This window comes from Engystomops pustulosus, chromosome 3 (genome assembly GCF_040894005.1).
Source record: "Engystomops pustulosus chromosome 3, aEngPut4.maternal, whole genome shotgun sequence".
NCBI lineage: Eukaryota > Metazoa > Chordata > Amphibia > Anura > Leptodactylidae > Engystomops > Engystomops pustulosus.
In genome coordinates, this window is record NC_092413.1 from 139,225,187 (window position 1) to 139,360,216 (window position 135,030).

At 40.1% G+C, this 135,030-nt stretch overlaps 1 protein-coding gene and 2 long non-coding RNA genes across 3 annotated transcripts; 2 read left to right on the plus strand and 1 right to left on the minus strand.

The window, feature by feature from the left end:
• Positions 1–10,852: 10,852 nt before the first annotated feature.
• Positions 10,853–26,716, plus strand: LOC140120559 (uncharacterized). Its single transcript, XR_011853871.1, has 3 exons — positions 10,853–10,905; positions 13,624–13,757; positions 25,951–26,716. It is a non-coding gene; the product is annotated as an uncharacterized lncRNA (long non-coding RNA).
• Positions 26,717–56,570: 29,854 nt separating this feature from the next.
• On the minus strand, positions 56,571–90,254 carry AGPAT5 (1-acylglycerol-3-phosphate O-acyltransferase 5). The gene is made up of 8 exons (XM_072142311.1): positions 89,780–90,254; positions 80,061–80,127; positions 78,716–78,831; positions 77,998–78,087; positions 70,151–70,241; positions 61,589–61,750; positions 59,310–59,433; positions 56,571–58,987 (listed from the first exon to the last, which is right to left on the minus strand). Exons 1-8 carry the CDS (start codon positions 89,996–89,998, stop codon positions 58,762–58,764), a joined length of 1,095 nt encoding a protein of 364 aa, XP_071998412.1. The 5' UTR covers positions 89,999–90,254; the 3' UTR covers positions 56,571–58,761.
• LOC140122002 (uncharacterized) lies at positions 90,125–102,083 on the plus strand. Its single transcript, XR_011854238.1, has 3 exons — positions 90,125–90,211; positions 99,769–99,872; positions 101,953–102,083. It is a non-coding gene; the product is annotated as an uncharacterized lncRNA (long non-coding RNA).
• Positions 102,084–135,030: the final 32,947 nt, after the last annotated feature.

Sequence of the window (135,030 nt, forward strand, 5' to 3'; positions counted from 1 at the left end):
GAGAAGTATATCAAAACACCTGTTACTCCAAGTTTCCTATCCCTATGGGAGTGATACCGCAAGTTCAGGAGTCTGGATTTTACTGTCCGTTGTTTCTCATCAGAAAAAGCAGCATATCAATTTTCTTCAACCTGAAGAATCTCAATTGGTTCATCTCTTACAATAAATTCAAGATGGCATCAGTAAAGTCTGTCATTTCTATAATACACATATTTATCAGGACCTCTGCGCATTGCTAGCACATTATTTAACTCAATCCGTCACATTCACGCCAATAGGGCATGAAGGGGAGTGAAGAGGGGGCACGTTAATGTCCCCGCTCTGGCACACTCACTGCTGCCGGCAACTTTTTACATGTGAAAAGTCGGCGACTGAGTTTATTTCTATGCCATGCCCTGCCTGGTGTAGAATATACAGTGCACGGCAGCCTGCCCAATACATTAAGAGGCGGAAGCGCCGGTGCTTGATAAATGTCTCCCTATACCTCTATGTATGCAATAGACCTCAGAGACACTTGTTCCCAGCCATGTAGTACCATCCCCAGGGGGATCCACACATCACTTTCATTTCCAAGCTCTTCCCTTTGGCATCTTTTCTACCCCACTGGACAGAGCCTGTTGCATTCCTAAGGGGTTGAAATGTCACTTAGACAACCTACTACTCACAGCAGGGGATGTAGAAAGTCTAGTCCAAAGACTATTTCCCTTCTGACAGGATACTGGACATTGAAAAATCCAACCTGATTCCTTCTATTGAAAATATTTTTTTAGGGATCTTATTGGATGCAAACCACCAAATCTCTTTTCCCCCACAGGAACTAAATTACATAGCAAAGTAGTCAGCAATGGACCCACTTCTACATCTACATTTTCTACTAGGGTATATGGATAGAAGTTGTCAGTCATTAAATAAAAGAATGAACACCCAGTGTTTATTGCTTGTGAACCGGACAATGCTGCCTGAAGTTATAATGTGCCAAACAAGTCTCTAAAGCAGAGAAAACAGTGATGCAAATGCTTTGAGCTTGAGCCATATACTAGGGACTGAGAAGTCACTGTTTTCATTACCCCTATTAATCTAATTACACCATGAAATCCAAGCTGTGACTTCATCCTCCTCTGGTGGAAAATCACATAACCTTTTCATCTGTTTATATATTATTCTTTCAATGCGTTCATCAGAAATACATCAAAGAACTTTTACACAAAACAGTGAGCTCATGGATGTTGTAAAGGGCTCGGTCGACACAGCATTATAAGCCATGGTAAGGTATTCAATAGAAATGGAATAAGTGACTTAAGCATGAATATCAATAATACATGACAATGCAAGGCAATGAGTTGGAAAGCTTACATGTATGGTTGATTACAAAGCGTGATCAGATAATACCACTATGATGTGACTGGGGTAGAACAGATTGAATTGTATCCCATTGAGAAAAAGGTCTAATGCTGATAAAGAGTTAAGTATTTTTACGCCTTATCATTTATCAAATGATGGATCAGTGTAGCCGGGCAAGAAATGACGCCAGCAAACAAACTCGCTTTGAAATAGGCTGGTAATACTTATATCTAGCAATTGAAAGTGTAGAATGCCAAATGTATTTTTGTTTGAAAAATGATTTTTCTATTCAAATGTCTCATCAAGCTTCACATTTTTACCTCACTTTTTAGCAACTATCATATTGTAAAGCTAGTATAACAATGTAGATGTTTTGCACATTTCTGAGCAATGATCTGAAGACCTACAGTAACATTAAGGCCTGTGATAAACAAGGCAGCACGGTGGCTCAGTGCTTAGCATTACAGCCTTGCAGCGTTGGGAACCAGGGTTCAGCTCCCAGGATAAACATCTGCACAGAGTTTGTATGTTCTCTATGTGTTTGTATGGGTTTCCTCCCATTCTCCAAAAACATACTAGTAGGTTGATAAGATTGTGAGCCCCATTGGGGCGTAATCTGTGTGAGCTATATAAATAAAGGAAGTATTATTATTATTATCAAAACTATCACAAGCTTTAACACCTCTAAACTGAAAGCACCCACAGGGCATTAAAAATCAACTTTAGCATACCCTCAATTATGTTTAAACTCGCCCAATTACCTACAGAACCACCTTGATGATGCATTAGAGATGCTTATTAAAGAATGATTTTCTCATCATTACAATGACCTCAGAACTTTATAGAACACAACATAGAGACATCTAAAGTGAAACTTCTCCTACAGAAAACAGTGACTCTTTTTAGTGCATGTGATTTTGGAGCACATTTTTTTTAAGCTAAATGTGAACATAAAAGTGTGAATGCTAGACAAAAAATATCATTGGTAGAATAACTTCAGATTTAAATTTTCGTTTTGCATTTCCATTTTTTTTTAAATAAAAATCTTTTATTACTTTTTACATTTTTAGACCCCTGCAATACTATTGTATGGCGGTATATGATGATTTTACTACAGATCTACTGCGGTTATCTTGCCAAGTGACTGGTCTGGGAGCCTCACATAGAGGGATTGAACATCATGGGGCGGCAAGGAGTAAAACTTCTCATGGGTGTGCCACTCCTAGGTGTTTTGCTCTGCAGAGGGCTGAGTTTTCACCTTGCTACTTCTCAGAATTTGGGAGATTGTCTTAGGTGAAGCTGGAGTTATGAATGACCATTCAACTGTTAGGGTGGTGTCCATAAACTCCATTTATACTCTCTCTTCACTTTATTTAGTGTTGTTTAGTACTAAATTCTGATGACAAAGTCCCTTTAAATGGGTCATACTACATGAACACAAGGTGTTCATGGGCAGAGAAAGGCCATGGAAAACTGGGCTATTGCCCAGGGCCCCCATTGTAAAAGGGACCCAAGCCAGGGTCACATGAAGGGAGTCACCCACCATGAATACAAACCTGCCGTACTGTAATAGTATGCCTATTGATATGCAGAGCAGCGCAGAGTAGACCCATTTTTCTGTGCCGTCCTGTACACTGTAGACTCAGGCAGCATGTGATGACCCTGGGGCCTGACTCAGCCCTGGGGCTTCCGAACAAGTGAGTGTTGTGGAAGAATTTCTTGAACGCCAAACGAGGTGAACTTTTCTATTTACTATATGGTAGCACACTCACAAGGTTGTGTACTTGCTAGCAGAAAAAACTTTGTTGCATATAAGAAGATTAATGAAAATGAAAATGAATTGATGTAAATACGTGTACATAAAAGAAGTAAAAACTTGATAAAACAAAAAATGGTTTCTAATGGTCGATTTTATAGGACACTGTTCATTGATGCGTCTTTTTGGAGGATAAGGAGATCCCCTAGTCCTAGACCAATGAAAAATTAAATATATACCTCTGTATACTATTATCAATACCCCTATCATGTGATGACATCATCATATGCCGACTGTGTCACTGCACAGAGGGACAACCCAGCTGTGGTGTGGGAATATAGAAAATGAGTTCTGACCGGAGCTCCCGATTCCCTTGCTTTCGTGTGTCTTTCTCTTCCAATATGTCAAAATAGAGCAGTTCACACTCCTCCAGCACAAATTCCTGAATCCTCCGATAAGAATATACCGCTATTCAGACCAACACTCCTGCGTTTTTCTTGTGACCTCCTCCGTATGCAACATATGTTGCGGTAGATCGCTGGAAGAAATTCACCCGCAGATAGCGTAGTACAGTTTAACACTCAGGATTTATTTAGGTTAAAAACATACTCACAAAAGAGAAATAAAAATGCGCATATAAAACTCCAATATGGGACGCCAGCTGCACGTTGTCGCCCGACCCTGGGTTTCGCCCGGTTTGGCTTCTTCTGGGGCGTTGCTAGCGTCCAGTCCCAATTACTCTTTAAACCCAACATATACTCTAATAGTTCAACTTAGGCTATATTCACACTGCCGTTGCCCGCCCGTACCGTACCGTAGCGGGCAACGGCAGTGTACGGGGAGAGGAGGAGGAGGTGAGCGCAGCTCACCCCCGCCCCTCTCCATAGCAACCTATGGCGCACGGCCCCGTATTACGGGGAAAAATAGGACAGGTCCTATCTTTTTCCCGGGTACGGAACGGTACGGTGCCGCACGTGTGCTGCACCGTACCGCTCCTGTAGGGTGCTGTGCGCCCATAGGAGTGTATGGGGGACGTATATCGGCCGTATATACGTCGGCCGTATATACGTCCCCCATACGTTCGTGTGAATGTAGCCTTACACTGAGAAACATTTATAAATATATATTTACAACTTATTCGTTCCTATACATATTTACTTTCACTGTAATTTTTTTGTACATTACTCTTTATAAAAGCAATTCCTCAACCATACATTATTTATCCACTCTATTCATTTTATTCATAGACCACAATGCACCATTTTCCATATTAGCCAATCCTAATCTATGGTAGGGAATTCACACCATCCAATCCCCAGCCCCGCAGACGACACACCTATTGTTTTACTTGTCTACGACACCTACAGCGCCTAAATTTCCAACTTATAATTTGGGACTTGGTACCTGTGTATCAATCCGACAGGGAGTCCTATTTTATTTGCATCATATTTTATCGTTATAAAAATGTAATTAGAAGGATGTATATATCCAAATTTTATTGCACCCATACAATAGTACATCTAATCCTGTTGAGCTTTCCTCTCTCCCTAATGTACAGGGGTAGAGAATACAGCTCCACCGCACTGCCATAGGTTTATTCTATTGGGCCTTCATCTCTCCCTTATACACAGGGGCAGAGAACACAGCTCCACTGCACTGTCAAAATGCCAACCCTATGTATACCTCTGAAGAATATGGAAACATACAGAACATTGACAATCCTATTATCTCCAAACTTGTCAGTGGACAATGTCAACCTTCCTTTAAAAAACATTTAAGTTCAAAGTCTATATTCAACCCCCCTGGTGTAAGTGTTCCCAATTTGTGTATCCAGAATCCCTCCCTTCTACTTAGCTTGATATTAATATGTTCCCCTCGCCAATGTGCTTTAATTTTCTCTATTGCCCAAAAACGCATCCCGTTCGGGTTTGAATTGTGTACTCTCTTAAAATGTGCAGACACACTGTGACTACTCACCCCTTTTCTTGTTTTTAACTTGCGACCTGTTCTCCCTACATAACCTTTATTGCACGGACAATTGCCTGCTTGTGGTGTGGGAACAAGCAGGTAAGCATTCATTTTTTTTTTAATGATACTTTTTACCCATTGATATCTCATATTTATATACTGGTGGAGCTGTATAAAAATAGATTGTGTATACAGACTGGGGGCTGTATATAAAATGGGGGCCTGTATAGACTGTGGTCTGTGGGCAGCTGTATATGGACTGTGGGGTATGGGGGCTGTACATAGACTATTAGGGTATGTTTCTATTGTGTTTTGAAACACAGTGGTAGAAACACATCATCAAATGCATACAGTATGTGTTATATTAGTACAAACGTGTTTTCCATTGTTAATCCTTATTATTATTATTAATGTTAAAAACCGATGTTGTTACTTATATAAAAAAAACATATACATATGCATTTGGTGATGCATTTTGCCTTGGTTTAAATTCTTTCGGACGCAGACAGTTAATATCTTAAGGCTCAGACCCTTTTTTTTGTAATATGACGTGGGTCGCTTTATATGGTTGATTTTGATATTGTTTTGTCATCACGTGTTGTAAGTCAGTGGTAAGTTTTGTGTTTATTTAAAAATTTGTTGTTGTTTTCAGACATAACATTTCCCATATGTCTGTCATAATTTTTAAAATGGCTGTATAAATTATTTTCTTGTCCCACAGCTTACAAATCAAACATTTGATTTTTCCGTATTTTCAAGGAGATTTTAGAATTGACTTTTTTGGGGATCATTATTGTTTGTAATGAGATTTGATTAGAGATAATATTAGAAACTCTCTATATATCACTCAATTTTCAAATGTGCACCCCTCAAACTACCAGAAACAGCTTTTAGAATCTTCCTAAGAAGCTGTTAATCTTCATAGCAATTAAAACTAAATGGAGGTGAAATTTAGAATGGTCCGATTTTGTCAGTAATACATTCATTTAGCCCTAAAATTTACATGTTCACAAAAGATAAAAACTCACATTTTTTATGTGTTATGTGAGTATGGAGATGCCCCACATGTGGACATGACTTGTATGAGAGCACAGTGAGGCACAGAAGGGAAGGAGCACCCTGCAGCTGCCAGTTATATTATATATATTATAGAATCTAGTGGTTTTTAGATGGTTCTTGGGCACACTTTTGTGAGCTATAAAATATTGCCCTATTGCTGAAAATCTATTAATTTTTTTGTGTGGTTTGTGTGTGGGTGGTGTAGAAAAAATATCAATTCTGTAATAGATTTTTATGGATTTATTATGGACAGCCCTAGGGTCAGAGCCCCCCGAAAACACTTTAATGCTGATTTATTTAAATGCTGCGGTTTCTCTGACCATGGGTGTTGGACGGGGATGTCAGCATTAGATTTGGCATCAACTGAATGACATACTTTTACTGCATGGAATGCTAAGTTACAGTGCTTCATGCAGTAATAGTACGTTAAGGAGTGCTAAGATGTTAAAATAGCTTTAAATGTATTGTACAAATAATAATTATAGGTTCCTGTATCTAAGCCTGTTATGCAGGTGATATTATACTGTAAGTAACTGTGGTATTTTTACATATTTTACATATAATTTTTAGGACTGTTGATCACTTTTTATTAATTTTTTTATATTTTTCAAAGTGGCAAAGTACATATAATTTTTAGGTCTTTTGATCACTTTTTATTAATTTTTTTATATTTTTCAAAGTGGCAAAAAAGTGCCATATATTTTCGACTTTGGGCACTATTTTCCATTACAGGTTAAATGCAGTGAAAAACCATTTTTATATTTTGATAGATCAGGCATTTTTGGACGCTGCGATACCTAATGTGTTTATGATTTTTACTGTTTATTAATATTTATATCAGTTCTAGGGAAAGGGGTTGATTTGAAATTTTGGGGTTTTTTTATTATATTTTTTTTTACTACAGTATGGCAGTACTGTATGCTAGCCCTCTCCATGCACCGGGACCCGGCGCACGTCATACTAGCGCAAGTCGGGAAGTGGTTAATCACCAGAGGCGACAGGGCTTTTTTACTATGAGAACTGTCAATCCGTGGTATAGCCTGTCTCAGGCACTGGTCACAGCAGGCACAGCTGAGGACTTCAAGAAGGGTCTAGATGCCTTTTTACACCTTGAATAGCATTTATGTTAATGTTATATAGAATTGTTTCCCCTAAATCCCTTGCTCATCCAATCCCTTCCCTTCCTTGGTTGAACTTGATGGACGTGTGTCTTTTTTCAACCGTATAAACGATGATGATGTTCCCCAACATCATTGTGGCTTAGGGGTTAAATATACTTAAACCAAATAGCTATAGATCATGGTAATAAGTCACAAGGATCATTTTTGTGACATGCACAAAGAACAAGTGCACAAAGACCATAAAAGATATTAAATCTGCCTTTATGAACATCTTTTGTTTGGCCCTCAGAAGCTGAAAACTTTTAAAATGTTCTCCTGAATTTTAACTGTAGAACAACATGAACATCAGATTTATAGTCATAACAAAGCAAAGCCATTTTTCTTAGGACCCATATGTAACATTAGGCCAGACTCAGGAAACCTGATTTTACTACAGGCAATGCTGTTGCTTTCATCCTGCAATGTTATAAACAAGACGGAAAATTGCTTAACAAATCCTGGAGGTCCCTGTTATTGGGCTTTACTATGACACTTGATCATTATGTCTGTACTTGATATCAATATGTATCATGCTGGTTTCTGCAGTTACAGATGATGGAGTGAATTAAATGTTGTCTAAATGGCAACTTTCTACACATTCTTTATTATATAATCTGCAAACTGCTGAGTAACTGCAGAAAAGCTTAGTGCATGAACTTAACACTTGGAAACCAGCAAATCGCTGGAGTACCGAATAAATATAAAATATACATTACAGTTTGTTAAAGACCAGATGCCTGCAACTAACTTCAAAGGGAGAGATAAACTTTAAATGATGTGGGGCGTTGATAAGAGAGTGTGAGGGAGTATAACACGTGTCCTGTAAATACCGAACGCGATAAGGATCATTCTCCCCAACATGAAGTAAGTCGTTATCACTGATAACTTTAATCTTCCAAATATTTCATACAGTATGTTCTGTTCTCTATGCTATTAGCATAGGTCATATTTGACAGTAAAATTACCAAATTTCTCACCTATCAATTCCTTAACTTCATGATTAATTGCTAAAACCTTCACAGTAACTGAAGTGTAATGTTTAAGGAGATACCAGTTGTCGAGTAAGGTTTGGATATAGAATAAAGTATTGGGAAGGGTGTTATTTATTTGATTTATGTTTATTTTAATAGACATTAAAAAGAGACACTGAAACCTTTTTTATATCATAATACATTTTTATACTTCATATCCATAATGTAGCATTATCTACGTTTGTGTTTTACAATATGGGAGATATATCAATGTGCTGCACAATAGACCAGTTTAGAGTACAACTGCTGCTCCAGATTCATTGCTGTGTCCGATGCTGGACGATAAATTTGGGGTAGTTTAGGACTGTCACATCATATTTTGCATCATATATTAGCTGGTCTAGTTCGATGTACCAAATGAATTCCTTTTTTTTTTCTTGGCGCAAGGACTTTTGAAGAAAAACCATGCACCTTTTTCAGAGGCCATGACTTTTTTGTACAAGTTGCAAAAGTGCCTAAAACTTTTAATACATGTGGTGCAAAGTATATTAGACAATTTGGCATAATTAACTTTGGTATAGACATCTTCCCCTATATATTTATATGGCTCTGCTTGTGGTTAAGGGTAAGCATTCCGCTCATACTGAGGCAGATCTATCCATTTGACAGATATCTGTCTTAATTTGCTCTATACAACTGGTTCAATGCATTGCCTCATATTTATCAAGGATTTTAAAATATTACATACACTTTTATTTATTTAGTATGACAAAAGGGGCATAACCTAAATAAAGAGATGTGATGGTCTTCAATAGACTTTAACAATATTCATCTACCTTTGTATTGTTTTACCTTTTGCGCCCTCTTCATACATGGTGGAAGCATGCTGCATTGTGCCGACACTGACCATAGGTTTTAACAGTTTGAATACCATGGAAAAAAGTTGTGTGCTGCTATATTGTCTCAGGTCATGGTCTCCGGTACTGTTTTCTAGAAGGGGGAAGGGGGTTAAAGATCCATTCCCATTACATACTGTAGCAGTAAAACACAATGGCCCATGACATTGGAACTGTCAATGTGGTCAATGTTACTGCCTTCAATTCCCCTCACCCGACTGCTTGGCTTCTCCCCCGCCTTTTCCCATTAAACACACAACACAAAAATTGGATAAATTTGGCCATAGCTGCCAGTTTATATACAAACAACATATAAATACATTTTTGCATAACAGTATACATTCCCTGTTAATATCCTAGCAATCTCCTTGCTATGCCCCCAGAAGGAGGTCCTTGGAGCTCCAAAGATAAATCACCAATCTGCCCCCCAACTTCGCAATTACCACAACCCTGGGTTCGAGAGCACTTAGATCCCCTGCAGATGGGTTATGCAAACCTTCCTGCAACCACTCTCCAGGACACCACCCAGCATGAGCCCAAAACTGCCAGATGGCAGTAACAACTAGTTATTATTGGAAAAATTGAACCATAATCCCCCCACCTCTACAATTCCACCAACTCCTCTCCCTTTTGCTGCCATGACAAGGTAACAATACTTAAAAAACCCCTCAAATTTGGCTACCTAAAATGGCGATCTGACTACATTCTGCTAGCTATGAAATACACCCCCCTTGGTTACTCCCGCCACCCAAGCTCCTCCCTTAGGTGCCGTTCCCTTATTCCAGGCCCTGTAATGCTGGCCTCCCCCTACTCTGTACTTGTCCAACCTCTACTCATCTATTATTCTGTCTAACATTGCACAGAGAAGAGCGTCTCTGGAGCGCCAATTTTGTGTAGGGCCAAGACAGAAATTATGTGGAGTGATACATTTAATATAGCGACTGTAGCACAATGTATGTTAAAGGTGCACCTAAAAAAATGGTGCACACTTTCAGAGCAGGGTGCGCCAGATAATTGAAGACTTTCATTGAATTCCATACAATATCCCCAAAATAAATCCATTGTATACAGTGCCCCATATGAATATATATATATATGTATAGCTGCATTAATTTGATACAGGGTCCACGTTTGAATGAATACAGTTTTTCATCGCCTTCCAGAATTAAAATAATAACATCATTTGGGGGAACTGTATATAATAAACTAGAGAAGCCCTGTATGCATAATGCAGAGAAGTGCTTTGTTTTATATATGACTAACATGGAGTGCACTGTATATAATTCATTATGTAGCCTGCATATAATAAATCCATATATAGTGCCCCCAACTCCATAAGTGTTATTGTCCTATATAAAAAATCCTATCAAACCCACTCTCTGGGAGGATTAATATCAACTTATTACACAGCAGGCTCCAATAAACATCATTCTGCAGATAACTATTTTGTCTAGTTAATGCACTTGTGAAGCTGTAGTATAATCAATCATGTGAATTGCCCCTTTGCTAGCTATGTTTTCATTAATAGTCCCCAAAACTGGCAGCCCGTAATGTGCCCCGTAGGCACTTTTCAGACGTGAAGAATGAACTTTGTGGAGGCAAAGCCCAGTCCTGCTATTGAATGCAAACAAAAACCTCTGTTGTGGTTCTCGAAACCATCACTGCAGCCTATACACAAGCCTTCATTTCAGGTTCAATTAACAGCTGCTACATTATGCCAAATGACATGAAATGACTGACTGCAAATTTTGTAGGTAATTTCTAGTTAGTACAAAATATAGGAATCTTATTTTAGACAGCTTGTGCTATTAACATCATGTTTAACGGGTGCTGTGTTTATTGTGTGCTGGAGTGAAATATGGATATTGCTACTTTGAGTTCAGCCTTCCCTGATGGATTTTTTTTTAAAATAAAATGTTTATGTCGATAAGATGGCTTTTATGTAGTCTGCAGGTGGCATAAAATGAATGTGTATTGAATCCATATAGAAACACTGGAGCGCACTTTTATTATCATCCACTCTGAAATAAAATGCCTCCTTTGCTTTCTGCACATGTTTTATATTTCAATAATAAAATGTGACACTGCCGGCTGAGAAAGAGCCCATTGTATGGCATATTTATCCAAATTAAAGTCTATTTATCCTGAAAACATAGTTATTATTGGGTAAAGTGCCTTTTCTGGAGTGTAGTGTCACTTAGATATAATGGTTGACAAGTATCACGGTTATGCTTTCTAAAAACAGTACTGATCTTACATGTTATTTTATATGTTAAATGTCCATTTGCAAGAGAAATAGAAAGAGTGTTTGCCTCTTGACACTATGGTTACAGTACCTAGATCAGTGATGGCGAACCTTTTGGAGACCGAGTGCCCAACCTACAACCAACATGGCATTTTTAGCAGTAACTTACTGCTACCTGTTCTTCCACATCTTTCAATCGTATCGGCCACCTGAGGCCACCAATACAGTTAGAAGGTTAGAAGGCGGGAAAATTCAGTCTCTCGTTATAGCTTCTCTCCAGGGTCACTCTGTAGAGAAAGAATGGTGGGTCCATGCAGTTCTGTCAACACCTTCTCGCTTTTCCCGCAGTTCCAAACAGCCAATGAAGTGTTGCTTAAGTTGCCTGGGACTGCAGGAAGATTTGGTCCTATTTGGGGAACTCTGTCCTGGGACGATTGTCTGATTGCCCACAGAAATGGCTCTGAGTGCAACCTCTGGCACCCGTAGGTTTGCCACCACTGACCTAGATCAAAGTTGTGAACTGAAAAATAAAGTCAGGCACTTGCAACATGTTTGTATTAAAGCTGCAATTACAAAAGCTACATGAAATTTCCGGATGTAAGCCAACAAATTAAAAACCCACAGGGCAGGTCCCTCAGCAGCACTGAAAGTTTTATTCACCTCATCTAGTACAACTTGTACAACACATTGACCCACATTTATTAAAGTGGTTGCACCAGTTTTCTGTCTGACTTTGCACTGAAAAGAATATGAAACTTCTTGCACATGTATTTATAAAGTGTCTGCGCCAGTTTTCCGTCACAGCTGCACTGTGTCTGACAAGTTAGAAAAATGTGCACCAAAAGGGGCATTTCGGTGCACAGTTGGACCATGTACCACAAATCTGTCCGACCTGAGCCACAATTGTGTCTGCACCACAATTCTACAGCATGAATAAAATGCTCCAGAAAAAATTGGTGCATTCTGTCGGAGAAGTGTAGGGGGCTCCAGATTCATGAAGAATGGGGCTCATTTACTCACCCATTTTCTGGAGTTCACAGAAGGTGCATTGTCCAACGATAATGCACTGTCCCGTGATTCATTAAGATTGTGCGTCCTACATCCTGCATGTGTCACTTCCACCCTCAGGTCAGACGGAGTTCACCTTCTTTTAAGTGGTGCATGTAAGTGCACTGGATTGCGACACATTTTGAAAGTTAATTCCCGCGTTCAGTCCGAATCAGTCGGTTTGTTTGGTGGCACAACCCCCAATCCCAGCACAGACATCTGTTAAATACCTGTCCAAGCCATGAAATCCCCAACACAGTCCTACAAAAGTGTGATCCACGACCCTTAGTAAATGAGCCTCATAGTGTCACACAGTTCATGAATCTGTCGCGTACTGCACCCTCTACAGGCAAACTGCACATAGTACATTGTGCTCTTGTTTTGATAAATGTCGGACAGAGGGTTACCCACTGCATACCCCCTATGTCAGTGGTGGCAAACCTATGGCACGGGTGCCAGAGGTGACACTCAGAGCCCTTTCTGTGGGCACTCAGTCCATTGACCCCAAGACAGAGCTCGCCAAACAGGACCAAATTCATGAAATCTTCCTGCAGACCCAGGCAAATTATAGAGATGCTGCAATCAACGCTATTTTAAAACGACACTTCATTGGCTGTTTGGAACTGCGGGAAAAATGAGAAGGCGTTGATAGAACTGCATTATCTTTGGAGGTCCTCCTGCTGGACCCACCATTTCTTGCTGTACAGAGAGACCCTGGTGAGAAGCTACAATGATAGTCTGAATGTGCTCTCCTTCTTTCAACTGTATTAGTGACCTCAAGGGGCCGATACAATTGATAGATGTTGAAGAGCAGGTAGCAATAAGTTACTACTTAAAATCCAATGTTGTCACTTTGTGGTAAATAAGTGGATTTTGGTTATAGTTTGTATAAAGGTTGGACAGATCGCTACAAATAATGTAGCTACTGTAATGAATTGATAAAACCAATCTATTACAACAATCATGGTAGCTACGGATCCATATTAAGTACTCATTTGTACTTTTTCCGTTGCTATTAAAAGATTATGGGGCTCATTTACTAATGGCCCGCGGACCGCACTTTCATCACTTGCTCCACTGGGACAGAGATTTAAAAGGGGTTTTTGGTGCATGTGGCTTCGGACAAACCGCGGGAATTAACTTAAAATTGTGTTGCCATCCATGCAATTACATACACCAGGAACAAGAAGGTGAACTCCGGCGGACCTAATTGGGGAAGTGACACATGCAGTATATCGGGTGCACGATCTTCATGAATTGCGGCAGAGTTCATCCTCCTCTGACAGTCCGGATCGGGGATCGCGCAGGGACCGGGTAAGTAACTGTGCCCCTATGTCTCCTTACCACATAAATTTCACTGCTGTGACAGAAATTTCACTTGACACGAACAGAAAAGTGATCTGCAATATGCAAAATCAGAGTATTAAATGTTTATTTGTAAAGCTGATCTCTCCACCTAAATTCTGTGAGATATGTAAGATGCAAGTCATGAATAACACTTCTTTTAATACAGCACAGTGGTCGGAGGTTTCCTTAAACCAAATTATTCACGCTGTTCCACTGTTAATCTAAGGATGCATTCAGGATACAGTTAAATCTGATTTTTCTTTCTTCAAATCAGCATCTTTGCATCAGTTTCACAATCCGCAATGCTGCTTTCAGTATCAACGCTAATGATGTATGTGAATGCACCCTCAGAATAGTTATAATTTATTTATAGAGCACCATTAATTTCATGGTGCTGTACAATCAGTAAGGGATTTGCATAGATTACACTATGACAAGAAAAAACTTCAAGTACAAATTTCAAAAACTACAGAGATTTAAAACAAGTATAACAAGCATCTTGCCAGTGAGAGCTCACAATCTACATGGGAGGGGAGCATAGCAGTGCAGTTATTGTGTATTGTAGGCAATCCTGAAGAGGTGGGTTTTCAGGTTACGTATGAAAGTTTTGAAGATGGCAGTCTGACAGGAGATTTTAATAATGGCAACATATGCTATGCAATTGAACCAAAGTTATTCAGGAAGAAGCAGAACATAGTGCAAAAATTATTAAAACTTGTGCAATGAACAGTGGAGCATTCTTTTTTTCATTAAAAAAAATTCTTTAAAATGAAAGAAGCATTCTGATTGGCTGTTATGGGCAATAATAGCAGACATTCAGATGATCTTCATTCAGCTAATGTGTCCTACCAGTAGTGTTGTCCTTGATTCACATCAAATTTATTTTATACATGTCTGAAAGGAATACTGTCCACCAGGGGCGTTGCTAGGGTTGTGAATGATCAGGGGGCATGGGCCCCAATACATGTGTATCACACTTTCAGAAATACCCACTCCTGTACATTACCCCCTCACATGTGGTTGTGCCAATAACAACTTTAATGGTGGTATATACAGCTACAAAAACCACAGGAGAAATGCCGACTTGTTACATCCAATAACTGCAGGTGACACATCCTCCATCTTCTCCATTAGGCATCACCTGGTCTTATGTTCCTCATTGTCTCAACATCTTCGTTCCCTGACAGTGTTATCCTACTGCTGCCCCTAACAATCTCCCCAAATACTGTAAGGCTGCGGTCACACATCTGTCTTGCATTTAAACAAAAGTAGGTGCTCGTTATCCATCACATGTGTTTCACTGGAAATCATATGACATCAAACCGAGGCCTTTCCTAGTGCCACGTGTGAAAGCGCCCCAAGAAATTTGCCTCACCCAGTTCCCCCCATTAATGTGCCCCCCACAGTTACTACCAGTAATGTGCCCTAAACAGCCCCCCAGTAATGTCCCCCACACAGCTACCCCCATAATGACCCCCACAGCCACCCAGTTATGTCCCCAACAGCCACCCAGTAATGTCCCCCGCACAGCTACCCTCAGTAATGTCCCCCATACACCCCCTGTAATGTTCCCCACACAGTTACCCCCAGTAATTTTCCCCACACAGTTATCCCCTGTAATGTGCCGCACACACAGTTATCTCCAGTAATGTGCCCCACACACATTTACCTCCAGTAATGTGCCCCACACACAGTTACCTTTAGTAATGTGTCCAACACAGTTACCCCCAGTAATGTTCCCCTCACAGGTCCCCCCATGCAACCCCCGGTAATGCTCCCCCCACAGTAATTTGCCTCACATAGTTACCCCCAGTAATTTGCCCCACACAGTTACCCCCAGTAATTTGCCCCACACAGCTACCCCCTGTAATGTGCCCCACACAACTACCCCCTGTAATGTGCCCCACACAGCTACCCCCTGTAATGTGCCCAACACAGTTATCTCCAGTAATGTGCCCCACACAGTCACCTTCAGTAATATGTCCCACACAGTTACCCCCAGTAATGTGCCCCTCACAGGTCCCCTCAGTAATGTAGAAACAGTAGTGACCGCACTCCATGTATGGGTGGTGCTCAATGTAGGATTCTCAGTCCATCCATAATCCACATAGAGAACATGGCACACACCAAACTGGAAACTGGAGAGCCTCACCACTCTCCTACCTACTACTGCAGACATTGCAAGATCATGCTTGACAAAGGTCGTGATGACCGAAACGTCGTATATTACTTCTGATCTGTATAGAATTATATAACTTCTGTTAAATTTTTACGGTGAAGGCTCCACTGTGTGAAATATACGTTGAAAACGCTAAAAATAAAAAAAATTAAAGAAATACAGTTTGGTGTGTGCCATGTTCTCTATGTAGGTCCCCTCAGTAATGTCTCCCACACAGCCCCCAGTAATGTCCCCCACACATCGTTCAGCAATGCCCCCCACACATCTTCCAGCAATGTCCCCCACACAGCCCCCCAGTAATGTCCCCCATTAAGAAATATGGAGGGGGAGAGGCTGATGCAGTGGTTTCATTTTAGTACCATCTATGAAGTAAGCTTGGAAGGTGGAATACCTTAAAATGATAAACTAAGCCACTATAGTTGGTCTGTTCACTGAACCAGATTGTAGTCTTAGCAACTCTTCTTCTTTACACCAGGGATCCCTGCAAGGAAGTTTGCATGTGATACCTGGTTGCAGTGTTCATAGTAGTCAGAGTGATGTGTGTCAGAAACAATAGCAAAGGGGCAGCAACTGTGGGTCAGAACCAGGTTGTCTGTGAAAGGTAAAAAATACCAAGGGTGAAGGCAGTGTTGTCATTTTGTTACTGTTGCTTTGATGTTTTAGTCAAGAGAAGGATAAAAAGAGCTTCAACTCCTGGATGATGCGTGAAATTGTGAAAAGGAGGTGGAGCCATGATACTGCTACATCATATGTATGTGAAGTGATGTCCAACAGTGGTTCTTCTCTTTTATACACCACGACAAAGGCAGAGAGCAGAAGTGACTTCATAGTTGAGGAGTAAGCCTCTCTACCTGGGAAACAGAGATAAGCAGAATCGAGTGACCAGACAATGTGATACACTAGAAGCACTTACAATATAGCAAAATCTCGGTTTTATTTGATTTTATGTGTTGAGCTTGGGCATAATCTCTATTATTATCACATCATCTTCTGTTGTATCCCTTGTTGCTAACAGAATAGAAATTTCTGTAGCCACTAGATGCCACTATTAAACCATGACAATAACTTTAGAAAAGGAATAAACCTGAGGAAAATAAGAAATGCACTATTTGATTAATACACTCTGGTTAGAAGAAACATCACAAACCACGAGGAAGAAGTCAGCCCACAATTTCTGACTTATTTAGGTACGAACACTAGAACATGTTGGCCAAAACCCTCTAAAAATACTAATACAAAATACTGAACACATTACTGCAACATAATATAAAATATACACCAATTTTTCCAAATAAATATATGTAAAGACAGACCCATTATGCTACAACCACTGGAAGACTGCTGAGATAAAGCACATCAATAAAAATATATTACAAGCACAAAAAAATATCCACACTGACCAGAGACAGCAGGGGTGGGATTCTGTTCTCTCCAGCCAATTGTTAAAACCCCATATTCATGAGATCTCAAGACACCAACATAGTTAAAGGCTGTGGCAAGTAGAGAACAATAGACTCCTATTATGTGTATCAAGCAGGGGTCCAGACATCACTTCATCATGTGGGGATTGTGGCTCGACAAGTAAAGTAATAGTTTTTTTTTTAGTTTTTTTTTTATAAGGGGACATTATACACACTGAAAGGGGGCTAAAAAAGGAAGGTCTATAACTGGAGGTGCACTAAACTAGCAGAATTATACTATGGGGGATTATACAGAGGTGCATTGGACAGGGTAGCCATGTACTACAGTACCATACCAACGGGAGCAATACATAGACTAAAGACTAAGATTTCCTGTGATGTCCGATGTCTTTCTTGCTTCTGACAGATGAAGAGGGCCACATAGTCATTACTGTCTGGCCCTCTCTGTCGCTACCAATCCTATATCAGTGGGTGCCAGTAAGGTCACTTGATCTGCAGCTCCTGTGAACTACCAAGAAACCTTAATAGTGTAAGTTTGATATGGATGACCCTATTAGGGTATTATGCTTCCCTTGGTAAAGTTCTTTATTCTTTGCCAACCCCTTTAATTACAGGCAGTGATGGATTGGCTGAAATAGGCTATTTAGCATTCCTGGCGTGTTAATGTCTGAAGCTGATAAACATCCACTGCTTTAGGTACCTTTATGAGACCCTCAAACAAACAAAAAAAAATAAGTAGAAAAAAGATATGGAAAAGGTCACTGGACCTACTGGAATAGACCACCACGGTCCAAAAACAAGAACCTTATGATCTAAGATAATGGAAGCATTCCTGACACAGCTATTGATTATGATTATTATATACTGAATCAATTCTTCCATAAGAAATGTTACGGAATATAATTAAAATCTATTTTTATGGACAGATGTGCAGTTAATATTGAATCATAATTCTCAGAAAGACAATTATTAAATTAATAAACCTAGCTATGAAGAATAATCGCTGACCACATAAATCATATATATTAATTGAATACTATCAATATGAATAAAAATGAAAGATGGAAATGTGAAGGCAATCTTTAACATACTTTATCTTAAAGGAGTCATTTCTCCAAAGTAACAGACTCTAAATTTAAGATTATCCAACCTATCTAAGCTGGTCCTGGCCTTGCATAGAAGCAACTAGAGATAATTCTTTAACAACTCTTTAACAACACAGCCATTTTACATTTTGCCATTTCTGTTTTTTACTTTTTCATTTCTTCAGAACAATACAGTGGTGGCCAAAAGTATTGGCACCCCTGCAATTCTGTCAGATAATACTCAGTTTTTTTCCATAAAATGATTGCAATCAGAAATTCTTTGGTATTATTATCTTCATTTAATTTGTCTTCAATGCAAAACCACAAAAAGAATTGTCAAAAAGCCAAATTGGATATAATTCCACACCAAACATATAAAGGGGGTGGACAAAAGTATTGGCACGGTCTGAAAAATCATGTGATGCTTCTCTAATTTGTGTAATTAACAGCACCTGTAACTTACCTGTGGCACCTAACAGGTGGTGGCAATAACTAAATCACACTTGCATCGAGTTGAAATTGTTTAAAGTTGACTCAACCTCTGTCCTGTGCCCTTGTGTGTACCACATGGAGCATGGAGAAAAGAAAGAAGACCAAAGAACAGTCTGCGAGGAAGCCTAAGCAAACTCAAAGCTACAAGTTCATCTCCAAACACCTGAATGTTCCTGTGTCTACCATGCGCAGTGTCATCAAGAAGTGTAAAACCCCTGGCACTATGGCTAACCTCCCTAAATGTGGACAGAAAAAAATAATTGACGAGAGATTTCAATGCAAGTTTGTGTGGATGGTGGATAAAGAACCTCGACTAACATCCAAACAAGTTCAAGCTGTCCTGCAGTCCGAGGGTTCAACAGTGTCATCCCGTACTATCCGTCATCGTCAGAATGAAAAGGGAGTGTATGGTAGGATACCGAGGAAGACCCCACTGCTTACACAGAAACATAAAAAAGCCAGGGTGCAGTTTGCCAAAACGTACCTGAGAAAGCCTAAAATGTTTTGGGCGAATGTTCTCTGACCAGTTGAGACAAAAGTAGAGCTTTTTGGGAAAAGGCATCAATGTAGAGTTTACAGGAAAAAAAATAGGCCTTCAAAGAAAAGAACACGGTCCCTACAACATGGTGGAGGTTCCCTGATGTTTTGGGGTTGCTTTGCTGCCTCTGGCACTGGACTGTTTGACCGTGTGCATGGCATTATAAAGTCTGAAGACTACCAACAAATTTTGCAGCATAATGTAGGGCCCAGTGGGAGAAAGCTGGGTCTCTCTCAGAGGTCATGGGTCTTCCAGCAGGACAATGACCCAAAACACACTTCAAAAAGTGAAAAATGGTTTAAGAGAAAGCACTGGAGACTTGTAAAGTGGCCAAAAATGAGTTCCTGAATCCCATAGAACACCTGTGGAGAGATCTCAAAATGGCGGTTTGAAGAAGGCACCTTCAAATGTAAGGGACCTGGAGCAGTTTGCCAAAGAAGAATGGTCTAAAATTCCAGCAGAGCATTGTAAGAAACTTGTTGATGGTTACCGGAAGTGGTTGTTCACAGTTATTTTGTCTAAAGGTTGTGCTACCAAGTATTAGGCTGAGGGTGCCAATACTTTTAAAGGCCCATTTTTGGAGTTTTGTGTAAAATGATCAATGATTTGAGGGTTGTGTTCTGTGGGACACAAATTTTATACAGTTAACATTTAACATTCTGCACAATATATTAGGAAGCTTTAAAATAACTGGAAAATACAGTTTCCAGTGAAACACATGCAATCGGTAACGAGCACATGGTATTTTGCATTGTTTACAAATGCCTGTTACAAATGCTCGTTACATTTTGGTAATTGGAGAGAAATTGGAAACTTAAAACAGTATTTAAATATTCTCAAATATTTTCTTAAAGCAACTCTCCTTTGGATTGGGGTTGAAACATCTGACTGACTATATTCTTTTTAGTTTATATAGAATCAAGACTGAGTGGAATTTTGACACAAACTTCCAACAGGCGACGTTTCCCTTTCTTCCAAGCAGATAGAGCCTAAACACTCCATTACTCAGCAGTGCAGGGAGTCCCCGGGTTATATACAAGATAAGTTTGTTCTTAGGAGAATTTGTTTTTAAGTCGGAACTGGAATATTTTGTAAGCGTAACTTCATACACACTCTTTTTTCATCCAAGTAACAATAGGATTTTTTTTAATTTTGGGAACAACGATTAACAATAAAGCTTTAATGCAGACACCTTTGATGACTGTTACAGTTGACCACTGCAGACTAGTGCTTAAGTTTAGTAAATTGACAGCATCCAAAGAGCATCACTTGAAGTCACAGTGGGCAGAGAGGTCAATTTGTAACTAGGGTTGGATTCTTAACATAAAAGAGGGGATGTTTAACAGGATATTTCATATTAACACATTTACCTGAGGGGATGTTAATTTACTGGAGGAAACGCTGATTCCCACTAATGGGGAGAGCTAAGTGCCATGCACCTCAGTGAGCATGAAGGACGTTATGTGTCAGAATATCTAAGATTTCTTTCCCTGTCATAAAATGTCAAGGGAAGGTCTGGACGAATACTCAATTCATAGCTGATCTGTTTGGGAAATTATGCAGTCCTCAAAATCTGGTAATTTTGCAGTTGCAGAATTCCGCATACTACATCATATTGTGCACATTAATTCCATACTCGACAATTAATATTGCAATTATAGAGTACGCAAACAATCCATATGTACAGAACAGTAAATGGGTTAATGAATGCATAATTGGCGGTAAACATTTATGAAGGAGTAAAGTAGTGCTTATGGATTGGCATCCTCTGTTAGTAATGTAGCCAGTCCAGAATATACATGCAGGGAATATACAATATACATGCAGGGATCATATTTTTATTACCTATCCTGTGGATACCAGACAAAAATTAGTTGTGAAAAATGCCCTCTAAACCTTATGGTCTAAAGTACTTTGAAAGAAATTTAAAAAACAATATCTGCAGAAAACTGAAGATGTTGGCTTTCCAAAGCAAAGCTGTAAAATAACCTGTCCGCCTTGGCCTCTTTAACCAAAATACATATTTATGAAGTCTTGTATTTTTTGTTAGTTCAGACAATATAGTAGTAGAAAAATGCTAAAAATGTCAATGAAGAGAAAATACTGAATATTTTACTTACAACATGCAGGGATGTTCCCACAAGCCCCCCACAGTTTCACTTGAAATGTAACACAGCTTTTACAAGCTCACACTTCACTAGATTTCATATTTTGCTGTGCATTAAAAGCCCTTTGCACAGTGGGACTGACCTAGATGGCTTCACACCTTTCTTTACCAAAAGCTCTGCTCACCGCAAGCTTCTCCTCGTCACTGCTGGTGGGTATACAACTATGTGTCTACAGCTGGACAGACTTAGCATCTTCACACTCTTGTCCATTTCTTGCCTCGGGCGCTCCTTTTAATGTAAAATACCACCTAAGGTGCCTCCTTTTTATGATATAATTAAATAATGCCATTCATGTTATCCTACAAATTTCCCCTAACTGCTATTATAGATAACAGATCACATTATGTGTGAAAACCGGTGCTTTATAGATCTTTTATGTGACAGAACATATTAGCGGTTTAATAAAGAAAGACTATGGTAACAAGTGTCAGCTATTAAAATACTTACTGTGGGAGATTGCAGAAAGATTAAAAAAAGAAACCAAATTGAAATATCGGCCATCATTTAATAAAGAAGGTTCTAAAGAAGGAGACAATTACAAACGTCTGAAAATAAATTGTAAAAGCTGTCAAAAGTGGCTTAGAAACCAAATAAAAGTCTAAACAATGAACAAAATTAAAAAATATACTGGTATGAGGTGGAAAAAAAATAAAGGTTCATAATAACCTTTATAGGGAGCTCCATAATTATCCTTCCTATTAGTTTAAAATGCACCAGATTTACTACAGTGGTTGATGCAGAGACAATTTTTTGTCTCTCAGTGCTGAATCTAAAGCCATAACCTTTTCTGATGCCCAATGTTTTAGATGATGCAAGGCATATACACTAGTTTTAAACCCCTATGCGCACCAGGACAGTATAGTGTGTTGTGGTGAAGAATGGTAATGTGCACCACCCCAGAAAGGGGGCAGCAGTGCCACAGTGACCACAGAATCTAACGGTTTTATGTAGCCTGTGGTCACTGTGGCAGGAGCTCAGCTCTCGCTGCTACCTCTGCTCTGAGCTCATGTGCTAAGACATTTCTGAAGGTTTTTTTCCCACATTTCCACTCCCTGCACCCCGATTTAAGGGTGCCAATGCACTGCCTTGGCCAAGACCTATTATGCTGGCTCTTTACTTTCGTATTGCAGTATATTAAAAGTGCCTTTCTGGGACAGAATAAAGAAGTTTTAAAAAAGTTATAAAAAATATAATAAGAAATGTCCCTTTTCAACCATTCAAACCAGGGGCGTAATTATGAGAGGAATAAAGCTGACCAAACCCTTTCCCCCAGAATATAGCTAGCATGTCCCCTACCCCCAGTTCATAAGTGGCCTCCCTCCAGCCCCCCAGTATATACCCAGCCAGCCCATGTCCCCCAGTATACAACCAGCCAGTTCGCCCAGAATATAGCCTTCCAGCCCCTGCTCCAGTAGTATATAGCCTTCCAGCCCCTGCAGTATATAGACAACCTGTCCCCCCAGTATATAGCCTGCCAGCTCCTGAAGTATATAGCCAGCCCATCCCTCCAATATATAGCTGCCCAGCCCCTGCCCTGAGTGCTTTGGGTTCTCTGGCTCCTCTTTAGGTCCTCCAGCTACGTCTTCTGCTCCCCATGTGTGGCTGGCACACACAATAACATCTGCCACTTGCCAACGTCATTGTTTGTGCTCTACCAGCATCACGCAGGGACCCAAAGACGGAGCCAGAGGACCCGGAGCACCCAAAGCAAGAAGAGGACCTGCATTATATATAATATATAATGGTTCACATCCTCCATTCTTTATTGTCAGGTTGGATGACGGGGCCCCCTGACACTGAGCGGCTGCTACCACTGTAGTTAAGCCCTGATTCAAACAATTTCATCTAAACTAGATAGGAATAGCACATCTTCCCCACTGTCTGCTCTTGTGTAAAGGTCTCACTGAACCTGCATTTCGAATTTTGTTACTAAGAGTTTGTCAGCAAGGGATTTACCAATTTTAACATTGACATCTTGTAAGAATTTTCTCTTGTTATTTCAAATATAATAATGTTCTTTAATGCAGAAACAACTTACTCATAGGCAAAATGATAAAAGCAGAGAACAAGCATTGCCTGAAGGTAATTACGTTAACACATCAATAATACAATAAAATGCAGTAACTAATCAAGAATCCACACTGTGAGGGTAAGCATGACACGGAGATTCAACATACTTGTTGGTGGTTGTGAGGAAGTCTTAAAGGAAACCTACCATTTGATTTGCTGCATTATAAAGCGAACATACACTGAGAATGCTGTAGCTACACTGATGCAGGATCATATCTTGGTTAATCCCTTTGCTGAGTGGTTTTGCTGAAAAAACAATTATACCATTCAGGACCTTGGGAAAGCTGGGACAGACTGTTTTACCCATTACATGGGAACTTGGAATTAAAATGGCTGCTAAATAAAGCATGACTAGTAAAGCACTAATCAACCTGAGCTGGATCACTCATACTCGGCAGCTGGGGGATGGTGCAGCAATTGATTATTCTGTCTGGCAGGAAGGGAACTGCAGGAGATGATGATGCAATCAGTGAGAAACTCTCCTGCTATGACAAGCGGGAAAGCAAGTGCCAGAGCAGAGATAGAAGCCACAGAGCTTCATTATCATCTTAATGATTATCATGATTCTGTTTCAGTGTAGCAACACCATTATCAAGGTATGTTTGCTTCATACTGCATCAAATCAAATTACAGGTTTCTGTTAAAGGGCATACTGATCACGGTCACAGTGGTTGTGGCCATGCCTGAGCCCAGGGATGGAGGGGGCAGTCCCTGAGAAGAGAAGATAATCAATTGTGTACATGTAAGACACAAATACAATTAATTACAAAGGCAGGCAGGCAGAGACAGGTCTTCCCAAACTCTATGATGTCATCAATTGTTGTCACTGTGACCTCATATAGTGTGCGTGGACAGAGCTCACAGACCTATCTTTGCCTGTTCTACACCGGAAGCCAAAAGAAAAGAGGAAGCCGGAGCGTGGGAGCTGAATACTAAGTTTCTTTTTTTTATACAACAAGGGGTCCTGTGTCTGCAATATATTATTGAGGGGAGGCTGCTACTGGATAATATACAGTATTAGTAAAGAGGAGGCTGCTACCACACAATATATTGGTGAGGGGAGGCTGCTACTGAATGATTTACTGGTGAGGGGAGGCTGCGGATGGACACTTTATTATTAATAGGAAGAAGCTGCTGAATATTTTATTGAGAGGGAGGCTATTGTTAGACATTTTCATATATGAGGGGAAGCTGCTGCTGGATATTTTATTAATAAACTGGTCGCCCTCAAATGACAAATGCAAGAGAGGACAGGATAATACAGAGAATCTCCATGGGTAGTCGTTTCATCACTGCAGCTGGAATTGATTGCCATTTCAGCACTGAAGGATAAGGATCTGTCTCGTCATAATGCAGTGTCACAACGCTTTTGGACTGAAAGCCGATTCTGCAGTGACCAAACCTCTTTTTAGCAGAAGGAAATTTCACTCCGATTAATCGGTGATGCTTTTTGTCATACTGGTCAGAAAATTGTCTAAAACTCTTAATACATGTGGCACAAAGCCTTTGCACAAATTATAACAGAGTTCTAGGAATATCCTAAAGTCAGCATAAATCATACCTCTGTTTTCCTATGTAATCATCCTTTAAAATGTTAAGAAAATGACATATTTTACATGATCTCATGCTGATTCATGAATACATAATCCCTTTCATATTTATCTTGGCATGTGCCAAAATAATGCTGTATACTTCCGCTATAATTTACAGAAACTCGATCAGAACAGGAAAGAACAGAGGAGCAAGGATAAATGATAGTGGTTTATGTGGGTCATGTGAAATGCTTGCTCCCAGGAAAAAAAGGCTCTCATCACCATGCACAACAGAGATCTGTGCTTGTAACAAATCTGGCAGGACATTCCCATGCTTCAGTCCTGCCAGCAAAGAACTGCAGAGTCTATGCAGCTCATGATCGTGAAATACTATGAATGCTCAGCAGGTTTAATACAATCTCTTCAGCTGTGTACAATATTCAAGTCATTTGTCTAGTGGACAAGTATGAATTTATGATCTAGTGAAATTACCTCTATACATATATTTGCATTGCAGATAGTGGAAGGAGACCAATTAACGTTTTTTTATCATCTCCATTTTCTCAGCCTGTAGAAGGACACAGTTTGTATATCAAATATGTTGTATGTCCTTTTATTTGTCTCCGTGTATAGTATCTTTAATGCAGACTTTCATTTTACTTGCTTTCTATGCAGATCAAAAACAAAGATGACAAATGACAGAACATGGAGTCTACAGATCAATCACGTTGCAAAGTCATGTAATAGAAATTGTAATTGCCCATATACATGGCAGAATGTTTAGCACCAACAATGGGATCAGATCTTGCTATAGTGGACATCTACTCCTAAGTTAAATCCTAACTTCACATGTTGGGAGAGAGTTGGGGGTATCCCTTACATAAAATGCTCAGCCAATTTTGGTTTCGCCTACATGTTTGGACAATACTTGCTTAAGAACACAAAATTTCTGATCCAGCACTATGGAATATGATCCTATCTGGTGTACAAAATATAGCACTCATCTAACAAATACCCAACAAAGCCATATTCGTGGCTTTAGTCCTTAGATGCATTCTGATGTACACTGAGAAGAAAATAGCTCAGTGAAGAGCAATTAGAATTAATATTTTGCTGTTGTGTATAGTTTAACCAATTTTGGATTGAGATTTGTGTTAGGGATAAGACCGATTTCTTTCTTTGGGCAGGGAGTGCAAGTACCCAGAGCACCAGCCATTTGGAGAAGTTTGAGGGTGCCTACACCTCCATATTCCACCCTTTAAAGGAGTTTGCCCATGAAAGAAAGATCTTACATTTTAATACCCTAGTAAAGTTTACACAATAAAGATAATTTTAACCCCCCTTACTTTACAATTCTACTCAGTTGTATTGCTATTTTAGTTCCTATAACTCAGTGATGGTCAGTGTAAAATTCCAGAGTGTGGGCGTGGACTCTCTAAGGCAACACTTACATTATCAAGTTACAGGTTTATCTACACTTTTATTTAGCTTCTGAAAACTGTACTAGCATCTGATACATGGAAAAAGAGAGATGAGAGATGATGAGACCCATGAGATATAAAACACAATGACACTCTCAGCTCTCCTAACTCACCAATAACTCACACAGAGCCAGCACTGCTATATGCCTCCTTCACCCTCCCCTGGATAAAAACCTTATCTGTCAGTAGCTAGTAGAGAATATTCTGCAAATGATATGTGCGTGACACACCGGCCCAACTTGTTATTTTGTATGGTTAAGTGCTATGTAATTATAGAACCATAGGAGAACTGTTTGGACATTATCTTTGCAAATAGAAGGTGCTACACACACAGGTTAGTACAGCACCATTTACACCAATACATGGACTATTGTATAAACGGCGTTAACACGGGGTTCCCTGCACTCGAGTTCCAATGTAATATTTTCCTATAGCCAGCGCAGGTACATAATAGATTTTTTCAGTATATTCTGCAGATGCTGCTTGCCGGCAGGAAGTGCCTGTGTCTGAGCTGGTCTTGTAATGCCGGGCAATGATAACAATAAATCAGAGAATGTGCTATTTTTTTTATCCTAAATATATTTAAGAATTTTGTTATCCTGGGAATACCCCTTAAAAGAATCAATAAAATCTTTAAGACACATATACCATTGATTATGAAAGCGCCACATAGGGCTCTTTCTCTGAGTCTCTTTGCAGTGCCCTAACTGTTAGACAGACAGTGTGGTGATGTAATCGTGATTCCCGTATCCTCAGCAGGCAGGGTGCTGTGAGATTGTGGGAAAGTTGCATATACCTGTAAGTAAATGAATAAGGGGACCAGTATACATATAAGAAAATTATATCTGACGTGGAGAATTTTTAGGGGACTCTTTATGTATGCAACATAGGGGAAATTTGCCCAGATGAATGAATTAGCAGAGACTTTCATGTTAAGAATTAATAAAATATGGGGAAAGATGAACAAAGCATTGAACATTTTATATTTATATATATATTATTTTGCCATAGGTTTTTTTTTAACAGGACCAGTCAGAAGATAAAGGACTTTATTAATTATTTAGTTATCTATACCAAAAACTCCCTGTTGATTATGATCTTTACCACTGGATGTGGTCTACATCTTTGCAATGGGTAAATGGATGGGAATGGCTGCGGCAAACAAATCCAGCTTTTCAGAGAGGAAAAAAGGTATTTGCTTACATGATAATTAAGGTTTTTCACCATATGATGGCCACAGCATCCCACATGCCAGCACTTCAGAAACTGGACTATTTTTTTTGAAGGGTATCTCCAATGATGATGCTGGAATGAGTCCCCAGAAACTTTAATGTGAAGATGGGAGACTCTTCTAGACTTTGTAATCCACTTTCATGGAAAGTATGAGGCTCACAATTTGGGGATTTGTAATTTATATGTTGTCCGTATAATACAGCCACATTGTGGTCATCTGAACAATTCCTTATTGGAAAGGAAGATAAGGGAAAGCAGGTCATAATCATATAGAAGTATGGCAAATAAATAAATACATTCTCCCAATTAGAAATCTTGCTAACTACATGTGACAGGCAGCAGGATTAGTTTATTACCAATGTTTTTCTTGTAATTTAGAGGACCCTGTCATCTTATGCTGCTACTAATATTGCACCCACTGAAGGAGCCAAGAAAGTTCAGAATTATACACAGAAGATAAATTATTCTGACACGCAGGTTTCTTGGGGAACCTCCAGATACTGACTACAGCTGACATTGTAAATAATGAAAAACCTAACCGGAGATGATGCATACTATCAGCTGCATCATCTGCAATATCACATTTTAAAACAAGGACATTTTTCAACAAGTGGCTTAACTTTCCAAGGAAAATAAAATTAATAGTGAAACTAGAAAATTGCTGCTCGATTCTTTTACTGTCCAAAAATAAACAAAATTAAACAAAACAAATCTGCTTCTTATTCATTGACATACACATGACATCATTATTCATTCTCATGTTATCTTGTAATACACTATTACATTTTCGATGCTGTACAAGTGATGCAGGTGTAATGGTCTTCTGCAACCAGTCTTTAGTAAAAATGAGGTCCCTGGTTACAGGTTCCCTTCAATGAGTATTTTTGATCTTAACAGTTGGTTGCAATGAAACAAAGGGTGACAAATTTAAAGGAAATCTACCATCTCGGATCTGCCTATCAAGGTAGATCCAGTAGCAGGTTCTAATAAATGCCTTTGGAGCCCTTTTTAGAGCTAATCTTTCAGTGCCCGATAAGTTTGTACATTGTTTATTGTCCTAATATGCAAATTTGTGAGAGGGGCTACTGGGCCATGGAGTACCCTGTGTTGAAGCTACATGGCGCAGCTACTTCACACCCAGTAGCCTCTTTCGATACTATATCCACCTACTGCATGCGCAGTAGCTCCGACTTCGGAACCGAGTATGCGCAGCTTCCGCCACTGCATACTATGCAGCGTGCGGACTAGTGTGCGCAGCTACCAGGAGCTGTGCGCTGAAGATCTCTGGGTAGGAGGATTGAAAGAGGCTACTGGGCGTGGAGTAGCCGCACTGTATAGCTCCACCTCTGGCTAATTCACTCCCCAGTAGCCTTTTTCGCTAATTTACATATTAGGGCAAAAAAAGATTTAGAAACTTATTGGACATTGAATGATTAGCCCTAAAAAGGGCTCCAATGGCATTTGTTAGAGGAACCTGCCACTGGATCTACCTTAATAGGTAGATCGGAGATGGTATGTTTCCTTTAAAGGGGTCTGAATACCTGTGGATTGACCCCCAGTATGTGCCTAATAGTGGCAGCACATTTCCTGGAATAGATGGATGTCTTGTAAACAGCAAGGTTCTGGAAATTACAGAGAAGTTCTGCTACAAATGTCACAGATCCACCGAGCATGATCGGAACTACCACATCCATATATGGACTATGCGGAAATGACGCTACAGTGCTACGTGTCTTTGCAATGATCATATCATAATGAGACAACCAGTCATCTATGTAGTCACTCCGTACTAACCATGAAGTTTCCCTCCCTAAAGAAAGTAGTTTGTATATAATGTTATGTGTCAAAACTACTTCCTCTTTTGGATGGTACCACATCCTGCTGAGGATTTTTTTTTTTACCATACTCCAGATGTAATTTCTTTGAGCGCACTCAGCAACCCATGGAAACTATTAGAATACCTTAGGTTGTGTAAAAAAGGGGAACCAGGGGTTGGGGTGGGGGTTATGTTTGTAAGTTCAATAAAAAAGACTTGATTGGGGTGTACCCACTGTCTGTACATGAGACTGCAGCGTTGTCGGTCTACGTGAAAGGGAACCTGCAGAGTGGGTTCATATGTAAATCTACTTCTCCTGCCAGTGCAGGGTTCTTCTTTGTGGACAAAAAGGATGGGTCACTCTGTCAATGCATAGACTATCATGGCCTTAAAAAGATCATCGTGAAGAACTGCTTTGTCATTGATCATGGAACTTTTCAACCGCTTACGTGTAGCCAAGGTCTTCACTAAACTAGACCTACATGGTGCGTATAACCTAATCCACATCCGCAAAAGTCATGAGTGAAGGGCGCCTTCAATACTCGTGAAGGGCACGTCGAGTACCTGGTCATGATGTTTGGTCTCTGTAATGCACCAGCTGTTTTTCAGGAATTCGTTGACAACATTTTAAGAGACCTGTTATATACCTGTGTATACCTGTGTCGTGGTCTATCTCAAAAATATCCTGGTCTTCTTTTCGGACCTTGAGTCCTACCGGTCCCACGTTCGGCAAGTCCACAGGCATTTAAGGGCATATCGCCTATATGCCAAGCTTGGGAAGTGTCAGTTCCACCAGAAGAGTCAACCGTTCCTCAGGTACATAATCTCTGACAAGGGCCTACAGATGTATCCCAATAAGTTGTCTGCGGTTCTCCAGTGGCCTCTTGCAGTAGATCTTCGTGATATACAGAGATGCCTGGGCTTCGCAACACACCTCTCCTCCCTTGTGTCTCCCATTGTGGTGTTGACCAAGAGGAACACTAATCCTATACTCTGGCCTCCGGCAGTTGAAGAAGCCTTCTCCAAACTGAAGTCAGCCTTTGCGTCAGCCAGCTCCAGTTCTAATACGGCCAGATACAAAGAAGCCATTCCAGCTGGAGGTTGATGCCTCCTCCGTAGGAACTGGAGCAGTACTCACCCAGAAAGGGCCCAAAGGCCAAACTCTCACTTGTGGGTTCTTCTCTAAGACTTTCTCCTCGGCAGAGAGGAACTACTCCATAGGGGACCGAGAGCTTCTGGCCATAAAGTTTGCTTTAAAAGAGTGGCGCTATCTTGCTAAAGCTTGCTTTAGAAAAGTGGAGCTATCTTTAAAATAATTCTTTATTTATATAGCGCCTACAGAGCTTGCCAAATCGGTCCCTGTCCCCATGGGGTCACAATCTAAACAATCTATCAGTATGTTTTGGAGTGTGGGAAGAAACCGGAGGAAACCCATGCAAACACAGAGAGAACTTACAAACTCTTTGACCTGGGTGGAACTTGAACCCAGGACTCCAGCGCTGCAAGGCAGAAGTGCTACCCACCGTGCTGCCACCGTGCTTCTGGTAGAAGCTAACTTTCCAGCCTACATATATACTGTTACCTCCTCTATCTCCAGACTGCTCAGCAGCTCAATCCATGACAAGCTCGCTGGTCGCTCTTCTTTTCCCATTTCAATTTCCTAATTCACTTTTGTCTGGCAGGAAAGAACATCAAGGTTGAGGCCCTTTCTCGTGCATCAGATGTTATTGGGGAAGAACCGACTCCTCAGCATGGCATTCCTGCTGAGAGATTGGTTGTTGCCGCTCAAGTGGACCTTCGGCAGTTTCCTCCTGGCAAGAGCTACATCCAACCCGCTCTGCAGAAAAAGATATTGACTTGGGGACATTGCTCACATGTGGCTGGGAACCCTGGAGTTCAACTCTCTGTTGCCCCCATTTCCCGTTTTTATTGGTGGCCTGATCTGGTCAAGGATGTACATGATTTTATCGGTTCCTGTCCTTCTTGTGCCCGAAATAAGCCATCTCATCTCAAACCTGCTGGTCCTCTTCTGCCGTTGCCGATACCCAGCTGCCCGTGGACTCACATGGCTATGGATTTTATCACGGACCTTCCGCCTTCCTCTGGTAATACCGTCACCTGGGTGGTAACTGACCAGTTTTCCAAAATGTCCCACTTTGTTCCTCTGCCAGGTCTGCCATTTGCTCCAGGAAGGAAGTTCTGGATATGAAGGCGGTGAGAGGTCAGCGGTTCTCCCTGGTTGACTGGAAGGGGTTTGGGCCTGAAGAGAGGTCTCAAGAGCCCAAGGGCAACATCCTGGACTGTGTTTTCCTGCAGAGATTCCTCCAAACTAAGCAAAGGGGGAGGTTGAAGGGGGGGTACTGTCCCCGACCATGATCTTGCCTTACAACTTTTTACCACCCCTTGGCCTCCACCAAAAACAAAGTGGTGCCTGTGGGGCAACCTAGTGGTACCATGCCGTAGCAAGTTTATCCCGCTTTGCTGTGGGCTCTGGTAAAAATCAGGTGCCACTTAGACTCCGCTACCAGGTGTCAGCTTATGTCATCGTCCGCGGTGGTCCAGTGGGTCCACTACCCCTGGTGCCTGAGAGTATCCCTTCCACAGTGAAATTATAGGAAGACAGGCTCACTATACAAAAACAGCAAAAAATATAATGATCACCCGCGCTGACTGATCTATAAGACTCTTAGATTCTCATAGATGAGTGTGGACTGACGATTAGTGTTGGCTTGTCTATCAATCAAGGATTTATGATCTACAAAAGTGGGCTGGATACAATGGGTACAAGTTGGCTGTTGGATATGCTTGATAGTATATAAGGCATGTATCTCCCCCTGTCTCATAGGAAGTAGATTCTTCCTATGAGACAGTGGGATATAGGTGCCATGTTAGCCCTAAAAGTGCAGAGGTGTACTGTAACAAAAGCCCAGATATAGAATACCAATGTTGATATACTGAAACTGGATGCCTGTATAAAAGACGAGACTATTCCCTGCTGATCCTGCTTGTTTCTCCTATTAAGCTGCTTGTATCAGGAAATCACATCCCCAGATTTGTAGAAAGATCACCAATTTGTTAAGGGAAGGATGAAAAGTGTGTCGCTATTACTGCAGGAGGATGCTTCGCCAGTAGCAAAGCCTCCTGTGTTGCTTGAGTGACGTCACTTGAATATGGAGATTGAGAAGGTCCAAAAAGTTCCTACACGTTTCGAAAGCGTCGGCTTTCTTCATCAGGGTATCGAACAGCTGAGTCATTGGACATACTTATATATATTAATATGTAATGCGGCACTTGTTACTCTATCCTTCATTTCTTCCACCTGGCCATGTTTCTCCAACTGTTAAGAGGTATATTCTAATAAATATATGTACCTCTCTTTACTAATATATAATAGACTAGTCTCATAGTAAAAATTGCTCTCATTATACTCATGTTAATCTCAAATAAATATGTGAATAGCTACAATAATGCTAATGTGCTTTATTATACAATATTATAATTATGCATAATACACACTTTTTATCCTACCCTTAACAAATTGGTGATCTTTTTACAAATCTGGGGATGGGATATCCTTTTACAAGAAACTTAATAGGAGAAACAAGCAGGATAAGCAGGGACTGTCTTGTCTTGATGTACAGGTACTAAGGCAGTGGTGGCGAACCTATGGCACGTGTGCCAGAGGTGGCACTCTAAGCCCTTTCTGTGGGCACTCAGGCAATCGCTCCAAGACAGAGTTCACCAAACAGGATCAAATCCACCAAATCTTCCTGCAGTCCCAGGTACCTTACGAGATGCTGCTTTCAGCATTTTTTAAAGAAACACTTCATATTCAACTGCAGAAAAAGTGAGAAGATGTTCACAGAAGTGCATTATCTTTGGAAGTCATCCTGCTGGACCCTCCATTCTTCCTGTTCAGAAACCCTAAAGAGAAGCCCCAATGATGTCTGAATTTGCCCCCCTTCTTTTAACTGTATTTGTGGCCTCAGGGGGCTGATATGATTGAAAGCTGTGAGCATGGAGCAATAAGTTGCTGCTTAAAATGCCATGTTGGCACTTTCCGGTAAATAAGTGGATTTTGGTAGAATTTTGGGCACTTGGTCTCTAAAAGGTTCGCCATCACTGTACTAAGGCATCCAGTTTCCGTATATCATCATCGGTGTCCTATATCTGGGCTTTTGTTATAGTACACCTCTACACATTTATGGCTAATGTGTTATGTTCTTCCTATGAGACAGGGGGATATAGATGTATTTTATACTATCAAGCATATCCAACAGCCAACTTATACCCGTTGTATCCAGCGCACATTTGTAGATCATACATCCTTGCATGATAGACAAGCCAACTCTAATCGTCAGTCAACAATCATCTATGAGTCTAAGAGTCTTATAGATCAGTCAGCGCAGGTAATCATTAACTATATTGAGAATATATATAAAGATATCCAGTCCAAAATCTCTTTTTTCTATCTTTCCACCTATAACCATTTTTAGCAAAAAGTGTTCAAAAGGTGTTTAGTTCCCAAAATGGTATCCTAAAATGTCAGCTCATCCTGTAAAAAATATGACACCTTAAATAGCTCTCTTGGTGTTGAAGTTTAAACATTTGCAAAGTTTAAAATATATTTTTAAAGTACCGTATTAAGACATAACAAAAAAGAATAATAAAAAAGAATAATGAGGATGTTTATACAACTTTTTATAAACAATTAATATCTCACTTAAAAGTTCATTTTCTGGATGATGCCAGCTTACTGGGCAATGGAAGAAACATGATCACATGTTTGGCTACTTGAGAACATAGCGGTAGTGGTTTATTGGGCCTATTTCTGCTGACAGGTTCCATTTAAAGTTGATAGGAAATTTTGCACAAGGCAGTCAGAAAGTGGATATTTTTACTTTCTGTAGATTTAAACTTTTTTTTTAACCTTTTTAAACTATGTAAAATACAGCTCCACTGATGTTTAATTTCCTTTATCTTAATACTTTGAAATTAGTAAAAATATGTAAAACATCCAGTTTTATGGAAATCTTCATCTCAGCTGGCACGACGGTCTGGGAAATCTGAACTGTGAACACTCAGCACATTCTGGACTTAAATCATGAATATCATAATAATGTTTTGGTTTTCTTTTTTATTCTCAAGATTCGAAAATGTTCACATTCCTATCCAAGAATACTTAAGGCTACTTTCACACTGTCATGTGTTTGCCGGCAGTGTGAAAGTATTCTAATTTCTCATTAAACCAATTCAATAGAGTATTTGACCAAAGTTAAAATGACACATTTCATTTTATTATGTTCCTATTATCCAGATATACAGTGGGTACCGAAAGTATTCAGACCCGTTTTAAATTCTACACCCTTTTTTCATTCCGCCGGACACCATAGCTGTCTATGGGGACGTATATTCAGCTTCAAGATATACACTCACTGGCCACTTTATTAGGTACACCTGTCCAACTGCTCGTTAACACTTAATTTCTAATCAGCCAATCACATGGCGGCAACTCAGTGCATTTAGGCATGTAGACATGGTCAAGACAATCTCCTGCAGTTCAAACCGAGCATCAGTATGGGGAAGAAAGGTGATTTGAGTGCCTTTGAACGTGGCATGGTTGTTGGTGCCAGAAGGGCTGGTCTGAGTATTTCAGAAACTGCTGATCTACTGGGATTTTCACGCACAGCCATCTCTAGGGTTTACAGAGAAAGGTCCTAAAAAGAAAAAACATCCAGTGAGCGCCAGTTCTGTGGGCGGAAATGCCTTGTTGATGCCAGAGGTCAGAGGAGAATGGGCAGACTGGTTCGAGCTGATAGAAAGGCAACAGTGACTCAAATCGCCACCCGTTACAACCAAGGTAGGCAGAAGAGCATCTCTGAACGCACAGTACGTCGAACTTTGAGGCAAATGGGCTACAGCAGCAGAAGACCACACCGGGTGCCACTCCTTTCAGCTAAGAACAGGAAACTGAGGCTACAATTTGCACAAGCTCATCGAAATTGGACAGCAGAAGATTGGAAAAACGTTGCCTGGTCTGATGAGTCTCGATTTCTGCTGCGACATTCGGATGGTAGGGTCAGAATTTGGCGTCAACAACATAAAAGCATGGATCCATCCTGCCTTGTATCAACGGTTCAGGCTGGTGGTGGTGGTGTCATGGTGTGGGGAATATTTTCTTTGCACTCTTTTGGCCCCTTGGTACCAATTGAGCATCGTTGCAACGCCACAGCCTACCTGAGTATTGTTGCTGACCGTGTCCATCCCTTTATGACCACAATGTACCCAACATCTGATGGCTACTTTCAGCAGGATAATGCGCCATGTCATAAAGCTGGAATCATCTCAGACCGGTTTCTTGAACATGACAATGAGTTCACTGTACTCAAATGGCCTCCACAGTCACCAGATCTCAATCCAATAGAGCATCTTTGGGATGTGGTGGAACGGGAGATTCGCATCATGGATGTGCAGCCGACAAATCTGCGGCAACTGTGTGATGCCATCATGTCAATATGGACCAAAATCTCTGAGGAATGCTTCCAGCACCTTGTTGAATCTATGCCACGAAGAATTGAGGCAGTTCTGAAGGCAAAAGGGGGTCCAACCCGTTACTAGCATGGTGTACCTAATAAAGTGGCCGGTGAGTGTACGTCACCTAAAGTTAACTATCACCTTTTTTACACAATGAAGATTTCTTAGGTCTTAAATTTTTCACTGTTTAATTACTTAATATATCTTCCGAGATACATATTTCATTATGGTACAGCGTATGCGTAATATGGGAACCTTAAATAAAAGGTGCAAGGCAGCACAGTGAAAAAAGGATCCACTCGCAATATGGGTACACCCTTCAACAGACCTTACCCAAAGGTCAATGTGAAATGATACAACCAAAGAGCACGAAAGCAGCACTACAACTTTATCTTGGTGATAAAGTGTTCTCTTTATTCACCCACAGATTCACAAATTCATACAACATTTCAGCTCCTGCTTGATGCAATTTTCAAGCAAATTGCATGTACACATGCTGGGTATATATACTGTACAATCAGCATGTGTCATCATTAGTGCATGACTGTTTGTATAAATAGCTACCGTATATCTTGAGTATAAATCGACCAGATTATAAGCCGAGGCCTAAATTTTACCACAAATAACTTATTGATTTGTGTATAAACCTAGGAAGGGAAACTCATTGGGAACAGCCCACCCGAGTAATAAAATGCCCCTTTCAGCAGATCCCCTAGTAATGAAATTGCCTGTAGAAGCCCCACAATAAATTAACGTCCTTCAGTCCCCCAATGATGAAAGGCCATGCAGCTCCCCCCCCCAATAATGCAATCCCTGCAGACTCCCCTAATAATTAAATGCCCTGTGCCCCTCCTTAATGATAAAATGCTAAGCAGCCCCTCAGGGTATAAAAATGTCCATACTCACCTTCCAATGCTCTGCGCAGCTCCTCTTCCTTCTCCTATTCACTAAACACACTGCAGGGTATTTTTTAGACTAGCACATCTTAATATTTCCCCCACCAGCATGAGTCACGACAGATATACTAAAAGGAGCGCCTTAAAGGTACAGGACTGTGTCTGCCTATGTAACCATCTTATGCATGTAAAATCTATCTATATATGAGGGTGCAGTGTGACATGTATGTAGTGTGGGGCAGGGAGGATGTGCGGTGCAGTGTGACATGTATGTTATGTCTGGGGGACACGGTGTGACACGGATGCAAGGGGGGAAGAATGTGGGGTGCAGTGTGATATGTATATAATGTAGGGGGAATGTGGGTGCATTGTGACATGTATGTAATGTGGGTTGAAGTGTGACATGTATGTAATGTGAGGTGGAGGTAATCAGCACATGGCTGGTTATATTGATATAATATTATATATTGATAAATATTATATTTATCATGTGCTGGCACATGGCACACAATAAAGTATGTGACACATCCAGCATGGCCAGTGTTGTGGTGAGACACTATCTCAGTGGGGCAATGTGCAGTGATGGCAGTTACACAGAGCAGGACAGTCTATTAAATCATCACTGGGAGCAGAGCATGAGAGGGAGGAGCTGTTACTGAGAACTGAGTGTTCATGGGAGTTTTAGTATACTGTAATCTTACAGATAGCTTTAGAAAGCCTATAAAATTTAGTGAATCATAAAAGCAAATTATTTAAGCTCCAGTTTGTGATTAATGATAATGAATTTTGCTATATTCATTTATTTATAGCATTATGGGTTTTTGTATCAGACGTTCATATTTCTGGAATACCCATTTAACTCTGGTGTAGCACAATACTGTCTGCCACCGCCGATCTGGTATACAGAGCTCAGCACTCACATTGCGTTAGAGCCACTGGCTGCGACTTGTATTGAGGCCGAGCCCTTGTGCTTAGGCAGGACCGCCATTAGGGAATCTGGGCATCTTTTTCATATTAAAACAGGCTGGAATGTGACAGAAGTCACTGTATTCCCCCTGATGGCGGCACTGCCTGTAAAACAAATGGAAAAACATTATCACTTTCTTTTGTCATTCTTATTTCCAGTAAGATTCCAACATCTATATTATGCTGTTACTTTGTGATGTCTACTTTATACCTACTGAATTGTAAATAGCAATATCAATTATGATTATTATTTAGAAATATATTATTGCTGTGTTAAATTATTCAGCTACTGGGATAATGCACAAAACTAACCACAGACAGTCCCCTACTTAAGGGCACCCGACTTACAAACGACCCCTTGTTAAAGACGTACCCCTCTGCCCACTCTGACCTCTGTTGAAGCTCTCTGGATACATTACCTTAGTCCCAGACTGCAATGATCAGCTGTAAAGTGTCTGTAATGAAGCTTTATTGATGATCCTTGGTCCATTTACAGCAAAAAAATGTGAAACTCCAATTGTCACTGGGGCAAAAATGTTTTTTGTCTGGAACTACAATTATAAAACATACGGTTCCGACTTACATACAAATTCAACAAATCTATGGAACCGATCTTGTATGTAACTGCCTGTACATCCAAAAGACTGGAATAAACATACTCTTACAGTAGGTCTGTCAGACATGCAGGATTTTAGCCAGTATTTTACATGTAGGTCAAAACCAGGAAGGTGAACATAAACAGGGAAAATTATCAAGAGAATCTTTTCTGTATTTTGGACCTACTCCTAGTTTGGGCATAAACATACTGATGTCCTTCGTAATGCTGAAAATGTAAAAACTGTCTAAGTGAAAGTGCTATTACTGAGCAATATTCTTACAGTACAACAAAGGACAGAAACAAATCAATCATGTAAAGTAATCATACTAAGTGTCCATCTTTTTTAATATCTTGTGCAAAAAATTCTAGGACCTAGATTTGTACAGTGCATTATTTAACATTCCCATACTTCTTAACAAAAGTCTAGTAGCGCAAATCTATTAGACATAGGCTCTGATTTAAGCGATGCCAACTAAGAACAAAAGATGGCAGCAGTGCATTATACATGGTACTATGATACAGCATGTTTGTCTAAATGCAAATAAACTATATCATTATCATTTTCATTGCCATACCAGTGACAAATAAACATGTATACAAGCATAAAAGACAAAAAGGTCAGTGCTTATGAATGCTTGCCTACTGTAGGTGCCATTAGGCTTTGTCATATTTAGTTGCATTATGTGCGGATGACTACACCTTGTTTGTGTCCTTGTGTATTCCTTGAACACTGTCAGCGTGAACACAAGTTCAGGAAATAATTTATAATAAAGACCACACATTCATGCAAAAGTTAATGATGCAAACCCCAAACCAGAAACTAATTAGTAATAGAAACTAATAATTTATAAAGATCACACACCAGACAATAGGTAATCATAGAGAACCCTATAAATAATATTTATACAAACCCTAAACCAGATATTAATTATGATACCTATCCTAATATTAAACAGTTACACACCTCTGTGTACCATCCTCAGACGGATGGACTGGTAGAACGGTTTAACAAAACAAGAGCCGAACCCCCACAAAAGTGTAATGGACCATATCAGTAGACGAGATATGCAAGACAGGGTGACGGCCGTCATGCCCATAGTCAAGGAGCATATGGAGGAGGCACAAAGAACTCAAAGCCGGGTTTATAACCGGTCAACAAGAGTAAGGACCTTTAATCCCGGTGATCGGGTACTTGTGCTAGTCCCTACTGTAGAGAGTAAATTTCTCCCTAAATGGCAAGGACCGTTCTAGAGAAAATAGGAGAGGTGAACTACAAGATATGTCAGCCTGACCGCAGAAAACCTAAGCAGACATTTCATGTAAATCTGTTAAAGGCCTGGAAAGACAGAGAGAGTCTGCTTACAGAGATGGTTCTGGCTAGTCCACCTACTGCGATACCCTCATAGGCTGCAGATAAGCCTGTAGATGCAAAGGTGTGAATAGCAAGATGAGCTTATTGAGAGACTAGGGGGAGATAGGTATTTCACCACACTGGATCTAAGCGGTACCACGACAGATAGGGCTAAAGAAAAGACAGCCTTTATCACCCCTGAGGGCCTTTTTCACTATGTTGTGTTACTGTCCGGGCTTCAAGGGGCCCCCACCACCTTCCAACGGTTAATGCACATAGTCTTAAAGCCACATAGGAGATACGCCTCAGCCTATTTGGATGATCTCGTCATCTTCAGCCATGACTGGGAGAGTCACTTGGCCAAAGTACAGACCGTAGGGCGGGAGCGACGGTGTGCAGCCAGGTGGCTATGTCGGCGGCCGGGTGTCTGTGTCGGCAGGTCATTGCGCCGGCCAGGTTACAGCGTGTGTCGGCAGGCCTGAGGCAAAGTTTTCAACTCACCTCATGGCAGGTGCACCCCTGGTCACAGCAGGTGCACCCCTGGTCACAGCACATGCCCCCCCCCCCCAGTATATCTGCAGAACAGTGAAATTTAAAAAAAAGAATACTCACCTACCTGCGTTCCCTGCAGCTAGCTACTGCTCACTCCTGCACTTCTTCAGGGTGCTGGCATCCACTCCTCTCTATGACCCAGACCCTGCTTTTGCGTAGACCGCAGCGGTGCCTGGGTCACACATTGGTTGCAGAAAGCAGTAATATCACTGCCTGTGCACAGTAATCAGCACTTTATGCATCTAGTGCTGATTGATATTGAGGGCCTGGATTCAGACTTGCATCTTGAGCCCCATCTAGTGGCCAGGCCCAGTTAAGCAGTTTGAAAATTCCCCCTATGATGGCGGCCTTGAATGCATTTCTAAGTATACAAATACAATCATAAACATGCTAGGTATCCCCACATCCCAAAATGACTGATCTATCAAAATATAACAATAATTATCCCGTGCAATAAACACCGTAATGGAAAAATACATCCAAATGTCCACCTTTTTGCCATTTTGGTACCCATAAAATTGAAAGGAAAGCATTTGGCATATAGTTCCCAAAATGCTATCACTGGAAACTTCAGCTCGTTCCTGAAAAACTGACAGCATACACAGTAACATATTTCAGAATATAGAGATTCAAGGACATATTTCTGCTAAGTTTATGTAAAGGGCATTAACCCCTTAGCAACACAGCCCTTTTCTCAAAAATGAGCTGCGGCACTGTAATTGGTTGTAACTTTGGAATACTTATATGCAGGTGATTTTGAGATTTTTTTCTTAATACAAATTAGCCCAGATTTATAAAAAGGTATTCGATAATCTGGTGCATTCTGCACTGCTATGAGAAGTGTGGACACCTTTTTATTTTTGTTGCACTTTCATTGTACAGCATGTGACACAATTGAGTCGAGTAATGAATGTGCCCCAAACTCCAACTAAGAACTATCACACCCACTATAGGTGCACAGTGACGCAAACACTTTATAAATGTGCAAGCTCCAAAGTTGTTCTTTTTAGTGCACAATGATACAGAAAACTGGCGCAAGCACATAAATGTATCTGGGCCATTGTACTTACTGTATGTATGTTAGTTGAATTTGAGTTATACTGTAGGTCTTCAGTTGTCGTTTTTTATGTGTCCTCTCATTTTTGTAGGATGTTATTAGGCTGTGTGTAAGTGTGAATTATCAATAGTATGAAGTATCAAGTATCAAGTATTAATATTGTGAAGACTCACATTTCGAGGGGCCAGCTCAGGTGATTTTGAAAAGCCTAAATTATAGTAAAAACCTACATGTTACCCCATTATAAAAACTACATCCCTCAACGTATTTAAAACCATTTCTAGGAAGTTTCACAGGAGTTAAAACAAAGTGGAGGCACAACTAAGAAATTGTCATTTCTTGTTTTGGGTTTTTAGCACTCTCTTGGGGAGCTGGTCACCGTACCATGAATATATTTTTCTTTAGGTCACTACAATTCCAGTGATAACTCATTTATAAAGTTTTTTTTAATATTTGGCCAATTCTAAATAAAAACAAATGGAGAAAATATCATTCTTTTGGCATCGCCATTTCTTCAGAAGTTTACATTTAATATATATTTTGTTGACAAAGCTAGCCGAAGGATTATTTTTTGTGAAGAGATGTTCTAAATGGTGTTACCATTTTGGGCACATATCTTCTTTTGATCACTTTTAAGAACATTTATTGAGAGGGGATTTGATAAAAAACCAACCTTTTTGGCAAGTTTTTTCTTTACGGCATTCTCCGAACAGGTCCAATAATGTTTCAGATTAATTGTACAGATTGTTATAGATGTAGTTAAAGCAAGTATGTGGATTTTTTGTGAATTTGTTTTTTTTCTACTTTATTTGTGTTATTTATGTAATGGTGGCAGGTCTTTCTCTTTGTTTATTTTTATAAAAAAAAAAATACTTTTTATTTCTTTTTTTTAACTGATGCATGCTCATTTAGTTATAGTCAGGGCCGGAAGTTAGACTAAGTATCACTGCTGATATCCACTCTGTATAGCGCCGGCGCCACTCATGAGCTGATACCATACCACACGCCATACCAGAATGGTGTGGGTCAGGTAGTACCTTCCTGCCGCACCTTACTTTCACAGGGTGTGTTGGGAAGAGGTTAAGCCATTACAAATTCTATATACATTTGGTATTTCCATAATCATACTGAACTAAAGAATAAAGGTGATGGTTTTTTGAACAATGAAAAATATAAAAACATAACCCACTAGAAAATGGGGCAACTGCATTTTATAAACACCACATTTGGAATTATTTTCTAGCTTTCCATTACTCTGCACATACTAACTACAAATTGTATCATCATATGGCCATGTTTATGAATAAATGAAAAAGATATGGCTTTTGGAATGCAGGAATTGAAAACTGGAATGGTGAAAACTAAAGGGTTAAAAAGAAAACCCCCTTTAAATGCTGCTCCTAAAACTGTATGTGTGATTTAAGCGTTGAAGCAGTATCTACATTTCAGCTTATTGTATAAGTTCTGCTCAGATTTTAGTACATTTTAGCTGCCACTGCACAAAGAAATATCATTATTAAACTAATTTAGTCTCTTTCTCATTACACTTTTGATCTTGTGGGAAATCAAGGTTTGTAGAGAAAACACAAGCTTTTTATTGTGTGTTTTTGTTTTTCTAATTAAAATAGTAAACATAAATTATCATTTATTTTTTGCATGTTGAATATTGTTCACTGGCAAGAGAATTCTCTGTAAAAAAAACATGTTTCATTTGAAGCATTCCTCTGCTTTTCACTGTCTGAAATGTCACATGGAACACCATGCAGTATCTATGTATAGGGTACTAGGAAACTGAATAGCCAAGATATAACAAAACTGGAGCAATGGGGCACATTTACTAAGGGTCCGCAGACCGCAATTCTGTCGGGTTTCCCAACTATTTCTGTTCTGCACTGAATCGCACAGGGGATTGTGTTGCACACATTGGTGCTGGCTCGCATGCGATACAAATCGGGCGTGAACCCGACTGATTCGGACAAACCGCAGAATTTAAAATTCAAATTGTGTTGCAAGATCAGCACTTACATAGCCGGGAAGAAGATGGTAAACTCCGGCAGACCTGAGCGGGGAAGCCACACATTCAAGTGAATTGCGGCAGCTCCGAATCCTCGGCAGACATTCCAGATCGGCGGACGCAACGGGACGGATAAGTAAATGTGCCCCAATGTGTCTAGTTTTAGTTTGCACTCTCTTTGTGCAGATTGCATCACATTGGGCCACATTTTTCAGAACTAGTACAGTCTGTACTATGTGCATTTTGTCTTTCAAGTGTGCAGGGTGTGCCAGATTAATCAAAACTGGCGCACGGTCTTCATTAATCTGGCGCCCCCTGCACTGCTCGGGAAGAGTGCACAAGAGTACACAAGAGTGCAACAACGGAATTTGGGCGCATGTCAGTGATAACTGTGGTGCAAACTCCGACTAAGCAGTAACAATCCCCTTAGGTACACATTTTTCTGTCTTGTCGGACACAGTGCAGCCACGACACAAAACTGGCGTAGACACTTTACAAATACATATGTAAGCAGTTTGTTGATCCGGTCAGTTTTCAAGAAATGAAGCCGCAACACAATTGTGGCAAATGGACATAATAAATACTTGTTAAAGCTCCAAAGACATTGGCCCACATTTTTTAAATCCCATGCGCCAGTTTTCTGTATGACCTTGCATGTTCTTTGCAGTGTAAACTGCCTGCACATGTATTTAAAAAGTGCTGCGCTATACCCGGCGTAACACAAAATTCTGCATTTAAAGGGGCGTTTTAGTGCACAGTCGGACCATGCGCCACATTTATCATGCAGTGTTGCACGCTCTAAGTTAAAGATGCACCAAAAAAAGTTGGTGCACTCTGTTTGAGCAGTGCAGGGAGCACCAGATTGATGAAGAACGTGTGCCACAATTCATGAACCTAGCGAACCCTGCACACTCCACAGGCAGACTGCACTAGGTGTTTTTGATAAATGTGGGCCACTGTTTTCATGCAAATTTGAACAAAAAAGCACAATAATCTATCTGGGTCAATGTCTTTTGTTGGTAGGCAAGGAAATAATTACATTAATGGTTATTGCAAAGGCAATGAGAAGGAAACTCCATATGTTTGTCACTGTGGGACCAAAGCAGAGGCATTTCTGAAACTACCTTTGCTGTAAAGGCAAGAATGTATTCTTAAGCACAGATAACCAGCGTCATACTACCTTCTGAACCTGTCAAGAAAGAATTGGTCCATAGCAAACTATCCCTATTGTAGAGAAAGTTTCAACATCATCTAGCAATGGCAAGCTATTAGCAAAAAGCAGGTAGCAGGCTATTAAGAGATCAGCAGTAACATAGTATTAGTATATAGTATGAGCAATCACACCCGGCAGGGTCTTAAATAACGATACATTTTTTTTTTCAATTTCAAAAAATATTTTAAAAATGTAAAAAAAGTAAAAGTTTAAATCACCCTCCCAGAATACATATTAACCCTTCACGCTCCATGATGGATATATCTCCCACGGAATTATGAAGGATGTATGAAGAGGGCTCACGGGCTTTGCTGCATATCGCACCAATGCTTGTACCGATGGCGGGTGTTAACCTGTTGTTTGGCGCCGCCATCTTACCTCCAATTGTCGCTCCCCTGAACGTCATCGGGGGGCGGCGATCGGTTGCCATGGTAGCCTCGGGTCTTCGTCAGACCCGAGGCTAATTGGTTTCTGAGGATTTGTTACAATGAGCCATATACTGCAATACAGTTGTAAGTTCAAATCACCCCCCTTTCTCTAGAACTGATATAAAACATAATAAAAAGTAAAAATCACAGACACATTAGGTATCACCGCATCCCAAGATGCCCGATCTATCAAAATATAAAAGCGGTTATGGCCGGCGGTGACCTCCGAGATGGGAAATGGCGCCCAAATGTTTTTACATGACATAAAAAATGTAATGAAAAGTGATCAAAATGTCGCACAGTCCTCAAAATGCAAAGAAAACGTTGGCTTATTGTGCAAAAAATGACATATCACACAGCTCCGTACCCCAAAGTATGAAAAAGTTACTAGCGTCAGAAGATGGCAATAAATGTTTTTCTTTTTTGTACACATTCGTTTAATTTTTGAAAATGTATTAAAACGCAATAAAACCTGTATAAATTTGGTATCACCGAGATTGTACCGAACCAAAGAATAAAGTAGAGGTGTTATTTGGAGCGCAGAGTGAAAGAACGGGAAGCACACGCGTTTTTTTCCATTTTCCACATTTGGAATTTTTTTTTCCGGCTTCCCACTACATGGCATGGAATTATAAATAACATCGCTGGAAGTAACATTTGTTACACACAAAATAAGCCCTCACACAGCTCTGTACATGGAAAAAGGAAAAAGTTATGGATTTTTGAAGATGAGAGCGAGAAATGAGCGAAAATACATTGCGTCCTTAAGGGGCTAAAAAAAACTGTAAAAATCATAAACATGGTAGGTATCGACGCTTCCCAAAATGCCCACATCTATCAAACTATAGAAAAGATTATTCCGAGCTGTGAACACCATAATGGAATATAGAGCCCAAATGTCCGAATCACCACTTTTCCCCCATTTTTCCATCCATGAATATTTTAATAATAAATTATCATAAAAGTCATATAGGTCCCAAATTGATATAAATAATAATATGCCAGCACATACCGCAAAAGATTAAACCTTGCACAGGTCCGTACACCAAAGTGCGAATGCTTTTTGGCCTCAGAATCTGGCAAAATGGCAAATATTTTTATGTAGAAAAGATTTAAATTTTTATTTAAATCTATTGAAACCTAATAAAACCTATATAAATTTGCTATGCCTGTGATCATATCGACCAAAGAATAAAGAGGAAGTGTCATTTGGAGTGCAGAATAAAACCTTTAAAAACAGAGCCCACAAGAAACGCAAAATGTGATTTTGTTTTGTCAATTTCACCTGTTTTTCTTTCAATGTTTTTCCAGCTTTCCAGTACATTGCATGGAATATCCATTTAATATTAACACTAAAAAGTACAATTTATCCATAGATAACAAGCCCTAATGCATCTCTGTAAACGTAAAAATAAAAAAGTTATTGCTTTTGGAATTAGAGGAGTAAAAAACAGAGACACAAAATACATGTAGTTAAGTTCATACACAGCTCATCTTGTATAGAGTGTAAAGATTTATCATATCTAGTGCTTTTATGGGACCCTGGTAGTTTCCCTGAAGATCTTTTTGAACGTCATTGTGCATGTTCTTAGTGGCAGCAGGACTGTGAGAATGATAATTGCTACTTCCCAGTAATTCAATTTTCCACAAACCATGAAAGCAATAAAGGGAGAGGAACTGTCCTCAGTGAGGTTTTTTGGCTGCTTTACTAGCTGTAAGGTAATGGACTAAAACCAAATAACCAAAGGGAATACAGAAGGATGCTGTCATGGGGTTAGGAAAATCAAATTACCACTAGTAATTATGATTGTCCCATGCAATCCATGACAGCACCGGAGAGAATTAAAGTACTTTGCTCTGTAAACCCTAGGTCTGTCATGTAAGATTTCAAGGGAGTCATAGTGTAGGAAAAGTACAGTACTGCAGTATTGTAGTACATTGCATGAGTAATCAGTGTTTGAACCATAGGGGTTCCTAAAATATAGTTTAAAAAAGAAAAAAAATAAAATCACCCATAGGCAGCCTCTAATACAGATCTAGTAAAATGTAAAATATACCGCAATACAGTGGTATTGCAGTATGTCCTATCAGCGATCAGACACTAAGAAGATAGTAAAGAAAAAAAGGAAAAAAAAACACAAATGGCTAAAAGTTCAAACTAAATAAACAATCATAAACATGGCAGGTATCGCCAAATTCCCAAAATGGCCAATCTATCAAAACATAAAAATGATTATTTGCTGTGGTGAACAATGTAATGGTTAACAATGTCCAAATATGCAAATGACACGATTTTCTTCACATTAAAATTTGAATAAGTAGTGAATGAAAAGGTCACACATTCCCCAAAAAGGAGGCAAAGCTCCAAAGACAGTTTAAAACTATTGCACAGAGACTACCTATGATAATATTACACAAGTTCTAACTAATAGTTGGGGATGGGATGGAGGTGGGGTAAAAGGTATAATTTGGTATAGTTTTTGTCTTATTGATTGTTAATGAAAACAATGAAAAAAGTGTAAGGTTTACGTATGTACCTGTATTTTGTATTTCCTACAATAAACAAATTTAAAAAAGAAAAAAAAAAATTATACAAGTTCTACTTTTTTTTTCTTTTTTATTGATTGGTCCACACCCTACCATATATTACTTCATGAAATTGAAGATAGAGAGAGCCTTCAAAAGATGCTGCTCGGTACCAACATTCACACCTCAGGACAAATGCTCCCCCTGCGTGTCCCCTGTCCCGTAGTTTAATTACTGTAGATGCTGTGAGTCCAAGTCCCATGTGTGTGTGTTCCATGTTTGCAAGATGTTGGCTTAAATTATGCATAACTGTACTTCAAAGCCAGCCTGATCATAATTCAAAGATTTCATTTACTTGTCGATTAAACTATAATCATGGTCCTTAGATACTTTTGGGGTGTCGAGCGCCAAGGGTTTCGGGGTTGGAAAGCCAATGAAATAGACATTAGGCAATTGCCTAAATATTTCATATTTGGTATGGCTAGATTTGTAATTGAATGCTGGGAAATGTGCTGGGCATATCTTCTTTGTAGAAGACCCCTGCAAGAAGATATGACATATGAAGATATGCCTCTTGGTCAGTCTTGGGAAACCCATTTTCACTGGAAGGCTGCCCGAATCGTGAGTTCCGCAGCCAAATAATTTTAACTATTTCATAGTAAGGTTATTTCAGTTTTATTTTCATAACTGTTTATGTGTGTCACATGTATATTGTTTTATAACTTTATTACCTGATAAGTGTATGTTATGTATTCACTGTACTCTTTGTATATTAAATTTTAAAACCCAATAAGTCTCTGCTTGTAGCCTTCAAGAATTTTAAGTTTCTGAAGAGACTTTACGTTACCAAGTTTCTTACAGAATAGCACATTTAGTTATCCTATGTGATTTACCAGCATGAGCTGTCTTTGCAAATGAGGTGCCTGCGGCCATATTAGTATAAGTAAATTGTGGGTGGTGGTGGCTTTCCTGTGGATGCCGAGAGCGCTAGAGAGTAGAATTAGTGTAAATACGCCATTTTGGATAGTTAGGTGGGATTTTTTTTTGTTTGCTCCTATTTGATGCTGTATTTGATACTGTACTAGGGTTGATAATCTATACGATTATTTGCTTATCTGCACTCATTGTTCAATCATATATAAGAGAGAAAAAGTTTAACAGTTCTCTAAAGCCCAGATTACACCTGTGTTGGGCTTCATGGTATACTTTACTGTTATATAGAAAAGAACAATAAAGGGAAACAAAATATAAAAGGTGAACGGAAAGTCTTCCATTCACCTCCCAATACTATACAGAATAGAAGCTTCTGTCATGTTTTTTTAGTGGAAAAAATTATGCAGACTGCAGCACTCTGTTCTCCCCTATAAGTAACAGGACCACCACCTTGGCATGTAAAAATTGACCTATTCTCTTTGCATTGTCAGACTGTTCAATATCAATGTGATATTTCTCATATACTCATTTCTCATGCAGTGTTATATTTCAAGAATGTAAATGCAATGTATTAATCTTTAAATGACATGCGTAAAAAATGTGGACAATTAATTTTCTCAGTATGTGATGGAAGTTTTCCTGCTACAGAAAAAATCTGATATGCAAATATGTTTCAGATTATCTGCAGGCTTTCAAAACAAAAATAGTTGTACTCAACAATATTGTCTCAATTCACACCAATGCAAGAGTCTATTAGGCCCTGCTTAAAGGGGTTTTACAAGTTCCACTACCCCAGCATGATCCCAGCACAACAAGACTAGACCTGATGAAGCACTTTGCATAGTGTGAAATTCCCTTCCAAATAAAAGAAAACCATTACTCTCGAGCATCAGCGCCATCCAGACGTCTCTTTTTCCTACATAGGGAGTTACAACCAGCAATCCCCTTTTGTCCAAATGACACTATGTGTGTCATTAAGGTGTTAACCATTCCTTTACTTAAAGGAAATCTACCATGAAAATCAAGCTGCGACACTTACTCATAGATCCAGGCACTGTGACTGTGGTAATCTTCTTATATTTGGTATCCATGGTCTACTTCCTTCAAAAATCAACTTTTAAAATTATACTAATGAGCCTGAAAGGCTACTGGGCGGTTCCCAGAGTCCCTCCATTCTGCAGATTCACAGGCTGTTACAGTGTGCAAGGAGCACTTCTCCATCCCACTGTGTGCTAGAAATTCCTGTACTGAAAATAATATAATAGAGGTGGGTAGTACAAACTCTCAACCTGATAGCACCAAAAGCAAAATACAATTGGTGAGCAGAAGCTAAAATGTAACTATTAATTACTTTATATAAAATATATGTAATCACAATATGAATATAAAATCACAAAAAAACACCAGATAGTCACAAGTCATACGCTTTGAGTTGAGGAATATAGGGTATATTAGGGACCCTTAGGATTCTTGCCCATTGCTGGTACTTCTACATTGTGTGAAATATCCTGCACACTTTATATTCAATATAGTTTATTGAAAAGAACAATGTAATGTCACAGAAATTGTACATGGTGAAGAGGTAACAATTTCATATAAAGATACAAACAGTAAGCTAGAGCTTGGTAACTCTCTAGTCTTGCCCTACGATAGTAGAGGGCTAAGAAAATGTTCAGCCTTTATAACAGAATGAAGAAAACAGGCCTCACAAGCACGAGGCAATATAACAGGAGGTAAGTTTAAGGTACTACATTGTCATAAGAGTACACTCGTTTTAATGTTATATAACCCCAGCTATAAGGCAATGTTCATTTTGAAACCATAGAGATAAAGAAAAGAGAGCAGAGAGAAGGAGAGAGGGGGAAGGGTACAGGGCGGGAAACACATGAGGGAGAGAGGGAATCGAGACCACCTAATGAATGAGGGACATAGTGGAATTCCCCACCAGGGTCTCTAAGGGATCGAAATCACGCAAACAGCGCGGTATATGCTGGTGTCCCTTTAAAAAGGAACCATGGTTGCCAGATCCGGGTAAACTTTTCAGTGGTCGGGTTCACTTCTACAGTGAGTTACTCCACTCTACATATGTTTAACACTTCTTGTATCCACTCCACAAAGGGAGGGGGAGTCGAAGTTCTCCAATGGCGGGGGATCACTACATGGGCAGCGGTGAGGAAGAAACGGAGAAGAGACTTCTTCTGCATGCCAATACTGCCCGGGAGAATTGATAGCAACCCTATTTTTACTGAGGCCTCCATGCGGCGGGCAGTAACCTGGTTAAAGGTGGAGAAAACCTTGTCCCAAAAGGGGCGTATATCGTCACATTCCCACCAGATACGAGCCATTGTGCCCCTGGATAGATTAAGTTAAGAACCACGAGTACACGATACCACCGAGATATTATTTTGTAATTCTTCTCCTGGGCAGCACATGCCATGGAGAGTTTGTGAGTAAAAGTGTACATTCTTAGTTTCTCTTGTGCAGAGAGTTCAATGCCCAACTCCTGCTCCCGTTTACTCGCGAACCCTGGGTCTCCTATATGTAACTCACTCTGAAGGATAGAGTATATCTGCGGTATAACGTGGGTCGGTGTCATAGTGGGGTCAAAAAGGTCCTCAAACATCGTAAGGGTGTCTGAGAATTGGGTCAGGTCCCCCTGTGTGCGAAGAAATGACTGCAGTTGGGCATTCTCCAACCACGACACTCTAGTCTCTGGGTGCAGCGTGGCTATTTTGGTGAAAGGCAAAAGGGTTCCATTGCTTACAAGGAGTCTGAAGCGAGGGTCGTCAACCCAAGAAACGGTCCCTGTCGAGGGCGGGGGGAACCAAGGGTTCCTGAAGAGTGGAGTCAGAGGGCCCAACAGACGTGAGAAAAGGCCTCTGTGGAGCAGCCTATGCCAGAGGGTCAGTGCCATCCTGGAGAAAAACGCCTCCTCCCCCAGAGTCTGCATTGCATTCCCTTGGATCCAAGGAAGGTATTTTAACGGGAGAGGAGAGGAAGATTGTTCGAGACGCACCCATTGTTTGGAGGCACCATTATGTGCCCAATCCAGAAGACGCGTTAACACTGCTGCCCAGTGGTAAGTTTGGAGGTCTGGTAGGCCAGCTCCACCCATTGCCTTAGAGCACGTAAGTGTTTTCCATCCCACTCTAGGTCTAGACGAGCCCTAGACAAACTTTAGCATTGCTGTGCGTAGTTTCTTAAAAAAGGAAGTGGGGGGGGGGGGGAATTGGAGCCCCTTGAAATAAATACAGGAATCGGGGGAGTATGTACATTTTGAGGACATTCATGTGTCCAAACCACGATGGTCGTTTTTTGTCGTAGATGGAGAGATCTGTCAAGGTTTTCTCTAATAGTGGGACGTAGTTGAGGGAGTAAATGGAGTGAGGTTCAGGGGGGATCTGTAGGCCCAGATATTTTAAGCAGATAAAAAAGATCAGTGCTCAACTCTTCTAAGACATAATTAACATTCAGTAGGTAATCTCACCACCTTCCCTTCAGTTAGAAATTGAAGATCTCCTAGGTTTCTCCTGCCTTTTCTTCGTTCTCCGGAACACTGGATTCCAATGCACCCCTGAACCACTCCCGTGTCCGTGGTGCACTCTTAGTCCTGTGCCTGAAGATAAACAAACAAATAAATAGTGCTGAATCTCAAGGTTCAAGAAGCATATTTTATTGTATATACTCACAAAGTGGAGTTAAAAAGCGCACATGTAACAGTGTAAAAAACGCCAAACACCTCGCCTGACCCAGGTTTCGCCTCTTCAGGCTTCTTCCGGGGCATGGGTGTTCAGCGCTATCACAGGTGTTTTAAATCCAAAAATTTGCATAAGTACAACACATTCTGTTTAGAACAAACTTCATAAAAACATTAAAAGCATTAAGAACATTAAAAAACAATTCCCCCTGTTTGCACATACGTATATTCGCACAAAAACATTCCTTTTTTAGGATTTGTGGATAAACGGTCTGTGCATAATGCCGATGTGTCCACACTTAGCAATTTCACTTCTATACAAAAAGGACCTATACACAAAGGCAGATAGTTTCTCTCAAGGGTTAAATTATCCCAAAAGGAAAAAACAGATATTCATTTAGAAGGAGAAGTTCAAAATATGCTGCACATAGTTGCAACCAATCAGATGCCCTAAAACAGCGGACCTATCAGCGGTCCGTTTTTTTTTTTCTTAAATAATAAAATGAACGATTAATACATATGCGATCGCCTAATGGAGAAAACTCTTCAACTTGAAATCAATGTTCAGACCCCGCGGTTGTAGAGACTCCAGATGGTAAATCCAGAAGTCTTCTCTGATATTCTGCTTTTTGTACCACATCCTGCCCCCTCCAGTTAGCCTTTACCATTTTGAGTCCAAAAAAGCACAGTCCCTTAGGGTTCTTATTATGCTTTTCACGGAAGTGAGCTGATAGACTATGCGTTTTTAGACCTTCCTTGAGGTTTCTCACATGTTCCCCAATTCTAATTTCTAATTTCCTGCCCGTCCTCCCCACATATTTTAACCCACAGGGACAAATTATTAAATAGATAACTCCACATGAATCACAATTTATGAAGTTTTTTTTATTTTATATGGGTGAAGGTCATCATTATTACCATACTCCTATTTGACCAATCTCGATATTTACAGCCCTGGCATTTTTTGCAGCAGAAAAAACCTTGCATGCCCTTCCCTCTATTACTAACATCTTTAAAATAGCTAGAGGTGAGTATGTCTTTCATGTTGTTGGCTCTCTTAAAAACTATTGTTGGTTTGTTCGTGACAATCTTGTTTAGGACTGGATCATTGGTGATAAGATACCAATGCCTCTCTATACTTTTTTTCACTGCAAGAGCCTCCTTACAGTAATTTGTCTCAAAAACTGGATTCCTCAAGGTTTCTTCTTTCTTTTCTATGTACTTTCTCCCCTTCATGTCGCCTGTGACTTCCTTAAAAGCCTTGTTTAAAATCTCTTCTGTATAGTTCCTTTCCTTGAACCTATCCATAATAGTTTTTGCTTGTGCTACAAAGTCCTCATTCTTACTGCAATTTCTTTGAATTCTCCTGAGTTGCCCTTTTGGTATATTCTCTATGCACGGGCGGTGGTGACAGCTGTTGAAATCTATATAACTAGTAACATCCGTGGTTTTAAAATGTGTCCTAGTCAGGACACTATTATGGATAGGTTCAAGGAAAGGAACTATACAGAAGAGATTTTAAACAAGGCTTTTAAGGAAGTCACAGGCGACATGAAGGGGAGGAAGTACATAGAAAAGAAAGAAGAAACCTTGAGGAATACAGTTTTTGTGACAAATTACTGTAAGGAGGCTCTTTTTATGTGTGTGTTTTTACTTTATACGTCCCCCATGAGGTTATAAAAGACCCCAGGGAAACATTTTCACTTTTTTTTTTTTGCTTTTACAAGTTTTCCCCTGTAACGGAGGAATCTACAAGAGCCTCAGTTACAGGGGAAATGACCACCTGTCACTAGGGTATGTGATCAGAGCTGTACTGGGTCTAATTAGACCCAGCAGCTCTGTTTAACCCCTTTAGACCTGGTGGTCACGTGATCGCCAAGTCTGTGGAGCCGGCGGCAGTGCCGGCTTGGCTCCTCTATGCATCGCATTCATTCTAAAGACGTCTAAAGTCAGCGGACGGTCGTAAAGGAGTTAAACCTTGTTTTAACGAACTAGACAGAAGGTTGAAAGCTGAACAAACAAGTGCAGCAGATTTGTGGTAACCTTTGCAACAATGCTGCCAAGAAGTTTTTAAACAATATTTGAATGAAATTATAGGAAGAATGCTACAATTTTGTAAATATTTATATCAGAATATGTCAAGAGTAAAAGATCTAAATAAAAATAAAAAGACTACTTCTCACGTGTGAAACATTTTTAATCATCCTTTAAATAAATGGTGTCATCATCTTTGATAACATAGGAAGAGAAAATCTTTTCAATATCCAATAGTAAGGGGAGGTAGCCACTGTGAGGCTGAGTTCACATGTAGCATTTACGTAGTGTTTTGAAAAGTAATTCAAAGGCTGCAGGGAAGGGCTTACATCTGTGGTCAGGCCAAAATGCAATTCAAACACTGCGTGTGAACACAACCTAAGCCCAGTTGATAAATAGAATAGATATGTAGCAGCCTAGTAATATTTAGTCTATTTATTCGGTCCTTTTCTGGCAGCTAAATGGTCAGCCCATGAAAATCAATGGCTTTACCATGTAACCTCCAGAATCAAAAAATTGTGACAGAATTTTTGGGAAATCTCTTTATGGGTACATCTACAGAGAGTTGGTGGCCATTTAATAGAAGAAAGCATTGCTAAGGGTGTGGTAAATTAGAAACCATTAGAGGAGCAGTGACAAAATATTAACACATCATGTAATATTAAATGTAGATTTTTATTATTATTTTTTTTAACTTGGCAACACAGCACAAAAACTTTACTGTAGGTTTATGGACACTTTATATGAACACACAAAATAATAATCATATATGAACATGACGTAATAATGATATACTTTGTAATAAATGATTTCAACAAATACATACATGTTAAATTATTTTTTTTGGCAATAGAATGCGTTAAATGTGATAAAGAACAGCAGCGCAATCTCCGTTTTCTTCCCTAGAATTCATTATTCCTGCCACATGAAAAAGAGTCTGAGTGCCCACAAGACTGGATGTAGTGGAGACATCAAAGAATTAGAAAACCTCCAGGGGCCCTTAGTTATCTAGACATACAGCTTGTACCAATAAATCTTCCTCCCACACCTTAAAAAAAAATCTGTCAAGTGTCAGCCCAACAACATTGAAATATGGCTCACACAATGAATAAGAAATGATGTTCCTATAGCAGAATTTTAGAGGGGGTTATAGGATTTTGCAAGTACCAAGAAGATATGTACCATTCTTGTATTAGATTCATGAATAACCCTTTCATTGCTTTCTGTCACAGAGAAGGAAGATAAAATATTTAGCCATAGGACAAGGAGCATCTCAATTGTTGCTTTCATGATGCCTTCTCAAAATACCCTAATATTTCTTTCTAGATTAGCATATTAAATCTTCCCTACTGCCCTTTGGCAGTGAGTATTCTGTGAATTGCAGAATCCATTTGGTAAGAGAGAGGGTCCATTGAAGCCATGAAAGAAAAGGGCCAACAATTAAAATACAGTGGGGAGTCAAGTCGCTTTACATTTGTCACTGATAGAGCCTGTATGAAAATAACTCAGAAATGGAGACGTCAAAGAAGATTCCATTTAAAAAAAATGTATATCAGTAACTTTTGGAAATGTACAAATCTATTTTTTTCATTGTTCAAAGGGAACAAGTATGGAACATAACCAACCATCACATACATCATTCTCGTGATTATTTAGGTTAAAGGGGTGTTCCCAATTCAGAAAATTAATGTTATGGTTCGTATTATAAAAAAAATATACAATATATTCCAATATACCGTACTTTTGTATAAATTCCTCATGGTTTTTTAGATCTCTGCTTGCTGTAATTCTATAGAAAGCTTCTATGTTTACTACCAGTGGACAGGAATCTGACCATGGTCACACAGGTGCACGGCTCAGTAATATCAAACAGCTCTGATTACTGTCTGTGATATAACAAGTCATGCACCTGTGTGACCATGGTCAGATTTCTGTCCACTGGTAGTAAACATGGAAGCTTTCCATAGAATTACAGCAAGCAGAGATCTAGAAAACCCTGAGGAATTGATACAGAAAGTATATTGGAAAATTCATTAACGTTTTATAATACAAACAATAACATTGATTTGCTGAAATGGGAACACCCCTTTAAGTATAAGGCCACCAGTAATCCTGTGGATAGGTGATAAATGTCCAATCAGTTGCTGTGTAATAGATATAACAATAGATGCCGGGATTCATTGTAAATCAGTGACTACTTTGAGGCCATCTATGGAATAATACACACATAAACTTTAACATAACTACAACATCCTGTCAAAAAAAATACAATCCATACAATTTAAATAAAAATTTTCAAAGCTGCCTATGAATTGCATTGTAACAAGCTGACCCATCTTGGCAAGGAACAGAGAGGAGGAAGATATTAAATGATGTAAACATAATTTGATATTCTATAAACTAATTAGAGATAATCCTGTACTCCATCAGATCTAGGAGACATACTCATTGTATATAAGGATATAGATAATTAGGGCTAAATCATGGGATGGGATTTGGGTTATAATACAGTCCGTGTAAAGCCGGTTGCCCAAGTGTGAGCTTGTTTTATCAAATTTGCTTATTGTCTATTGATTGTCTATAGGTTTACTGGACCAAAACGAGCAATGCTGAACTGAACTCAATATATCACTTCTGTAGTTCTACGTTTGGTCTGATAAATCCCACACAAGCATTGAGCCAATTTTTCAGCACAAACTCACTCGTGGACAGCAGGTTTTACACCGCCTCTGCTAAATCACACACAAAAATTAAATACCCACCAACCGGTATACAATAAAATTGATTTAATTGTATTTTCTTTAAACTCTTTATATTTTCATAAAAATAAAAGATACATTTTAAACCAGAAATAAAAAGATTCTCTGATTATCATGGATCAAAAGTGACTGTGATCCATAAAAGGCTGCAAAACAAAACCTAATGTAAAAAGGCACATAAGCGTTTACGGCGATGACTTCATCTTTCTCTACAGCGTCAGCCGTTCAGAAAGGCATAGCACCATATCGGACAATATTGCTTAAATCCATTACATATACAGCACAACTAAACTGTATATAGGCCATTACTATAAGACTGAAATCTTCCACCAACATGAAGAAGCACAAGATGTGAAACAAAATACAAAAAGCACATAATAGCTGTGATGGAAAAACATGCAAAATAAACAAGAAAAGAGAGCCATGATTTTTGTGGATGCTTTTCCTACAATTTTATAAGAATGTAAATTAAAAAAAAAAGAAAAAAAAAAGATATTTTATCAGTGGTTTCTGAACACACACATAATTGTCCCATTATGTGATGTTCACATGATGCATATGAATTGCATTCAAGAAATTGCAACACTTGTTTACCGGTAAACAATGCAAAATATGTGTTGCCTGTTTCCAAACAAAAGGTTTTCACGTCTAATCGGCATGCTCCATCTTATCGCCGTTTATGGCTGCCGGGTCGCCATATACATCCCCAAGACAGCTGTGAGAATGGGGCCTAAGGGTGATTTCACACATGTGAGATTTGTTGCACAAGTTTGTAAAAATCTGTTAGTTCAATAATTCCTGCTATGTGTGAATTCGGTTTTCTAAACACTTCTGTCATATATATATCCTAAGAAGTTGCATCCTTGAGTAACAAAACTTAGGTTTACCTGTGTGGGAAGATATAAAAAAATGTTTTAAAGTTGTAGAAGAAAAGGTAAATAGGAAAAAAACATAATAAAATAGTGAAAAGCACAAGAAACTAAAATGTGCAAACCCAATGACGCCAATCTGTGACCCTTACAATGTCCACATATTAGATCATGATATAGGCAGGGGTTCTAAGCTGACTGTACCACAAGGCCAACCATACCACATATCATGGCAGGGTTGGTCATTGGCACATCTGTGAATGGCATAGCTAGGGGTGCTCTGGCTAATGTTTAGATTTTATGCAAAAAGAGTCGAGTAAGGGTTATTACACATTAAGCAGGTCACTGGGAAATTTAGGACACTAGAACAGAATATCACATTCAATCTCAGTTCAGACTAGTCACATTTCCAGCTCTCTTACATTCTGTCAATTTCAGCGTAGTCATGAATAAGGCAGAACATACAGGGTGTTCAGTTCTGGACAAAAGATTTGGTATAATGTGCAGCTGGTAAAGACTAACAGTTCATTTAGGCTTTGATGCTGACCCATAGACATCCAATTAAAGTTCCATATATCCAAGTGTTCATATAAACTTTCCTTCCAGTTTCTGTGCATAGCATGCCAGCTGTTACACCAGCTAAAATGAATAGGGGTGGTACGGTTTTCTTCAGGCTCAGCTTTGCAACGTGACCTTCTCCAGGAAACTTATTCAGATTTTCAGGTTCTGTGGCCTCATAAAACTCTGTGAGTAACCTAAAAGAGACAAAACATTTTTTTCAGAACGCTGCCTAACTTGACGTAAACTTTCAACCTAATTAAATTTTATCAGTTTTTAGAGAAAAAAAGGGAGAAAATTGCATAAAAAGCATAAGATCCATTACTTATACCTGTGAAATCCATTGCCATTCCAGCAACACTTCTCTTAACCTCTGATCAATGGAGTCCCGCGATAGGCTCCTGTTCTTATGTGTTAAACAAAATCACCACCCACTTGATTCAGCCACTACACAAATAACGGAGCTGTCCGATGCCTGCTTTTTTTGCCTAGATAAACACTAAGTATCAGTGAACATACCTATCCTTCACTTCAAAGCGCTCATGAAGCCACCTTCTCATGAAGGACTGTTCTTTTGGTATATCCTTAATGTCAATACGCTCCACATTTATATGAATCCTCGGGCACTCCTTACAAAGAAATTCTGGAGAAAAAGGAAACACATTTGAGGTGGTTTTTGAGAACAAAATGCTGTCCACTTAACTAAATATATATGTAGCAATGTATATTAATGGCTTTCCTACTGTGTCCTACTTTTCCATTTACTACTGTGGGAGTATTGGAAATTACTGAACGGAGAGGCAAAAGAATTATTTTCAGTAAAATAATTGTGCCCACTAGTTACAAAGAGAGGGATAACCAGCAAAGTGCTGCCTATTCACTTGGGTTTGAAAACAACTTTAGGAAACAGTACATTATCTTGTCAATCCAATGTAATGGAGTGGGCACCAGGACAGTCATAAAACCGTTGCAGAAATCATCATGATATGTAAACGGATTGAATGTATAAAATAGGGATACATTTTATACACTTTATAAAGATTGTGCAGTACTGCAAAATAGCATCATGGTTTTTGACAATATTTTGGGTTATAGCCACTTTGAGCATTAGCTGTGTAACACAGTAGTGTTACTTTTTAATAAGTATTTTCAGGCAGAGCAGATGGGATGTCAGTAGATCTTGTGTGTACACTGACACAGCTACTTTACACCATGTACCTAGAAAATGTTAATGACCTAGAGAAAAGCTGCAACTTAAAATGTCACAAACTCAACAGGTAATTAACATTAAAGACTTAATGTAAAGAATATGGCATTCATTAGTGTAAGTTTTATATAATATGATTGATGATACACGTGTACAGTATTCTAGATGAGAAAAGCATATTCTGTGTAGATTTATCTGTTGTCAGGAGAAGAGAAAAGATTTCAAGAAGTAATCTTTTCTTAGGTACGGTATTTGTCATAATATGAAGTACTTGTCAACACAACCATAAACTTAATCCTGAAACCAAACGAATGGAAGAACTGGCAGAAAAAGCACATTCTGTACAACCTGAAGATGCTATATATTTATTCGGGCACTTTAATAGAGATAATAACTCAAAGGGAAATTAACGTCACATAGTGAACTGAGAGACATTTGGCAATGAGGCACACAATGATGTATCTTATTTAGAAAACCGACTTCACTAAAGGATTTACAACTGATTACACAAAGCAGAACTTCTCTGTGAGAAGCTTATGATCATGCTAGAGAAAGTGGGAATTGAAATATGTTGTCATAAATACATACTGTACAACTAAACATCTACTTACCTAACACATAAACCAAAAAAAGTCAACCATACCAATTTTAGCAGAAACTCACAACTATTTTGTGTGTATGGTGGCCTGACTGATGGTTTGATCCCTGGCCAGTCAGCATTTGTCCAAGAGCTACTGAAGGTGTATGAAAACGTTTAATTATTCAACTATTGTTCCCAGAAGCACTGGTACAGTTTAGAAAAATGTGCAATAACAACTGATGTGTCCATAAGCCCAAATAAATGCTTCATTAAATATCAATGCAGCATGGATGTGAAAAAAGATCATGTGTGGACCTAGCCTTCAGCTACATGAACATGAGCATTTTGGACATGTGTCCCCATAGCCCTGTGTGCAAGTCATCTATCCTATTTCTCTTCAAGTCTTTTTCTATTGCCAATGGAACGCGAGCATAGCTCATCCACTGATGAAACACAGGCCACAACCAATGGATAAAAGGACCATTGTTTGCAGCCTGTGAAAAGCCAACATTCGTATACAGGTAGGCTAATGTTACTTTACAAAGAAGGGAGGGCGCATGGAAGTAAATTCAGGGAGAAACGCTTTCCTCTTAATAACATGTATTTCCAAGTTTCTTGTATTTACTATTAATTTATGGAAAGTTTGTTGAAAAAATTGTTAAAAAGATTGTGGAAGTTATTAACCAGAAACAATCCCTCTTAGAATATGTTCCCCATGGTGATCGGCTGCTCGCACCACAAGCCTCTACAATCTTTGCGGAGTTGCCTTCTTATATGCAAACAGCGATATAACACTCCAGAATGTGTTAACATGGCAACATACTTCATTTGCTTTGGCATTTTTTTCTTTAGTAGGCAAAAATGAAATACAAATTTATTTGACAAACCTGACCAATCTTTTTGTTCATAAGGGTAAGCCAAGAGTGGAAATGTTAACAAGGCCCTGTATCAATGCTACAGTAAGTCAATGGAACATAACCATGTTTGTAAATTACATACAGTATAACCTACCTGTCATGGAAGGTGCTTCTTTTCTTTGGCCAGTCTGGGTGGTAGTGTTTTCATAAGCAACGGTCACATCATACACAGCATCTAAATAGTCCTGCATGGTCTCAATTGCCACGTGAGTTGCCTTAATACGTGGAGTAAGCACATGTTTGAGAACTGGAAGTCCTAGGGAAACACATTCAACATTTGTTAGCCATCTGTGTATTAAACATACATTTAAGTTGTCATAAAATAAAATTATATACAGGCCGTCCCCGGGTTACATACAAGATAGGGTCTGTAGGTTTGTTCTTAAGTTGAATTTGTATGTAAGTCGGAACTGTATATTTTATCATTGTAATCCCAGCCACAACTTTTTTGGTCTTTGTGACAATTGGATTTTAAAAATGTTGGGTTATCATAAGAACCAGGATTAACAATAAAGCTTCATTACAGACACATTTGATAACTGTTACAGCTGTTTATTGTAGTCTAGGACTAAAGTACAATAAATTACCAATATCCAGAGGTCCATTTGTAACTAGGGATCGTATGTAAGTCGAGTGTTCTTAAGTAGGGGACCGCCTGTATCAACACTCTCAATATCAAAAGTCTTTATATTTCCCCTAATACATGCCTTAAAGGGGTATTCCCATTCCAGCAAATAAATGTTATTGTTTGTAAAATAAAAAGTTATACAAATTTCCAATATACTTTCTGTATCAATTCCTCATGGTTTTCTAGATCTCTGCTTGCTTCATTATATAGGAAGCTTCATTCCTTATTTCCAGTGGACAGAAAACTGACCATGGTCACACGTGTGTATCTTATTATATCTCATTGTGCACCTGTTCCATGGTTATAACATATGAAGATTGACTTTATTTCACTCAAAGGGATTCCATTCTGGACCACAAGAGGGGACCCGGTCTCTGATAACAGTAGAGAGGCATGGTATTAGTGCACCTAGCTACACCACGGTGCGTTCCCGCAAAATGCAGTACTATTATGTCAAACTTCTGGCCCCGGCTCCTGAACGGAGCCGGGGCCAGAAGCTGCGGGTGTCGGCTATATATTATAGCTGACACCCGGCTCTAACACCTGCGATCGGAGATTTCTCCGATTGCGGGTGTTAACCCCTAACACGCCGTGGTCGCGCTGGGACTGCCAGTGCCCGGGGCTGCGCGATCTCCTTCCTGTAGCCGGGTCCGTGCCTTCTGGCAGGACCTGGCTGTAACACACGGAGCATGCGCAGCATGCTCAGTGTGTTACATTACACAGTGTAATACATCTGTATTACACTGTGTAAGGTGAGGAATAGCTTGAACAAGTGATCAGTGGATCGCTTGTTCAATCTAACCTGTAAAAGTAAATAAAAAAAGTTTTTTAATAAAAAGAATTAATTGAATAAAGTTAACGTCCCCTAAACACAAATATTCCCTATACACATGCAATAAAGTGAAAAAACCACAAAATCGCCAAAAACCCACACATATTTGGTATCGCTGCGTCCGTAACAATCCGTACAATAACTCAGAAACATTACTGGACCCGCTCAGTGAACGCCGTAAAAACAAAACACTCGCCAAAAATGTACATTTTTCATAAAATCTGTTCACAAAAATGTTCTAAAAAGTGATCAAAAAAAGTTATGTGCGCCAAAATGGTATCACTTAAAAGGCCAGCTCAACACGTAAAAAATAAGCCCTAAACTAGCTCTGTCAACCAAAAACTATTAAAGTTACGTCTCCGAAAAGATGGCGATGCAAAAACAAATGAGATTTCCTCTATATTAGTTTTTTTCCCAGTAAAATTGTAAAAATAAATGAAAAACTATATAAATGAGGTATCACCGTAATCGTAGTGACCTATAGAATAAAAATAATATAGTATTTTTAGTGTACGATGTACGACCCCAAAAAATACAAAAAGAAAGGAAACCAAAATTGACAATTTTCTTTTCACCCCTACATTCAAGAGTTAATAAAATCTCATCAATAAGCTAATGACCCACTAAAATGAAATATTTGTAAAGTGCATCTCATGTTGCAAAAAATAAGCCCTTATATGTCCAAATTGCCAAAAAAAGAAGATTGTATAGCCAATAAAAAGTGACAATGCATAATCTGCTCTGAATGGCACAGCTTCCCTTCGATGCCCTGTCGTGTGCCCATACAGCAGGTTACCACCACATATGGGGTATTGTTATATGCGGGAGGGATTGGGTATCAAATTTTGTGGAGAGTTTTGGTATTTTATCCACTGAGAATTTGTACATTTTTTGAAAAACACATTAATTTAGCCAAAAAAAATGTACTTTCAAAATAGTATCCGATTTTGTTTTAACCCCTGTAAAACAATTAAAGGGTTAACAAACTTCATAAAAGTTGTTTTACGTACATTGAGGGGTGTAGTTTCTATAATGGGGTAATTTATGGGGTTTTACTTTTATTTAGGCCTCTCAAAGTGACTTGAAACCTGAGCAGGTCCCTCAATAGCAGGATTGTGCGTTTTTTAATTAAAATGTGAAAAATCGCACCTAACGTTCAAAGCCCCATAACATCCTACAAAAATAAGAGTATGCATAAAAAACCATGTCCACATAAAGTAGACATTCGGTGAATGTTAGTTATTACGTTTTTTTGCTGTTATAACTATATGTGGAAAAAGTAGAACATTTTGAAGTTCAAAAATCGAGAATTTTTCCAAATTTTCCCCAAATATCTGATTTTCTCATAAATAAATGCAAAACATACCACCAACATTTTTCAACTAACATGAAGTACAATGTGTCACGAGAAGACAATTTTAAAATCACTTGGATATGTTAAAGTGTTTCAAAGTTATAACCATTTATAGTGACACAGGGCAGATTTGAAAAAATGGGCCGTGTCAGGAAGGTGAAAAGTGGCTTCGGTGTTAAGGGGTTAAAAGTACAGACAGTCCCCGGATTACATACAAGATAGGGTCCATTGGTTTGTTCTTAAGTTGAATTTGTATGTAAGTCGAAACAGTATATTTTATAATTGTAGATCCAGACAAAATTTATTTTTGCCCCAGTGACAATTGGAGTTTCAAAATTTTTTGCTGTGATTAGACCAAGGATTATTAATAGAGCTTCATTACAGACACTTTACAGCTGATCATTGCAGTCTGGGACTATACTAAAGCATCCAGAGAACTTCATCAGAGGTCACAGTGACCAGAGGGGTTCGTCTTTAACTATGGGTCGTCTGTAAGTCGGGTGTCCTTAAGTAGGGGACCGCCTGTAAATGAAAAAAGTCTCCGGCAACCACTTAAAGTTATGCACCAACAGTGGGAACCTAGATGATGTGGCATCGAAGTTCTTATAATAATATATGTAATAATATAATATAAGTTCCTATAGTTACTTATAACATACAAAGTTGATGGCATACAGACATGGGAAAGGGGTTAGAAACTTAAAGTGTGTATTCCACCTAGATATGAAATCCGTTATATTAACCAGACCCAGCCATGTTTTTGTTTAGATGATGGCTGACTTGCTAATTTATTACTGTCACTTGGAGGTTAGTTGAGGATAAGTTAGTTTCCATCCCGGTGGACGTTAAGCTATAAGAAAAATGCACGGATTTTGAGGCTATTTCTCTGAAATATTTCCTAAGATTTCGCATCATCATGCGCACATCTGAGAAAACACTTTATCACAGATTTTTGGGCATGACGTGCAGTACAATCTGTATGACTGCGATATTCTGCTTTAAATAACTATTACACATTCCTAAAAATGAAAGGCTTTGGTGTAGACGTATACCAGAGACTGACAACAATGGCTTTGAAAATGTGTGTGTTCTTCAGCCAAATTGTGTGAAGTTCTGGAACAACAAAAGCTTGCTTGAAATAAGATTTCTTTGGCCACAAAGCCATAAACAATCTCAGCACGTATATGGTAAGCGAACAAAGCACATTGCCAAGGTCTGAAACTGTTTGCCTAAAATAGATACATTTGCGATAAAGGGGTCCAATAACTTCACCGACTACTCTACTACAAAAGCGATAACTTTTTAACTAGTAAAGAACCACTGCTGAGGTTTTGTTGTGGAGTCACCTACCATCTGAAGGCAAGTCAATGAAGGCACCAATCACAGACCCAGCAATCACCTACACACAAGTGGCATGTCACTGCTGAAGTCATTCAATGAAAAGCTGTTCATGCACGGAGGTCCTGCAAGCTGCCCGGAAGGTCTGGGAGGACTCGGCTGTTGGACCAACCGACGTTTCCTGAAGAAAATCTAGTGACCCCTGAACACTTTTCAATTTTTTTCTGTCTTTGCTTTTCAAAAGCCATAACGTTTTTAAATTTCCATTTACAGAGCCATATGCGGTCTTCCAGGATAAATTGTCCTTCCTAGTGGAACCATTTAATATTTTATAGGTATCATATTACCTTATTCCTCTCAGTGATTACTATTTTAGAGAGCTTAGTATCATCCACAAATATTTAAATTCTACACTTGAGACCTCCTTTGAGATTCTCAATAAAAATATTAAAAAGAAGAGTGCTCAATGCTAACAATTTAATATAATATAAAGCGATCATTCAGGTGCAGCCACTTAGTTACACTGTATAATGGGTTAAAAATTCTCAATCATTAGAGATTTTGGTATATACTGAAAAGAAAACCTTATGCAGTAACTACAGACTTATCAATGCGAAATTTGTGCTACATATCTCCCGTTCCATCATATCTGAAAACTGTATATACTCCAGTATAAGACGAGGCCCATAATTTTTTAATTCCACTCTATATTTTAAAGTTTTTCCATAACAGAAATTTCGATAAGGAAGCAATTGAAACAGATCACATATATTTAAACGAGCTCTTGACGGCCGCCAGCTCCTCCAAGGGGATGTTGATGGGTAGGGATACGGACTTATGTTTGTTTATTTTATAACCTGAATGTAACCTGTATTCGTCCAGTACATTGTCGAGAATAGGAAGGCTTATTCTTGGGTTGGCAAGTGTGAGTAGGACATTGTCCGAAAATAGTGAAATCTTAAGCTGTTTGTCCTTGACCTGCACACCCGTTATATCTGGACAGGATTTAACATATGCAGCTAAGGGCTCAATGCTAAGTACGTTTAACAAGGGGGAAAGAGGGCAGCCCTGCAGAGTACCATTACAGATATGGTAAAATAAAGAGTTAGTGTGGGGAAGGCACATTACCGCACTAGGAACTGAATATAGTCCCCTCATAGCCTGCATGAAAGGTCACCTTATTCCAAAGAGGTACAAGGCGGACATCATAAAGTTCCAATCAGGCAATCAAATGCCTTCTCTGCGCCTAAGTAAAAGGGAACCCCTGTCTGTCTTCTTGATAACATCAAGTAGGTCAGCCAATCGCCGAGTGTTGTCTCTGGCTTGTTTATATTGTACAAACTCTACTTGGTCCTTATGTACTAGCTCTGGTAACCAGTCCCCTAGTCTATTTCATTTTGTTTCAGATGATGATGATATAATTGCTCTGTGATGTCTTATTTAGTTTGCATATGAATCGCTGCAAAATAAGATGGCGCTATATAGATTTATTGTTAGAATTAATACTATTACAGCGGTTTGTGGGGATTCCCTTAAAGGGGTATTCTCGTCTGGGCATTTACATTCAGTTTGATAAATCTGCCATATATAAACATTTCTTCAATTAGATGTTATTAAAAAAAATGTTCCTGTGTGAAGATAATTTCTCATAAATGTAGTCATTTTATCCCTTAGAAACGAGATGGCTTCCCCGGATACGGCCACCTCTGCCTGAGAGATTGCACAGATAAACAAAAAGTTTTTGTATATGAAATGTCCAGGAGTTACTGCAGGTCCTACACCCGTACTGTAGTAATGATTGCTGAATCCTGGTGGTCCGGCAGGACTCTATAGCGCATGTCTGGCCACCGCTGCCAGAGTGTGACGTGGTCGTAACCGAGGAAGCCATCTCGTTTCTAAGGGACAACATGGCTATGTTTATAGGAAATTATCTTCACACAGGAACATTTTTTTTAATAACATCCAATTGAAGAAATGTTTATATATGGAAGATTAGTGAAACTGAATGTGAATGCCCTGATGAGAATACCCCTTTAAGTAAGGCCAGAACATGGCGTCACTGGCCCAAATGGTTGAGACAAGGAAAAGTTAATGAAAAGATTGAACTAGTTTATAGAAAACTGCATGGAAAACATCTGTGGCATGTGAGGCAGAATTAAATATCACTTATATGATACAGCTGCAATTGCTTCTGTTGTCTAAAAAGCAGTGTTTCCTTATGTGAAGAAATGTGGATATGCAATTCTTAATTCTCTCTGGGTGTTTCTTAACCCCTTAATGCTCTGCGGCGATCGGTTGCCATGGTAGCCTCGGGTCTTCGTTTGACCCGAGGCTATCTGGCATCTGCAGATTCGTTACAATGAGCCAGTGGCTCATTGTAATGAATGAGCTGCAAAAATGCCATATATTGCAATACAGAAGTATTGCAGTATATGGTAGGAGCGATCTGACCATCTAGGGTTAATGTACCCTAGATGGTCTAAGAAATAGTGAAAAAAATAAATAAATAAATAAATAAAATATTAAAAATTCTAATCACCCCCCTTTCGCTAGAACTGATATAAAACATAATAAACAGTAACAATCACAGACACATTAGGTATCGCTGCGTCCCAAAATGCCCGATCTATCAAAATATAAAAACGGTTACGGCCGGCGGTGACCTCCGAGGCGGGAAATGGCGCCCAAATGTCCGAAATGCGGCTTTACACCTTTTTACATCACATAAAAAATGGAATAAAAAATTATCAAAATGTCGCACAGACCTCAAAATGGTAGCAATGCAAACATCGACTCATTTTGCAAAAAATGACACCTCACACAGCTCCGTGCGCCAAAGTATGAAAAATTTATTAGCTTCAGAAGATGGCAAAAAATGTTTTTTTCTTTTTTGTACACATTCGTTTAATTTTTGAAAACACAATTAAAACACAATAAAACCTATATAAATTTAGTATCACCGCGATCGCACCGAACCAAAGAATAAAGCTGAGGTGTTATTTTGAGTGCACAGTCAAAGTCGTAAAAACAGAGCCCACATTTGGAAATTTTTTTCAGCTTCGCAGTACACGGCATGTTAAAATAAATAACATTACGGGAAAGTAAAATTTGTTACGCACAAAATAAGTCCTCACACAGGTCTGTACACGTAAAAATGAAAAAGTTATGGATTTTTGAAGGTGGAGAGCGAGAAATGAGCGAAAAAACCCTGCGTCCTTAACCCCTTCCCGACGCGCGCCGTACTAGTACGGCGCGCGCCGGGTCCCGGTGCATGGAGAGGGCTCGCGGGCCGAGCCCTCTCCATAGCCGGTAAGTCTTTGCTGCATATTGCAGCAAAGGCTTACCGGTAACACCCACGATCGGTGCTAGCACCGATCGCGGGTGCTTTCACCGCGATCGCCTCCGGCAATGCTGGATGACGTCACGGGGAGCGGTGATCCGTTGCCATGACAGCATCGGGCCTCACGAAGGCCCGAAGCTGTCTCGTTTTAACCTATTCATTACAATGTGCTATCAGCACATTGTAATGAATGAGGAGTAAAATCCCCATATACTGCCATATTGCAGTATGGCAGTATATGGTAGGATCGATCAGACAACCTAGGGTTAAAGTACCCTAGGGAGTCTGAAAAATAGTTAAAGTGAAAGTAAAAAAAAGTTTAAAAAAAAAAATTATATTAAAAAAACCTAAAAATTCAAATCACCCCCCTTTCCCTAGAACTGATATTGATATTAATAAACAGTAAAAATCATAAACACATTAGGTATCACCGCGTCCGAAAATGTCCGATCTATCAAAATATAATAACGTTTTTTCACTGCGTTTAACCCCGTAACGGAAAATAGCGTCCAAAGTCAAAAATGACATTTTTTTGCCATTTTGGAAAATATAAAAAAATTAATAAAAAGTGATCAAAAGGTAGCACAGTCCTAACAATGATAGCAATGAAAACACCATCAAAAGTCGCAAAAAATGACACCACCCACAGCTTCGTACACCAAAGTATGAAAAAGTTATTAGCGCTAGAAGATGGCAAAATCAAAAAAAAAATTTTTGTACAGGAGGTTTTAATTTTTTTAAATGTATGAAAACATTATAAAACCTGTACAAATGTGGTATCCCTGTGATCGTAGCAACCCAAAGAATAAAGTAGACATGTCATTTGGGACGCAGAGTGAAAGCTGTGAAATCCAAGCCCACAAGAAAACGTCGCAAATGTGTTTTTTCACCATTTTCACTGCATTTGGAATTTTTTTCCCGCTTCCCAGTACGCGCCATGGAATATTAAATACCGTCACTACAAAGTGCAATTTGTTACGCAGAAAATAAGCCATAACAGAGCTCTTTATGTGGAAAAATAAAAAAGTTATAGATTTTTGAAGGTGGGGTGTGAAAAATGGAAGTGAAAAAACTAAAAAAGGCCAAGTCGTTAAGGGGTTAATATTCGGAGACATCAGATATTTTCAGATTGATTATCTTATTATGGCATGTTCATAATTTTACCTTCTTTCATAGAAAAAGCTTGACTATCAGCAATAACCTTCGGAATATCGGGGTTGTAACGTGTTCCTTCTGGGAAAATCACAAGGTACATCTGTAAAATACAAAATAAGTAAAACTTATTTCCTGTTTAGTGGGTTACCTGTTTTACAATTTTGTATTGCCAAAAAGATTGATAGTAGATCTGTACTCAAATGTTTCAGGATACATCTGGTCCAGGACAGGAGCAAATAAATATATCTCTGAAAGCTTGTGATCACCACAAGGATTCCTGGATTATAACAGAATAGCACCAGTGTTAGGAATAACATATACATACAGTAAAACAACATGAAAACCACCTAAAGTTGCTTACAAAAGTGGCCTTCAAAGGTGAGTGATCTTCTTAACATTGAATATTTCTTCATATTATTATGGGTTTCTTAGGCATTGTGAGAGGTAGAAGTACTAAGGTCCTAAAACAGCAATCAATGTAATGGTTTGGGAACTCTGGCAAAGGCCAGGACCCCTCATTAGCATACAATGAATAGGTAATAATCTAGGAGCCCATTTATCAGAAGGAAAGCCCCGGGAACAGTCTGGCTCCACCCATCTGAAAGACTTAATAATGACACTATTCAAAACAGTGGGGGTAATAGAGAAAATCCGAACGCCGTCAGAATCCATGGAGCAATGTCTACTAGATGATGCAAAGAGTTGGGTTTGTTGGTGATGCTGGTGGTTAAATTTTATTGTTTAAAAAGCAATTAAAAAAAGGAAAAAATGTATTTGACACCAATTACAAATTCCCTCTTGGTCACAAACAAGCATAGTACACACAGCTCCGCTCCATCCATTCATGTACAAACACACACACAGCTTCACTACATCCATCAATTCACTCTCACACAGCTCCGCTACTTCCATTCACTCACACACAGCTCCACCACAACCACTCACTCACACACAGCTCTGCTACAACCACTCACACACATCAACATTCACTCACATGAACACACTCAGCACTACTACATCCATTCATTCTCTCACACACACACACACACACACACACACACAAACGCTTCTTCATACCCAGACCCAGTGCAACAACTTCTCTGGTCCCAGTGATACAGGAAGCATGTGAGTTACATGCTTCTAACATTACTCTAGGCCCTGCTGTAATAGTCATGTAGAAAGAAGGAATAAGAGTGAGAGAGCAGTGTGGATTCAGTGAAGAGCTTTGCCAGCTTCTCACCCAATTTCCAGGCCAGCAGGCATTTTTTAGCAAAATATGTTTTGCTTTCTAAAAAATGTGTATTATAGTCCGAAAAATATGCTAAAGTACAGATACGGTATATTATCATTTATGACTACACACCTAATAAAAAAAGACAAGTCTAGTAGAAAAGGATTTATCCTAGAATTATCCTCAGAGAACGCTAGGACTTTTCATCTATGGATTTGTCTATGCAATCATTTGTTTAATTTTGAGAAAAAAGCCTCTTATATACAAGTCTTATGAATATCATAACTGCTTAGAAATACTAAGCCCGGACAGTGTACAGGCAGTCCCCGGGTTACATACAAGATAGGGTCTGTAGGTTTGTTCTTAAGTTGAGTTTGTATGTAAGTCGGAACCGTATACTTTATAATTGTAATACCAGCCAGAACTTTGGTCTCTGTGACAATTGGATTTTAAAAATGTTGGGTTGTCATAAGAATCAGGATTAACACTAAAGCTTCATTACAAACGCCTGTGATAACTGTTACAGCTGATCATTGTAGCCTAGGGCTAAAGTACAGTAAATTACCAATATCCAGAGGTCCGTTTGTAACTAGGAGTCGTATGTAAGTCAAGTGTTCTTAAGTAGGGGACCGCCTGTACTGTACTTTCACCAAGCACTGTCAAGTACCCTATTACTCAAATTAATAACTAATTAGATAAGTACAGTACAGACCCAAAGTTTGGGCACACCTTCTCATTCAAAGAGTTTTCTGTATTTTCAGGACTATAAAGAAATGTAGATTCACACTAAAGGCATCAAAACCATGAATTAACACATGTGGAATTATATAATTAACAAAAAAGTGTGAAACAACTAAAAATATGTCTTATATTCTAGGTTTTTCAAAGTAGACACCTTTTGCTTTGATTACTGCTTTGCACCCTCTTGACATTCTCTTGATGAGCTTCAAGGGGTAGTCACCTGAAATGGTGTTACAACAGTCTTAAAGGAGTTCCCAAAGATGCTTAGCACTTGTTGGCCTCCACTCTGCAGTTTTACCCAAAACCATCTTGATTGGATTCAGGTCTGGCCTAGCACCCCAACACTCTCCTTCATGGTTAAATAGCCCTTACACAGCCTGGACGTGTGTTTGGGATCATTGTCCTGTAATAAATGCCTAAATAAACGATGGGCCAAATAAATTCAAACCAGATGGAATAGCATGCCGCTGCAAGATGCTGTGGTACCCATGCTGGTTCAGTATATCTTAAATTTTGAATAAATCCCCAATAGTGTCCCCAGCAAAGCACCTCCACACCATCACAACTCCTACTCCATGCTTCATGGTGGGAACCAGGCATGTAGAGTCTATTCGTTCACCTTTTCTGGAACCAAAGATTCTTTGGACTCATCAAACCAAAGCACAGATTTCCACTGGTCTAATATCCATCCCTTGTGTTCCTTTAGCCCAAACAAGCCATGAAGGCTGCTGCACATTGTCTCCTCTTAGCAGTTGGTGTACAGATGTATCTGCTGCTAGAACGCTGTGCAGCAGTGACCTGGTCTCTAATCTGAGCTGCTGTCAATCTGCGATTTCTGAGGTTGGTGACTGATGAACTTATTGTCCACAGCAGAGGGGACTCTTGGTCTTCCTATCCTAGGGCGGTCCTCATGTGAGACAGTTTCTTTGTAGTGCTTGATGGTTTTTGCAACTACACTTTCAAAGTTTTTCCAATTTTTCGGACTGACTGACCTTCAATTCTTAAAGAAATGATGGCCACTTGTTTCTCTTTACTTAGCTGCTTTTTCTAGCCATAACTAGACCTGGGGGCAGGGGGGACTAGACCTGGGGCAAGGCTGGACTTGGGGGTAGAGGACATGAAGGTGGGGCTACCTGAGCGAAAAGAGAGATACAAGACCGGGGGGTGGGGGGGCTTGCTGTCTGTGGATGGGGGAGTTATATTCCTGTACATAGGGGCAGTATTATAGTAATTATATTCTTGTGTATAAAGGGGCAGTATTATAGTAGTTATTTTCTTGTATATATAGGGGGCACTATTATAGTTCTATTCTTGTACATATTGGCATTATTCTAGAAGTTATAGTCTTGTACATATGTAGCAGTATTATAGTAGTTATATTCTTGTGCATAGGGGGCAGTATTACAGTAGTCTAATTCTTGTAAATAGATGATATTATTATAGTAGTTATATTCTTGTACATAGGGACAGTATTATAGTAGTTATTTTCTTGTACATAGGAGCACAGAGACTGTATGGGACTCTAATATTCGGGTTAGAATGGCCCAAAGGCCCACCATAGAAAGCTTATATACAACCATAACTATAACTTTTCTTTTCTTGCACACCCATGGCTGAAGACAGGAGGTGAGAAAGACCATAACCAAAAAGAGGGAAGGTAACCCGGGGTGCTGTCGTTGTTCAAGGAAACAAAATTACCTGTGAGTAATTACCTATTTTCCCCTCTCCCCACAACAGCACCCAACCAGAGACAATAGCATTTAAAATTTAGCCCCAAAAAACAACTTGTAAACCCGTCACATCCAACCACTAACGTTTAAAGTAAAGTAAGCAGGGAAGACCGGGTGGCTGCCTGGAAAATCTGACTTGCTGATACTACCTATCAGATATTGGATTATCACAAAAAGAGGTTAGTCTAATCTCCTGAGATCTATGAAATCTCGAGGCCACCTTAGGGAGAAAGGCTGGATCCTTAAGAAGGACTACCCTGTCTTACAAGATCTTAGTACAGGGGGTCTTCAAGACAAGACAAGACTTGGTTCAGATGCTCTTGTAGCTGGGCAATCTTAAGAGCTTGCATCTGTTACCAGGAACAAATCTTCTCCAGGCGGAAGGCCATCCCTTTTCAGAAGGTTTTCTTCGATCAACCTCCACTTTGTACTTCCTTGAGAAAAGGCATTGTTTGATCCAGACTGGAGTACTTGCCATCCCATGCCTGTAGCATGCAAAGTTGTAAAGTTCTGGAGTAGAACAGCCCCAAAGGTACAGCTGGAATGAAGGCTGCGAATAAACCCAAACCCACTGACCTTATTGTAGGTGTCTGATCCCAAAGCAGACCTCTTACTGATGATAGGATCCTCTGTATCTTCTCAGCGAGAAGAAAGGATCTCTGGCAACTGGAATCTGACCTTATTCCCAGAAACACCTTTGATCTTGAAGGTACCAGGGAAGATCTCTCTGGGTTTATGAGCCAGCCTAGACGATTTAATGTGCCTTGCATTTGAGACAGCTGCAATCTTACTGCTTCTTCCGTCTTTCCTATTAGGACAGTGATGGACAACCTTTTGAGCTTGGTGTGTCAAAATTCGCCAAAAAACCGAGCATAACTCGGGTGGTGTGTCACCTTGACAAAAAAAAAATTATTGTGTGATATTTATTGTTTAAATAACAAATATGTATAATTATTTAACTTCTAGGGTACTTTAATCCTAGGTTGTGTGATTGATCCTACCATGTACTGCCATACTACAGTACATGGGTGTATGGGGATTTCCACATCATCTATTTATTACAATGTGCTGGACAATCTCTCAGCCTCCTGGCTACTGCACCTGGCTGTGTAGGAGCCGAGGATGAAACTCTCCGGCGGCCGCGTGTCACTGAAAATGGCTATGCGTGTCAGCACTGACACGCGTGTCATAGGTTGGCCATCACTGTATTAGGAGAAAGTCTTCCAGGTATGGGATGAAGGTCGGATGTTCTTTGCTTATAATCTCCATTATGAGTTTTGTAAACACCCTCGGGGACACTGCTACGCCAAATGATAATGCCTTGAATTGGAGGTGTGAAGGTGTTCCATTAACATGGGTATGTGGTAATATGCATCTTCCAAATCAATTAATGCTGTGAAGCATTCCTGATAGAGAAGATTTATAGTCGACCTTAGGGACTTCATCTTGAATTTCTCGCCGAGTAAGAACTTGTTTAGTGGCTTTAAATTTATTATGGTAATCCATTTTTTTATGTGGAAGAGTGTCGAGTCAGAGGCAAATACAAATCTGAATCAGAGTCTGAAACATTACTGAATCTTGAAGTACCTGGGTATCAGGAAACCTAATTTATTTTTTAGTGGTCCTGACAGAATTTCAAACCTCCTGCTGAACGAATGAATACAAAGATTCAAATAGTACAGACAGTTCCTGGGATATCATATGCTGAATACAGGTTTCACAGAAAGACTAGTAGAAAGTATAGGAAGACTATCTCCACAGACCCAACATTCACGATTCTTTGATTTAATAGCAGCCGGTCACTGCCAGAAGTGTGACAGAAGTGCAGCGCTCAGCCGCACTTGGCACAGGCAGTAGCGGCGCCACCATAAGAACACTGGCGTCTTTGCGCGCTTCCCATCAGAGACCTCCTCAAGCACCACAGACTGTGCCTCGATCCTGTGACACAGATCTGTGTGCGTATATATATTTATTATACATATTCTTCTATATGAATAAATCATAATAGCAAATATCAGAAATTACAAAGGTCACAATTTCTTATCTTACTGATAAAATGTGCCAAACATTAAGCCCTCTGTTGCTAAACTACTCCCAGTAAGTAAAGACTCCAGAACAACAAAACCCGATTTCTGAGATAGTAATAATATTAGGGAAAATAAAACGACTGGGATTTATCAAAATGCTGTCAAGTGATACATGAAGCCAACAACACTGAGAAATCACTATGACATCAAGTATAAAAAGTAAAATAATGTGAAGAATTTGCTTACAATCTTCAGGGAAAGTCATGGGAAATGTCATCTGGCACTACAAGTACACAACCATCAAATTTAATGTACATTGCTAAAGATGCAGAAACAAAATGAACCAGCATCCAACTTTATTATCAAACAGTAGAAGACAGTGTAGATTTCATTGCCTAGGGTACAGGTCCACACTGGCGCCATGCTGCCTTCAGACACCACTACAGTCATGAGCAGGTACTATACAGGCAGTCCCCCCACCTTAAGAATGCCCAACTTACAGATGACCGCTGGTTAAAAAGCACCTTTCTAGGTACTGCAACCTCTGGTGAAGCTCTCTAGATGCTGGTAATTTACCTGACTTAAGCCCAAGGCTAAAGTCCAATGGTTAACTGTAGGGTGACTGCAAAAACATTTTTGTTAATTCTTGTTCCCTTGACAACCCAAAATGTGGAAAATCCAGGGACCAAAAAAATACTTTATCTAGAGTCACAATTACAAAATATATGTACTTCGCAGTGCAGGTAAGAAGTCCTCACCTGCTGCTCTGCTCTGTGTCCTGAGGCTGGTTGTATGAGACAGAATCAGGACCCAGGTGCAGTAAATACTGCTCCCAGGTACTCAGGTCCCGGCACATACAACAAGCGAAGGACACAGAGTAGAGCAACATGGAGTAGAGAAGAAGCTGCATGTGGGAGAAGAAAAAGAGCAAGGAAATGAGCAGATTTATTGTTTTGTCTGCTGTGGGTCTCCATTATTAGTAGTTGTCTGCAGGCAAATGGCAAACTGACTAAAATATTCCAGTGCACAGATCAAAATGGGGGAAAAGATATCATGAAAGTTCATATAAAAATGTGCACACAGCCTCCAGGAAAGATATCTGCAAATGCTTGCATCTCTTTATATCTCTCATACAAAGCCAGTAACATTTATGTAAAGAAAAAAAGGTTTGCATATTGCATCATATTAACAGCAACTAGGGTGTTTACTCTGTTCCATCTACATTCTAGCATCCACTTCCCATTTGCATGTATAGATTTGATGTGGTTTAATAGAAGTCATAAACCACACAGCACACACAAGCAATCAATTTTCTTCAAAGACCTGCATGAAGATACAAGCCCTGAAGTGCTTTAAAAGATCATGATCAAAATATTCCAAAATAAAACAGTTTTATGGCACTTCACTTACAAAAAGATGCAAAGCACATGTTTCTCCAAACTAAAGATGTACTGGGAAAACTAAGGTTGGCATTAGACATTACATACATCAGATAGAGGCTACATTCACATTTCGTCTTTTGGATATGTTCAGCATCTATGCCAGGAAAGCTCCCGCCGTATACATACACTTTACTGGCAGAAAGATGCCTCCTTTTTGCATCCATCTGCTTAGTATACCAACATCCAATTTGTTTGGAAGACACCTGGGCCATTAGGAGCAAGTAATCACTGGCTGCTGCCCATGTTCCTTTCAGGGGAGTTGGGTAAACAGGCCGAAATGCTTATATAATTATATGATTATGCTTATTTTGCTTATGCAGTGGGATGCGTCACAGCCCTCCATTGTACGCATAAGTCGGGAATTCACCTGAAGTATCTTTACAATGGAGGGAAAACCCTAGATATGAAAGCACCCTAATCATCTACTAATTACTAATGGAAATCCCAAATTTTAAAGCTCCATCAAGTTAGATTCCGCTTTTACCAGTGGCGTACTGTCCTAATATAAAATTGTCTGCCATTCGTATGGTAATGAAATGTCTGCAATCAGGACTCGACTCCATCTGCGACTTTACAGAAGAATAATTTCTGGTAACAAAACGCTTTTTATAATCAAAATATAAAAGATTGTAAGCAGTTCAAACAATAAAATGAAAATCTATCAAAATATCACATATAAACTTACTGGAGTTTCCGCCTTCATCTGGGATCGCAGCTTGTTTTTCATCCACGACTCATTAAACTTGGCACTTCTTTTGACATAAATTCCACCATGCTGTCAAAAACAGTTAGGAATCCCTGCATTACAATTGACAAATGGAAGCATAAAACACCCCCAATTTAAAATCATCAGGAAATTGCTCCCAAATTATTAATGGTTTCTGGGTTCTTACAAATCAGTGTTTCGTTTTACATATTAAAACAGTAAGCCAAGTAGTGTGCCTAGGAATTTGTTATTTGGACCTAACTTTTTTCATTATATTGATGTCCATGGAGGTACAGATTTTCTAGGCAGCGCAAAAAAAATCCTTATTACCTCATCCAAACAATATACAGACAGGCCAGTGACATGCAGTTACTATTGATGGTGCATTATCGGTATTTAGAACAGCTGGCACACAGCTGCACTATATACATACAATACTTTTTTAATAAGCTAATGCCCTAGTAAAAACAGGGCATGGAGTACTGATGATCTATAGTTTATAATAGTCCATGAAAAGCTGATGCCACATTGATGCAGATTGGGATAGAAGCAGAAGAAAATGTCTGTATTTTTTATGGCTGATTATTGTGTGCAGGTAGCATAACAGTCCTTACTGGTCAGTACTGGAAAAACAACAACACTGAGGAACTGTGCTCCGGAGCTCAGATATCCCCCTTTCAAAGACTTATGTTGTTACCTGTGAGAAATACCACCCATACAAAGGAAGAAATTTCAGACCATCTTTCAGAACATATCGAACGTGGCCAAGTGCTTTTTGTTGTACAGCCATCATGTCCGCAACAATCCAGTCAACTGCCAAAAAGACACAAATAAGAAATCTTGAAATTATTGGAAGTATCTTGACAACACTTATTCTCTCAAAGCATTGCAAACCCTGTGAATGCAGCAGTATATTTTGGTAATTACAAGTCATTCCCAGTCCCTGTAAGTATTACAGTGGAGAGTTTTTCGTGCTTGCTCATCCAAAGGATGTTTATGCTTATATGTTACTTACTTATAAATGTTACATTTTCTATTTTTATAAAGCCACTCAACTTTCTTTCTTGTATTAACAGCACTCTAATGCGTCCACTTGATGGCTGCAAATGGAGGGTCATTTGACAAAGCACATCATTCAGGCTGTGTTCACAAGTGGCGTTACATTGCGTTGTGAAATGCAATATAACAGCTGAGCAGAGGAGATTATACAATGTAATTAGACAAAACATTAGCATTGACAAAACCCACTTTTAATGCAATCACTTTACTTTGAGTTATCAATCATTTAAAAGTATGTATACAAAGCTCAAATATTAAGGGGATGTTAAAACATGCATTAACATTGTGTTTTGTAAACGCAAATGTTAACAGCAATGAATTTAGGCAAATCTCCTCTTCTTAGATGTTGTATTGCGTTTCAAAACGCAACGTAAACTGCACATGTGAACGCAGCCTGCTCTATAGTAAAACACTGTGCAAGGAAACTAGCCTAGGCGCAGATGGCTAAATGATGCAAGTACATTGCAGGTTACGTCCATGCTATGGCGAAAGGCAAGAAACATTTTTATAGAATGGTTCTATTGCACATTATATTTTCAGATTATGGTCCATGTTGACAGACACAGGAATTACGGGGGGTCCCCTACTTACAGAACACCCAACGTACAGATGACCCTTAGTTACAAACAGACCTCTAGATTTTGGTCATTTACTCTACTTTAGCCCAAGGCTACAATAAACAGCAATAACAGTTATAAAAGGTGTCTGTAATAAGGATTTATTGTTAATCCTGGTTCTTATGACAACCCAACATTTTTAAAATCCATTTGTCACAGAGACCAAAATAATTTTGGTTGGGGTTACAATTATAAAATATACAGTTCCGACTTACATATAAATTCAATTTAAGAATAAATCTACAGACCCTATTTTGTACGTAACCCGGGAACTGCCTGTATAATGATGATACAAATAAGGCTAAGAGTATTGGTATAGAACTAGAGAACAAAATAGGTTAGCGTTTATTGGAACTAAATACCAACCTGTACACTGATGATTCGATAAATACAAAATGTTTTCTTTTTTTGGCAAATCTCCATATATTACTACCTGGCAAAAGAAAGAAAAGGATTTTAGTGTATGAAGGTCATCACCTATATATCAGGTGTAAAATGATCCTGGCAGTGAACGTGTTTACATGTCTCAACGTCTAGATGTGCGCGCTCCTGCCTAACCACCTGATACATACAAAATTGTGTCTCTAATAACAGGGTTGGAGGTTTCTATTATTATAAAGAGAGTGCTCACTGACAACTATATTCTATTGTAGCCTTCAGCAGACCAAATACTATAACCCAAAAGGCCTTTACATGTTACCCTTACACTTTCTATATATTCTATATTTTTGTAGGTGGTATCTGTAACTAGCATAGAGCAAAGCCATTACAATGCTTCAGCATTCAAGAAATACAGTAAATCAATCTTCTATTGTCAGATGTGAAGAATAAATGTTTAAAGTAACAGCAGAATGGCAAATCAAGTCGGGGTGGAAAAACAAAAATGTCTGGTAGTAACTATACCATCCTTTGGAGGAACATATATAAACACAACCACATACACGTCACCATCAACAGGAAAGTAACTTTTGCAATCAAAGGGTAAATCCTGCCATGTAGGTAAGGAATCAATAATAGAAAAGCATATCCAATAGGAAAGCCAAAGTTACAATCAAAAGCTGAAGACCCCACAGAACCAGTGGCTACGTGGACAAGCAAATCAGCTATACAAAGCAAGGAGAATGTCTAACAAATCTCCACCATTTTCGGGACCACTGAATATTACAAGGGTGTAAGTGGGATTTAGCCATCCACTGCAGCATCACCTTTTTAGACACTGACTAGTTTGAGAGCCACAGAACTCAAAAATTCTATTTTACATTGATGTTTGATGTCAGCATAGAAGGGATTACACATCAGAAAATGGTTAAAAGAGAATGCAAAGCAACTTGTTCCCGGCGGCTTTCGTAATGCAGAATAAACATTACAGCAAATTATTTGCTTGAGGTTGAAGCGACACAGACAGTGTAACCAGCACCTCCTGATAGCCAGGGCACTGACCTTTACCAAATAAATTCACAATACTGATAAAAGAAAAATTACATTTTCCACAGGAAAACTGCGCCTCAAACACCACCTTTAGGGTGCGCTCACACATGGCGTTGCTTCTACAAATGTGACTCAAGCAACCAGGGGCAGGCCTCAGCCCAATTGTGTATGCGCTAATGCAACACAAGTGCTATATGTGACCGCACCCCAAATTTAAGTCTCCTACAAGCCTTGAAAAATCCCAATGCCCTGCAAACCACCAGTAGTTGTAAGCATGGGAGGCCAACGTATGATATTTCCCTCTTTATGTGTTTTGCACATACATGACACATGATTACTCATTACTGAGTTTTCCAGCCTCAAGAATGGTCTCTGTCCGGCTGCTACAAGCTACAGAAAGCGTCAGGTGTTTAATTTAGACAAAAACCATGTGGAGTGAAGTGAGGAATACTATCCTCAGTATCAAACGTGCACAGTGCCAATACGTCTCATTAGTATTGTCCTATAACTACCTATAGCTTGGTTCATACCAGTTATTAGTTTTCGCTGTTTTTGTAGAAAACAAACAAACATAATAATAAAACACATAAGTTTCTAATGACTCACAAGCACAAGATTCTACCTTCCATTACTTTCATAATGGGAAACAAAAGTTTATGTGGCTGCCCCATTGTTCACCATCATAAATAAAGGAGGCATGGTGGAAGGTAGTGTACTGGGAATGCAAGTAGCGTATTTTTCAAACTATAAGGCGCACCAGATTATAAGGTGCACCATCAATATATGCCTGCTAAAATGCATATGTTCATATATAAGGCACACCTGATTATATGGCGCACCTGATTAAAAGGATGAATGACCAGCAGGCAGCAGACCTGTGCACAGTTCAAGGCAGCGGAAGTTCCAGGCAATCGTGTCTCCAGTGCGCAGAGCTCGGATCTCAGGAGTTATGGGCTGTTAAGGGTTAATGTTACAAGGATGATGCTGCAGGGGTTAAGCTGTCTCCCTCTCCCCCTTCTCAGGCAGGGTGTTAGTCCTGTGGAGTTCCCGGTGGCTCCCTTTCTTTCCCGTTACAGGCTGGCAGGTATAGGGGTAAAATTGCTTACTCAGACGGCCGATGAGGATTGCTGTGTGGTCGGCACTATGGTGCTGGTGGTACTGCTGGCCCTGCCAGTGTGGGGCGTTGTGCCTGGTGTTTAGTGCAGGATATTGCTGGCATGGAGCTCTTAAACGCTATACAGTATGTGTTGTCTGTAAGTACGATTCATATATAAGGCGCACCTTTGATTTGAGAAAATCAAAGGATTTTTTTTGCGCCTTGTACAGTTAAACAAATATAAATAAACCTTCATTTAACCCCTTAGTGACCAAGCTAATTTGCACCATGATGACCAAGGCCTATTTTTCAAAACCTGCATGTGTCACTTTATCTGGTTATAACTTTAGAAGGCTTTAACTTACCCAATTTTTAGTGAATTTGTTTGGTTGTACTTCAAGTGAGTGGGAAATTTTGGTTGATATATTTTGAATTTATTTATGGAAAAAAAGGTTAATTTGGTAAACATTTTGAAACAAATAGCTTTTTTTCAAACTGATAGTAACTAATTTGGGTAGTAAACCTAACATTTACCATATCTCAGCTTTGTGTTGGCGTCATTTTAGAAGTGTCCTGTTGTTTTATGACAACGCTAGAAAGATCACAAATTGAACAGAATTCTCTCAAATTTTGTAAGAAAATTTTTGAATCAATTATTTTAGGGACCATTTCAGGTTTTGGAAGTTCTTTTGATAGAAACTTGTCACATATCACCCCATTCTATTAACTTCACGCCTCAAACTATTCAAAACAGCAGGTAGAAAGCTTGTTAACCCTTTATGTATTTTACAGAAATTCAAACAAAATGAAGGTTTGATTCACTAATTAATATCATTAATTGCAAAATGTACCCACATTAACTGAATAAAAGTAGTAACACCTCATATGTGCACATGGTGAATCTCAAAAGGGAAGGAGCCATTGAGCTTTTGAGGACAGAATAGTTTTCAGGTGCCATGACGTGTTTGTAGAGCCCCTGAGGCCACGTTCACATGTGGCATTTTGAAAGAATCCAAAGGCTTCACCTACGATCGCATGTTTAGGTAGGCTTACTTTCCTTTCGCGTTTAGTTAACATGTTGGAAACACAAAGTTACCAAAATACATGATCACGAGTATTTGTAGACGTTTTATCATGTGGTATAGGGAGCATATTAACCCCTTGACGGGCTTTTTCCATTTTACTTTATCGCTCCCCACTTTCAAAAATCAATAACTTTTTTCCGTGTACAGAGCTGTGTGAGGGCTTGTTTTCTGCGTAACAAATTGTACTTCCTAGTGACGGTATTTCATATTCCATGCCCTGTACTGGGAAGTGGAACTATAATTCAAAATGCGGAAATATTTACAAGAACCAGCATTTGCACCATTTTCTTGTGGGCTCTGTTTTTACATCTTTCATTGTACACTCCAAATGGCATTTCTAATTTTTTTTTTGGTTGGGTATGGTCACAGAGATACCAAATTTATATAGGTTTTAATAGGTGTTAATAGATTTTAACAAGAACTAAAACTTTTTGTACCCCCAAAAAAGATTACCTTTCCCATATACTGACTCCAATAACTTTTTCATACATAGGAGTACGAAGTTGGCTACGGTGCCATTTTTTTCTGGGACAAGCTGATGTTTTTATTGCTACCATTTTCAGAACTGTGCGATCTTTAGATCAGTTTTTATCTGTTGCAAAATGGAAAGAAATGGCAATTCGGACATTTGAGCACATTTTTCCGTTACAGGGTTCGATTGGGAATTTTGGGACTTTGATACCTAATATGTTGTGTTTTTTACTTTCGGACAGTTTTTTAAATTATTTATGGCTTTATATGTGTTAGGGGCTTTTGGGACATTCTAACGAATTTTATTTTTTTTTTGTATTTACACTACCAGCATATGAACTAGTCATGTCATCACTAGTTCATACTAATGCACTGCAAGAACCATGTATTGCAGTGCATTAGAAGTGTCAGCCTATGTATCTGCATAGGCTGACAGGCATCTGCTTGGTCCAGCCAGGGGCTGGATCGAGCAGGCACATGTGGACCCTTCATTAGGTCCCTGGATGCGCGGCTGAGAAGATGCGATCGCGGGGTGCTGAGAGGAGAGGGAGAGAGCCTCTTCCTCCACATGTACATATATCCCGTGGTCACTACATTGACACAACAGCCTACGTTCAGATCCGGACTGTTAGAGCAGGGTCCAGGGCACTGCTCTTCCCTACACGGGGGGCCCATGCAGACCTTTGGTGAGGCCTTGCTTAGTGACCCCTTGGAGAAATCTGTATGGTCGATCACTAAGAAAACAATGAGGGAGATGTAACAATGTGGCACAGTTCAAAACTGTTGTGTTCTACTTTACAACTTTTTCAAATTTTCCTGACCACGCCCCCTTTTTACACAGGCAACGCCGCCCCTAAGTCGGACAAGTGTTGAAAAGAGGTCTAAAAGCCTCACTAAATGTGTTGGAAAACATTTTCTGGCTCACAATGAAAGAAATGGCTTAATACATCTCCCCCATTGTGAGCCAAATGCCCCTTTTCAACATTAAAAAAATTATTTTTAGTAACATGCATCAAAAGCAAAACCGTAGATTTAAGCTGAGTATTTTTTATAACATTTATTTTTACAAAATACGACATATTAATCAAAAAATGTTGTACTTAGCCATAAAAGTACATCTAAAGTTTTCAGACCATCATTTCATGAAATTTTTCTATAATTATGTTGTATATAATCGAGTATAAGCCGCGCTTTTCAGAAAAAAAAAATGTGGTGATAAAAAAAATTAACTCGGCTTATATTCGAGTTTATTAAAGAGAACCCGTCATGCAAAATAACCCCCTAAACTAAATATATTTTCATAAACTGCCATTAGAGAGCATTGCCTCTATCCCTTCATTGTCCCTCTACATGCCTGTAAACCTAAGCAATGAGGTCCTAAAGCTGTATGCAAATGACCTGTGAGATGTCCAATGAAGCATTAGCATATTCATGCTGTCCACTCTATTCATGAGTGGGAGGTACAGCCACACCCCCAGTGCTTGATTGACAGCCTGTATAATGATGTGAGGCTGTATAATGATGTGATGGCTCCATGTGCTTGCTGGAAGCCACGCCCCCTGCAGCCTGTGTGTGCATGTGTGTGTGTGTGTGTATAGGAGAGATACAGCAGCTCCAGGCAGCCATGTTACGGCAGAACATGTCAGATTCATGTGTAGCTGATGTCTGTGTCTCTCACCTGTATATTAGGAGGATGCAGCATGTCAGTAGATGACATACACACACTAACTATGCTTTACTATACATAACACACAGACATGAGCAGGGGGAGGAGAGGGGAGAGGTAACAGGGGTGACATCACTGCCTCTGACCATGTGACCAGCCTCATTTACATGATAAAGAATAGATGATTTTACAATGAATAATGCATGAAATAACTAGATAAAGGCTGGGATGGATCCTTGTGAACTGCTCCAACAGGTAGTAGTGACAGGACTAGTGACACAGACCTGATGACAGGTGTCCTTTAAAAAAAAAAAAAAAAAAGTGTACTCACCTTCTGATGCCCCCAACTCCCAGCAGTTCCATCGATGCTCCGGATTCGGCTCTGTGTCCCTGTGCGGTCTGTCGCTTATGACATGAAATCAGCCTTCTGACATTCTAGTGTGTGCACCGCCATCGGCACACACTATGTCAATGAGTGGCTGACGTCATGGTGTGTGTGAGGGACCACAAGGGGACACGAAGCCGAATCCGGAGCATCGATGGATAGAAGAGGACCTGCTGGGGGGCGTTGGGAGGTGACTACACATTTTGTTTTTGTTCATATAGGCTGGACATATGGGGCTGCTGGCTAGATTCTGGGGGGTATACATATAGTATAGTATACAGTAAAGCTAATTAGTCCTGGGCGTGTGCTGAAGCTTCCTCGTGTTTGGTTAATATATTTTTAGTAACATGAAAGGCAAAGATTCTGGGATTACAAGTTAAGATGATCATCAAGATATCTTGGGGCTCATAATAAATGTGTACAGGGCTCATTAAAATATACAGGCAGTCCCCGGGTTACATACAAGATAGGGTCTGGAGGTTTGTTCTTAAGTTGAATTTGTATGTAAGTCGAAACTCTATATTTTATAATGGAAGTTCTAGACAATTTTTTTTTCTTTTGCCCCAGTGACAATTGGAGTTTCAAAATTTTTGGTGTAATTGGACCAAGAATTATCAATAAAGCTTCATTACAGACACCTTACAGCTGATCATTGCAGTCTGGGACTATAGTAAAGCATCCAGAGAGCTTCACCAGAGGTCACAGTGAGCAGAGGGGTCCGTCTGTAACTATGGGTTGTCTGTAAGTCGGGTGTCCTTAAGTAGGGGACCGCCTGTATATGATCTGTATTTAGAAGGCCCTGGCTTCTTTATGTGTTCTTTTCAGTACATGCAACACTATGACTGGGGACAGGGGGTGCCAAATTTATTAATTGTTATCAAGAGTTATTATGACTTTCAAAGTGTGCACATTATACATTGTGACAAAGCAACCCCCCCCCCCCAAAAAAAAGCAAAATCGCAAAAATTGCTACAAATTAAACAAATTTATCATCCAGCATCTGACACCATAAATCTGCCACATTCCAAGACCATTAGTAAATCTACTATTGACTCCTCAGTCTCCTACGCCTACAAGAACATGTCCTACATGCTCTTCAGCTTCTGCACCTCTGTAACTGGCTCCTCAAGTCTTATGGAAAATGTCCTGTATAACCTTGAGCTACTGGACTTCTGTAACTAGCTTCATAATCCTTCAGTAATCTGCCCTGTATGTCCTTGAGCTTCTGCACTTGTGTAACCAGCTCCTAAAGCCTTCAACATTATGTCCTGTATAACCTTGAGCTCCATCACTGCCAGGAAAAAGACAAGGTTCTCATCCTTTTGCAGAGTTGCAAGGCAGTGACTTGGTGCTTCTTTTACTATATGTGGCAATATAAGACATGCAAAGGTTTGGTCTATTAGGTGGCTAATTTATGTAAGACACTGACCTAAAGTCAATGTGAAGAAGGTGATGTGGTAGCAGTACAGTGCGGGGATATAAGGCACCAGAGAGTGGGTACAGCACAGTGCAGGGATATAAGGCACCAGAGAGCGGGTACAGTACAGTGCGGGGATATAAGGCACCAGGGAGCGGGTACAGCACAGTGCAGGGATATAAGGCACCAGGGAGCGGGTACAGCACAGTGCAGGGATATAAGGCACCAGAGAGCGGGTACAGCACAGTGCAGGGATATAAGGCACCAGGGAGCGGGTACAGTACAGTGCGGGGATATAAGGCACCAGAGAGCAGGTACAGCACAGTGCAGGGATATATGGCACCAGAGAGCGGGTACAGTACAGTGCAGGGATATAAGGCACCAGAGAGCGGGTACAGCACAGTGCAGGGATATAAGGCACCAGAGAGCGGGTACAGCACAGTGCAGGGATATAAGGCACCAGAGAGCGGGTACAGTACAGTGCAGGGATATAAGGCACCAGAGAGCGGGGTACACAATATACACCTTAGGCTGGATTCACACGACTGCAAGGGGGGCGTATATACGGCCGATATACGTTCCCCATAGACGGCAATGGGCGCGTGGCGCCCTACAGGAGCGGTACGGTGCAGCACACGTGCGGCACCGTACCGCCCCGTACCCCGTGAAAAAATAGGACATGTCCTATTTTTTCAGGGCACACGGCGCTGTGCACCATGTATCCCTATGGAGAGGGGCGGGGTGAGCAGCGCTCTCCCCCTCCTCCTCTCCCCGTGCGTTGCCGTGTGCCCGCCATGCTACGGTACGGCAGGCACCGGTCGTGTGAATCCAGCCTTATATAGTAATTTGAAACACGTACAGGTCATAAATGAGTATATTACAGCATACACTACAACATGAAAGGGATACATATGCATCACTACTACATGTATAGGTGGTGTACAGGTGCCATACAAGTACACACCAGTAAACATTAGAAGATGTTCAGATGATATACAGGCACCAGATTTGGTGATGTTCATGTAGCACGCATGCAAATTACATGGTAACACAGAAGTAAGTTATAGTGTACATTACAACAGGTTAGGGTATGTAAATACTATAGCGTACACTAAGTGCTACAGTGAATGATTGCTGATCTAAGTAGAACACTTTCATAGTATAAAATTATTAACTGTTATTTATTATGTTTTCACAGAACCAGAACATATATGGGCACTGAGCAGCTACCAGGCATATACATGAATATGTCTATAGAGAGAGGGATGTATCTACTCTGGGGTACACAGCGTAATACTTCCTGGTGGTGTACAGTACCTGCATGTTTTAGTGAACACTGTTACACTTCCTGGCAATGAATAGGCAAAGGAATAGGCAAACTGAAATAGCAAATATCTGGTAGGGAACGCTAACACTAGTGACATACTGTTATACGGACCAGAACTCTTCCTGGTAATGAATGGACACTAATGAGGACATTATAACACATCCCGGTAATGAACTGACAGGGCACATAGTGTACACAATAACTCTTCCTGACAATGAGTAGCCACTACCCTTGTATCACCATGGACAATGTTATACTTCCAGGTAATGCAATGCAGTGACCAATGTGTAGGGTGTAGCAAGTCCTCTCCATGCCTTCCTGGCACTTTCCAGAGACTAGCCATATGCAAGGACATTATAACACTTCCCAGACACTAGCCATGTGCAAGGACATTATAGCACCTCCTGGCACTAGCCATGTGTATGGGTAAGGACATTATAACACTTCCTGGCACTATGTGCATGGGCAAGGACATTATAGCACTTCCTGGCACTAGCCATGTGCATGGGTGAGGACATTATAGCACTTTCTGGCACTAGCTATGTGCATGGGTGAGGACATTATAGCACTTCCCAGACACTAGCCATGTGCATGGGCGAGGACATTATAGCACCTCCTGGCACTAGCCTTGTGCATGGGTGAGGACATTATAGCACTTCCTGGCACTAGCCATGTGCATGGGTGAGGACATTATAGCACTTCTCGGCACTAGCCTTGTGCATGGGCGAGGACATTATAGCACTTCCTGGCACTATGTGTATGGGCGTGGACATTATAACACTTCCTGGCACTAGCCATGTGCATGGGCGAGGACATTATAACACTTCCTGGCACTATGTGTATGGGCGTGGACATTATAACACTTCCTGGCACTAGCCATGTGCATGGGCAAGGACATTATAACACCTCCTGGCACTAGCCATGTGCATGGGCGAGGACATTATAACACTTCCTGGCACTAGCCATGTGCATGGGCAAGGACATTATAACACTTCCTGGCACTAGCCATGTGCATGGGCAAGGACATTATAACACTTCCTGGCACTAGCCATGTGCATGGGCAAGGACATTATAACACCTGGGTGAGAACATTATAATGGTAATGCAGGTAATACAACCTTGCCAGTGCCACACGCTGTGCCCGAGAAAGTTGCCCTCCTGTGTCGCCCACCACCCCAGCCCACCCCTGTGACCCGCAGCGCGCCCTGACCTGCACCCCGGTGTAGTGCTGGAAGAAGAAGAGCACCATGCTCTGGTAGATGTTGTAGAGCCGGTCGTCCCCCCGCCGGTATAAGCTTTCGGGTAGCACGGCGCTCAGGGCCCTCCAGCATCCCCATGCCAGCAGGTAGGTGGGTGCAGTGCCCAGCATGATGGTGGCGGGGAGCATGTAGCGCAGCGAGTAGGTGTGCATGACCGCGGAGAGCAGCATGGTGCCGGCTCTGCCTCACACCCGGGGGAGACACTTTTGCCCTACACTGCACCTACTGACACCCGGCAACACGTGAGGGGGAGGGGCTGGGGTGGAGACCCCGTGCTGCTGGGGCACGGCTGACTATACAGAGCAGCTGCATTCCCCACACACAAGGAGCACATGTCCCGGAACCTGGTACTGAGAGAACAGGACGCCGGCTACTAGAACCGGGTCAGTAGCCTCACAATACGCTCAATGGTCACCGCAGGAAAGGCGGAGTGTCATGTGCAGGATTCTCAGCGGCATGACGTAGCACGTAGTAATTTCATAAGGCGCCATCTTGGTTACTGGCAAGGGCATTTTTGGAGGCTTTGAAAGATGTTGCGATGCAAAGATAAGGGAAGCAGTCACTAGTTGTAGGAAGTACAAGGACTTGTACCGGGGGGATGAAGGTTCAAAACCGGAAGCCAGTCAGGTCACTTCTGTGGCTCTAATACGTTACTACGGGAAGTTTTCATTATCAGGCGTACTATAGTATGTGTTTTGGACTTGTGGGAGTTAGCTGTCTGCTAAGCAGTCTAAGGCCCCTTCTACACTGGCGTTTTTCACGCGCGAGTTCTGCGCGTGCATTTGACGCGCAGAACTTGCATTGCACTCTGTCCCATTGTATTCAATGGGTCTTTCTTCATTTGCGTTGTTTTGCACGCGCGTGCTTGCGTTCGTTTGCACGCGCGTCAAAATCGCAGCATGCTCTATTTTTGCGATTCACGCGCATTTTTCACGCCCCATTCAAGTCTATGGGGACGTATCAAAAACGCATTGCACTCGCAAACATTGCAAGTGCAATGCGAGTGCAATGCGTTTTAAACGTAAGGGTTGCTAGGTGACCAGAATAACATTATTTCCCCTGCTCGCGAACGATCATTTAATTAAAAAAACACAATGAAGAACAGTGAAGAATAGAATAAAAACAGTGAACACAGGATCATTTAAGTGAAAAACACAGTGCAGAATAGATTACAGATGTTCGGCACATCTGCTTACTTGTCGGGAGATACGCGCGGAGCGGTGCGAACAAAATAGCATGTGAAGAACAATATATATGTGTGAAGAAGACATTGCAGATGTATGGAAACATCTGCAATGTGTTCTTTACACACATATATATTGTTCTTCACATGCTATTTTGTTCGCACCGCTCCGCGCGTATCTCCCGACAAGTAAGCAGATGTGCCGAACATCTGTAATCTATTCTGCACTGTGTTCTGCACTGTGTTTTTCTCTTAAATGATCCTGTGTTCACTGTGTTCACTGTTTTTATTCTATTCTTCACAGTTCTTCACATCTGCAAACTTGTCGGGAGATAATATACGCGCGCGGAACAGTGAAGAATAGATCGCAGATGTTTGCAACTTATCAGAAGACATTATTTTTCAATTAAATAAAACATTTTATTCCCGAACCTTGGTCCCTTTGAAAAAGTCCCATTGACTTAAAAAAACGCGCGTGAAAAACGCACCGAAAACGCAAAAAAACGCGAACAAAAATGAAACAAAAACGCAGCAAAAACGTCAGTTTTTCACGCATTGCACCCTGACGTGAAACGCAACGCTAGTGTGCAAGAGGCCTAACAGTCCCTTAGAAGTCAGGATCTATACTAATAAGCCCCTTGGCGAAGGCAGCAAGCCAAAACATGTGTCGGGGTGTCAGCCATCTGAGTGGACGCATGATACCCAATAGTTCAGGTATTAAAGGGAACCTGTCACCAGGAGACCCATTTTAGCACTCCCCCAGTCCCCACAGAGCATAGTACATACACTGTAAAGAGTTTTTGTATACTTGTCCCCTGGGCGTGGCTATAGAGGATCAGCTCCCTCCCCACCCTCTGGAAACCATTCCTACATGTGTCCTTTCCAAATATATGAAAACACTGGGCATTTTCATATATTTGAAAAGGACACATGGAGGAGCATTTTTCACAAGGGTGGGGGCGGAGCTGATCCTCTGTAGCCACTCCCAGGTGACAAGTACCTAGCCACACAGCAGATGCTAATGAAAGGTACCATATAACATATCTTATTTTCTGTAAGACCTATTTTTATACAGAAACTCTTTGGCAGGGTATGTACTATGCTCTGTGGGGACTGGGGGAGTGCAAAAAATGGTCCTGGTGACAGGTTCCCTTTAACCCCTCACCGACGCGTGCCGTACTAGAAAGGCGCGCCTCGGGTCCCGGTGCATGGAGAGGGCTCACAGGCTGCAAAGACTTACCGGTATCGCGGGTGTTTTCCCGCCGATCGCCGCTGGCAGTGCTGCCGGCGACTTCAAAAAGATGGCGCTGCAGGGCGCCACCATCTTGCTGAGGATCGTTGCTCCCCGTGACGTCTTCCGAAGACCCGAGGCTGACTCGTATTAACCCTATCATTACAATTTGCTATCTGCACATTGTTATGAGTGAGGAGGAAAATCCCCATATACTGCCATACTTTAGTATGGCAGTATATGATAGGATCGATCAGACAACCTAGGGTTAAAGTACCCTAGGGAGTCTGAAAAATAGTAAAAATAAAAAAAAGTTTTAAAAAAAATATAATAAAAAACCCTAAAATTCAAATCACTCCCTAGAACTGATATAAATATTAGTAAACTGTAAAAATCATAAACACTTTAGGTATCGCCGCGTCCAAAATTTCCCCATCTGTCAAAATATAATAAGGGTTTTTCACTGCGTTTAACCCTGTAACGGAAAATAGTACTTTTGTGCCATTTTGAGAAATATAAAAAAAATCAATAAAAAGTGATCAAAAGGTAGCACAGTCCTAAAAATGATAGCAATGAAAACGTCATCAAAAGTCGCAAAAATGACACCACCCACAGCTTTGTCCACCGAAGTATGAAAAAGATATTAACGCAATATTGTAATAGAATGTACGTTTCATAGTCTTTTGCTGTAATCCCAATTGCAATATATTGTATTATAATGTATGTAGTCTTTTTAAACATTTGTGTAGTTCTCAGAGCGGTCATGTGATTCGTAACACGGGCAATTAAAAACACACCTGTGCACATTCCGCGCTAGGTCATGATTAAGGAACTCTTCAGAAACGCGTAGACCTGTCAGCTGTGGCCATGTGTTTCCTTTTGTCTCTTTACATTGATGTTTTAACGCTGAAGAAATAAAGTTTGTTGTTTTGGATTTTTTGCTATTTTTCATAAACTGGTTGCAATTGTAGGAAAGATTATTGTGGTCAAGTACGGAGATATCCTGGATGAAAACTTCTTCCAGAGTGCTCTGGACCTTAGACTGTGCCATGCCACAATTATGCCTCTGAGCTCCTTGGGGAGTTTCTTAGAACACATGATTCTCATGTATTCTGATATAAGCCATGAGCTGTGAGGTCTTCTATTGACAGGGGTGCGCCTTTCCTATTAAGTCCAATCATTTTTTATTAAAGCTTGACTTTAATGAAGGAGGAGAACAATCTCAAGGAGGATCAGAAGGAAATGGACAGCATTAGAGTTAAATATGAGTGTCACAGCAAAGGGTCTGAAAACTTAAGACTGTGTGATATTTCAGTTTTTCTTGTTTAATAAATTAGCAAAAATATCTACATTTCTGAGTTTTTTTCTCTGTCTAAATGGGGTGCAGAGTGTACATAAATGAGCAGAAAATAACTTTTTTTGATCTTACCAATTGGCTGCAATGAAACAAAGAGTGAAACATTTGAAAGGGTCTGAATACTATCTGTACCCACTGAGCTGACGCCTGCTCAGTTAGTTACACTTGGGGCCTGCCTGGAAGTAACAATAAAGATATGACACTTTGATGCAATATATATACATATATATACATATATATATATATATATATATATATATATATATATATTACAATGTAGTGTGGTCTAGCATAATGCACCAAACAACCAGTATGTTCAAATAGGGTTCAGTCTGGGAGCCCTTTTCAAGCGTCCTTAACCCCTTAAAGGAAACCAACCATTTCAAATGGTGGGTGTAAGCTGTAAACACCGAGCACCAGCTGAGGGTGAGCTGGTGCCGATGCTTAGTTTCGTTAGTGTTAAAACCGCGGTATCGCGGTTTTAACACTTTTTAAACTCTATAGCAGAAGCTGCTTCGGTGCTGCGCGCGACCGTGCGCGCGCAACGCCTGCGGCATTTCCTATGTAGGCGTGCGCACGCAGCGCCGAAGCAGTTTCTGCTATAAAGTTTAAAAAGTGTTAAAACCACGATACCGCGGTTTTAACACTAACGAAACTAAGCACCGGCACCAGCTCACCCTGAGCTGGTGCTCGGTGTTTACAGCTTATACCTACCATTTGAAATGGTAGGTTTCCTTTAAGGACACAGCCTTTTGAACGAAAAAAAAAATTGTTTCGTCATTTTCTGACGTTAATAACTTTTTAATACTTTAGTTGTGTGAGGTGTAATTTTTTTGCAAGATGAGTTGAAGTTTTTATTGCTACCATAATTAGGACTATACAACCTTTTTATTACTCTTTGTTGAAATTTTTATTTCAAAGTGGTATTTCTGACATTTGGCCGCTATTTTCCATTAAGTGGTTAACCGCCAGAAAAAAAAAAGATTATATTTTTATAGATCACACATTTTGGGAAGTGCTGATACCTTACATGATATCTTACATGTTTATGATTTTATTTGTTAATTTTTATATCAGTTCTAGGGAAAGGGGAGTGTTTTTAACTTTTAGTATTTTTTATTTTTTTCTCACAATTTTTTTAGACCCTTACTTTAACCCTAGGCAATCTGATTCCTTCAACCATATGCTGCAATACTATTGTATTGCAGTTTATGGTGAATATGGTGAATTTGCTATACATATCTTCAGCATTGATAGGTTGGGGAGTCTTGCCAGTCAGTCATGGCAGCTGATATGTCACGGGGACTGACATTCAAAACTAAGATGGTGGCACCCACGCGCTGCCAACTTTTGACTGCTGCCTGCAATCAAATGGCTAGCACTGATTGTGGGTGTTAGCGGTGGGTGCTGCTGCATTATGCATTACACACCATGTCTGTATGAAGAGGGCTTACCGTATTTTCCGGACTATAAGGCGCACTTAAAAGCCTTGGATTTCCGTAAAAATCCTAAGTGCGCCTTATAGTCCGGTGCGCCCTATGTATGGCGCTGGGCACAGGGCAGCGGACCATACTTACATAGGTCCCCGCTACCGGAGACCGGAGATCTCCAGCGGGAACTGCAGACCACGCGGCATGAACAACTTCTGCCGCGTGGTCTGTAGTTCCCGCTGGAGATCTGCGGTCTCCGGTAGCGGGGACCTATGTAAGTATGGTCCGCTGCCGTCCGCTGCCCTCCTCCACCTTCCCTGCACCTTCCCCGCTCACCTTCCCCGCGTTCCCCGTCTCGGCGTCGCGTCTCAGCGTCGTGTCGCGTCGCGTCCCGTCGGGTCTCCGCCACGCCCCCGGACCTCCGCCACGCCCCCGCGCCTTATAGTCCGATGCGCCTTATATATGTAATTATTACATATATAAGGCGCATCGGACTAGTGCGCCTTATAGTCCGGTGCGGCTTATAAGCCGCAAAATACGGTAGTCCGTGAGCCCTCTTCATAAATCCTTAAAAGGTTATTTCCACGATGACAAGAATGTTGAATATACTCAGGATAACAAAGTAACATATCCTCTAATTCACTGCTATCAACAAAAATACGGCATTTTACAGAAATAATTTCAACCTGGCTTTATCAGTCCTGGTGTTTACAATTTGGTTGCCCCTGGATACAACCGTAAATCTTCTGACTATGGTGCTATTCTCATGAATAGCTTCTCTTGTCTGTACACTGAAGTGTTCTCTGCCTCCTGCCCTCCTCTCTGTATTACAAGACCAGCTCAGACACAGGCACAGTCAGCAAGCAGCGAGCAGAGAGTTACTCAACAAGCTGCAGACATATAAGATCTTTATCCAGGGGAGGAGAAGGGAGGCATATAGCAGAGCTGACTCTATGTGTGTGTGTTATAGGTGAGTTAGCAGAGCTGAGAGTGTCATTGTGTGTTATATCTATCTCATGGATCTCCTCATCTCTGATCTGTCTCATTTCTCTTTTTCTATGTAATATACTAGTAGAACGTTAAGAACCTAAATAAAAGTGTAGTCAAACCTGTAGCCTAATCATCTAAGGAAATTGTCAGCACACAGCATCTCACAGCATTAGAGGGATCATAATGTATCTGCTTAGAGAGTCCCTGCCCACACTCTGGAATTTTACACTGACTATCACTAAGTCATAGGAGCTAAAACAGCAATAAATGTGAGTCAAATTGTAAGGGGTTAAAAATGATCTTTATTGTGTAAATATCACTAAGGGATTAAAATTTGAGAACCTTCTTTGTTGGGCAAACCCCTTTAAGTTAGCTGAATTCAGTGATGAATTTAGTAGGGAAAATAAACACCTCTCTGTGGTTATGAATAAATGCATGCTGTAGGGGCTGCTGCACATTTTCTGGGGAGCTTTCTTGCTAGTCACCATGGTTGCAGAGACATCCATCCCAGGAACGGACCATTGCTGTCATAGAGGAGGTGCTGGAGTAGAGCAGTAATCAGTGTCAGAGAAGCTGCTTTGTATGTGTACAGTGTGATCTCGCAATGCCCAGCTATCACAGAGTTTGCACAGGTCCTGTCAGTTTTTCTTGGCACACAGAACAGAGCTGACAGGAACCAAGAGTGTGTGCTGAAGAAGAGCAGGAGATAGATACCAGCAAAGAGGGACTAAGGAGCTGAGGATATGTTCTTAGCAGATTATTCACAGCAATCATTGTGGCACTTATTTATTAACCCTCGGCAATGAGCATGTTATGTAGCAGTAGCCACCTAGGCAAAATATAGTGGTAGCCACCTAGGCAACGATCATGTAATATAGTGGTAGCCACCTAGGCAACAATCATGTAATATAGTGGTAGCCACCTAGGCAACGATCATGTAATATAGTGGTAGCCACCTAGGCAACGATCATGTAATATAGTGGTAGCCACCTAGGCAACAATCATGTAATATAGTGGTAGCCACCTAGGCAACGATCATGTAACATAGTGGTAGCCACCTAGGCAACGATCATGAAATATAGTGGTAGCCACCTAGGCAACAATCATGTAATATAGTGGTAGCCACCTAGACAACGATCATGTAATATAGTGGTAGCCACCTAGGCAACGATCATGTAATATAGTGGTAGCCACCTAGGCAATCTGCATGTTCTATAGCAGTAGCCACCTAGACAACTTACGGTATCTTGCGAAAGTATTCATCCCCCTTGAGCTTTTCTACCTTTTGCAACATTTCAGGTTTCAAACATAAAGATATAAAATTGTCATTTTTTGGTGAAGAATCGACAACAAGTGGGACCCAATTGTCAAGTGGAACGAAATTTATTGGATATTTTAAACTTTTGTAAAAAATAATAAACTGTAAAGTGGGACGTGCAATTATTATTACAGTTCAGTGAGGATCTCTGAGGGTGCAGTCACACGTTACAGTTAAAACTGCATCGCAATCAGTTTGCAGTTTTGTTAATTGAACAGGTGAAAGGCATTTGTGGAACAGGTTTCCCCTTCAAAATCAAATTCACTCATTCAGTTCATGTCTGCTCTCTGTATAACTGCACCTGCTCTCTGATAGTCTCAGGGTTCTGTTTATAGGGCAGAGAGCATCATGAAGACCAAGGAACACACCAGGCAGGTTCGTTATATTGTTGTGGAGAAGTTTATAGCCAGATTTGGGTACAAAAAGATTTCACAAACTTTAACCCCTTAGCAGGGACGTAACTTGAGGGGGTGCAGAGGGTGTGGTCGCAACCGTTCCATAAGGTCTCACTTTCCCATATGAGAAGATTAGTACTATAAACCATACGTTATAGTCGGGGCCCTGGCACAAACTTTGCACTGGGGCCCAAGTTACGCCACTGCCACATAGTGTTGGCCCATACAGATTTCTTCATCGGTCACTAAGGGGCGTTAAGCTAGGCTGACGGCTTAGTGATGGTTTGAGCCTGCTTTTCTTCAGCAGGAACAGGGCAGTTGGTTAAAATTAATGGGAAGATGGGTGGAGCCAAATACAGGAGGTTTTCTGGAAGAAATTTCGAATTTGGGCGCTATTTTCCACTAAGGGGTAGAACGCAGTGAAAAAAACTTTATTATATTTTGATAGATCGGGCATTTGCGGACGCGTTGATACCAAATGTGTTTATGAATTTTACTGTTTATTAATATTTATATCAGTTCTAGGGAACTGGGGTGATTTGAATTTTTAGATTTTTTTATTATCATTTTTTTTTTAACTTTTACCATTTTTCAGACTCCCTAGGGTACTTTAACCCTAGGTTGTCTGTATGACCCTATCATATACTGCCATACTACAGTATGCCAGTATATGGGGATTTTACTATTCATTCATTACAATGTGCTGATAGCCTTGGTTCTTCGGAAGACCCAAGGCTGTCATGGCGAGGGATCGCCGCTCCCCGATGACGTTACGGGGAGCAATGATCCGCAGCAAGATGGCGGTGCCCATGCGATCGTTGGGAAAACACCCACGATCGCTGCTAGCACCGATCGCGGGTGTTACCGGTAAGCCTTTGCTGCAATATGCTGTAATCACAGCAAATGGTGGAGTTACAAAGTATTCATTAAAGGGGGCTGAATAATATTGCACGTCCCACTTTTCAGTTTATTAGTTTAAACTTTAAATTTTGTCCCACTTCTTGATTCTTCGCCAAACTATTACAATTTTATATCTTTATGTTTGAAGTCGGAAATGTGGCAAAAGGTAGAAAAGTTTAAGGGGGCTAAACACTTTCACAAGGAACTGCACATGTTACATAGCAGTAGCCAGCCAGGAAACCTACATAGCAAACCTACCTATAGCAAACAAAGTCAGAGTGTTATAACATACCATCATTGTTGTTTTGGTTATTTACCTCTGTGCTCCAATTTATGGAGCAAAATAGATTTTATATATGTGTGTGTATGTATATAAAACCAACCAACAAACAACTGAAGACACGCCTGTGCTGCTTCAGAACATGACAATATACACCTCAACTGCTAAAGAACCTTGTAATCCTTGAAAATGTAATCCCTTGCTGCACCTATTCCCATTCTTTCATTTGCTATGGCTTATTTATTGTTGCTGTGACTTATCATTGACTCCTACTGCCTACTCGTGATGGCCCCACCTACAGAAAAATTGGTGCTTCATTAGATTTTTTTCCAGGGCCATTTAAAATTCTAAGATTATTGGCCCCACAATAGCCAATAGTCACAGTGCCTGGTCCACATAGCCATTAGTCATATTACCTGCCCTCACAGTAGCCAATAGTCACTACACCTACCCAAGTAGCCACTAGTCACAGCTTTTGCTCCCAATAGCTAGTGGTCACAACACCTACCCCCCAGTAACTACTAGTCACAGCGTCTCCCCAATTAACATAGTCACAGTGCCTGGACTCAGTAGTCAAAGCGCCTGAACTCAGCAGTCACAGACCTTGCCCCTAGTAGTCGCAGTGCTGTCCCTAGTATCTAAAACAGTCATGGCGAACCTTTTAGCGGCCGAATGCCCAAACTGCAACCACAAACCCCCCTTATTTATTGTGAGGTGAGGTTTTTGCCAAACTAAAATTAAAGAAGTAACTTATTGCTCCATGTTCTTCAACACTTTCAATCATATTGGCTTCCTGAGGACACCAACACAGTAGAAAAAAAGATGGAAAATTTGCATCATTTTACCTTCTTTTCAGTATCCCTCTGTACACAGAGAATCGTGGGGCCAGCAGGAGGTCCTCCAAAGATAATTCAGCCCTGTCTACTCATTCTCCCTCTTCCTACAGTCCCAAGTAACAAAGTAAGTATCAGTTTAATGTCGGACAAAGGGGGCACGTTGGTACTCATGGACAAAGATACTTACTGCTCCCAGATTTTGTCTATGCTCTCAGATGATGTTGTATATAGGAGATTAATGCAAAATCTCACTGCAGTCTTCAAGAAAAAAATATTTCAATTACTTGAAGATGGATTTTCTATGGGTTTAATTACATCCAAACAAAAAGATTACTTATGTCATTCCAATCATACATGGTTTACCCAAAGAGCATATTTCCACCCCCCATGTGACCCATTAAATCTGGTCTAGGTTCTCTCAGTGAGAAATTATGTGAGTGGTTGGATAGTTTACTCCAACCACTAGTAGTAAGGGTCCTGGGTTATCTACAGGATTCCTCGGACATATTAAGGAATCTGGGTCAACATATGTGGACCGAGAACCATTATTGGGTGAGATGCGATGTTTTCTCCCTTTACACTTCCATCCCTTACACTGTGGCAATGAAAGCCTTGGAATTCCATCTGAACACTTACAGCAATTGCACACAGGATTTAAAACAATACATCATGGAAGTTACTCATCATCTAATGTCACATAACTATTTCTGTATTTCTTTTTACAGACTCAGGGAGTCCCTATGGGGGCAAAATATTCGCCCTCATTAGCAAATTTAGTTATGTCATGGTGGGAGATGCAGTATATCTGTACGGAAGAAAATCCTTTCCTGTCAAATATTGAGTGGTATGGCAGGTACATCGATGATCTCCTCCTAATTTGGAGGGGCGATGTATCTGCCCTACCCACATTTATAACATATATTAATCAAAATGATTATAATCTCTGTTTCATACATTACTCCCATGAATCTAACGTCACATTTTTGGATTTAAAGTTACACGGACAAACAGGTAAACACATTACCTCCACCACATATAGAAAACCCACAGCAGGGAATACGATTTTTCATTTTAATAGTCAACATCCAAAGCATACTGTTAAGTCAATTCCTGTGGGAGAAATGACTCGCAGTAGAAGAAACTGCAGTTCGGATTTGGATTTCCAGAAGGAAGCCAAAGATATTTCCTACAGATTGTCACGAAGAGGTTATCCACAATGGACACTAGACAGGGCGTTCAATATAACCAGCAAAAAAGATCACAGCTCACTACTACATAAAAAATCAAAGCCCACTCATAGTGGGGAAGACAACACCACCCCAGTACAGTACAGTACAGTTCTCAATTTCATAAAATTAAATTATTGTCAAATACCTTCCTTTATTATTTGAAGACGACAAACTTGAAAATATTCTTGGTAGTGGTTGCAGGGTAGTGGCTAGAAGAGGATGCACACTCGGCAATATTTTCAGGTGTGGGTCAAGACAATGTCGCACTTGCAATTTTATTGTACCTGTCAAATCCTTTTGCAATACCGCAGGGGACAAGACATTCAAAATCAAACAACTTCTTACATGTAACAGCTTTTACGTCATATATGAGATTAGGTGCACCTCATGTAACATTATGTACGTGGGTTGCACAACACGAAAATTTTAAACGAGGATACTGGAACATGTAAATGATGTTAATGGCAATGAATGCAGAAACATTAGTGGAGCATCTGCCCATTTTCGGAACCAACATGATAAATCAACCAATCATTTTTCGGCTTTTATCATTGAAAAAGTTCAAACAACTAGAAGGGGCGGAGACATTAAAAGACTCCTTTTAGATAGGGAAGCCTATTGGATCATGCAATTAAATACCATGGCTCCCAGAGGCATGAACATCAGGAATGAGTTAATATTGCATTACCATTAGTCTATTAATTTAAGGAGTCTTGCCCATAATTGTTTTTGTGTTTTTGTGTTTTTTTGTTGTTTCTGCGATTTGTTGCCATTTTTTGAGGTTTTTTCTTGGTTCCTCCCCCCCTTTTTCTTGTGTGTTTTTCTGTTTTCCTGCCTTGTCTTTTTTTCCTATGGCATTTTTTCAAATTTTTTTTCCATATTTGCTGTATTTAATGTCAATAACATTGTTTTTAACATACCTTACTGTGATTTTATCTTTCATAAATGGAACTTGTATGTCTTTTTTCAATCAAGGACACGATCAACACAAACGCGACAGCTCCATAACAATTGATTACTTACCGCAAGCGATCTTCAACTTCTTGCTGTCACTTCCGTTTATGATCATGTGATCGGGTTACCTTGACTACAACGCAACTATGCCAGTTTTGGATCACGTGGTTCCCATGCTGAGTGCACCGTTGTATCCGGCCGTCTAATTGTGATACACGCCCCTTGAAGGTGTGATCTAATCCTCACCTGTGTCCCACATTCACTATAAAATGTTTAACCCCTTAAGGACGCAGGGTTTTTCGGCTCATTTCTCGCTCTCCAACTTCAAAAATCCATAACTTTTTCATTTTTACGTGTACAGACCTGTGTGAGGGCTTATTTTGTGCGTAACAAATTTTACTTTCCCGTAATGTTATTTATTTTAACATGCCCTATACTGCGAAGCTGAAAAAAAATTCCAAATGTGGAAAAATTCTTGTGGGCTCAGTTTTTACGACTTTCACTCTTCGCTCCAAATAACACGCCTACTTTATTCTTTGGTTCGGTGCGATCGCGGTGATAACAAATTTTTGTAGGTTTTATTGTGTTTTAATACATTTTCAAAAATTAAACGAATGTGTACAAAAAAGAAAAAAAAAATTTTGCCATCTTCTGATGCTAATAACTTTTTCATACTTTGGGGCACGGAGATGTGTGAGGGGTCATTTTTTGCAAAATGAGGCGATGTTTTCAATGCTACCATTTTGAGGTCTGTGCGACATTTTGATCATTTTTTATTTCATTTTTTATGTTATGTAAAAAGGTGTAAAAGTCGCATTTCGGACATTTGGGCGCCATTTCCCGCCTCGGAGGTCACCGCCGCCCGTAACCGTTTTTATATTTTGATAGATCGGGCATTTTGGGACGCGGCGATACCTAATATGTTTGTGATTTTTACTGTTTATTATGTTTTATATCCGTTCTAGGGAAAGGGGGGTGATTTGAATTTTTAATATTTTATAAATTTTTTTTATTTTTTAAACTTTTTTTTTCTTTTTTTTTCACTATTTTTTAGACCATCTAGGGTACATTAACCCTAGATAGTCAGATCGCTCCTATCATATACTGCAATACTTCTGTATTGCAATATATGGCATTTTTGCAGCTCATGGCTCATTGGCCACTAGCTCATTGTAACGAATCTGCAGATGCCAGATAGTCTCAGGTCAAACGAAGACCTGTGGCTACCTGCAAGCACCGACCGCGGTTATTAGCAGTGGGGGTTTGCTGCAATATGCAACAACCCCCACCTCTGTATGAAGAGGACTCAGCCCGTGAGCCCTCTTCATACATCCCTTATACCTCTGCGCCGTAGAGCTACGGCGCAGAGCGTTAAGGGGTTAATGTTACCATTCTATGTTATCCATGATTAAGGGCGCAACTGGCACCTGAAACGCTTTGGAAATTACACAATGCTATGTTCAATAATTTCTATATGACTTCAATAAAGAAAGTTTTTATCTGAAAACAACGCCTGACCTTGGTGGATTGAAGCTGGATCAACGAGATTGCTACTGACCAGACTCAAGTGGAGTGAGGTTCCGTGCTCTCCACCCAATTGGCGGTTCATATACGTGGTAGGAGCTGATACCAAGTTTTTACACAAAGTATCAGTTTAATGCATGACTGAAAGCAGCATCTTGGAACTGCAAGAAGATTCTTTGAGTAGTGTCTGGTGTGCTGGCCTCTAGCACCCGTGCCATAGGTTCGCCACCACTGATCTAGAAGCTATAAAACTAACAAAAACTATTTCAATTTCATATCTTGGTGAATGTACTATCCTGTATAAAACAAACTCTTAAACAGATTTAAACTTGATCTTAGTCAAATGTTTCCCAGTGTAATCATGTTCTTTGATTCATGAATGCTCCTACTGTCAGCAGAATCATTGCCAGGGAAGCAGGAAGATACAGCATGCTCAATGTGTTTCAACAGTTATTTAGCTGATGTCACCCCCTTTTTGGAATCCCAATCAAGCACAGCAGTAATTTTGGCATGTGTGACCCAGGCCTAAGATAGTTCCGCTTCAAATATACTTTCACTACATAAATGAGCTCTCAGGTTTACAAAATACAGACTGTGCTGATGATTACATTAGTAAATGAGGTGCAATAATACATGTCCAAATTTAACAGGAGGTAAAGATTTAAAACAGATCAGCAATTACTAATTAGAGACAGCAATTAGTTCTATAGCCACATATTTCCTTCAGTCATTTTTTGCTTGAAATCATATGGGTGCAGTATTTATAATGATAATTGGAGGTCATGGAAAAGTTGAAGTGTGTGGTAAGTTGTAATGTGAAACTTAGTGTAAATAACAGTTGTACATATAGATCATACTTCTACTATTTGAGGTTTTTTTTCATGTTTACTTGTGCATTTCATTTACTCCAAATGAAAAATCATGAAAACTGGAAAGTATTGCTTCATAAGCTTTGATATGGACCAAGTAAAATATTAATATAAGAGGAGGAGATGAGAAAGAAGGAGACATGGTGGAGAGGGGGATTTATCAGAAGTGCCTGAGAGCAGAACTGTTCTAGTTGCCCATGGAAACCAATCTGATCTCAGCTTTCATTTTTCCACAGCTGTTTTTAAAGGGCATCCACCACCAGGAAATTTGGGCAACTAGAAAATTCTACTCTCAGACTCTTCTGATAAATGTCCCCCATGGAGTACAGATTATGCAAGAGAGGGGGGGGGGGGAGAAAGAGAAGGAGTGGAACATGACACTAGAGGCAGTGTGAAAAGGAAAGGGTGTGGAGGCTTTGTGGCAAAGAGGGAAATATGGGGTACAGACCTTGAGAGGAGGTGGGTGTCATGGGTGTACGGGCTGTTTGAGAATGAAGGGAAGGGTATATGGGCTGCAGGCAAGGTGGACATATGGTTGAAAGTAATGTGAAAAGTGGGTGACATTTAAGTTCTGAGTATGTGAGAAAGAAGGTAGGGGAACTTTGATGTGTAGGCTATATGACGGGACATAAGGGTGCAGGCTCAGGAGAGTCCCTGCAGTAACTTATGGTCATCCTTATAATGCAGTGATGGCGAACCTATGGTACGAGTGCCAGAGGTGACACTCAAAGCTCTTTCTTTGGGCACTCAGGCCTTTGACCCTAGTGCAGAGTTCACCAAACAGGACTAAATTCACCAAATCTTCCTGTAGTCCCAGGAAACTTAAGTGATGCTACTCTCAGAGCTATTTTAAAGCAATACTTTATTGGCTGTTTGGGAAAAGTACGAAGGTGTTGATAGAACTGCATTATCTTTGGAGATCATCCTGCTGGATCCACCATTCTTTCTGTACAGAGAGACCCTGCAGAGAAGCTGCAATGATAGTCTGAATTGGCCCTCCTTCTTTCAACTGTATATGTGGCCTCAGGGGCCGATACGATTTAAAGATGCTGAAGAACAGGTAGCAATAAGTTACTGCTTAAAATGCAATGTGGGCACTTTGCGTTAAATGAGTGGATTTTGGTTATAGTTTGGGCACTTAGTCTCTAAAAGGTTCGCCATCACTGTTATAAAGGATCTCTGCACCTACATTATAAATACCTTGTTTATTGTATAAATACCTAGTCTTGTTATTTTTATTTATTTCTACTGGGAAAAGGGGATGGGTGATTTTTAATTGTAGGTTTTTTTAATTTTCTTTTCAATGTTGTATTATCTGATTATTAGTACCATATACTGCCATTTTACACTTTATTGAAAATACCCAATAAACTCAGACTCAAACTTCAATAGATAATGATCAAGCCATTACTATTCTCCCAGCTACTGGTACCCTGGAACTACTTTTTCAATCTCCACACAGGGGAGCCATTATCTTACATACTGTAAGTCTTCAGATGGCATATCCAGAATTAATATTGGTCAGGCATCAGAAACAATTCTGATCATGAAACCAATAAGAATTAGTGTAACTGCTGAGACCCAGCCCCTACATGGGCAACTTTTTTTAAACATTCAACTTTTCACTTCTACTCTCATTATGAATTGATTTTATGGCTTGTAAAAATCATTGAATCTTTCTTACATACTTATAGTTTATAACCATATGGTCCAAGTGGGTTATTTTTAGCTTGCTCTGATATATGATAATTAAAACTTCCTGTCTTTTACAAGAGTTCAGGAAACTGCAAACATCTGCAGCTGAACATCTGTCAATTGAAAAAGACAAAGGTGTAGACTACACAAAATATATAATTTCTACATCTACACATCTACACTTTTTTAAATAATATTTTATTTCTATATTTTAAGAACTTCATTTTGACATTTGCTAACTCATTCTCTCAGTGAGACACACTTGTATTTGTAGTCAGTCACAGTGTCTATCACTCCATCTCCAAACAGTTACAAAATATCTTATCATATCTGGCAAGTCATTATACAGAATGATCTTTAAGGCTGAAAAGGGAGAGTAAATCATTCTTTCTGCCCATGAAAATGAAGAGTGCAAGGGACAGAGAAGGGACAGACAGTAATTTACTACATTATAAATCTCAAGCAGCCTATCTAACAGCCTGTTATTTTGAAAACCATTTCCTATACTTACATATGTACTTAAATAATTGTCTAGGGGTACAGGGGACAGGGAAAAGAAGCTAATTATTTGTGGCTCTAAATTCTGATTTATATAATAATAATAAGGACTTTTATAGAATTGACTAACAATATGTCCGAACATAAACATGGGAACACAACCAAAATAGCACATACTATTGATTCTAACCTCTGTAAATCTGCAAATCTCGGGCAAGCTTCTGAGCCAATCAGCTGCACAAGGAGTATGTATGTACAGTATGCGCAAGATTTGCAGAGAGATGGCTTATGTTGACAGTTCTCTGCCTGGGAGAGTGGCAGGAATGGAGAGGCCTGGAGGCATGTATAATTTGCATGACCGTGTAAGTGGGCTACCATCAGTACATCTGATGGTAGATTTTCTTTAAACACCATGACAATTGTATAGCTCAGGTCTTTATGGATGTAGCAATTTCAACTATGAGAAATTTTTAAATTTTTTTTTAATTTTCAAAAAGCTTTTTTAAAATATCTGTGGACTTTCACATGGATTATTTGATGGCTTGCAGTATTTATGTAGTGTAGTGTATTACAACGCAAGTAAAAGACTTAATGATGGTAGATTTGGAGTGTACAAAATTCATAGATGGCACAGTCTCTATTTACTGCAGCATCTAAGGGGTTAAACACCCAGGATCTATATTTCTGAGGTCATGGGTATTAAAAGCAAATTAAATGGATGGTCATGTGCATAATTTGTGTCATAATAAAGATGTGCAAGTTTAAAAAGGCATAACGGCAGTGTGAAGTGGTTAATATGCCTTTAAGAAAATGCTGGCACACTCCTGTCTTGGCACTTCGTTAGCACACTCAACAGTGAACAGAAATATGTATGGTATGTACAGTATGTACTCTTACAGTGCACCGTACATACATTTGTTTTTGTTAAAACCCTGCATTTTGTTTTGTTAAATATTTTTTCAGTTTTTACTTATAAGAACTTTATATGTGTTGCTTGAAAGTATTTTTCTTTATCTTGTGTTTCAGTAACTTTAGCAGTTTGTCAGGTGTCAAGTAGACTAGACTTTTCAGTTTATCAGTGTAATTTTATATAAACATGTGAAGCAGGTATATGGAGGCAGGTTTTGAACTTTTTGTACATGGTGTACATCTAATTCTCAACTTGATTCAGGCTTTTAGCCACAAATATGCTTATTTTAATGCAAAATTGCATGAAGGGGCCAGTGTTTATATGTAAGTATTTACGGCCATTTTACAAAATATCAGGCGTCTATAATAAGATGCTGGTTTAATATTTTTAATTTTGTTACCTGTAAAAGTACAAAATGTCCTACACCCCTAGGCATATTCATAGCCATACCAATGAGTTTTGATTACATACTGTTACCACCTATATACATCATTATACAGACTTTATTCATTAATTATTTATACATTCATAGGAGAATACACAAAATAGTATCAATCCGCATCAATCCAAAGTAAGTCATCTGAGAGAAAATATGTAAATATTTCACCCACTCACTTTTGCTTTTATGTAATTGGTTTTTCTGTGTTGAGACTGCTAATCTAACAGAATAGACATACATTAATAATCTATGAGAAGGGACAATAGTGAGTGGGTGGAATTCGGCTCTATTATCTAAGTGATGTCTTGTTTTGGAGTGAGGCAGCGTTTTAACATATTTTAATATAAAGTGATTGACTTATTATGGATTTGTATGCACAGTACATGTACTGCTTTTATGTCAGAGGGTCTTTTATCTATCAATGAATTATACTCATCAGCATGATATGGTAATTCAAATATAAAAATAATACACATCATAAATTTGTTGATTTCATCAGCATTTTCACCTAATGTTGGCTGTGACTTGGGGGTTCCAAGTGTAATGTTCCCAGGGGCTGTCTATGAAAGGAAATGAGGAATATTCTTTGAGAAAGGATGAAGTGGGAACATTTTTCAAATTATTTATAGAAGCAGCACTGAGCGCTGGAAATCCCAGACATCATCATCTAATAATAGTTGTATAACAGGCGTAGAGGGCACAGTTACAATACTTTATGAACAAATTGTCCAGTTAGAACTGGTTAGAGAAAAGATCTTGTTTACTTGCGGTTACCAAAATCACTTGTAGCAATTTGTGGCACTTAAGAGAATCTCAGCAAAGCAAATTCTCAGGAGAAAGCAAATGACTAGTTGTAGTTTATTTGTCTTATGCAGTACATTTAACCCTTGGCGCAGCAAAGAATGACTCAGGAAAAATATGTTTTGAATCTAATTGGTTAAAGATGGATTTCCATACAGGATATTGAAAATTAGAGATGATTATCTTAGAGAGATAAAGGCAAAACATCTGAGGGTTTTTAAATAAAACATAAAGAAAGACATAAAATGAATATTTTACATTGACTATCCATGTGTCATGTGAAAGTGGACCTATTTACTAATCTGTAACTTTCCATAAAAAATCAGCTGTTTATCTGTGACCCTCGAGTATATACAGTACTCTTTAATTTTTCTTATAAAATTATATTTTCACTCTGGTTGTCCATCTGTATTCTGTATAGACATAAAGCAGAGCATACAACAGGAGGCTTAGACTTGCCTGATGTAGTTTTGGATATAATCCTGTGAACATTGGTGAATTTTTTTACAGTGTGCCTCCGGCTGGGGCATTACTACAGGGGTTGCAGCCATAGTGGCTGCTATGGGACCTGCAGTGACAGAGACCCAGGTATCTGAGGTATAAGGTGTGAATATCCATTGTGTGTGGTGTATATATACTGTATTTTTATGGTTGTCTATATGCTATGTGTGCATGTGTTATGTGTATGTGCTGTATGTCTGTGTATATCAGTGATGGCGAACCTTTTAAAGACCGAGTGCCCAAACTACAACAAAGACCCGCTTATTTATCGCAAAGTGCCAACACAGAAATTTTATTTGTGATTTATACTCCCTTCTCTGTCACAGTTTTCATTGATACCAGCACCCTGAGGACACCAATGAAGCAGAAAATAGTCTCAGGTAGAGCTGTCACTTTAAAATAGCTCTTTGCACAGCAAGGCCTGGGCTCTCTGGGACCGCAGGAAGATACCTGGAGTCCTCTCTGGTGATGGCCTGAGTGCCCACAGAAAGGGCTCTGAGTGCCACCTCTGGCACCCGTGCCATAGGTTAGCCATCACTGGTGTATATGATGCATGGGTGTATATGATACTGTATGTCTCTCCTAGTTATGCCCCTGGCCACCAGCGGTGCTCCCTTCAAGTTAAGTAAAGGGAATAATAACGCAATGCCTGGCCATTTGCAGGCACAAATGCCGACATATGATAAATTCTCCCCTGTATTTGAGAACCATGCTGAATTGCACATGTATATCCCTCATTAGATAGAGTAGGATTGCAAGCTTATCAGTGTATAAAAATATTAAAAAATATATAAATGGACTGTTAAAAAGCTCCCAACAATTCTTAACAGATAGACAGATGGCTTGTTAAAGGGAATCCGTCACTACAATTTACTTACCTGAATTAACTGCTATGTAACGTATGGCTATGCCAATGTGTGGACTCACTGCTACTAGTTTACTGTAGTCATGAATGAAGCGCTGAGCAGTAGCTGAACAGATGTTTGGAGCAGTTGTCTGGATTTGTAACCCTTGGGCAAGCACAGTATTTCCACTTCAAACATTTCACATTCATTCTAGCCCCTTAGCCCATTCAATTCTGATTCCCTAGCCCCCTTCGGCAACACAAGGTGTCTGGCAAAGACCACATATAGGAAGTAGACATCTGTAGACATATTGAAGACTTCAAAGGAGAGACGCTTGACCAACTTAATGCACTTCATCTCTTCATATACACATATAACTGTAGTTAGAAAATGACTAATCTAAACGGCTGGGAGAAATCTTTTAAGAGGTTAAGATAAATAAAGAGGAAAACTGAAGAGCTTTTTTTTTTTTTTTTTTTATATATTTAAATTTTTTTCATGTTAGTTGGAAATTGTCTTTAGCAGACCTTATTTATCAAGCCTTGTTTTGACTCTAGTCTTTGGTTTGTGTCATATATATACCGTATATACTTGAGTATAAGCTGACCCAAGAAAAAGACGAGACCCCTAATTTTACCACCAAAAACTGGGAAACACTATTGACTCGAGTATAAGCCGAGGGTGGAAAATGCATTGTTCACAGATCCCCCCAGTATATAGCCAGCCAGCTCCCTATAGTATACAGCCAGCCCATTCTGCCCCCTGTAGTATACAGTCTGCCCCCTGTAGTATACAGCCTGCCCAGCTTGCCCCCAGTAGTATACAGCCAGCCCAGCCTCCCCCCAGTTGTATACAGCCTGCCCCCAGTAGTATACAGCCTGCCCCCAGTAGTATACAGACAGCCCAGGCTTGCCCCCAGTAGTATACAGCCAGCCCAGGCTTACCCCCAGTAGTATACAGCCAGCACAGCCTGCCCCCAGTAGTATACAGCTGCTGACGTCATACTAGGCGCCGCCATGTTTTTCTCCCGGGCGGGGCCTAGTATGAAGTCAGCAGCTGTATACTACTACCAGCACGATGTTACAGAAGCCAGAAGAGGACTCGCGCGGACATGGGGAAGCAGCGCTGCGCATCGGGGCCACCGGAGGGTGAGTATATAAGTTTATTATTTTTTAAGTCCATTGACATGTATATTGACTCGTGAATAAGCCGAGGGGACGTTTTTTAGCACATTTTTTGTGCTGAAAAACTGGCTTATACACAAGTATATACGGTATATACGCACTGTATATACAGTATTATATAAAGCTGAGTGAATGTGTGTGTGTCTGCTAAAGGAATCTGCACCGTCGCGTTTACAATCACCGAATTTTGCACAGACTTACCCTGTGACTCGGGGAACGTCATAGACTAGTTTCGGAGTCGAAATTTTCATCCTGCACATTCCAAAATACACTTAAACAGGAGCCATTGTCTGCTGTGGCAGTTAGCAACCAATCACAGCTCAGCTTCTATTTTGCCACAGGTCATTAATATGATCTCCGAGCTTTGATTGGTTACAATAGGTAATAATTACAGGACATGTTATGTGTGAGGTAATATGATAAATAGACTCAGATAGAAATAGATAAATAAATAAATAGAGATAGATATAAAAAAATGTTTCTTAACCTTTTCTATTTTGTTATAGCCAAGAGCAGTTATTTACTATCCTGTGCAATTCTGGGGGAGATATATATATATATATATATATATATATACACTCACCGGCCACTTTATTAGGTACACCATGCTAGTAACGGGTTGGACCCCCTTTTGCCTTCAGAACTGCCTCAATTCTTCGTGGCATAGATTCAACAAGGTGCTGGAAGCATTCCTCAGAGATTGTGGTCCATATTGACATGATGGCATCACACAGTTGCCGCAGATTTGTCGGCTGCACATCCATGATGCGAATCTCCCATTCCACCACATCCCAAAGATGCGATATTGGATTGAGATCTGGTGACTGTGGAGGCCATTTGAGATGATTCCAGCTTTATGACATGGCGCATTATCCTGCTGAAAGTAGCCATCAGATGTTGGGTACATTGTGGTCATAAAGGGATGGACATGGTCAGCAACAATACTCAGGTAGGCTGTGGCGTTGCAACGATGCTCAATTGGTACCAAGGGGCCCAAAGAGTGCCAAGAAAATATTCCCCACACCATGACACCACCACCGCCAGCCTGAACCGTTGATACAAGGCAGGATGGATCCATGCTTTCATGTTGTTGACGCCAAATTCTGACCCTACCATCCGCATGTTGCAGCAGAAATCGAGACTCATCAGACCAGGCAACGTTTTTCCAATCTTCTACTGTCCAATTTCGATGAGCTTGTGCAAATTGTAGCCTCAGTTTCCTGTTCTTAGCTGAAAGGAGTGGCACCCGGTGTGGTCTTCTGCTGCTGTAGCCCATCTGCCTCAAAGTTCGACGTACTGTGCGTTCAGAGATGCTCTTCTGCCTACCTTGGTTGTAACGGGTGGCGATTTGAGTCACTGTTGCCTTTCTATCAGCTCGAACCAGTCTGCCCATTCTCCTCTGACCTCTGGCATCAACATGGCATTTCCGCCCACAGGACTGCCGCTCACTGGATGTTTTTCTTTTTCGGACCATTCTCTGTAAACCCTAGAGATGGTTGTGCATGAAAATCCCAGTAGATCAGCAGTTTCTGAAATACTCAGACCAGCCCTTCTGGCACCAACAACCATGCCACGTTCAAAGGCACTCAAATCAGCTTTCTTCCCCATACTGATGCTCGGTTTGAACTGCAGGAGATTGTCTTGACCATGTCTACATGCCTAAATGCACTGAGTTGCCGCCATGTGATTGGCTGATTAGAAATTAAGTGTTAACGAGCAGTTGGACAGGTGTACCTAATAAAGTGGCCGGTGAGTATATATATACATTTTTATATCATCTAGTTTTCAGTTTTGCTTGTTTATTTTATTGGTAAAGATCCTAAATCTGTTGTACCTAAACCTAAATAGGTACCCTAATTACTCTACATTTACCTAGATAGGGTTAGGGGGAGATTTGTCTGATGTGTCTGAGAAACTGAACTGTTCTTGATGCAATCAATAAGAGCTTAGCTTTCATTTTATAAACGGCTATGGAAAGATGAAAGCTGAGCTCTGATTGCTGGAAGGACCACTGAGGGGTCTAATATGGCCATAGGATTTTACCTCTAGGTAGATAGTTAGTTCATATTGGGTCTGCAATACCACACACAACCTGTAAACAGATCTGGTGCAGTTTTTGGAAGGAGGCCGACTACAGTTTGACCCTTTCATAATAAAGAGGATTTTCAGTGGAATTTTATGAATTCAAGAATCTTAGAACGAACAGATGATTGTACAATAGTATGCGACTACAAATACTGAGACTCCCTATTGAGAGAACACATTGCATATTCTACAAGCTGACAATACATAATAAGTACATACAGTGTATCTCATGTCAAGGCTCTTCATACTTCACTGCTCAGTGGTTAATTTTTTCCTGTCAGAAAATTGTTAAGACATTTTCATTTTAGGCACCACTTTTAAAACTTTATATTTCCTAGTGATGGTATTCAATATTACAGGACATGTATTGGGAAACTGGAAAAAAATCCAAATGCAGTGAAATTGAGGGGAAAAAAATCTTCATTTTGCCATATTGTGAGGCCAATACATTTTTTAAACGTCATTGTATGGAGCTGTGTAAGGTGTTGTTTTTTGCGGGGATTTGATGATGTTAACATTGATACCATTTTAGGGACTGTATGAGCTTTTGATTGCTTTTTATTAAAATGTTTATGTGTCACAAAATAGCAAAAAAGTGGCGATTTGGACATTTGGGCACTATTTTCTGTTTCAGGGTTCATTGACCGGAGTAACCGCTTTACTCCATTGAAAGATTGGCACTTTTAGGTCACGGCGATACTGAACATGTTTATGATTTTTATTGTTTATTTATTTTTATATAAGTTTTAGGGAAAGGGGGAAGATTGGAACTTTTAGTTTTAAAATTTTTTTATTACTTTATTTAATTTTTTTAAAAAATTTTTTAGATCCCCTTGGGGTACTTTAACCCTGTGTTGTCTGATTGATCCTACATATACTGCCATACTACAGTATACTACTGAAAATTAACCTTAAGCAGGCCACCATTCTTGCTATCAATTCTTAAAGACTATTGTACCAACTACAGATGAACATAAAAATGCACTATGTGAACTGTGTTGAAGCGGGGTGATTTAAATTCAAGAAACAAATATCACAATTTGATTTTGCCAGAGTGTATCTGCATACATTCCATATTACAGAAAAGAATATATTATTCTAAAATAAAATATAGTTATAGATAGCATAAATCAAACACTGCAAAGCGTTTGTTTGTTCTCTCTGTGTTTCCTCCGGGTCCTCTGGTTTCCTCCCACATTCAAAAACATATTGGTAGGTTGATTAGATTGGGAGCCCCATTGGGGACAGCGACCGATTTGGCAAGTTCTGTGCAGCACTGCAGAAACTTTGTGCGCTATATAAATAGAGGCATTATTATTATTACACCTCAGTTGCTTGAGTGTCCAATCCATTGTGAAAGTGATTTTAATATTAAAAAAATAATTAAATATTATATAATTTATATATCATCTAATGGTCACAAAGAACAGGCAAGTTCAATATCACAACTTATCTATAAGATTACATTCATCAAATAATTACCATCAAGACCCCAAGGTCTCAAGGTGATAATTCCAAGTGTGTATTGCCCTGTTTCTCTCATTGTTTTCTGTGATGATTAAACAGTTGGAACCTATTGGGACTTCATCCACAGACCATATTTTATTAAAGAGGGTTTCGCATAAAACAAGTTAGGCCCTTGATTAAGCGCTTGTAGTTCGAAACGGCCGTTGCCTCTTGTGGGCTCCTGCTTCATTCCTCTCTCCTGTAACAAAGTTTTTAGCTATATGGAATAAAGACTGTTTTACTTCACCAGCGGTGAGTGCATGCTCCTTCTTTCTCCTGATAATCCTAAAATATGCCTTCTTTTGATGGATCCAGAGTTGTTTCAGTCTACCGCAGACTGGGCCTTTATCACTGAAACTTTATACTGTGCCAGAAAAATAGTAACTATGTTCTGGATTTCAGCTGACCCTCCATGACTGGTTTAACCCCTTAACGACTTGGCCCTTTTTAGTTTTTTCACTTCCATTTTTCACTCCCCACCTTCAAAAATCTATAACTTTTTTTATTTTTCCACATAAAGAGCTGTATGCAACACATTGCAATTCATAGTGATGGTATTTAATATTCCATGCCGTGTACTGGGAAGTGGGAAAAAAATTCCAAATACAGTGAAAATGGTGAAAAAACGCATTTGTGAAGTTTTCTTGTGGGCTTGGATTTTACAACTTTCACTGTGCGCCCCAAATGACATGTCTACTTTATTCTTTGGGTCGGTACGATTACGGGGATACTACATTTGTATAGGTTTTATAATGTTTTCGTACATTTACAAAAATTAAAACCTCCTGTGCAAAAATGTTTTTTTTTTAAATTTTGCCATATTCTGGCACCAATAACTTTTTCATTCTTTGGTGTACAGAGCTGTGGGTAGTGTAACGTTTTCATTAATATAATTTTTAGGCCTGTGCGATCTTTTGATCACTTTTTATTGATTTTTTTTATATTTTGCAAAATGGCAAAAAAGTGCCATTTTTGACTTCGGGTGCTATTTTCCATTACGGGGTAAAACGCAGTAAAAAACTGTTATTATATTTTGATAGATCAGGCATTTTTGGACGCGGCGATACCTAATGTGTTTATGATTTTTACTGTTTATTAATATTTATATTATATTTATATTTATATTTTACTTTTTTTGAATTTTATTTACTATTTTTCAGACTCCCTAGGGTACTTTAACCCAAGGTTGTCTGTACGATCCTATCATATATTGCCATACTACAGTATGGCAGTATATGGGGATTTTCCTCCTGTGCTGATAGCACATTGTAATGAATGGGTTAAAACGAAGTAGCCTCGGGTCTTCAGAAGACCCAAGTCTGTCACGGTGACGGATCGCTGGTCCCCGATGACGTCACAGGAAGCGACGATCCACGGCAAGATGGCGGCGCCCATGCCCATGAGGTCGCCTGCAGCATTACCGGCGGCGATCATCGGGAAAACACCAGCGATCAGTGCTATCACAGATCGCAGGTGTTACCGGTAAGCCTTTGCTCAATATGCCGGCTATGGACAGGGCTCGGCCAGCAAGCCCTCTCCATGCACCGGGACCCGGCTTGCGCTGTACTAGTTTAACACTGAAGGCGGAGAGTTTAACACTGAAGTCGAACTTTTCAGTCCTTAGAATTCCCCCTTTACTGTATTTGATGGTCCTGCATCCAGGTACTTCATTGATCAGATCTCCTGAAGTCCGGCATGTGATGTCAATTAACCCCTTAATGACCGCCCTATCGGGATTCTACGGCGGTCATTAAGGGTTCTTCTTCTTCTTCGGGACATCGGGTCAGTTTAGTGCCGGTGTCGGGCTGTGATATCACAGCCCAGACCAGGCACTAACACCCGGGATAGGAAAAACTCCGATCCCGGGTGTTTAACCCCTTACACGCCGTGGTCAAGCATGACCGCGGCGTGCAAGTGTGTCCCTCGTGGATCGGACCCCCCGGTGTGCTTACCGGGGGATCCGATCCCTCCTGCCGCTGCCCCGGGTCCCGACGAGTGACCCGAGGCTGTCGGCTCCTCTTCTCGCCGGGTCCTGCCTTCCTGGCAGGACCCGGCTGTAAGTAACTGAGCATGGGCGGCATGCTCAGTTACTTACACTTTACACTGCAATACAAGTGTATTGCAGTGTAGAGGCTTGAATAAGTGATCGGATGATCGCTTATTCAAGCCAAAATGTGGAAAATGTAAAAAAGTTAAAAAAAAAAAATTAAAACTTTTTATAATATAATTAAATAAATAAATAAAATAAAAGTCCCATAATCTCCCCAGTAACACATGAAATGCATATACAGTAAATAAAACACAAAAACATACATATTTGGTATCACCGCGTCCGTATTAATCTGTACAATAAATCTAAATCAATATTGAACCCGCTCGGTGAACTACGTAAAAAAAAAACTCGGAAAACTTCCCATAATATACAATTTTTCATCAAACACCATCACAAAAAATGTTCTAAAAAGTGATCAAAAAAAGTTACGTTCCCCAATATGATACGACTGAAAAGAACAACTGTTTTCGCAAAAAATAAGCCCTCAACCAGATCTGACAACATAAAAATACAGAAGTTATGGCCCTGAAAAGTTGTCAATAGTAAAAACAATGCGATTTTCTCCAATATTGGTTTTGCTCAGGAAAATTGAGCAAAAATAAGAAAAACTATATAAATGAGGTAACACCGCAATCGTAGTGAACCAGAGAATAAAGATAAAATATTATTTTTACATTACGGTGAGCGGGGGAAAAAAAATGCTAACAATCCAAAATAAAAATTGATGATTTTGTTTGTGTCCCCCTTGAAATAGTTAATAAAATCTCAAGAATAAGCTTTAGACCCACAAAATGAATTATATATACATTGTATATCATCCCATAAAAAATAAGCCCTCATATGTTTGTATTACCAAAAAAAATAAAAATGTATAGGTCGTACAATGTGACAATACAAATCTGCTGTGAATGGCGCCTCCATTCATTCTATACTCGGCCGTGCGTCCGTACAGCAGTTTACCACCACATACGTGGTATCAGTACACTCGAGAGGAATTGGGCATCAAGCGTTGCAGTGCGTTTCATCATTTAATTTATTCTGAAAATTTCAGTTTTGGCCTAAATGAATGTATTTTCCAAAAAAATTCAATAGTTTCTAAATCGCAGGTCCATATTTTTTAACCCATGTGAAACACTTAAAGGGTTAATAGACTTAATAGAAGTTGTTTTACATACGTTGAGGGGTGAAGTTTCTATAGTGAGGTAATTTATGGGGTTTTACTATTATTTAGGCCTCTCAAAGTCACTTGAAAGCTGAGTTGTCCCTCAAAATGTGAGTTTTGGCAATTTTCATGAAAATAAGAAAAATCGCACCTAAAGTCCTGCACCTCATAACATCCTAGAAAAATGACCGGAAGCATAAATTATCATCCCAACATAAAGCAGATATTCTGTAAATGATAATTATCAAACCTTTTGGTTAGTTTTACATCTTGTCTGGAAACCAGAACATTTCAAACTTGGAAAATGAAGAATTTTTACAAACTTTTGCCAAATTTTCACTTTTTTTCAGAACGAAATGCAAAACTTATCACTTAAATTTTATAACTAACATGAAGTACAATGTGTCACGAGAAAACATTCTCAAAATCACCGGGATATGTTAAAGCGTTCCGAAGTTATAACCAATTATCGTGAGACTTGTCAGATTTGAAAAATCGAGTCTGGTCATTGAGCTGAAAACTAGTGTCGGTGATAAGGGGTTAAATGGTAGGAGGTTTCAGAGGCATGGTGAGATTGACTTCAATATTAAAACTCTCCACCTCCCTGACTTTATACATCTAACTTCAAAGTTGATTTTCAGGATGATGTCACTAAGCTGGGTCATGAAAGAAACATGATCTAGAAGCTGTTCAACTTCTTGACAACATACTGGCAGTGGTTTATTAGGCCAATTTCTGTTGACATGTTCCCTTTAAGTTTGTCAACTCTACTCTTCCTTTAGAAAAATGGGTACTTATAGACAGGAAAAAAGAGAAAAAGTTCCACACTATATGGGACAGGTGGCTTGATTCACTCTTTACCACTGCCGTTCCGATTCCTGCTTAAATATACTGCAGAGTGTTTAAGTCTGACCCTATTCCCCCTACAAGTGTCCCTCATGGTTTTGGTGAGGCGCAGCTGGGTTATCAGGTGTTTGGTTTAATTTATTATTGAGTTTGGATGTTCCCCATCTTTTCTGGATGTCCTATACCTTATAAGACTATCCATGTTGTTATTGTTTATGTTTAAGCCACTTAGGAGATTATTCCATGAACATGCTGAACTCTATATACCTGCCTATACTGTGTTATTTTCCCAGGTCCTGCTTGATCAGGCTTCAGTAAGAAGGGGAGAGACCAAAAGAGCTGGTAAATGGTCTGTGCCTGGTGGAGGCCTCCTAGCTGCAGGGGATTTACAAAGGTTATGAAATGTTGCCAGAACTGATTTTGTCTATTAAATGTTAAGTGCACACAGGTTATGCCAGATATAAAGAGCCACCAGTGGACAAAATGTGTCTGCACCGAGACCTGACCCCGTTTGAGGAATTGTATATCTTTCCACCCTTATTAAAAGGTTGAGTATCTGATCATTTCCTCCTATTCCTCGACCCTGCCTCAGAGCTCAGAGCGTGAACTTGCCAAAACATTTTCGATGGCAGCCTGGAACAGAGCCTTTGAGCTGTGTCATAAATTCTCAATGTCTTGCAAAGCACATGACACCAACTACAAAGTACTAATTCGATGGTATACTGTAGGGTTTTAGGTTAAACTGCATTCTATCTTCCCTACCGCCTGTGACCTACATTGGCTTTGCTCTCAAGGCAGAGGTACAATGAGACACATCTGGTGTGAATACCCGCCTGGGAAAACATTCTGGCACAGGGTCCTCACCCTAGTTCACAAGCTGTTGGGAGTTACTTTGGCCAATGAACCAGAGATAGTTGTGTTATCTCTGCTACCATATCCTATTCGTAAGCACTCTTGCTGCTCGCACACTCAACTAATGGTGGCATCAAGTACAGTCATTCCTAGACTCTGGAAGTGTACGAGAGAGGCCACAATCACTGAATGGTTTTAGGAAATTGCTCACATTCAGTGAATGGAGGACCTAACTGCAGACCTCAATGATTCGGTCTCTCAACTCTTGTTGGTCCCCGTAGCTGGACTTTCATTGCTCTCCTGGATACAATACTTTGTGTGAATCCATATCCATCTGACGCCATAGCGAGGAAACGGACCCTTTCCCATCCTTTCCCTTTCCCACATTCACCCTTTCTGTTCCCCTGTTCCTTCTTCTTCTTTATCTTTTTTGGGATATTGTTTCTCTTTATCATTTTGTATTTTTCCTTAAAAAACTGAGGGAATTACGATTTATTATGCATAATTCTCATTGCTAACTCATTTGACTTGCCGTCTATTCTCTTTCATGTTTATAAATGAGAGACATCCCTGGAGAAGTTATGTGAATTTATCATACATCCCTTGATACAAACTTATATGTCATCTCCTGCATTCCAATAGTTGTATGTATATTCAAATGCTTTATTGATATGTATCCTGTCACCCTTTGATTTTCTTCAATAAACGTCATATAATATTAAAAAAAAAAGATCCACCAGTGGGATAGTAATTCTTTCTCATGATAACTAGTTATATCTATGGTAATACTGTCTGTTTTTGGCTTTAATCTTGTTATTTCTCATACATTGGGTTCTATTATGATTGGATATGATCTAGCACAGTGATGGCAGGATGACTTCCAAAGATAATGCACTTCTGTGAACACCTTCTCACTTTTTCCAAACTTGCATATAAAGTGTTTCTTTAAAAAATGCTGAAAGCAGCATCTCTTAAGGTACCTGGGACTGCAGGAAGATTTGGTGCATTTGGTCCTGTTTGGTGAACTCTGTCTTGGGGCGAGTGCCTGAGTGCCCACAGAAAGGGCTTAGAGTGCCACATCTGGCACCCATGCCATAGGTTTGCCACCACTGATCTAGCATATCTTATAATACTTAGATACAGAAAAAAGACAACTTTAGAAGGAAAATGATACAAACTTGTGAAAGAAAAACAATCTGCTCTGTCATTGAGTGCTATAGCTCTTTGTATTGCTCTTTTGTGTTGTTGTTCAGGAACTTTATGGCATAACTGTATAAAATAATGTGGAGTTGCTGCAATGTGCTATTTGGGTTCAATTTGGCATGTTATTTTCTATTTCCCTTCTTATAATTTTGATGAATGTGGAATGTTTAGGTTCTGGTCAATGTCTGGGGAGCCAGCCATCTAACTCCAGCTTGTGGAATATAGGCAACTGAAAATGACATCACTATCATATTGTCCATATGATCCCTGCTTCAGGTGAAGTCATGATTGGAGTGAGCTTTCTCCAAGCTCTTAAATGTTTTTCATCCTTACCTTATATTTTTTCAGGCAGCCTTCGTAATGTATTTTACAGTAGAGCACATGTATTGCTTAGGGCTCCAGAGATTAGGAGGCATGAAGTCAAGTTGTTAAAGGACTTTCACCACCAGGATCACGGATCGTAAACCAAGTACGCTGACAAACTGGTGTGTGCCCCCATTTGGCAGGTTCTGCTCTTCTTTTAGCTTCTTATGCCCTTATTTTTAAAGAGGACCTGTCACCAGACTTTGACCACCCTGACTAACAATGCCTGCTGATAAAGGGTTACAAGTCCTCCCCATATCATGTCTGGAGCTTGTGACTCTTCTCTCTCCCAGGCTGCCAGTGAACCATGCCCCTTATTTTGACTGACAGCTCTTTGTATCTTCAAATCATGCTCTACCACCCTGTACTTAGGGACCGTCTGCTAATATTTAACTACGGACATATAAAACACTATGTACAGATGGGAAATATTGTGTACATTTTTTTTACACGGTGCCTTGTGTTACATTCATGATATGTGACCAGTGATATCATCACCTGTCCTTTAGCCTCTAAGATTAGAAAACTGTACACAATGGGGCTCATTTACTAAGAGTCCAGAGCACATTTTTGTCGGGTTTCCTGATGATTTCCATTTTGCGCCGAATTACCCCGGGATTTTGGCGATTTTGGTCGGGATTTTGACACATTGGCACCGGCTTGAACGTGACAGAAATTGGGGGGAGAGCCATCAGACAACCCAACAGATTCGGATAATGCAAAGGATTTAACATTTAGAATTGTGTAGCAAGACACGCACTTACATGCACCGGGAAGAAGCAGGTGAACTCCGGCGGACCTCGGCGCAGAAGCGATGGATGCAGGAACTAGGGCGCACAACCTTAGTGAATCACGGCAGACCAGAATCCTGGTCGGACAACACATCGCGGGATCGTGACAGGACTGGGTAAGTAAATCTGTCCCAATGCATGTGGGTATGGGGTACAGTTTGCTATTATTAAGAGGCTAAAGTACCTGAGATGATGTCACTCTGGTCACATGACATGAACAGTGACCATTAAGGAGGCATAAGGCATGGGGAGAATTAGATGGGAGGGGCCAGCCAAGCCGGACATGTCCTGCATTGATGCCAGGTAATATAAGATAAAAGGTGATTTCTGTGAATGTAAGCGAAACAATTTTTAACAAAAAGAAGAGTTTCAGTCACTTAATAGAGCTCTATAGGAACATGTCACTGGCTGTATATGTGCAAATGTGGTAACAGGTTCCTTTTAAGAGAAAAAATAAAAAGAGTTTAATGTGAGTTAGCTATGGCAGTTTTACAGTGGCTAAACTGCAGTGATACCATACTAGGATTGACTCTCACTACTAAGAATGGTACCTGATAGATGTGCAAACAGGTGTGGTCCAGCTTCAATCTAAACAAGACTTGTCTTATTTGTTAAAACTTTTTCATTTTATTTAGAAAAAATTAAAAAGTGGACATACATCGGAGGATAATCCAACGCGTTTCGGACGCTGCCGCGTCCTTAGTCATGGATAATATAGGGTATTGTGACAGACCATTTATATAAAAAAAAGGCACAAGACCAGCTGAAACACACCCCTTGTCAGAGTGTGTGTAGTCAAAATGACATGCTGTTTGATGTTGCTATGGTAACCGCGTCACGTGAAGGGATGACGAAAACAAAGATGCACATCCGACATACCAGACTGATGTGCGATAAAAGTTTCCTTCCTTTATGTACAAATAACTTAAAGGACCCGATCACCGGAGCAGCAGGTATGCAGCCTAATGATAAATATACACATTGGTTGAATCACAATGGTTAAAAGTAAAAACAATAGCATCATGCAAGTCGGACATGGAATATTCAAACAGTCAAAATTTTGACAAAAGAGAGGAGGAAAAGCCCCTTCTAAGAAAGGAGCAGAGGACTGAAAAGGGAAAGGAAAAAGAGAGAATGCAATAACAGGGGAAGACATGTAACAAAGGTTAAATGAGTATTAATGATAATGTAACATCAATTCGTTCCTAACATTCATACCCATAGGTGTCATGGTATTTAAAGACATGATCCAGAATGCCTCCCTATCTAGTAAAAGTCTCCTTATATCACCTCCCCCTTTGTGTATATTGACTTTTTCTATGACAAATGCAGTTAGATTGTTAATTTGTTAGTTATGTGCATCCCAGAAATGTGCGGATGCACCACTGATGTTTCGTGTGCCAGTGCTGGTGATGTCATTGATATGTTCAAGTAGTGCTGTTTGATTTGATAAATTTTACTGCAAGAAGTATTAAAAAATTAAAAAAGTGCGGCATTGCCGTGAGCCACATCTGAAAAAACCTATGCTATGTAGCCATGTTTTTTGTTGCTTCTGATCCATTACCATGGAAGGGGAGAGAATACTGCCAAGGGTACGACCCCTACATGCTACCACCTTACAGCCGTGCTTCAGTATGTGCTCCAGTTTATCATCGTCAAAGAGTAAAGGGAGATATTTTAAGACAATATTTTTTATGTCATGAAACTGTGAGCTAAATTGCAAAGAAAGTACTGGTATGTTCTGATTCACACTGGTATTGGGATTATGCGTTTTGTGTCTCTTTGTTTTTTTTTAAGTAGTTTTTTACGATCCTTTTGTGCAGCAATGTGGCTGGCTCTTAACAGAGACCATTTGGGATAACCCCTATGTGTGAGTCTAGTTGAGATTTCTGAGGTTTCTTTCTGAAAATCAACATCCTGGATCCAATTTCTTCTGCTTCTTATCATTTCTGTACATGTTTAGGATGTTGGCTGTTGTGATGTAAAATTGTATTCCCAGCCGTGGGTTTTCTAAAGTTACTAGTAACAATTTTTAGTCCAGTTTCACCTCGGTGTTAGTTGGTTCCTCACACCAACTACCACCAGATCAACTTGAGGTACTTTCGATGGGCATGAACTTCGTCCCCACCGCACAATTTAACCTTTTTTCTACCCTATGTGATATTAATAGGTTTGTACGCAACTTAACTGTTAAGAGACATTTTCTTTGTGATGAGTTTCCCAAACCTGAGAATACTGATGAAACTGTTGACAATATTTATTGTGACTTCAATTTCCAGGAACAACTAACATTGCTGGACCTGATGTCGCTAGACACTCTCTATACCCACAAGAACAATGAGATCAGTCAATCTAGCGATTTCAGGGTCACCAATAGGTATTTCTAGCCGTTACAATCCAGAACTTCATCTATGCATGTATTCCAAGAAAAAATAATGCGTGATTTATGCAGTTTGCAAAACACTAATTTATCTTGTGACAGGGGTAATTTGTCCACTGGTCAATTCCGAGCCCTCTCCGAACGTAAAAATCTTACTGAATTAATCATTAAAATGTCGGACAAGGGGGGCACGGTAGTACTCATGGACAAATCACTCTACTGCTCTCAGATAAATAGCGAAATAGCGAAATTTAGAACACAAAGCCTTAAGGAATGTTGGGTTTGGTTCCATGCCCCTATTCACCCTGACAGGTTTCCTTTAAGAACACAGAATTAAGAAATTTAACAAAATTGAGCTATTGCCTCAATATTGCAAATCAACTGCTTATTTTCAGTTTCCCAGAAATAGTTCCAAGTTCAGAGGAATTTGTCCTATAATTCAAGTCATTGAACGTACTTATTTTTGTGAGTCTTATAGGCAAAATGTTGATTGTACTGTATGTATGACCCTGTTTAGGCTGGGATATATTGGAATCAGATTGAAACACACGATAAAAAATATAGAATAGGTGAGATTGAAAAGGAGCTGAGAGAGAAGAATCAGAGACACAGACACAGCCTATGAAGGTTAATACACAGTGGTGTAACAAGACTCTAGGTGCAAACTTTGGATTGGGGACCCCATATACCTAAACTCTCCCTGCCTCCCCTGTCCCACGCATTACACTTGAGAATACACTTATAGAACCATACTCCTTATACACCCAGAGGCGCAACTGCCATGAGGCGAGTTGAATCTTTCGCCTCAGGCGCCACGTCTTCTGCTGAACAAGGGGCGGCGTCGGGCTCCCGCTGCACATTCCCCCGCCTGCAGCCCGGCACATGTACCTGCCAGCCGGCGGCACTTCCCGAATACCGCCAGCAGGCGCATCCCCCAGCAAGCCAGCCAGCACATCGATCCTCCCGCCGGCCGACACAGGTACCTGCCTGCCGGCATATGCTCTAGCCGACCGTCACATCCCCCAGCCCGCCACATGTACCTGCCTGCCGGCATGAGCTAGCCCCAGCCCAAAGTCCGCTCCGGATACTCCCTCCAGTCCCTGCTCCGATTTCTTCTTCCCCCGGCTTCGATTCCCAAGCCCTCTGGCTCCATTCCCCCCCGGCTCCGGTTTCGGGGCTCTGGTCCCCCGGCTCCAGTCCCCCACCCCTGGCTCCGGTCCCAGACCGCTCGCCACCCCCTAACCCCCTGTCGAACCTGCCAAGATGAAGAAAAGAAGAAATAAGTGAGTTAACTTCTATGTATATGTATGTATAGATGTGTGTGTGTATATATATTTGTGTGTGTGTGTATATATATATGTGTGTGTGTGTGTGTATATATATATATATATATATGTGTGTGTGTATATATATATATATGTGTGTGTGTATTACAAGGCTGTAATGCTACATTTTACAAAAGAGAGACAGATGTAATTTGCAAGATAATATACATTTTATTCAAGTACACAATACATGATAAAAACACTTAAAATACCCTAGAAATGGGTAAAAACTCAGGGCCCCCAGGTATATAAACAGGTATCACCAAAATTCATGATTTTACAACAAACGGGTATTTCATGATTATACAAGTTCTTATATACAAAATATATCAGGTTACACAAAGTGCTGCATGGTAGCTAAAGTGCAAAATGTGCTATCGGGTCAATTGGTAACTAAAGTGCAAGTGAACAAATGGATAGATAAAGTGCATAAGTCAAGGGAATGTTGTAGAATAATATTACCAATAGTCTGGGTCCTGGGGGAGAGGAGGTAGGAATGCCCCACGCGTATCGCCCGCTATACAGGCTTCCTCAGGGGATACAGTGTAAAGATACATCCACCACCTTAAATACCTATGTTTTGCTATGTTGAGCCAGCCTAAGTCCCATCAGAGCAAACATTAAACACAAAAACAAGAAATATACAATTTAAATATCATAATTTTAACAATTATCATAATCAAAAAATTGCAAGTATCAAATATCAAGTATCAAGGCTGTAATGCTAACCACTAAGCAACCGTGCTGCCCCTCCGTACTCACTTCACGAGCTATCCCACGGCTTCCTCTTCTCTCTGGCAGCAGTGTAGGCAGATGCACGTCCATCTATGCACTGTATACGTGCACACTGTAATATGTGGCGGTAGCGTCGCTGATGCATCTACTTTACTATTAGCAATGTATGAGAGACATCAAAGAATTTTGTGTCCTCCCTACAGCTCAGAAAATTAATGATAATGTTACACTAGAGTGGAAAATGCAGACTCAGTTATGCAGTGGGCAGAAATAGGTTGAATTGTCATATACACACCGTATTATTGATTTATCTGAAGTTTGTTGAAAGGTTCTCCTGGCACATATCATTCACACTGTCATTCTTTGCTGCTGCTTAGCAGGAGGTGTATGTGTTTACAAGAGGACAGAGGAGTTCCTGAGCTGAGTCAGGCAGTAACACCCGGCTGACTCACTACACAGGGTTACAAAGGAGAGTGGGGGGTTTATTTCATAATTCACAGGAGCCGCTGACTCATTTCGATATCATCATCAGAGCATCTCACTACAGTGAATGAGGTAGGACCTCCAGTTTGGGAGGCTAGATGCACCTGACCAGTTCGCTTTAAATAGAGAACAGAGAACCAAGAGTGGATATCAGTGCTAGCTCCAATGTAGGCAAATAAAGTAGGGGGGTGTAGGAAGGTGGGGGGGAGGGAGTTACAAACATCATTTTAACTGACCTTTAATGTGACACATATGGAACCATTATGAAGTGAGCTTCCAAATTGAGTCCTACCTAAGCAAACAAATAGTTTCATTGTTAATGAATCCTCGTCCCAAACAAGCTGCATTTTTAAGGCAACATTAACCTTTCATTACATTATTTCTGAAAGGACATAAAATATTAAGACTTTTCAGCATCTTGTTTCAATTATATAGTCTCCACTTTATCCTAATGATGTAGTTGCATCACAGATGCATATAACATAAATGGTTCTAATATCAACTGTATTATTCAGTGCAGACAAGAGCTGGGATTTATGTACAATATTAAAAGCAAATAATGTATTGTTGCCTAAAATAGGAAATTGTGTTTCTTGTTCTAGATTACTACCATAGGGATAATAATGGATGCAGATACATTCATTATCAATGCCCTATGTGATTGTGGAATTGTCCCAAATAGCATGCTATTACTGGGAGATTTGTCTAATAATGAATGATGTAAAATGTCTCTTTATTTTTTTTTTAATGAGATCCATTGTGGGAGGGAGCATATCATCAGAAACTTCTGCAACACCCCTGCCAATGCAAAGGGTTAATAGGTGTTGCCCGCTATGTCTGGAGCTATGGGGTCTCTAGCATGGGGAACTTGGTAAATGCAGCCGTAAGTCTCTCTCTAAGAGGCTAAGTGTTAATTATACTAATTGATATTAGTATATTCTCTGTAATTATTGTGATGTAGGAGTAAGCTGATTGGACAAAGTGCTTGCTACCCCACAAGGGGAGGTTATAAATCCCCTTTTGCGTGGGAGCACATGGTCAGTCTAGGGCCATACTTAGAATTCAGTCTTAGGAGGTCATCCTACTGACATAGTCAGCACAGGAAGTAAGCCCAGGAAGAAGAAGTGTCTGAGGCAAGCTCCACCACAATGGGGCTCATTTACTAAGGGGCCGAATCGCTGGGTTTCCCGAATATTGCCGATTTGTGGCGTTTTTCCCTGAATTGCCCCGGGCTTTTGGCGCACGTGATTGGATTGTGTCGCATCGACGCCGGCTTGCACGCGACAGTAATCAGGGGGTGTGGCCATCGTAAAAAAAACAGACGGATTCAGACACAACGCGGTATTTAAAAAAGAATTTGTGTCGCTTGACACGCACTTACATGCACCGAAGAGAAGAAGGATAACTCCGGCGGACCTCGGCGCAGCAGCAACACCTGGTGGACATCGGGCGCACGAACCTTAGTGAATCCCGCCAGAACCTGAATCCTCGTCGGAGAACGAACCGCTGCATCGCGTCTGGACCGGGTAAGTAAATGTACCCCATTGTCTCTACACAACCAGCCCAGCCTAAAGATAGTTTAACAGGGTCTGAGCAACCACGTTCCTGCGGACATGCTCCAACTAGCTACCTCTAACCACCTGAAGATGTTTAAGGCTGTTGCCTGCTGTTTGCTGTTCCAATAAAGAACTATAAGTTATTCTGCACCAACGTGCCTCCAAGTAATCCCTGGATTAGGCTGTTCACCATCATGGACTCCCCATCCTCCATCACCAAGGATCCCCATCTACACATTGGGGTTGCCCCAGGGAAAAACCTATTCTATTAGCCTCTGCCTCTATTTTTTTGCACACACCAGCTGCTGGAGACCTTCTGGCTGTGATACCAAGCCCAGTAAACATCTCTGGCCACAAGGCCGCATTATCAGCCACTCCGGTAGTCAGGACCCTGGCTTCCTCCAGCAACCGAAAAATGTTGGCTAATGTTGGAAATTAAATGTTTTTATATTATATATGGTATATACTTGATTATAAGCTGACATGAATATAAGCCGAGGTCCCTTTTTTACCACAAAAACTGGGAAAACCTATTGCCCCGAGTATAAGCCTACAGTGGGAAATGCATTTGCCACAGCCTCCCCCAATATATAGCTGACCAGCTCCCTGTCCCCCAGTAAGCACTACAGCCTTGCAGCGCTGGGATCCTGAGTTCAAGTCCTATCCAGGTCAACATCTGCAAAGAGTTTGTATGTCCACACTGTGTTTTCTTGGTTTTTCTCTGGGTCCTCCTGTTTCCTCTCACAGTCCAAAACAGACTGGTAGGTTGATTAGATTTTGAGTAGAGATGGGCAAATCGATTCTAACGAATCAGATTTTATTTAGAATTTCAGCAAAACTTCGGTTCAGCACGAATCCGAAGTTTATGGTTATCCGTGGGAACAAACTTTTTTTTTTTCACCAACAAACTGTCCGCAAGCACAATGGGGCAGATTTACTTACCTGGTCCGTTCGCGATCCAGCAGCGCGTTCTCTGCAGTGGATTCGGGTCCGGCCGGGATTCACTAAGGTAGTTCCTCCACCGTCCACCAGCTGCACTGAAAAGCATCTGAACGCACTGGAATTCACCGGGCCGGACCAAGTGAAGGTAAGCGCGTCCCAGGCGACACTTTTTTTGTTTTAAATGCGGCGTTTTTTCCGAATCCGTCGGGTTTTCGCTCGGCCACGCCCCCAATTTCCGTCGCGTGCATGCCGGCGCATGCCGGTGCATGCCACAATCTGATCGCGTGCGCCAAAATCCCCGGGCAATACAGGGAGGATCGTCGCAAATCGGAAATATTCGGGTAACACGTCGGGAAAACGCGAATCGGGCCGTTAGTAAATGACCCCCATTGTGTTACTATAGGGCTGTGTGACATCTCATAAGCCTGCCGGTCGCTAATAGGCTTACAGGTCTGCACATGAGGTCGAGGGAGTTCCTTTCTCCTTCCCAGAGTTCTCTGCCCCATGTAACACATTGTGCTCATGCCCATTTTAGTTATAAAGGAGGAAAAAAAACTTTGTTCCCACGAATCACCATAACCTTTGGATTCATGACGAATCAACGTTTTCCTGAAATTTTAACCGAATTCCGATTTGTTAGAATCGATTCCCCATCTCTAATTATTAGCTGTTGAATCCCCCCTAAATGATGTACCTGAAAATCGGACCTCATTCACAAAAAAATAATCCCCCGTATGTCCAAATTACAAAAAAATAAACATTTTATAGCCTGTAAAATATGACAATGCAAATCTGCTCTGAATGGCGATGCTTAAATTCTATGCCGTGTGCACATAGAGTAGTTTACCAACACATATAGGGTATTGCCACACTCAGGAGAAATTGGGTATCAAACTTTGTGGAGTTTTTCATCAGTGGCCAAAATTGGTAAATTACACCTCCATTTTGTTTTAACCCCTGTAAAACCTCAAGGGTTAACACACTTCTTAAAGTTGATTTTAAGTGACTTAAAGTGCTGAGGGGTTTAGTTTCTAAAATTGCATACATTACTGGGTTTTACTGCTATTCAGGCGTCTTTAAGTCACTAAAAGCTGAGCAGGTGCCTCTTAATATGGGTTTTGTCGATTTTCACAAAAATGAGAAAAATTGCACACAAAATTTTGAACCTCCTAACAACCTAGAAAAGAGAGAGGATACATAAAAAGCCATGCCAATATAAAGCAGACTTTCCGGAAATGTTAGTTATAAAGTTACTCGGGTGCTATGACTATCTTTCTAAAAAGCAAAAAATTCTGAACTTTGAAGATGGCATTCCTGAGATGTGGATTACCAGAGCTACAGACCTTTCCTTATATAGTATGCTATATTGCCATCCCTGGAATAATCATGCATTGGTATCAGTTTTCACACCTAGTGTAGTTTAGAACAGAGCCAAAGGTTGGGAGCGTTGCAGCCCTAACCAACAGGACCACAATGGATGAGGGAAAATGGGCAGGTGGAGTAGACTTCTTCCCTCACCTGGCAGTTGGTAAAGCTTGGTTTTTGCTGTGATTTAGTGCTGTACTAGAAGAATTACAGTCATGCACATGAGGTCTTCATGGCCGAGCCACCGCCTTGTAAGTCTGTGTTAAAGGAGTTGCAGGCACTCAGTGTACCAATGTATTATTCTCCTATAGGATTCACTATTTTACATACTACAGTATGAAATTGAATATGCTTTTATTTTCTACACAGAATCACTAAGAATAAAACCACCATAATTCCTCTTTAGTGTGAGTATGGATAATTTTGAGAAGTTAATATCACTTAGAGTATGATGAAGTGAATTTAGTGAAATTACATAATATTTCCTAGTAGAACAGAAGGACTGTTTGAGAAACTTCACATTTTCAAAAGCAGATTACATGTTGTTCAATTATACTCTGATGTCTGCATCTTACATACTTGTGTGAGTATAAGGCTATTACCCTGTGATGGATACTTTGGGCAAATCTCAGTGATTTTACATTCAACAGTTCTGTTACAAAAGAATATTTAAGTCACTAATCCAACCAATTAGAAAACAGCTCTAATAGCCATTCCATGTCTTTCTGCATTGGAGAAATGTCTTTATTTGGTGTGGAGACTATAGTTATGTATGCCTCATTTCCTCTGTCTCTAATGACACTAGAAGGCAAAGGTCATTGACATGTACTTTTGTCTAAAGATGTTCTGCCATTTCAGAATCAGCAATTAATGTCCAGTTTGTGTATCTTTAAATGATGAAGATGATGGTAGATGTCAGATTCCTTCCTTCAGACAATCAAATAAACAATATAGTCAAGCCCATGCTTTTATCTAATACAAAACAAGTAAACTTAAAGACAGCTACCACAGGGAGTAAAGCATTGTGGTTTGTATTCACATTCCATCTGCACCCTAAGACGCATCTGTGTATATCACATAAATAAACTCTTAACTAAGAATGGTTGGAGAAGTAAAACAATGTTTTACTAGAACGAAATGTTACTCATATGCGTGTTGTAGCAAGCAAGAAAATGGCTGCCTATTGAAGGATGATTTCAGGCACTTATTGTTCTGTTTTCATTTTATTCATTTTCTTTCTCTAAATTATATCTCATATTCCGGAAAGATATATTTTGAAACCAATTACAATGGAGAAGAAGTAGGAATGCATACATGATTTCTAGGTATGAAGTTAAAATATTGATAATTGGGTATTATCTAGTATCGGTTAGGGGAGTACAGAGTTTATTCTTTTATAAACCTGAGCATTAGCCGAGCGGTGCGTTTTCAGCACGGTAATTTTGGCAACTCTACTTTTGACATTTGATTATGTAATAATAATAATTTCTTTATTTATACGCAGTGTAACACAAAGCTTGCCAAATCTTTCTTTGTCCCCAATGGGACTCACAATCTAATCAACCTACCAGTATGTTTTTAGACCGCGGGAGGAAACCGGAGGACCTGGAGGAAACGTAAGAAAATGTATTATAAAATAAAATATTTGAAGGAACTCAACCATTTAAAAAAGTACAAAGCATCTAAAGATGCTCACCACTTCCCTTGATGTTGATTCCAGCGGTGTCCTTGTCTAAGCTGAAAGATATATTTTGAAACCATTTTTGAAACCAAGTTGGTGCTGTGTCCATAAGGTCAAAATAGGCTATGTCCTTAAGGGGTTATAAGCATGTGTTACATGAGTACAAATAGATATTTACTAAAGGAAATGCATATATGTCTTCTGAAAAACCTAAATGGTAATTAAAACACCCTGGCAGCAGGGTGTTAATTAGCTGAACAAGAAGGAATGCATTCATGATTTATGAAGGTATGATTTATTAAGGTATGCAGTTAAAATATTGATATTTGGGTATTATCTAGTATTTATGTAGGCACCAGAATATTTGGCAAGACTTTGCCAAATATGCTCCCGTCCTGGCTAGGCCTCACGTGCATGGCCGCTGGCCACTTCCGGATTTTCCTTAAAGGCCGGCTGTTCCCATCATTCCCTACCGGACCTTTGAGCTACCTAGCCTTAGAGAAAGCTTCTGCATTGTTCCTGTTATCTTCCTGTTCCCTTCTGAGTTCATCTCCTGTTGTTACCTCTGACCTGACCTCTGCATCTCTGCCGCCTGCCCTGACAACCAGCCTGCTTCTGACCACGAGCCTGGATTACGATTCTGTACTGCTACCTTGGCTGCAAAAAAATTAAAAACTGTCCGCTCACCCAATCACATTTCTCCTCCTCCAAATAGGTAATGGTGTGTGGATGGTGCACGCTCATCAGATCCTCAACCTCCTGTTCAAAGCAAGTTCAAAACACGATTTGGCAGCACTTACGATTCATCCACATGCTAAATCCATTAAAATCCTTCTTTATTTTAAACGCACACAGTAAGAATGGACAAAAAAGTGATCTACGCGTTTTGAAGTGGCAGCGTCTTAGTCATGATCCTATCGTGATATACACACACAATAAACATATATACAACAACTCACCCAATGATGAGGCTGCCCGAGTGAGAGGGAGGTGTCCAGAGACTCACCAGAAACCTGTCAGGAATGCCTGTCACACATCAGGGATAAACCATGAGGAAAGACAGACTTCCGGGGTCCGGCAAGTCACATGATCTATGTCATGTGACTTGAAAAACAGACACACACACCCTTTCCCGGGCATGCAGAAATACAAAAAATGCACATACATTACAATATAAACTGATAGATATAAAATCGATTGCATAATGTAAAATCCAATTGCAAAATTATGGAACCAAACAGCTAGAGTAGTTTAACTTAACATATGTGGTATCCGATACATATTGTAGAACCAATGTTACCATAATTATGTGAACCGAAACATATATAACTGCCCGATAATCATTCATTTTCTCAAATATTGTGTAAAACAATATGGTATATTATTATTCAAACCAATCCCTAAGGTACACGGATTAATAGAATTCCAAAAATATGATAAATAAGTGAGAGTTTCTTTGGCATCCAGATGGCCCCAATATCTTAATAGATGATGATGATAATGTGTTTAGTAAACAAAAATAGTCAATATCCATTGATGAACTATGTCAACGAGAGAATGGAACAGAATCCAACGCTATGTGATTAATGTTTAAACTTACATTGTGGAGAGAGTACTATATGTATGAAAAATATCCTAAGTTCTAGAAAATGCACTTTAACAAATGTATAATGAAAAAACTATAGCTAGTTGCACCTGTGGAACGACCTGGTGGCACCCTGCTGCAGCGGGCTCTGGTGAACACCGGATGCCACTTAGATTCCGGTCCCAGATGTCGGCAAGTGTCATCTCCCACGGTGGTCCACTGACTCTGAACCCTGACAGTAAGGTCCGGCCATGGACCCCGCTGAGGTGCCGCTCCTGATACTAGCTGATATTTCCAAAGTTGTCGCCCAGCAGTTCCAGCAGATTGCTTCACATGGAAAACTGCTTGGTCAAATTACCGCCACGGTGCAACAGCTGTTTACCTCTGAGCACCAGCGTCAGGCTTCAGAAACTATTCCTGCGGCAGTTCCTGTGACTTCTCCAGTCACTCCAGCTTGTCTACCGGCAGAATCCAGGCTCAGACTCTCCATGCGTGATAAGTTTTATGGCAACCCCAAGCAGTGCAGGGGCTTCATTACACAGTGCTCGCTGCACATTGAACTGATGCCCTTCCAGTTTGTCACCAAACGCTCCAAGGAGGCATTCATTTTCAATCTTCTCTCAGGGGAAGGCCTGGCCTGGGCTACCCCCTATGGGACACAGGCGACCCAGTCACAGCTATCCATACTGCATTCCTGGCTCAATTGCCATTTTTATTCAAGGAATCCGCAAGAGCCTCCTCATCTGAAATGGCGCTGCTGAACTTACACCAACGGGACTTATCCGTAGGCGAATATGCTGTCAAGTTCTGTACCCTGGCTTTCGAGCGCTCCTGGAAAGATGCAGCCCTGTCCGGAACATTCAAAAAGGGACTGTCCTCTCAGTTCAAAGATGCATCGGACGCTCGTGACTTGCCGGCTA

Coding starts and splice junctions, on each gene's coding strand:
- AGPAT5 (XM_072142311.1), bottom strand. CDS start 89,998: ATGCTGCTCTCCGCGGTCATGCACACCTACTCGCTGCGCTACATGCTC. Junction 80,128..89,779: donor AGCACTACACCGGGGTGCAG/GTCAGGGCGCGC, acceptor TTCTTTTGCCAG/GTAGTAATATATGGAGATTT. Junction 61,751..70,150: donor AGCTTTTTCTATGAAAGAAG/GTAAAATTATGA, acceptor GTGTTTCCCTAG/GACTTCCAGTTCTCAAACAT.